General features: G+C 45.2%; 3 protein-coding genes across 9 annotated transcripts; all 3 read left to right on the forward strand.

The window, feature by feature from the left end:
• The first annotated feature begins 941 nt into the window (after positions 1-941).
• FXN (frataxin) lies at positions 942-16,219 on the forward strand. Its single transcript, XM_049795447.1, has 5 exons — positions 942-1,076; positions 2,949-3,031; positions 4,397-4,517; positions 8,031-8,128; positions 11,526-16,219. The coding sequence occupies exons 1-5, from the start codon at positions 942-944 to the stop codon at positions 11,677-11,679; spliced, it is 591 nt and encodes a 196-aa protein (XP_049651404.1). The 3' UTR covers positions 11,680-16,219.
• A 1,505-nt stretch (positions 16,220-17,724) lies between these two features.
• On the forward strand, positions 17,725-86,312 carry TJP2 (tight junction protein 2). Of its 5 annotated transcripts, none has more exons than XM_049794762.1 (24): positions 17,725-17,841; positions 30,245-30,361; positions 61,206-61,259; positions 63,295-63,419; positions 65,765-65,867; positions 66,578-67,157; positions 68,607-68,710; positions 68,866-69,019; positions 70,065-70,173; positions 70,289-70,428; positions 70,946-71,012; positions 73,078-73,228; positions 74,002-74,110; positions 74,817-75,027; positions 76,309-76,496; positions 78,748-78,843; positions 78,954-79,033; positions 80,139-80,349; positions 80,770-80,870; positions 81,239-81,451; positions 81,815-81,925; positions 82,895-83,230; positions 83,656-83,741; positions 85,391-86,312. In XM_049794762.1, exons 3-24 carry the CDS (start codon positions 61,215-61,217, stop codon positions 85,557-85,559), a joined length of 3,489 nt encoding a protein of 1,162 aa, XP_049650719.1. In that variant the 5' UTR covers positions 17,725-17,841; positions 30,245-30,361; positions 61,206-61,214; the 3' UTR covers positions 85,560-86,312. The 5 variants fall into 5 exon arrangements, with proteins under 5 accessions (XP_049650719.1, XP_049650714.1, XP_049650717.1 ...); XM_049794757.1 differs by lacking the exon at positions 17,725-17,841 and adding an exon at positions 26,046-26,289 and having other exon boundaries at positions 30,241-30,361; XM_049794760.1 differs by lacking the exons at positions 17,725-17,841; positions 30,245-30,361 and adding an exon at positions 36,629-36,647.
• A 10,286-nt stretch (positions 86,313-96,598) lies between these two features.
• LOC126035806 (sperm-associated antigen 4 protein-like) lies at positions 96,599-112,309 on the forward strand. Of its 3 annotated transcripts, XM_049794764.1 has the most exons (5): positions 96,599-98,138; positions 98,421-98,517; positions 99,103-99,187; positions 99,705-99,805; positions 101,201-102,502. In XM_049794764.1, the coding sequence occupies exons 1-5, from the start codon at positions 98,134-98,136 to the stop codon at positions 101,435-101,437; spliced, it is 525 nt and encodes a 174-aa protein (XP_049650721.1). In that variant the 5' UTR covers positions 96,599-98,133; the 3' UTR covers positions 101,438-102,502. The 3 variants fall into 3 exon arrangements, 2 of the variants coding, with proteins under 2 accessions (XP_049650721.1, XP_049650720.1); XR_007505038.1 differs by lacking the exons at positions 96,599-98,138; positions 101,201-102,502 and adding an exon at positions 111,079-112,309 and having other exon boundaries at positions 98,341-98,517; positions 99,103-100,447; XM_049794763.1 differs by lacking the exons at positions 96,599-98,138; positions 98,421-98,517 and having other exon boundaries at positions 98,757-99,805.
• The last annotated feature ends 893 nt before the right edge of the window (positions 112,310-113,202 follow it).

Below are 113,202 nucleotides of genomic sequence, written 5' to 3' on the forward strand. Positions count from 1 at the left end.
CGAGCAGTTATTCCCTGGTCTGAAAGGATAGTAGGTGAGGTGAAGGTGCACAGCAGGAGCAGTCATGTTACCAAGTGGCTGTCGCAGCTACTTGCCTTTATGATACCAGCCAGAGTCGAGATCCCCAAGTTCTCCTAAGTATGCCAGAAAGGCCGAGCGCTACACCAGGACCCAGCGCCTCTTTTTTCCAAGTCTCGCTGCTGCACGACGTTTACGTTGGACAGCACAAGTGCGAGGCGAAGGACATCCTCCCCCTCTACCGGACTGGTGGGGAAAGGACCACCTCCTGGAAAAGGCAACTCGCGGAGAAAGACCGTGCTCGACTCCAATACAGCTTGGCTGTCTCAGTAGCAAAACATTCGGATTTAATTTGGTCTGGCTGTACTGCGGCTTAAGTCAGACGGGACGGGACGCGGGGCGGGCAAGAGACGATTCTGCTTTTCTCCTTCAGGCGCGATCGCCCCGGCGCGCTTCTCCTGGCTCATGTGCTTGGGTGCCCCGGCGCCCCACAGACCGGCCGCGCCGGCGCTGCCTCTCAGAAGCACCTCGCCCGTCTCCGGACCCGCTGCGGCCCGGGAGGGACCCGACCTGCCGGTGCTGCCCACCTCCGGCCGGGAAGGGCAAAGAGCTCTGGCCGCTCGGGGCACACAGTGTCGTGTCCCCCCCCCCGCCCGCCGCCGGAGCGCAGCGGTGAGAGGGGCCGCTCCGCGCACCGCCTCCCGCCGGGACCGGCCCTCTGCCCCCGCCCTGACGAGCGCTCCGGGCGGCCGGGCCAGGCCTCGCCGGCGGCCGCGCCGCTCCCTCGCCCCGGCGGCTGGCCGCGACCAGCCCCGAGGCGGCCCGGCGCTGCTCCCCGCGACGCCGGCGGAGGGCAGCAGCGGCCGCGCCGCCTCTCCTCCGCCGCTCCTCCCCGGCCGCTTCCGTAAGCGAGCGGCGGCGACATGTGGAGGCCGGGGGCGGCCGGCGCCGTGTGCGCAGCGCGGCGGGCGGCGGCGGCGGCGGCGGCGCGGCGGCGGAGCGGCGGCCCCGGGGGCGCCCCGCTGGCGGGGACGGCCGCCGCCGGCCACTGCCCGACGGTGAGCGCGGGGCGGGCGGCGAGGCGCGGCCTGCGCCGCCGAGAGGGAGGGACGAGGCGAGCGGGCAGCGCTGCCCGGAGGCGGGCGGGGCGGCCCCGGGCCGGGCTCCCGCTGCGGGCGGACCCCGGCGGGGCGGGGAGGGCAGGGCAGGGCAGGGCGGCTGGCGGCGTTCCCTCAGCCGGGCCCGCGAGGCCAGCCAGGACCCCCGCCGGGCCTTCCCGCGGGCCACCTCCTCCCTCCCTGGCTGGGGGAAGGCCGCTCCGCTCCGCGCCGCCCCCGCGCGATCGGCTGCGGGGCGGGCGGGGCGAGGGCTGAGCGGCGGCCCGGCAGCGGCCCTCCCTCCTCCGGCCCTCCTGGCCCGAGCGCGCCTCGGCCGTCCGCCCGTTGGGGCAGGCGGGGGCGAAAGTGCCGGGCCGGCGGCCTGGGTGGTTGCCCGCCCCTGCAGGTTAGAGCCGCGCCGCGCTCTCGGAACGGCAGCGGCGAGGGCTGCCCTGCGGGGAGGCGCCGCAGCCTTTGCCGAGCTCCAGGGCGGCGGGCTCGTTCGGCCGCTAGCCTTTCCCAGGGGCAGGAGAGGCGTGCCGGCCGCCCCCAGCGAGCGCTGGGGTTGGGCCGTGTTGGGGCGGTGCCAGCCGTACGTAGGGCAGCACCGCGCTGGCGGCCTCGAGTCAGGAGCTGAGGGCGAGCGCGCCGGGGCAGCTCCGGCCTCTCGGTGTGGCCGGGACCCGAACGCGTTTGCGGTCTTGCAGCTTCTGATCCTGAGTGCGTGTGAAGGAAGTGCTGAAGGGCACGGTCAGAAGCATGCAGGCGCCAGTGCGTGCGTTGTGTCAGCCTGTGCCATCGCGGTGGTGCCAGGAGTGTGCTGTCCGCTGTCCCGTGTCACGGCTTCGGACTAACGGACAGGTTCATCTGTAATGCCTGAGGACAGGTGCCAAACCGTGTGGGGAGAGAGATGGTTTTGTGTTTTGCTTGTGCGTGCTTGGCTGTCGCAGTTCCTTTTTAAAGGTCACTTGCCTTTCGGCTCGCCCTGTTAGTTTTCAAAACCTCGTGCAAGTACAAAAAAAGCAATCAAGAATGCTGTCTTACCCTTCATCCAAAAATACACACCTTCACAGGCCAGGTTAAGAAGAAAGTGGCAAGCCTGCTGTCTTCCTGGCGGAGAGCTTAAGTGCTTCCGCTAGTGTGTTAGGCGAGGGGATCGACTTTATTTTTACACGTGTCGATGTATTGCTTCCCCTCAAAGGGGTTGTCCGTTTTGCTCCCTTGTCTTCTATTGCCCGTATGTTGATAGAGCTTTTCTGTAATTTTGACTTGTTTTTTAAAGCTTTTTTTAAACAGAAATTAGAAAAGAAACAGCTTGTTTTACAGAAGAGATCTGTAATGCTAAGTGTGATGTTAGCTATTTTGTAAGTAAGGAGGATTCGTGGCTTCTCTTTATTTCAGTTGAATATATTCATGACTCCTAAGAGAGGGACATGAGCTGTTGACAGTGAAGCATTTGAGTAGTGGATACTTGTGAAAATCTTGGCCTAAGCCAATTGTCTGAAGTTGCTCAGTAATTCTGTGGCAGAGCAATAGAAGAGAGAACAGTTCTTCTCTTTCCTAGTTCACCGTTGTATGAATAAAATTCTTTTTTTGTCATCGATTTGTACCAGAAGACGATATTCTATGTTGCCAATCATCCAAGGACTAAAGCTGCACAATTCTTTCTATATTAGCTCTGTGATATAGAATATGAATATTTCACTGGGGGGGGGGGGGGAGGGGTGCGGAAAGGTCTTCAAGGATCTATTTAATTTATGTGACAAACACGTGATTTATAATTTTTTGTGTTTTAACTTTTAATTCCACTTTACTTATGGTGACTTTGAACAGCAATTACCATGTGCTTCAGAGGTGAAGAGCAAGCCTGTTCAGTTCATGAATTTAAGAAATGCAGGAACTCTGAATGACACAAGGTAAATTTTATATTGAGATATTCATATCAAAATACCATCTCTGCATTTTAAAATAATTTCTAGAAATGGAAAGACTGTCAAACTAATGTAATATTGATATGATGATGTAAAAGAAAAGCACAGTTTTAGCAAAAAGCATTTTGAGTGAATTGGGAAATCACTTAGGAAGTAATTCATGTACCTAAACACAGGTGTCTAGCACCATTCCACATGTTAAGGTACATGAAATTTCTGCTTGCGCTGAGAGGATGTGACGTGGTACCTGTCAGAGACTTCTCCCCTTCTGATGCAGCACTTGGAAGCCCAGTGGAGGATTGTGCAGATGTCTAAAGTGGCTCTTACCGTTAAGTACCTGAACTGCACCCTGAACCAGTACATGAATCCTGCCTAATCCTAAGGTTTCCATTCTCCACACCCTTAGGTGTTTCTGTGGTGCCCCTCACATATGTGGCATAGACTCTATTTCAGTAACTGGCTAGCAAGAAACTTTTTTAAAAAAATTATGGTCTATATCATCAGCTGAAAGATACTGAGTCACCATAGTTCATAGTAACTGTTGTATTGCCATATCCATTAGCAAAAACTGAAACAATTTCACTGAATTGTCTGTGGTTGGAGATACCCACCAACATACTCAGTTAAAAATAGACACTGGTATGGATGGAAAAACTTGGGTGATTTAATTACATTGGGTTAATTAAACTGATCTAGACTTTGTTCCCAGTAACTTTTTCTACTTATTTGAAGAGGATAACAGAAGCAGTCTCACAAGCGCTGTAAGCCTCACACAAGGGTGCTTTGAGACTCTCTGAAGAAGGTGGTAATTGCATGTATTAGTTCGTAAGCACACTTTAAATAATGTCTAATTACTGGGCTGCATTGATAATTCCAGTTGAGGAGTCAAATGGTGTACATAGAAATGGCATGTGATAGTGATGTTTCTAAACTGCTTATAGTTACAGCATGTTTCTTAGAGTCAGATGACGTAAGCTTCTAAACAGGAGATGCTTGTCTCTATTCGTACAGTTCAAAACTTAGTAATTCTTGCACGAAGTCCTTTTATGAAAATGCCTCTTTTGGAAATCTCACTCTGTCCTCTTAGTACACAGGGCTCAGTACATCTAAGGAAAGAAGTACATATTCTTCAGTTAAGAGATCAGTACTACCAAAATTTCAAAATTCCAGCTCCATTTATAAGGTGGATTGTTACCTACGTTACCTTAAGAAAAATTACTACTTGTTCTGTATGATCATTTCACGTTTACTATTTCCTTCAAGGTCATGGTATTGGTATGTTTTTATTATAGGGAAAATACTGTCTTCCGTGTTTTTCCTCCTAATTATGGGCTTGTGTGTCATTTGTAGCTCTTTAGATGAGACCACTTACGAAAAACTGGCTGAAGAAACACTGGACTCCTTAGCAGATTTCTTTGAGGACCTGACAGATAAGCCCTTTACCCCAGAAGATTATGATGTCTCTTTAGGGGTATGTTTTAAACATTCTATTACCACTGTAATTATTGTAGATTTATTTTTTTTTCTTTGAAGGAGAATTTTAAATTAGTCACCTTAGTGCAAACACTTAAAATACAATGAGGTTTTGCAGCTTTATTGTTAAAATAAGCCTGTTTATACTGACTGGAGCAACTGTTCTGGTAAAAAGTTACACATGCTGTTGTATGATTTGAGGATTTAAAATGTTTAGTGTATAGAGAAAGACATAATATAGAATAATAAATCAGCACAAGAGGAGACAGAAACTGGTTTCTAATTTCACAGTGGTCTATAAGTTTTTCTAAACACGCATAGACCTCTGACATCAGCAGTCACTTCCTTCCCGATGACTAGTAGGACAGGCCTATGCGGCATAGTACATGTACATCATGTGTAATTGGTAGAGCAGTTTCTTTGATTGCTCTGAATACTGAGAAGCAGCATTTGTCTTGACCAGGTAGAGCACATTTGTCCTGGCTTTACTGATGAGAGCCTGTGGTGGATGGAGAGAAGCAACAAGGTGATGCAATGTTTGGATAGGTGGTTGCAAAAGTGAGACCAGAGCATACATGGGGAGAAGGCTATTGACACAGGAGACATTGGGTGGCTGCTAGCCCAATAATTGGATCCTTTAATAGGTCAGCCACTCAAATTCTTTTACAGGAGTGACAGACTCAGATTAAAAATGTCCATTCTATTGGTATAGGGAATTTATTAGGTTTTTATACAATTCCTGAAGTGGTTTGTATGTTACAGCTCTCTACGTGACTTGGAGGAGAGTGCAGTTTCTCCCTACACTGCTGTCTGCAACACAGGTCTTTCACTACTGCATTTTTTGAGGTCACATAATTGCTGCTCCCTCCCTTGTGTCTTAACACAAGGAGGCTGCTTTCTACTAGCCCTGTCAGTTAAAAGTTTTATGCTCAGGGACATTGAAGTAGATGGTTTGGGTTGCACTGTGCAAAAACCCAGCCAACCCTGTAGTTTTCAGACTTGCTCCTCTAACTTTGTCATCATAATGTTCATTCTTTATTTCTTATAGCTAGGATAGAAAATAATGTATTGTTAGTAGGATTCTGTTGTTGCCCTTAGCAAATACTAATTGTTGCTTTAAGTATGTAGTTAAATTTATAGCTAATTTTTTTTTCTGGTGAAAAGCAAAGAATTGTTTAACCGTTACTATTCAGTATGTCTTAACATATGAGCACCTATTAGCCTGATTTAAAGAGCTTAGGACAAGAATTAGTAAAAAGATTATAATTTACCTCTTTAATATTCTTAAACACTTAATTATATGAAGGTGATGAGTCATCTTAACAGAATTTTATCTCCAGCCACTGTAGCGTGGATTGTGTTTGAACATTGACTCACTGTGAGGCTCAGAAGTAGTTCTTTTTACATCCATCTTAATTTTTACCAGTACTCCTTTGTTGCAGTGACTGTATGATGACATAACAATATGTTGTCGTTTCTGTTAAGACTGAAAGGTTAAATAGTCCCAAGTTTACCAGTTAATTCCAAACAAACAAGGCTAGTGCTATAGCAAGCCACAAGGTGGCGAACATGATAAAGGTCCGTTATGCCTGTGAATTGTTAAAAGCTTGATTTCTTCATGCAATTTGTATCTTCGTATCCAGGGGGAAAAAAAAATCTTTCGAAGAATATTCTTGTTACCAGGAGCTAACAAAAATTCATCTAGTAGTACAAAACTTAAAATATGGTAGAAAAAAATCTTGCAATTTAAGATCTTAAAAACTCAAGTTGTATTTTCTAGTATTTCAAAAGCATTGCAGAATTTCTTGGAAAATGTTTTAAACACAGCATTAGAAGTTAACCTTTATTTAATTTGCAATGACAGAGCAACAACACTCGCCAACAGCTGACACACAATGTAAGCAATAGTATACATTTTTTGTTAACCCTTTGGAAACCTATTTACTTAGAGTGTTTCTATAGCATACAGCATAACATCATAACATCATGCTGAATACTTAATATTGCACTAAAAAGCAGATGGAACAATAGTGAAACCTTTATAGCCCTATTCAGGCCTAATTCGCCAACCTGCTCTTACTCTGCTGTATCTCTACAGATCTAAAACCACTGAGATATAGAAAAGTTTGAATTCTGACAACAAGAGAAGTAGCTTGTTCTTGTCCTTCTTTGCACTAATCCAATATCCAATTAAAACAACTGGTAGGACTATCTGATGGCAATATTAACCAGGGGAGCCTTTTGTTTTTGTTTTATTGATCACAGCTATAAATCCCTTATCAAGCATAGAAACAGCATGGAAAATAAGATAAAAAAATCAGACCTTGAGAGTGTTATTTCATGGCTGGTGATCCTTGAGACATGTCAGAAACCAGTAACACTGAGTTACTGTGTAGGGGAATAAAGCTCCAAGCTACTGCCTGTGCTACAGAGTAAGTTCCCAGGCTGTAGGTCCTCATAAATGAAAGTGGTTTTTCCCCACACTAAGAATTTATGCTTAAAAAATAGCCCTAGCAATGATAGTAGCTCTAGTAGTATCTTCTTACTAAAGCATGAAAAGTATGATTCCCCTAAAGAAGCTTTATCATACTATAGGGGATGAATTATTTGAGAAACTGTAGACTGAATATGAATAACCTATTAGCTGAATCTTCAGACTGTATTCTGTAGAGATACCCTTTTCAATTAGCATAATTCAGGTTATCTGTAGGTTAACTCTAGTCCAAGTAGTGTTGTTCTTTTATTCTTAAAGTTAGGACAGAAATATTTTTGTCAGAGCTACATATGCTTTTCAAATGCGCTTGTGAAAATGTCAGAGAAATGTGAATTGTGTTGTCAGTAAGAAACGTGAGTAAGAAAGAGAAAATAAATCCTTACTAGGATAATGGTCTAAAGCTGGCACGTAACTAAAACAAACCAGACCTCATGGAGTTTAGAAGTGGAATATTTTTGAGGAACGATTCAGGATCTAGGCACTTCATCAGAGTTATTGGAGAAAGAATTGTGTTTATTCACAGGAAAACTGTTACAGTTACTTAAGAAAAGTTAGATAAAATTGCATGGCTCAGGAATCTAACAATAACACATAAAGCTTCTTGACTTTGAACCACACCACTCCTGTATTGTTCATGAATAGAAAAAGTTGTTGTTGGATGATATTTTAAGCATTCCAAAATAGTGAACTAGCAATCCTTTCAAGATGACAGGTCAAAGCTCAAGAGGATTATTTAAGTAGTGCCATTGTGAATGGTGCAAACACTCTAAATCAGACTCTGACCTCTGAGAAGGTTTAAAGTCTAGATCAGACTCAAAGATACGCAGGTTGTCCGAGGTATTAACACAAGTTTTTGATACCTAATGATCATTCTTCCAATCTGTTACTGTTTGGGAAATAGCTGGAATGTGATACAGATATGTAAGTTTCTATTTATCTAGAGCAGATGATGTAATTCTTGTCAAGTAACAGGATGCATATTTTTAATTTCTCTCTTTATTTTCTTTGTGTTTTAAGAGTGGAGTTCTAACAGTTAAATTAGGTGGAGACATGGGAACATATGTAATCAATAAGCAAACACCAAACCGGCAGATTTGGCTGTCCTCACCCACTAGGTAAGTTATGTGTAAGTTAATTATGTAATGTCTGCAGATTGGGTGGAAAGGTACTTCCCCTTTTTTATAGCAAGGCATGGGCTACGTAATATCCTTTTCAAGTAACCGTTTAACTTAGTATATTCTGAGAACATGATATAATCTAAATGTTCTATAATAATTTGTTATAGAGGTTTGAGATACAGTGCAATATACTGACATACCTAATCCAGGAAATGTGTGATACAGAACTTTCATACCCCGTTCTGATCCAAAACCACTGTCTACAGGAATATAGCGTACTCATAGAAAAAATAAACAGCCATAATTAGAAAAAAACCCAACCAAAGCTTCTGTTGGAAAAGAAGTGACGATGATGTTATGATCTAAACATCTCTTTGTATTTAAACAGGGTGGCTCCTTCCCCTTTAAACTTGTGGGATTTCCTGCTTTATATGTTTATGTGCTCTCCCACTGGTTGTTTTTCTCAAACATCTGCACTTTATGGAAGCCTCTGCTAGCTGTTCCCTCTGCCTTCTCTAATGCTGTGTTTCAGTCCGCTCGAGGTTTTCTGATTGGTTTCAGCAGGGAGGGCAGCCAGATATGTGGGAAAATGTTGTAACTGTCTCCCCAAAAAAATCTGTATTCTGTGCCACTATCCCAGGGAAAGAAGTGAGAGAGTTGGTCAGTGTTACTGGTGGAGGAACCAGCTAGCTGGAAAGTATGACTACTACCAGTAACTATGCAGGCGTACCTCTTGAATGTTGTTCAGAAAGAATGTATTGATTGCAAAACCGGGAATGGCTTTGCAGTAGTAGAATTCTGTAGTAGGGTTTGTGTTGGGGGGGTGGAGGAGGGTGGAAAGCACAATGAAATTTAAGATTTTTAGAGAAACAATAGACATAAAATTTACCTGAAGAAAATTCTAATTTTGCTTTAATGTATTTACATTAATGTGGCTGGTGCACAGTGTACTAGGTCAGTAATTTTTTTCTACTAACTCCTATCCCGGAATCCTTTTGTTAATTAAATAATTTACTTAACAGGTACATGTCTTACTAAGGCACAGGACTAGCAAGCTAACAAACCTTTTTGTTTAGACAGATGAAGGCTGTGTGTCAGAATTTATTCATTCCGTATATTTTGCAACAAGCATAATTTCTGAACCTTGATTCTGTTTTAGATGACTGTAAGATTTTTGTTTCACTGACACAAAGGTTTCAACTACTTATGAAAACCAAAATTCAGAGAATTCCTATATGTGTGGGGCCAAGTCTACTTGAGCTAAGACATACATGCTACAGAATATGGAATTTGTGAAAAATTGTTAAACTTTTTTTTTTTTTTGATTGCTCCAGTAGTGAATAAAAATACACAATGAAAGAGATAAATTTGAAAATTCTCTGATGGTATTTTTCATCATCTGTGATGAAAAATGATTCACCTACAAAATCAAGTTTTGTGCTTCCTTAACTGGTATTATGGTAAACAGTGGTGTTTCCTGAAATACGATGCTACGTGTTGACTTATTCCTTAACTTCTGAAAAGCAACCCCAGCAAATACTGTATGATCTGGAGTGACATACTGCTTAAGTGCAATATGCTAGGAAGTGAAAGATGCAAATGTTACTGCCAGTGATCACTTGCATTGAATGTTATATTTGGGAAATTTGTACAGTAAATGTAGAATCTTGAGTCTTTAAGAACATATCCTGAGGGAGACAAATTCTTAAGATGTGAGAGAGAGATTTTCTTGTATTTTTTTGACCTTCTGTTTGCTATCTTGCATCTATATACCAAAGTGAACTTAAGCTTGTGTTTGTAAAGCTTTATTTAGTTGACAATTTAAAAAGGGGGGGTAAGAGGGTGGGTGCAACCTGCCAGCAGTGCAATTGCAGTAATTTCATGTACCTCCTTTGACTGAAAAGACTTTTCAACCTTACACAGCATCTCTTAATAATACCTTAATGTGATATTTTAATTCTTCTCTCTTACTGTTTAAAAATGTATGCAGACTTTCCATGAGAAGTATATTTAGTCTATATTTAACTTTGTAGACATTTTATGAAATTCACAAGATCCTTGCTTAAATTATTAATCTAAATGGAAAAAAAATCACATTTGTACAGCATTTTAGAGATTCAGAGAACTATGGAGGTGTTTCATATGCTAACTGTATCACTGATATTTACTATGTAACATATAAAAACAGTTCAAGTAACTTAGACGTTTCTTTTCTTTGTCGTTGTTGATTAAATGGCCTGTCTTAGCCTGATTTTCATGAGTGGCTGCATCCCATTCTGTCATTCTCTAGGTGCAAGACAGTATAAACATACGCTTGCGCTGCAAAGACAAAGAAGTGGGAAATGCATAGTAAAGTAACTGGAGCACATAATCTCCATTCCAAATAGTTACCAGTTCACATACAGCTAGTGAGATTTCAGTGGAAGTGGCTTTGATTTGTGTTTGTATTTGTGACTTTTTGTAGTTTGGTTAGTGGTTGTAAAGTTCTTCCTTTGAATATTGCGAGTAATTCAGGATATTCAAAGTTCAGATTAGTGTTTATTTTTGTAGAGAACCGGCAGATTGTTCATGTGTGTATGTAGGAAAGGCTGTTTTCTAGCAGACCTTGTGTGTGGATTATCTGAGTTCCAAGGCATTTTGTCCTATGAGTTCAAGGATAAGGCTGATGGTTTGTTTGTTTATCCCAGTCGACCATTTAATTTCTAGCTGACGTTAACAGTAGTGAGTACTTTTCAATCATTCTCCTGTCTCAGATGTGGAGAATTGAGTGGATAGTAAGGTCTGGAGTGGAGCCCAGGTGCTCAAGTTTCCTTCTTGATGCTTATTGTAGGACTGAAGAATAAAGCCAACAACTATACAATAGCACAGAAGAAAATAGCATTTTAAATACAAATCTCCCACATGCCAATATACTTGCTTTCAGCTGCTAAATTCTTTTGTTGCATCTACAAAGAAAGTGAGAATGGTAAGCTGTGTTGTGCTGTGCTTAGGCTATCTGCATGTGACTGCTGCGAGAACTAATCAATAGCATTAATTCAGTATTATACAGATATCTCTTGTAATATTTGTGTGCAAGAAAATTATACAGGTGAGGGAAGAAGGGGGCAATGGAAGAAATTGAGGAAATCACTGCCAAAAGCAAGAAGGGAAGAAGCTTGTGTCCACTGGGAGTGACTGATACGTCTTGTCACCTTTCAGATATATCTGTTGGATGGCTCAGTGGTTCCTGGCAGATCTGGCCTTTTCTGCTCCAATTCCTCAGACTGCCCACCAGTCCTTCTCCATGCTGTCTGTTCCTTTTCCTGGGCACTCTCCGGGGTACTTTATAAATACAGGCTTCCAGCAGCAACTCATGAATAATCTGTACTTACACAGAGTGTGTTTTGTTTTCTAGTGGGCCCAAGCGCTATGACTGGACTGGACGGAATTGGGTGTATTCTCATGACAGAGTATCCCTTCATGAACTACTATCAAAAGAATTTTCAACAGCCTTAAAAACTAAATTGGATTTGTCCTGCTTAATATATTCTGGGAAAGAAGATACTTGATGATATTCTACCTCATGGAAGTTTAAAGACTTTAACCGCAAGCGAAGCCCTTCTTAGGTTTCTGAAGTACCTGAGCTTAATTCTGTTGTTGTTTTTCCTGACATCACTATGTTGTGCAACAAACCTGAAAATAATGTGTTTTTCTCTAGTGCTCAGTCTTTGGATTTCTGTGTCACTGCTTGAATCTGTGTCCATGTAGTACAGGTGGTTGAGGCTGCCCTTCCTGTCACTGCATTTCTTACTGCAGAAGTAAGTCATGAATTCTTACTGACTGTAGCCTTGTTTAGACTGGCCCAGCTGGTGACTTCTGACTAGCGCACAAATGCTAAACTTTCGGTGAGACATTCACCCCCAAAAAGAAATGCCTGTGAATCGCATTGACATAAGTCATGATCCTGTTAATGCATTGCAGTAAAATTTGTGGCTATTGCGAGAGAATAATGTATCAGAGCCAAATTAAACATGTCATAAATGAATTACTGTGGCAGGTAGAAACTTTTCATTTTGTATCATGCATGTAATAATACTTCAGAACTTGCACTTTTCTCCAAATTCTAAATTCTAGTTTCTTTTACGTTAGGATTTTTTTTTTTTTTTTTTTTTTTTAGCTAAACTTTAAATTACTTAGAGGTCTGTGTGGTTGTAATCATCATATGGAACTGGAAAGGCAGGTATGTGATGTTTAAGTTGTGCAGCAATATCTCTGCAAACACTTCATTCTGTTACTGTGGATTTCTCTGTCTGATCCCTTTTGTTCTTCAAACAGTAAAAATGCATAATTTATTGACCTTTTTTCTTTTAGTTGAGCAAAATTTGCACTAATTTTGTTTTGCTGCATTTCTTAAGTAAGTGGGCTTAGATTATCTTTTTTCACTATGATACAACAAAGCTCCCCTTAGTACCGTGCTGACGCAAAAACTTTTGCCTTTTTGCTTCTTAGAATTGAGTATGGTACTTAAGCTGATGAAGCTGTCTTTTTCAGTCTGTTAAAAAATGAGAATGAAATAAATTATATAATCTGGATTTTAAACCAAAAAGCTTTAAAAGAAATCATGAATTGCAAGAAGAATGCTTCAACACTTGCACTGTTGTATTATTACCACTGGTGGGATTTAATTGCCTATAAAATGGAAGCACAAAGTTGTTGACTAATTCTTGAGGAAACAGTTTATACCATACTCTTATAAATTGTTTATCAATATATGAAAAGATGTTCAGTGCAAACTATTTTTCTTCTTGATTCCTCTGACATTTGTGTTTAGTTTGGCATGTTCTCTGGCTAGCTAGAATCATTCAGATGTGATTAATTTTGTCACTGAAAAACAATAGCTATACAGTATTGTTGCCCAGTATTTGCATTTAAAGTATAAGCATTGTTACCTGCCATTTTTCACTATTAAATAGAGAATAACATCGTACTACAAGCAGCTCTTGGTTAATTGTGCACGCTGTTTGCGTGTTTTTCAATCAAAATAAAAAATACAACCATTATCTGAAATTTCAACTCTACTGTATCAGGTAAATACAATGACTACCAACTCATATGAGTACAAGAGTAAAAGATGTTTGGGTTTTTTTAACGAAGGAAAGCTAAAAATAGAACATCTTTTTACTGTTTTGAATTTAGAATACTGAAAATCATTTACAGCATATGGGAAATGATAGCATTTAGCTCAATCTCCTAGTCATTCAAATAGCTATTTAAACACATTTGTACAGATGTTAACAACTTGATATTTCAATCCAGGATACTTCCTCCTGGTTCTTCCTTTGCCCGATCGTGTATAGCTTGTGTCATTATTTTTCTGATTGACTTTTCAAAAAAATATTTTCTTAAGTAATTTGCATGCAACATACTCTCTAACATGCATCTGATTCATATTTGGAGGTTCAGTCTTCACTCTCTTGCATCTTGTGCAAATGTGTATACCAAAATAAAAGTTGCATGTAGAATTCCTAATTCATTATGTAAAGGTGTGATTTCAGGCTATGATGATAAAGCTAAAGACCGCAGACAAGCGTATTGTTTGGAATTCTTTATGTTTCCTAAAACACTGACTGGAAAGATTCTGTTCAAAATTCGGCCAATCAGGGTGGATTTTATAAGACCATTTCAACTTTCACATTTGACATGCCTTGCCCTTCACCCATAATGCTACTGCTATTTATGCAAACAGTTTCCTGATTTTAGGTATCTGAGTAACAAATGGATTTAATCTAACCAGTGAACATAAATAGTGTCAGCAAGTTAGAATGAGTTTTATCTCAGTGTACAAAATGAATCATAGGATGTGACTCATTTTTTGCTCTAATACTTGCATCAAAGTGTAAGTAAGGGCAAGGACCCCATCAGCCATCATGCTTGTACAGTGGAGGCACAGGACGAGCTCTGATCCTAATGTCAGACTTTGCGTATTGCCCCAAGGCAAGTAACTCTTCCATATTGTTTTTTACTTCTGTAACTTACTTGAGTAAGTTCTGTGGTTACCTACCTTACATCATGTCAATTATTTCTTGCTTTACCTCCCAAAAGAAATAGCTGAAGGAAAATCCTTTGATATTCACTGCGAACAGTTAGTATGGGTAAGAGCCGTCGCATTACTGGCAGCATTTTTGCCACAAGACTTTGCCATCTTCAGTGAAGGAAAACATAGAGAGTACTTTTGAAAGAAAAGTATTGGGATTTGTAGCTGTACTGAATGCTCAGGCTCAGCAGAGGAAGCGGGTGCATTGAGGGTTTTTTACGTGTATCAGAGTTTTCACCAAAAGCTAATCGCTCTTTTTGTTGATCGTTTTTTTCTGCTTCTGGCCTACAGTCTGAATGTCCTAGCATGTCCAACCTTGCTAAAGTTCATTGTTTCCTGTGTGCCAGTGAGTTCTTTGGAAGTCTCCATTGATTCATGTATTGAAGCTTACAGCAACTGCTCGCCGTCTGTATTGGTCACAAAATACTACATTTGCTTGACAGGAGTTAACGTGCTTAAATGCTTGTCTGGTGTTTGTTGGTTCATTTTCCTTTCCACTTGTGATAATTTTTAGGAAACATTACCTCTTCCCTGCAAGACTGTTCCATGTGATGAAATTATCCCATCTTGTTTCCTTAAAATTCCTGAAGACTTTAAGCAGCTTCAGTAAATGGGATAAGACCTGTCCTGAAGAGGTGGTAGCCAAATGAAGGGGAATTCGCAGGGAGGTTTGTGTTTGGTTACTTCTAGTTTCTGGTTAATGGTTGAACTCCATGATTGTGCTAACCAGCTCTTGAATGTGTGGGAGTCCTGGGAAGGAAGGCGGAGGCTTGCCAAAATACCTGGAAGAGCATTCAAAATAGAAGAGGAAGCATGGGAGGGGCAGAAGTGAAGGCTATCAGGAAGAGATTAACTTTGCCCAACGGCTGATGTCATTGGCAGGGCAAGGAAAGACTAGGGGCAAGCTGCATCATGTTGTGGCCCCTTAGGGGATGGTATTTTAAATTGACTGCACACCACTGTTTATAATTGTAGCCAATCAAACACATTCCAGACCATTTTGCTATTGAGATTTTTTTTAAAAACTCCCATTTAAAGATCAGGACAAATTGTTGAGAGTTATGTCCCTCTCTGTCCCAGATTGTCTCTTATGTAAATTGTACTGTTGGCAGTCGTAGAACAAAAAGACAAGATTCATGGCCCCTACCAAAGAGATAGCCAGCAGAGGCTGTTTCGCTGGGGGTAGAATAAACAGACGGAGGAACAAATAAAGTTTTTTAAACAGTTATTAGCTACAAACTTTTTTTTTTTGGGGGGGGGGGGGGGGAGTTCAGGTTACGGAAAGACAGACAAGTTTAGATGGGAAACAATAGATGTTTCAAACAAGCCGTATAATGTTGCTACCCTCTCCAATTTGCTGAATTGTTTTAAAAATTGTGTCATGGTAATTATGCTAAGTGGTCAGTATTACAATGAGTAATTTTGTAAGCATTGTTAGTTTCCAGATGTAGGCTCTTCTGGTAGCCATCAGTGTTCTCTACTGTTCTACTAAAAAAAATGAGGTATACATTAAATGTGTCAATAGTATTACTCCTTTTCACAGCATTTGAGAACTACTGACCAAGCACTGTAAGACCACTATTACAAAAGTAACCTCAGAAAAAGGAAAACATTTAGAGAACTAACAGATGAAGGTTTTAAACATTCATTAAGGAAACAGACTCCTAGCACAGTGTAAACCAAATGATCTGACACATACCTGGAAGTAAGACTAAATTTCCACTCCTCATGCCTTGATTGTGCCTGCATGCAATATTGTATTACGTGCTGATCGCTGAGCCTGTCTATAGCTGACAGAAAATGTCAATTACTGAATTAGTCCTTTTTTTTCTTCCCCCTCGGTTTTGCTGTTTGGGGCTCTTAGACTGCGACGGTCCCTTGAAGACCACTGTATGCACATGCATGTTAATTATTAACTATAGCTACAAGCAGGCTTTTTCAATATGTTGTCCGAATGCAGTTTCGTATTTGCTGTCAATAAAATAGGCTCTTTCAGGGCCTCCTTCCAAAGTCCATGAAGAACAGTTTGCCTTCTTTATCTTAATTTCCGTATGAGGCGTACTGCACAAACATCATCTGCACTTAACAAGGAAGAAACCAATCTGAATTAGGAATGCTGTGGTAATCTAGAAAATGTAGCACCTGTTGAAAAATCATCTGCCCTTTCTCACCTGCACCTAACAACAAACCAGAAAACTCGTTAAGTAGATTTTGTTTCACAGGCCTGATACTGGGTTAAGTGTACTGTTTCATTTTAGAGGGGCTTGCACGGGGTTTAACCGCCCAGGAGAGCAGATAAGGAATTCTTGACAGTGACGTTTAGTGCTTTACAATGCAGAAGAAATACAAAGAATCCCGTCAGGGCTGTTTGGCCTTGCCTTTCTCATTTCAGCTGCAGGACATGAGTGATGACGCAGAGCCGATACCTGTGGAACGCCAGTCTTAAGCGCAGTTCCCTTTTGCTAAATTAAGGTTTCCGCATCAGTATTGGTATGACGCTGTGTGTTCTGGCCTGGAAATGAAGCTGCTCTGCCTTCTGCTAATCCTGGGTGTTTCAGCCACGACCGATGATGTGAACACCCAGCTCCTCAGAGCTGCCAGGGCACATCAGTAAAGCAGAAGGAAGTTGGCCACAGTTCTTCTGTGATAAAAGGCGGCCGGGGGGGGGGGGGGGGGGGGGGAAGCAGATGCAGAAGCAGACGTACAGCAGACTGCAGCGTGGTTTTAGACGCTGTTTCAGAGGTCTTCCAGAGAAAAGTTTAGCTGGGCAATGATCCCAAGTTCCTAAGAAGACGATGAAGTACACGGAAAAGACACAGGCGCCGGGCGGGGTGATAAGTGCACCCCGGGAGCAGCAGCGGGGAAAAGGCTGCGCCGGCCCCGGCCCGCCAGCAGCCCGCCCCGGCCGCGGGAGCTACCGCGCTTCGGGCGGTGCCGGGCGGCGAAGGGAGGCCGGGAGGGGGGCAGAGTCGGGCCCCCGCTCCCAGGAGAAGGGACGGGCTGAGAACAGCCGGGGGGCGAGGCGGCCGGGGCGGCCCCGCCGCGGTGACTCAGCGGCGCGGAGGACCGGGCTGCAGCCGGTATTTCCTGTTCCCCCGCCCGCCGCCGCGTGTGTGAGAGAGAGCGGGCGAGCGAGCGTGACTGTGTGTGAGCGCGGGCAGCCGGGCGAAGCCACCCCCCAACTGGGGGGGGGGGGGGAGTGGCGGCGGCGGCCGCAGGTGGAGCCGCGCCTGCGGAGGGGGCACGCCGCCCGCCCCCCGCCCCGTCCGGCCGCCGCCGCCGCCCCTCCTCTCCGCCCCCCTGCCCTCCCCTCCGCCACCTCCCCACCTGGGGGCGAGGCCGGCACCTGCGGCGGGAGCCCGCCCCAGCGCGGCCGCGCCGCCCCCGCCCGCGCCCCGCAGGAAATCGCCCGACTCAGCGGGAGCGGCCGCAGCTCGGGCTCGGTGCCGCTGCCGTCGTCGTCGTCGTCGTCGTCGTCGTCGTCGTCGTCGTCGTCGTCGTCGTCGTCGTCGCAGCCCGCTCCGGGGCGGTGGGGCAGGGCGGAGGACGGGGCAGGGCAGGGCGCGCAGTCCCAGCGCCGGGCCGCCTGCCGGGACCTCCGCTGCCGGACGCCGCCGCCACCTCCGCGAGCAGGCGAGTATCCCCGCGGGGTCCGGCTGCGCTGGGCTGCCCCCGGCTCCGCGCCGCCCCGCCGGTCCCCTCTCCTCTCCTCTCCTCGGGCAGGTGCGGTGCTCCGCCGCCCCTCGTCCCCCCCTGTCCGGCACCGCCACTGCCCGCTCCGGGGGCCGCGCTGCGGGGAAGAGCTGCGCGACTTATCCCTCTCCCTCCTTTGTGTGCTTTGGGTTTTTCTTCCCCCCCCCAATTCCTCAGGCGCACTTTGCCTTCTTTGTCCGCGGGAGCCGAGGCGGGGGCTGCGCTCCGCGCTCCCGCCGCGGGGGTCACCCCCCGCCCCCCCCCCCCCCCCCCCAACGCCCGGCCCGGCCCCGCTCCCGCCGCCTCGCACCTGGGGCGCGGGAGTAGCCGGGCTCGGGTCGGGGATCGGCTTTTCCCTAACGGGATTAAGCGGCTCTCGGTGACTTTTTCCGTGCTAAGTACTTTCCGGGAGAGTGCGATACTACGTGGGAAGTGGGAGAGATGTCACCGATGAATCAGGGTTTTTGTTTACCCGGGTTTTTTCCCCTTAGGAGGGGCGGCTGTCGTGTGTCCGTCTCCCCCCCCCCCCCCCCAGGCGCACACCCCCGACGGCGGAGGCTGGGGCTGCCTTTGTTACACACAGAATTCCTGAAATCTTTATGTTGGCACATCCCGAGTGGATTCCAGCCGTGCCTTGGGCTTTGGCTAACTGGGTCAGGGGAAGTTTCAAGTTAACAGGGAACTGTAAAACAAAAGAACAGGCAGTTCCAGGAACCAAATGCTTGATTGCCCTGTTAAAGTGCCTTGGCATCGGCCTTGTTTGGCCTGCTGGAGCCCAGGTACATTAGATTTGCATCGTGGAGTGTCAAGGTTGATGTAGCAGTGGCATGCACTTGCTTTATTAGACAACTCTGCCCTTGCTTTCGCCCTGCTTGAAACCTGTTTCCCCTGCGTATTTTCCCAGGATGAAAAAGTATGTGCTGTCTGAACATAACTTGTGTCAGAGTCGTATACTCATCGTTGAGATTGTTTCAGATTGGTTACCTGAAAACTTTCACACCTGTAATGTTACTTTCTGATAGTTACTCACTTAAAAGAGCCAGAATCTCCGAATAGTCTGTTCCCTAGTCTTGATTTATAAACTGGTGTTGAATCCGACAGCTAGGATGGTATCTGAAAGCTCTCAGCCCCACAGCTGTGCTCCAGCAGAGGCCACCAAAGGTCTGCTTTGTTTTAACCTTCGGATGTAATTAACAAGGTGGGATGGTTTGAAACAAATTAAAATGACTTACCTTTTCTTTTACTCAGCAAATTTTTATTTTAAAGGTTTAGGACTGTGATTCAGCTGTGGTTGAGAGAAAAAAGAAAAACATGTGCTATGACTGATGAAATCACTTCTTTTGTTTCTGAAGCATTCATAGTCTAAGTATCCATGTGTAAGGTCGTGCAAGCAATGACCCTGGTCAGCATCCTTGAGATCTGCATGGCAAGGATCAGGTACTGGAAAGCATGGGAAGTTTGCTTGTGTAAATTGATATTCATTGATAGATCATCAGGCTGCTTGAAGAGACTTTGAAAAGCTTTGCATGTGGTAAGCATGTGTGCCATTTAGACATGGTCAGTAAGATTTATACTTAGTGCCTATAAGGGCTTTCATCAGGCTTCTGGGGAAGCTTTCTGCATGTATTTGACTTTTAGGCAAGTTTACTCTTACAGCTGCTTCCAGACTGTTATATGCAAACATGTTCTTAAGCCCTAAACGTTGCATTCAAATAGCGGTAGTGACTCCTCTTCCCTTTGCAAAGGGAAGTCACAATGGATCGGAGAAACTGCATCTAACTTTAATTGCATTCTGCATTCCCCTGCTGCTGTGCTCAGTGCTACTACACTGGGGTTTTGTGAGACTGAAGATGAGTATTGGGAATTATGTAGCGGGGTTAGGATGATCCCAATACTTCGCATGAACTATAATCTCAACAGAGCTCTTCAGAATGAAGCATCAAAGTAATTAAGTGTCTGATACTTTTTTGATTGCTTAATCCCCCCCCCCCCCCCCCCCCCCTTTCCTGGTTCAGTGTCTTCTAAGGACAACCAGGAAATCTTTCTTAGTGATTAAAATAATGTTCAGGCACTGACATGGTTCACAAAATGGGATGTGTTGTACCTTTATAAAACCTAGATGTTTAAAAGCATCAGAAAGTTCCTGGATCATAGTAATCCTCAGCAGGGGAATGGCCTACTATTCCAGGACTACTTCAAAGCTGCATTTAGAGCAAATTTAGATAATAGCATTTGTGTGTGTGTTTTAACATTTACCTATGTTGTCTGTCTCCAGAACTTCCTTGTAGAGTAAAGGAGGTCTCCTGTTACAACTCTTCTCTTTTAATTGCTGAAGTAACAGTATTTACAGTCTCAAGGACAGTGTAACTTTTGTCATGCCTTGGCTGCATCAGTTTCATCCTATTGCAGTAATCCTGGAACCAGTCATTCTAGTAATAGGGGAAAGAAAGCACTGATGTGGTGTAACAGCTACAGTTTGTTGACATTAGAGATTTTTCAAGTCTGGTTTATTTTCAAACAGGTATGACAATACTCATTGCTGGGAAAAAATGATCTTATTAAATCTGACAGTTGTTCCTTGACATCAGCTGCATAAGGCCTGGGAATCTTAATCCCAAATTGCAGTGAATTTCTGTGGACTCTAGACCACTCAAAAATGAGACAATCTATTTGTAAAAAAATACTTACGGCAATAAGGATATAGGACGTAATTTTTAGGCCTGTCTTCTAATACATGGATCTTGCCATAGTAAAGAATGTTTGCAGATGGTCAATTACCTGCAAAGATTGCAGCACTGAAGTGGGTATGACTGGTTTTACGTGGCCATGCTGACATATGCACACCAGTGCGCATCGTCTTTCACAGTTAAAGGTTTGGGTTCAGTCCTGTGACCAAGTAGTCTAAGTTATTTGGGAATCCCCAGAGAAGGACTTGGGTTTAGTTTTTACACAGATTTCTCTCCCAGATGCTTTTGTCAAAATAGAGCTCTTCAACCACAGGGTGCTATTCTCAATTACCTGAACTTATCCTCCTCCTCAGAAAGAGCAGCACTGTTTAGATCCTTACAGTTGCTCCCTTGTAAAGAGTGCTTACTTCTTGTCCCCAGAGTCTTTGGAGCCTCCTGTTGCCCTTTAATGGCCTTTTACCAGTACTAGAATTATCCTAGACCTACTTCAGAAAGTAATTTTTTTCCCACGAATTTTTTTTTTTTTTTTTAAGCTAACAAAGCTTGCATTTAACAGTAGAGGGCTGAGGTTATTTTTTACTTAAATATTACATAATTAACATGGGTACTGACTGCACTGTGAGCATTAAACAGCTTCATGCAGCAGTGAAGACCTCTCTAGGTCATTTCACAACTTACACTATTAATGTTTGGGTTGGGTTTTAGTTTGTTACCGTTGGTTTTTGTTTTCTTTTAAATCAGACGATTGCTTTTTCAAAGTGCATGTTGCTAGGGAATATTGTAGATTTCTGTTTCAGATGAGAATACAGACTGTGGCAACTCCTTTCTGTCCAGCATTAGATGACACTTGTAGCTGTGAACATGTTTAGGATGTTTATGATCCAAGCCTAGTAATGACAGAGTGAGCTGTGGGAGCTCTGGTCTGGTATCTTGCATGGCATCAACCCTGGTGTGTATTCATCAGCTGCAGGCTTTTTTTTTTTTTTTTTTTTTTTGGAAACACAAGCTACCCAAGTCTTCCTGAATTTAGGTCAGCATTGTCATTGCGTATCTGAGTGTTGGAACCTCAGGTAGCCATGTTTCCTAATCTAGGAAGAAAGTGAAACTCATTAGTGCTGTATTTTAACATGTATAACGTGAAAATGACAGACAGAAATACTGTATGATGCAAAAGGAGTGCCAGTAAGAAGTGTGCAAGGAAAAATATAAATCCCCTTTTGTTCTGATTTTTCCCAATGCCTGCTCCCTTTCCATGCTGCTGTCTTTGCTTCTGTTTTGCACTAGCAATCCAGAACTGCTTTTAAGAAATTTCTTTTTATAGTATGCAGATTATCTCTGATGTGGTCTACATACATGTGAAATGTAACATTTAGTATGTCTAGTTAAGTGTGGGTATGTTTTCACTAAGCTACGCATGAGTTCAGATACTTTGGACCACTTTGGATTTTCCCTTAGATTGGCTTAATAATACTTCTCCCAAAAGTCTTTCGTTGTCATTACTCTGTTGTACCAAACTAATTCTTTAACATCAGCCTGCATTGTATTGATAAACTAAGCCTGAACTCAACAATGTTTGGCTTAATCTAAACCAAGGTTTCACATATTTGCTCAAGCTATTTTTTATTTGCTTTGCCTCATTGGTTTGTTTGGGGTTTCGGTTGTTTTTTTGGTTTGGTTGGTTGGTTTTTTTGTGGTTTTTTTTTGGCGGGGGGGGGGGGGGGGGGAGACATTAGAGAAAAACCATAAATCTCTCCTGCACGTCACTGTTAACAAGCAAGGCTGTCTGTAGTCTAGCTCTCTCTCTCTATTCTAACATCTGCTTCATCATCTAGCTCTGCTTAATAGCCAGCAGATTTGACTGCTGGTGTCTCTAGCCTCCTTAGCACAACTTTGTATAAGCTGATTTTGAGAATCTCCAGGAACATATGGACTGTTCAGGCAAGGGACTGTCTCTAAGGAGGGGTCAGAAGCAACTGCGATCCATGAAGCCATGTGAAAGAAGTTTCCAGGTCCTCCTCTTCTCTTTCCATGAAACCATTCCCACCCCCAATCTGATCCTTCGTGCCCCTTTGCCTCAAGATTGTTTCAACAGATCAAGCTTTACATATGCATTGATTGTTTTTCAAGCTATTTCTTAGCTATATGGCTGAAACAACACACATGTGTGTTCTGGAAGTTACATAGTTATTCTTTTCACCGGAGAAAAAGCATGTAGGAAAAGACCTTTGTTTCTTTGCTTTCTTCAGAAGTAAGAGAATTCTTTGGTCTGTAGTTCTTACAGAGATTTTTGTCAAGAGGCAAGAAGGAAAAGGATTTTGTCTCTTTCCAAAGATGAAAGTAATTTGTGGTTAAGTTGGGCAATGGTTGTCGTCTTTGTAGTTGGGTCTGAAGCGACAGAAGATGTGATCATGCTTGTGTCATCAGTTTACATGAAGTATGCTCTACATCTAATTAAGGGAGTATGCTCTAATCCTTGACAGATGAAAACAGTCAAAAGGAAGCCTTGGCTTTGGTCTCATAAATGTTTCTTTAATGCAGAAAAGAGCTTCTGTCATTCTTCCTCCATTCCCAGAAATACGTCTTACTTTCCAAACCATCCACTGCAATAGAGTCTACAGTTTTTACAGTGTGAATGAAAATAAGCAAACTTCAGAACTGCTTTTGCAAAAGTCATCTGGAGAATTTCAGCCAGATTGAAATCGCTACCTCAAGACTGAAATGTTGGTGGGGTTTTTTTCTTGTTTCAGCTAAGGAAGCACAGAAGAGAATAGGGAACTTTGGAACAGATAAAGAAAGCTAACAGTTTTCATGGAGTCCTCTTTCCCTATAGCCAGTGTAGCTTGGTAAGGCTATGACAAATGCTCCAAGCCTTTGGATATGTTGCCACAATGCACTGTATCAGTTTGATAGAAATCCATGTGACTGGATTTTCTTTTTGTAAACTGATTAATAATTAATGTGAGACACCCGTAGGAAGAAGGTTAGCAGAGAATGAAAATATAGTGAATAAGAAAAGAAATATTATTAGCTGAACTGTGAGGAGGTTTCTTACTGTTATCTTTTTGGATTTGACTGAGAGACATGAGTTCCTGAAGTTGACACAAGTATTTTTCTTAACAGCTTAATTCTTAGATTATGTTTGTTCACTTGTATGTTCCCAGTTAGGAAAATTGCGCTGTGTTCTTTCCAGTAAAACTTGGTGTTCGTTCTTCCTGAAAAAATACAAAGCCAGAAGGGGAGTGGATGATAACTCCCCAACAGGAAACAATGGATAAAGGTATGTTTTAGACCTTTTGTTTGCTCTGCAAAAGCCATCCTTCACTAACAATGGATGTACTAGCAGCTTTGAGTTTCTGTTTTCAAATAAAGTTGAAGGAAGCTGATAAACTGTGAGTCAGTCTTACTCCCTTTAGATACCTGGAGATTTCATGAACGATTTAGCCAGAAGCAGTACTTGGGAGTTACTTGTGCTTATTGTGTGAGCGTGCCTTCTCTGTATGCAAGGCTAGTTGTGGGACACCTATCCTAGTCAGAATTAACTGGCTTTGCCCAGACAGAAGATGGATCAGAGCTGTACTAAATGCTTTTTAGACTTTGCATAGGACTCTGGCTTTGAAAAGTACTTTGGGGAAGTTTTTGTAAGAACTGTTTCTTAGATCCGTAGTGGGAAAATTTAGGCTTAAAAAAGCGTTAAGGGGGACAGAAGGAAGTACCAAAACTTCACAGGAAAAACTGTGGTAATACTGATGTCACTAACAAAACTGACTTTGAGGGAAAACTGGATTTTATCAAAATGTTTCTGCATTTAAGTAAAATTGAATATTGTCATGGACTACTACAGTCAGAGAAGGTTCTTAAAAAAAAAATGGAATCCTCAAAAAAACCTGCCCACTTATTGTCTTTTCCTAGTCAGTACTGCCTTTGCAATAGAGCTGCCAATGCTATCAGAAGTCAGGATGCATGCAGGCTTAATGATGTTAGCTGTGCTTGCAGACATCTAGTAGTACTTCGCTTTCCTAAGCTTCTTAGTACTTTGTATACAGATGGTTGAAGTTGTAGTTAAGTGTTTTTTTGGACCTGGAATAGTAATTCTTTGCTTAATTTAATTTCTGTGGTTTTAATATATTAATTTTCTTAATACATCAGAAATTTTCAGACTGCATATTCCTTACATATCAGCATGCAACTAGGTAGGTGAAAACTAATTTTTTTCTCCTGACAGTTGTTTGCAGTGGTACTCCCTGAATCTAAAAGATGCTTGATTTCATTTTGCTCTTCTAAGATCAGTCCCATGGATTACTATTTAGTAATAACTTGAGATAGTTTAGTGTGTGCATGTGTTAACAAACAAATGTGACTGGATATTAAACGCCAAAATCGGGTAACACAGGATTGTAAGTAATATGGGACGTGGCAATGGTGATACAAACCTTGTTAAGAGCTGAATATTTTACAGCATCAGTAATGAAGACTAGTGGTTTTCATCTTAGCAGTTTCTAAATAAGTAGCATGCAATACAAAGTCACCCCAACAGAAATATAGGCATGCCTAATAATACTTGGGATTAACTAAAATATGCAGTTTACAGAGGGAGTTGTGGCTGAAGTCTTAAGTCTTCCTTTCTCATCTGTTCTTTTTACATTTTTATCTATATTACTGCATAAATACATAATATTTATATATGTAATTATATATAAAACATTCATATCTTACTATCTTAGTATCTAAGTAGCATTACAACAACATTTCCTTTGTTAGTCTTTTTGCTATTAAGTATATCTCTTTTAATACTGCAATTTGGCAGTACTGCAACGTTTCAAAAATGTCACTGTTACTTCAGCATGTGCATCTATCTCCACCTTTGTAGTTAGTACCTGCGGTCTTTGGCACGTACAGTTACTTACCTCATGGCTAGAGCAATTTGACACGGAAAGTGGCTTCTGGCATTGTGTGAGGCACATTTGAATGACTAGTGAGTATCATAATGGGAGTCTCTAGTTTTCTTAATTCTGTACAAGCCACGTAAGGAAATGTTTCTCCATGCCTTTTCTGAAGAGATCAGATAAATCCCTTGTAACACTTTCAGTGTACATAGCTTTCTGGTGCTGAGGAGAAAAGTTGAAGCAAAAGCTATTTTTGTCTATCACAGTTTCTAAAACAGTCTCAAGTTTTCTGTGCAGATCTCTATTATTCCCTGGATGGATTTGACAGAGGAGTTACCTAGTGTCCATTAGTACTTGAAAGATTACAGACAGCAGAGATTTAGCAAAGGATTATTCAATTGGAGAGTGTGCATTATCCGGCAAGGCTTAGAACCGTGATTGTCTCTTCAATCATTTTCATTAGTGTCTTATTCAAAGATCAAATTATGTAACAATGACGTTTCAGGGGAATCTGGTAGGTGTTTTTCTTTGGTTTCTCTCTCCTGCTAACTCCAAGCCTGGGAGAGGGGAAAAAACATTATTTTTATGCTTCGAACTTGCGGCATGTTTTAAAAAGCAGCAGTTCAGATAAGCGAAGAGGCATGACTTCAGTTGCAGCGTCTGCATTTGGATGATAACTTAGCGTGGTGGAACTCTTGAGAGAGGCAGGATGCGGTACAAGAAATATATAACTATCTTAGAAGCAGCAATAGGTATTACTCCCCTTAACAAGAGGGAGCTGCTTCCTGAGGGTAGACATGCAAATCTGTGGCAACATCCTGGGTAAGTGTTAAAAAGGAACCAGTGAGTAACTATGGGAAAACGTGTGCTCACCTTGAATCATGCAATTTTAAAACTTGTTACCAGGAAAGAGGAGAGTCATTCATAAAACAGGTAATCTTTTTTTGTACCTTCAATTGGTGTACCTTCTGCAGTTGTGGTTAAACTTTGTGGTTTCATTAGAGACTTAGGTGTACTTCTTGTCCTTGGCTGAAGGAGAAGGTGTTATTTCTAAATCAGCAGTTTGCTGATGAAGAGAACGGATAAACAGGTGTATACTCATCAGAGTGAAAATGAGACAGTGTTTTGTGTTTATTGCTTACTACTAACCTGATGCGTGTATGTGTGCATTCCCTCTCCCCCATTTAAAAATACACATATTTAAATTTTATCCATGAGAGAACTAGCAGCTTCTAAAAGTGGAACAGAAAAACACTTTTCTCTGTGTACGCACTTTTCCTTCTCTGCTAGAAAGCAGTAGTTGTCATATTTAGGAATACCATTTCCCTAAAGAAAGTTTCAGTTTTTAAAAGAGAAGTCAATTAAGGCTATTGATGTTCAAAATGTGAAATACTGGACATACTGGTTTTGTTAAAAACAATCCAGCATGCTTTCTTGTACCACACAACTTGAGTATTAGGCTTTGGAAAATTCTTTCTGTTCGTAACTGTTTCCCTCAGAAACTGACAGTGTATGTTAAAGGAGATTGCTCTTGTCTCCCTCCTGCACCTATATGAGTAGCATCGATGCATGGGTGTCTTCACAGCCCTTCTAGTCTTTTGTATTTTTGTTATACGTTAGAATGCTGTCACCTTGTTGCAGAAGTTGCAGAGGAGTGCAAAATGTGAGAGGCTTTTGTTCAAGAGCAATCAATATGTTTCTAGTGGTTTGGAATAGCTTTGTGTAAGCAAGACTTCAAAGAAAACCGTGGAGTAAAACTGTGACTGTTTGGCCATAACTGAACTCGGATTTATTCTGTAACTTTTCCACAAGAGCACTTCCTCTAATGGGGGTGGCAACAGTAAAAGCAATTAAAATATAGTGCACCATATGATTTTTTTTTCCCAGTTGTATCACCAGAACCGATGCCAACAGTTTTCAGCCTCTTATCAACACAAGTATTCTTCAAGTTGGTCCGAAGTTTCTGGTATTGTGTTAATGAGTGCTTGTAGGGCTTTTTGTTAAAAATCTGCCCTCTAGAAGGGGTTCTTAGTACGATGTATTTGGACACAGGACAGTGGAGTGAGTGTCCTAGACTGTGACTTCCTTTGATTGTTTCACGTAAGTTATCTACATGCCAATCTCTTTGAATTTTGCAGCCACTCTTTACACGTTGGTAAAACAGTAAGTGATTGCTCTTGATACTTTGAGGAGCTGCCTTCGAAAGGAACTGTACATTCTTGAAGAATTCCTCTTTTTTTCAAGTAGGTTTGTTTGGCCAGAGTCATGGCGTGAAAAAAGCTATCTAAAAATGAAACTTGTGAACTGTAGTATCCATTATTTTTTGGTTTGTAACTGGGACTGTTGGGCTTTCATCTACTCTGCTTAGTGTTGGTCAGTACCAAAGTGCAAAAGACACTACCCTGTTAATACTTGTTTTTATTTCCAGCATTCTTAATCAGGCATCTCCCTCCTTTCAGGGAGAGGTTTAGTTATTGTGATTGTTGTACACACTTGGAATTCCAAACTGGTTAAGATGTATTTGGATTATGTTTGGATTTGCCATTCCAACGGTTTCACAAAAGCAGAAAAGCTGTTGTCATTGGACTGTAATAGGGATCCCTCTTATGTTTTCATTAAAACTTTCAGGGAACTAAAGGTTGGTAACCAGCAATCGTGGCAAAGTAAACTGTGTTGAAGAAAAAAGCGCTGTTCTTTTTGTAGCTGCAGGCTGCTTATTCTGTACAACTGGAATAAGCAAATTAGTGACTCACTTCGTTAACTTCAGTTTATCACTCAACTTCTAGAGGTACCCTGTCACACCCATTTTAAAAAGGGGGGGGAAGGGGGAGAACAACAACCGAGAAAACATGAGACAGTTTCCAAAACCTGATACAGAATATAGAAGTCCTCACTTGTCACCTCCTCACTGCACAAATTCAGATGCATGCTTATCTCAAATACTTACTTTATTTCTCTTGACCATCTCCTAAAATAAAAAATAGCATTAGGGTGTGATGCCAGTTCCAGTGCCATCACTTGAAGGTTGTGAAAATCATGATTAAGAACCCAGACTAAGGTACAAAAGAAAGCGGGAAAGGCAAATACTTTATTTTGCTAAGGCTTTCATTTACATTTCCATATCAAAGGCGTTATAAAGTATGTTTTTTTCTACCTCCATTTTTGCTCAGAATAATAATGTGTTTTCAGTGATAGATTGATTTTTATAACTTTTGGCATATTCACACAGAGGCAAAATGATGACAGCAGTGGTAGTTTGGGTTTAGCTCACTTGTGTAACTTCCCTGCAGCTTCCAGAATAGTATTCTGTGCACAGCCTGGAACAATAAAGCTGATACTCGTTCATAAAGCACAGCATAGCTCTTGCTGCTCTTTGGTGATCACAGAAACTCATACTAAGCATTCTTTTGTTCTGTGACTTCCAAAATCATGCCTTGATTTAAAACAGAAATGTATTACTTTTAGAAAGATGCTATTTTGCTGGAAGAATGAGCAGAGAGGGAAAAGGACCTTCTAGTTTGATAATGTAATGTCTGGCAGGTGCTTGCATTTTTGAAGTTTTTAAGAAGATAATCTGAGACCAAATGCATTTTTTAAATATCTTAGAAGTTTTAAGTTTGCTTTTTTAAATCTGGGATATCATAATGATTGTGGTCAGGAAAAAGTGGGTGCCACATACAAGACACATTAATAAAATGTGGGGTAGGCTTGTAGAGAATTGGGGGAATTCTGCAGAATTCTTTCAGTATCTCTTTCTTCTGGCTCTCCTGCTATCTAGCAATGGCTAACGAAGTACTAATCAGAATAAAAAAAATGCCATATACGTTGGAGAGAAAAAAAAAAAAACACCCAAAAAAACAACAAACCAAACCCAAATCTGTTACAAGTATGGATAAGATACTCTTCTAGGGAAGTCTAGCTATATCCTTCTTTGAAGATGGAACACTTGGGAGGGATGTTCTTTAAGAGGAATTAAGATGATGATGATGTATGTTGGTTTTCTTTTAAAAACAACACCCAACCAACAAACCCTAACCACTGGCTTCTGTTTCTATTTCTGTCAAAAGTTCCTCTTTCATCTTAGTTAAACCATTCATTTTCTGTTTTCCTACACAGGATAATCAAGGGGTGGGGGAGAGGAGGAGCCTTCTAACAGGGATGCTGAGTGGAAGCTAACATACTGCTTGTGCAGAAGAGGGGTAGCTGAGGCCTGTTGAGCAGAGGAAGTAGTAGAAAATTACATTGGGAATTGTTTCTTTTCTATCATTTGGCAACTGGAGTTGTTAAGTTACCAACTGAAATCACTGGAGCACATGTATCTGATTGTTCTTACTGAGGTTATGCTCAAGGTACAATGCTCTACTTTGTACAACCTTGTGCAAGCTAATCTATCAGACTAAGACTAAATTAAAACAAAAAGCCCAAATACCTTGTGGGGAGGACCAGTGCAACAAAGGGAATATAAGCACACTTCCTGCCTATACCCTATTTGATTTGCAAAAATGCATTGTCACTTTGTGTGCAGGCTTGTGTGGATGCCTGATGAGGGACAGTGCTTGAACTGAAGTTTGCAGTGTTGCTGCAAGTGTAAATATTACCAAGTATCTCCTTTATTTAAGCACTGTTTCCACTTGATTGCTAGGGAAGCTAAAGCATGCCAATCTAACCAGGGAAATAAATTTTATGTCGTCTTTATCTCTAGGACTTCAGTGTCGCAAGCTTCACAGTCACTCTTCTGTGATATACATGACTTAATGAAACTTTGTTTTTCAGGGAGCAAACTACTGCACTGCCATCTCCTTGCGAGTGGGACTGGGAGCACAGCTGTACATCAAGCCCAAAGCATCTCACAGCAAGTAGACAGAGACACTCAAAAATCATCATTCCTCACAAGGTACCTGTCAAGTTGCATCAGTTAGAACTGATCATTAGTTTAAAACGGTGGATTCTTGTCATGTGCTAGCTATAATATTCATTCTTTTAGCTATGTTTTTTAAAAGTTTTAAGAAATGGTACATTAATAGAGTAATACGTTGAAATCGGAACCAGTTCCTTTGAATTCGCAGAGCAACTTGGAATGAACATGTGCACATTTGCTGAAAGCTTGGTGATGTACAGCAGGCCTCCAGAAGAGGAGAGGCTTCTGCAATGAACTGAATAGTCTGCTAAAGTTATGCAAATAATAATGCACAGGCCTGTACTAGTCCATCTCCTAGCTAAACACTGCTAAAGAATGGATATAATCTATGGTGATGTCTTCAGCAAATATAAATATTTAGCATAGATTTGGGGATACATAAATTTTTAAGCACAGAGGGTAGCATTAATGGGAATTGCTTAGTGACTCAGTAGAGTCCTGGGAAACAGAATAGCCTCACACAGGGAGAGTTGTTTTGCTGCATATTTTCTTATAGTACATCATTAAGGTAAATATAATTCTTTTGGCATCTTAACCTTGCTTTTGAAACCTTTTCTCAAGTGCTTCCAGAAAGAATATAAAATGCGTCCTTAGTTTTATGTGTTGCTCAAACATGCTTGGCTTGTTTTTGTAAGTCATTAACAGATTACAGTTTTAAGAAAGCAAAAGGTTTTTAAGCTGGTGTGTTGCAAAATTGTAATTGACTTATCTTTCATTCTTGAGAGAGGAATAGCTATTGCTGCTTTAGTAACTTACTTGGAAATGTGGCTATCAGTTGTCCTGTCTTTCTAATTTGTGACATACTTAACCAAAGCTATTCATCTGTTAGTTTAATGTTCTGGGAGTGAGGGGGGAGGGTGCTGGTTAATAAGACTTTAAAGACATGATAGAAAAGGGGAAAAAAAAAAGTAAAGGTTGACATTATATAAAATAACAAACAAGCAAGCCCTGTTTGTTTAGGGCACTGTGTGGGGGAAAATATGATATGAGGATATTGGTGAAGCATAGCTAGGCAGAAATGTCCCAGTTGAGGTCTCCAGCAGACTCTAGCATTTTCCTCAAAATAAAAAACTTTCAAGGATATGGTACGGTATGCAAACAAGCCCAACTTTCAGCAGAAGAAACTCCTGAACCACATATCCGCTAGAGAAAGTTGCCTCAGAAGCTGCATCCAGCCACCTTGCCTGTGGGCTCCTAGCATTGTGGAACTGGCAAGTGAATGAGTGGGGTGGCTGCGTCGATTTGCTTTCTCCCTGAAGATTGTTCTCACTGTTCTCCCTTGGACTCTCACCAGCTCAATTTTGGTCCTTCCTGAAAAACAGCACCCAAAAGTGAGTGTGGTACGCTAGCTGGGACCTTGCTGTTGCTGAATAGGGCTGCAGAACTGCTTTGTTTCTTAATGAGCTTGTCAGCAGGAGGTTTGCCAGTATAAATAGAATGGGGAGAGGCAGAGCTTTGAAACATACTTTTAGTGCTCTAAAGGACTAACTTGGCAGAAGAACTGCCGTCTGGAGCTTTGTTTTTTAAATTAACCTCTGTATCAGAAAAAAATTAACAAAGTTTTGTGTATGTTATGTCTTGTGCATTCTGCATATTCTTTTGCTTGTTCTTAATAAGTATAATGATCTCCATGAGAATGGCATCTTTGTTTTCTTTGCTGTGTTGTCTTAATTAATTTGAGCTATAATAGTTGATTACCATGGTAAAGCTTTTGATGTAGGGCTTGATTTCTACTGAGGGAAGGCAGATAAAATGCTAAAATCAGAGGATTGTTTCACAGCCTTGCAAGGAGTAGTCAAGAAGCATGAAGAAGAGAGGAAGGAAATGAGATGTAAGCAAAATGAATGTTCAAATAGAATGTGCTCTATGTGGTGCCTTCTGTTTAAAATGAACAAGTTGGGGGCGGGGAGGGGATTTCCTTTTAAGTGTTGATATGCACTGTTGTATGGTGTTTGAGGAGGAAAACAGTATGCACTTGTGTGGTTTGGATCTGTTTAAGCTACTTTGTTCTTTCATTCTTTAGAATAGCAGTACTAGCTTTTGTAGCCTCTTAAATTAATAGAGGTCAGAGTGCTTACTCCAAAGAAAGTTGCTTCAATTTGCATAGTCCATAGAGGAGGGGGGCGGGGGGAGGGGGGAGGGGGGGGGAGGGGCGGAGTTGTTCAGGTAGAGTCACTGTTAAGTCCCTGTTTCACTCTCTAGCAATAGGTCACACTATTTCATTTGCTTGCCTTACTTGCCAATGTAGTTTTCAAGACACTGCAGTACTGTTTAAAACATTGCACAGATGAAAATATGTTTAGAATAAATAAACTGTGTTTCTTCATTCTCCCCACTATCATTTTTATTGACTATTATCAAACACCTCTGCATATTCTCATGCTGGTTTTTATCTGTCCTTTGAAACACGCTATACATCTATGTTTTCTAATTCACATATTCTTTGCAAAGATGTAACAACAAACAAGCAGTCTTCTGCTGTTTTTAGCAGAATAAACCTGTGATGTGTGAGAGCCAGTAGAACTGATGACTAATATTTCAAAACTGTTGAGAAAAATATACTGTATTACCATATTTCATATTGTTAATATCTCTAGTGCTGTTCCTAGTTGTTCAGCATATAACAGTGTTTGTCACAGTAACTTTTTGCAAACATGAGATTGAGTTTATAATTGGCTTAGAACAGCACTGCTTCTTGCTCTAAATCATTACCTACATGTTTTAAATTTTGTTGAAGTGTCTAGCTAAATCTGTATGTCTAGGTCTTAAAAAAAATTTAAAAAATCCTTACGATGAGAACATCAAAATAGGTGGCCAGGTGAGCCACAGAGGATTTTGCACTGTTGATTATCCCAGAAAAAGTATGTATGAAGTGTGGGATCCTGTTTATGTTGGGCTTTGTGTTTCTTCTAGGGACATCTGTGCTTTCTAAGATAGAAGCTTTAGAATTGCTGCTTTGAAAACTGGAAAGTATGTACAGCTCTGCATCCTTACACTAGACAAGAGACAGCCGAAGTACTGGACTGTGCAAGCTGCATGCCAAAACCTTTATGCTCCATAATAACAAGCTGTACTTTGGAAATGGAGACAAGGGGCAGGATAATGAACTTGTTACTCTGCTTTAAGCTGGCACTTGAGTCATGCAGTAACCCAAGAATGATAGGCTAACTCAGGTGGAAGGGGACCTCAGGGGGTTTCTAGTCCAACTTTTTGCCTAAAACAGGGTCAGCTGTGAGATTAGAACAGGTTGCTTGGGGCTTTACCCAGTTGGTGTTTGAAAATCTCCAAGGATGAAGACGGTACAGCCTCTCTGTGCCTGAGATCCATGGCTTGGCTGCCCTCATGGGGAAAAATTTTTCTCTTTATACCCCTCTGAACCTCTCTTGTTTGAACTATTTCCCATTCTCTCCTATCCTCCTGCCACGCACCACTGTTGAGAACCTGGCTGTATCTCCTCAATATCCTCCTGTTAGCATGAGTGGGCTGCTGTTAGGTGTCCCAAAGCCATCCTTCCTTCAGGCTGAACAAACCCAGCTGCCACAGCCTCCTCTTGCAGGGCCAGTGCTTCAGCCTCCACCACCTGTGGGGCCCTCCATTAGGTTCACTCTACAAGTGCCAAGATAGTGTTCATGGCTTCTCTTCTCCAGTCCCCCCAAAACAGAGATTGAGATTACTGTGCCACACATGTGACTTAACCCCAGTGTAGAGCTGCATGTCTGAATCCTATGTAGCTCCTGAGCAGTTTGAGAGTCAGAGGTCAGCTACCTGCACATCCTCTAATCCTGAAGGTTGAATCTGTTAGGGCCTAGCTTACTATATAAAGAGGTGGACGTAATTGGATTTATGAATCGTTTAAGTAGGACTGGGCTGATTGATTTGTGTGATTTTGCGGGCTGATGACAAACAGCAGTCTGAAGAGATTGCCTGGAAGGGAAGGGGGAAAGGCTGTTTGGCAACATGGTATTTTTAGAAACTTCTACAGTGCCTTTCATCAGAGGATCATGAACACTTGCTTAAAAACAAAAGCAAAACTGACATATCTGTTCAGGCAGTTCAACAACCGGACTAGCAGCCTACATTCCCAATATCACTTGCTGAAATTAATTCCCAGTTCTTTAAGGAGGTTGCCTGTTTGCCATGCTGCCTAGCAGCCCTACTAAGTGTTGAACTTTAACATTTGAAAAAAGAAAAAGAACTGATTGTCAGAGGGGCCAGTTAAAAGGCTTGATGGTGGGGAGGATGGGGAGAGAACCTCACAGCACAGTAACTGATCTTGATTGCCTCAGGCAAGTTCCTGAATAGCCTTACTTGGTTGGCAGGAGTAACTGTGAGAGGCAGCTGCTTGTTTTAAATTTGCATCCTGTAGTGTAATGTTAAATGGATGTTCCCTCTGCTGATGCTGGAAGCAGCACAACTGCTTCATTCACAGTAGCATTAGATAATTTATGGAATACATCCTAGGTTTTGCATGACTCAAGCTACAGAAAGTGATCTCCCTAAATTAGGGCTACTCAGACTGTAGATTCAATCTGATTTTAGGCAAACAATGTCTGCCTTAATTACTTAAACTGAAAATCTCAATGGGAAATGTGGTCACTAGAAGTTATTTGCATGTTTCTCATAGAGTTAATACCAATTAATCTTTCCACAGAAGTTAATTTTAAAATCTCTCCACACCTACATAACTTTTCATTAAATCCCCTGCACATGCAACTGCTTTGTACGGTTATTGCACATGCAGAATAGGTGGTCCTAAACACTGCAGAGGACAGAGCTGCACATTTGTAGCCCAATTTATCTAATTTTGACATGGTGTTGGTACCCAGCCTTTACTCTTCATTATGCAGTATCCCTTCCAGGACTGACTACAACTGCACCTGCACCTCCCATTTCAAAGGGAGACAATGAGTGAATAGTGCATGCAGCCATGCCTCCAAACACTCAAGTGCATAGAGACCTGCATAGGCAGAACAGACCATTTTGCTGGGTCTCCTGCCCATCTTCTGCTTGCGCTGCTGTCCCAGGTCAGTTTTGGCTAGTTTGTAGCTATCCTGCGGATTCATGATCCGCAGTGCAGAGTCTTGTGGTGTTTAAGAGAAGCTGAGTCAGGAGGAGAAGTTGTATCTAATTATACACTTAAAGATGTGCTTCTTCGAGCTGTGGTTTGGGGTTTTGTTTTCCTTTGGCTTACAAGGGAAGAGACTGGTGATGCTCCCATGGAATAGCTGTTTGGTGAATTGGGTGCTCTATCTGCTCTCCCTTTTCCTGCCACAGGAGGCAGGAACTTGTGGTGCTGGAGGAGTTCCTGCAGCTCTTGTCACTGGTTACACTGCTGTTCTGTATCCATCCATTTTTGGTCTAGGTGGCATCATCCTCCCCTCATAAGGCCTACCTGCTTATCTGTCTTGGGAGTATAGCTCTGTCAAAGGGCAGAAAGTACCCAGGAAGGCCTGAAAGTCTGTTCTCTGTGGTTGAATTGCAGAATAAGTAACTTGTAAATTGTGTTTACGTTGATAGTTACATCAATCCATGCCATCGGTATGGGCATCTGGGCACTTCGCCAAGCTCTTGTGTGAGCATGAGTGCTAGAGGTCAATTACTGCTCACATTTGCAGGCTGGTATGGGATGATTTATCTGCCCATTGTGGCAGAGTAGCTGTTTGGTTTGAGAAAAGAAAGAAGAAAGCAGGAAAAGATATGTGTCCTCCTGTACTCTTACAAGTGGGAGATTTTGCGGACAAACATGAGAAACATTTTGATAAGCCCACATGGATTGTTTCCCATCTGTTACTGCAGGAAACTGAACAGAGACAAACTGATAGGCCCTTCCCAGGTGATGATTTGTGGTAAGGGGTTGAAAACCACCCTATTTTGCTTGCATAACTGGTCAGTTCCCGCGTCTGTGTTGCACTGACCTCAGGCTAGTGAAGTGTGTTAACCTTGGTTGCTGCCCTACAGCTCAGGGAAGTATAGCCTGATAACACCACTATTAGTGGTAACACTGCATGGCTTTCATAAAGTCTCAGAACATGCCAAAAGGAGGCTTTAGGCCAAGCCACAGCTTTTGTCTGGAACAAGAAGTAATCCTCCTTGGACAGGATAGGCAGACCCTTACTTTGCTCTGACTGGCACTACCTGTACTCCCCAACAGGCTGCATCTAGTGGGGGAACTGAATCCTAGCTCTTCATCTTCTGCCAGAGCCTGTGTGGAGGGAGGCAGCTGCAGGAGGCTGGTGCTCTGCTTCGTGCCGCCACGAACTTGGTACGTGTGTTAAGAGACTGCAGTCACAGGGATCTAGTGGCTTCTCCTTTCCCTGCCCCACCTTAACATCTGACAACTGCACTCTTTGAAAAAGTATACTGCTATCCAGCTAAAACCAAAACCTGATCTTTCATCTAAAACTATGTAGTCATCTGCAGCAAAATCCTACCATATCCTATCAAACTGAAAACCAGCTTTTTGTTTTCATTGTGGCTTTTCATTTCAAGGAGGTAAGTATTGGACAGTGGCTTTCTCTGCTGATGCCATGGCGTAACATCCTGTGCTGATATTGCCAGCTAGTGCTAGCTCTTTGGAAAGTTGTCTCTAGATTGCCAAGATGCGCAGAAGTGCTGAGTGGTGCAGAGAGTGGTCGCTGTTTTGCCTTGCCCTGCTGTGTCTCCTGGAGCAACTCTTGATGCCAGATGCTATCACAGAATGCCATGTGTGGGCGGAGCCTCCCCCCCCCCCCCCCCGCTTAATTTTCCAAGAGGTCTTGACTTTGACTGGACTGCTACTGTTGCAATAAAAGTTGAATGTTTTCACTCACTTGTAAAACTGAGAGGAGGGACCAGATGAATGCTCTGGCATTTTCTGCCTTTTTGGCTCCAAATCTGAGGGTAGGCCACGCTAAGTAACATGCTGTTTGCATTCTTTTTTTAAAGCGTTGGCTTAAGAAAGCTCTTACCTTACAGTGTGTCCTCATTCTTGATTTCTTCCTTCCAAGAGTTGATTCAAGTATTGACTCATCGACCCAAAATAATATAACTCCAGGAAGACAGTAGCACTGGGAAAGAAATCTTTATTTCTGAATGCAAGTGTGGTTGAACTTCTGCCAGTCTTTTACTTAGTGCTCTTAGTGACCAGTCATTTCTGCAAGCTCTTGAGAATACTTTCACCTCAGGAACATGCTCTTTTAAAATCTGTAATTACAGCCTCAAAACCAAGCAATTCAGCCTCTGAACTAACAGCAGTAGTGTTGACTTTGAGGCTGATGTGGAAGGGCTGCTAGGTGGTGGGAAGGAAACCCAACCGAGGCTGCGGACTTGGGGAAGCCATCGGGCGTGGGGGGGGCTTTGAAATCCGCGTCCTCCTGAAAACACACAAACAGAAAAGGTAGAAACGACTGGTGTGACAAAACAGGGCCGTGGATACTGTCCGAAAGCCTCACGTCGGAAACGCTGCCCGGGCTCGGCCCACAGGGCTCATCTCTCCCGTTTGCGCTGTGGCAGGCGTCAGCTACTGGCCGCTGCCAAGGGCAAGAATACAAGAAATATTTTTGTAAATGGAGAATAACAATTCTTTTCTTCCCAGGGAGAATGAAAATGTTTCTTCGCCTCCCCGGGGCGTTTGCAGGCTTGATTGGCTGGCGGCGGGGGGCGGCCGGGCCCCGGCAGTACAAAGTCGCTCTGTGGCGGGCTCCTCAGTGCCGGCTTTGTCCCCGGCGGGCCCCGGCCGCCCCCGCCGCCGCGCCGCTCGGGCCTCCGCCGCGGCCCCTCGCCCGCGCCGCTCCCGCCGGCCGGCGGCCTGACCGCTTTCCTCCGGCCCTTCCCGGGCAGCAGGGTCGAGGCGGGGGAGAATTCTGCATGCCCGAGGCTGGCGGATTTGACCGCTAGCGCCCGGGGCCGCGGGCGGCCGGCCGGGCCGGCGATGTTACTATGGGAGCGACGCAGGGCTCCGCCGGGAGCGAACCACGGGAACCCGCAGGGGGGGCGGAGCAGGTCAGTAGCCTCCCCGTCGCCCACCGCGCTCCTCCTCCCGCAGGGCTCGCCCGCCGGCACCCCCCTGCCCCGGCCGTGGGTGGTGTCCCCCGGCCGGGACCCCGCCGTGGCGGGCAGGGGGCAGAGGAGGGGCTCGCGGGGCTGGGGCTGTGAGGTGGGCGGCGGGCGCGTGTGTGTGGCGGCGCGCGAGAAGCGGGTGCGTGCGTGCAGCGCCGACTTACAGGTGTCGACGTGCGTTTCAGACCCGCCGCCTGTAGCTGCGGCGGCGCCTCCGAGCCAGGCCGGGACCACCCGCCCTTCAGGCGGAGGAGCCGCTGGCATGAGGGGGAGGACCCGGTTAGTGCGGGCTTCGGGCTTGCTCCGGTCTTCCCCACCGCCGCGGGCTGGCCAGTGGCACAGCTGGGGCCGAAGGAGGGTGGAAACCGCCGGTTCGGGGCGGGGAAGCTTCAGGAGCAGAGGGGCGTTCAGCCCTCGGTGCCTCTCTGTAGCGCCGGCCTGTTCCTTGCGTCTGGGACGGTGGAAGACAAAACATAATTTTGTATTTTAAGCACTGGTCGCGCTCAGGATGCAGGTCAGTGTTTTAACCGAAAATAGCCCTGTTTCTGCGGAGAAACAAACTCCCAAGTTTGAAAAATAAAATCCTCTTCTCCCGCTCCCTGGCCCCTGCTTTTGGGGGTTTCTTTTGAAAGACTGTTCAGTTTTTATGGGAAAACGTGTTTTCCTTCACCTGTTGCTGAACTGCAGTAATCAGTATAGCTACGAAGCACCCAGGAGTAGCAAGCAGCATCTGTCAGGACCGGAGAGGCAGTGTGGTGTGTGCACCAGCCTGCAGGAAACTGAATTTACCTGGGGTCACCTCCCCCACCCCCGCCAAAATGTGGATAGAAGCCGTAAACAGAACTTAGTTATGCCTCATAGTTTGGTTTGTGACCTGCAGAATAATTAGTACTGTAAGTATCCTTTTTGTGTACGGAGCCTCTGTGTGTTAGCCAATATCCCATATTGCATGTTACGGCTATTTACTGGCCATCAGTGAACTACCAGTTGATGCTTTCTTTCACGTGGTTATTTTCTGAGTGTGTGTTTTGGGGTTTGGTGGGGTTTTTTTGGTTGGTTGGTTTTTGTTTGCTTGCTTGTTTGGTTTGGGGTTTTTTGATTGTTGGTTTTTGGTTGGGTTTTTAGTTTTGTTTTTTGGGGTTTTGTTTGTTTGTTTCAAAAAATTGCAGAGGTTGTGCGGTTGATCTGGGTAATGGCCTATTCTTGCTCCAGCCTTCTTTTTCTGTTACCTTCATCTCCTGTACTTGTCTGCTTCATGTCTTCTGAATCCATCTTGCAAGCTCTTTGACTCATCCCATTGTATTTTACACTTCTGTTGTTGCAGTACATTTAGTAAGTAGGTGTAATCATTTACTGATGGTTCTGGTGAGAGAAACGTAAATATCCATGACAGTGTGTTCATGACTTGCCCTGCAGGGGTCTCTCGGGGATGAGGGTTAAATGTGTTGACCTGAGATGGATGGAAAGCGTGACTCTGCCGATGTGAGCTGTAGTAGTTACAGGGCTTGTCTTTACAGATGTACTCTTTAGATGTACACTTTACGAGGCTATTGCTTAAATACTTCATTTAAACAAAATCATAGTGAGTATGGAATGGTTCCTGATGTAAGAAACCTTGCAGTATATTTCAGCAACTGTTGTACTGGTAGACCATGCTGTCAGTCTCTTCCCTTTTGTCTCAAATAGCAACATTTTTTGGACCTGCTTTTATCAATATTGGTGGAATTCTTGCCCTTTTGAAGTTAATGACAAAATTTCTGTTGGCTTAATGAAAAGTGTGGGTTGTTGGGTCTCTACTGAGAGTATGAATTTTTTCACACACTTCTAGAGTCTGCCTTTCATGTAAAGAAATAGGAATTAAATGGGTTAGATGCAGCTTCTTTTTGTTTCACAGCTGTGAGTCCATGCAGTATGGGAGTAGGCTGTGTTGGCTATGAATTCGGTGGCAGTTTCTCTGTCAGCAAAAAGGGAGCTTTGGCTGATTTTCCTCCTGCGTGTTGTTTGAGTCTGAGAAAGCTTATGTTTCTTATGCATACTGAACTTCAGTAGTGAAAGATTGTCAGTGTGGCTCCTGCATTCGTTATATTCCTTATATTACATTTATTAATGAGGACACAGTTCTGTTTCTTTTGTCAAGACAACAGTTTGCTCCTTATTTTGTGGAAAAAGACAGAAAAATAATCTGGAGAGATACTACAGCTACAATTTCTAGTTTCCTCTTTATTTTTCTTAATGAAACTATGCAAACAATATAAAGTTTATGACTATACTAGGAATTGTGTTTTACATAGCTCATGATTATTAGAACTATAAGACAAATAAGGATTCAATTGACACTGGAAACATTTTTTTACTCCTTTGTGTAACACAAGGTGGTAAGTTGTAGTATTTTCTTAGGAAGCTGGTGTCATTGGTGCTGCAGGAATCTCTTCTTTGAATTACCTGAACTGTATGTGGTTTTTGAGCCAAATACTGTAGTGTAATTCATGTCTGTGTTAAAATTGCAAATGAACTTAAAATCACTTTGTATTTTAAAACCGTATTTGGAATATATTCCTTATCATCAAAATGAAGAACTCACCAACAATTTTGCGTGATCCGTGCTGGCAAGACAGACATGTGCTGTATATACCAGCCTTAAGGCAGAATTGTGTTTCTGAATGCATCTTAGCTGGAGTGTACAGTGTAACTAATATATACGTGCAATTATTCTTGATGCTATGTAAGAATAAAACATTATCTAACTTACTAAACAGCAGGAGAGATGCCGTCATGAACTCTCCAGGCATCTCTATCCAGTTACTTAAAAATGCAGTAAAGGTGAAAATGCTCCTTCAAGGCCTACAGTGGTAGCAGTTAACTAAGCAGGCAGATCATTGTCAGCAACTTTCTGAGTGTTTGTGCCTTGTGTTGTGCCCTATTAAGTAATCAGAGAGCAGTATATTTTTACATATTCTGCTGTTGGAGTGTCTAGATCTGATTAAGACTACTGCATTAGTGTTTCACAAGTGAATTTTGGATAAATGAAGCTTGTTAAAAAGCCACGATATCAAAAAAGAAAAAATCTTGCAAAAAACAGCTGTGATCTGACGACTTCCTTATACAGCTACAAGAAATGATACACCTATCCATTATTTGTTACTTATAATTTATGTACTCAGCCTGCCATATCTTTCTCTTGCACATGCATGCCTGTTCTGTGACGGGAAAGCATTTTGGATTCTCACCCCTTATGATTGTTAGTGTGAGCTTTTTGGAGTGATTGCAGGATGTCCAGCTAGACTGTCATTCCAGGCTCCACAAACAAAGCTGTGAGAGGCAAATTGTTGGCCTTTGATTGAACTGAGCAGCTTGCTGCCAGGATCAGTGCTTGGCACTGACTGCTCTTCTTTCTGTGTTCCAGCACTGCAAAAATTTGCTGGATAGTGTGTTTTTTTTCTAGAGGCCAGGGCTAAGGATTCTTCTGTCCAGTCAGTGTTTCAGAAACTCCTTGAAGAGTTGCAGAACAGGATGAAAAACAATTTACATTTTTTATTACTTTGCTTTCCTAAGTAATTTTTATTCCAGAAATAAAAAATAGTTTATGGTTTTGGCTATTCTGTTCACAGAGTTAATTTGATGCATTTTTAAAGCAATTGAAGTGACAGTAGCATAGCTGACAGGTAGCATGTGTGTATCCTCCTTAGATGAAGCCATCAGAACTCCTGTTTCTTTGTAGAATTGCACTTGCATTGTTTTGTCTGTGGACTACATAATGGTTACAGTTTGTCTGTAAATTCTTATTTTCTAGCACTTAAAGTTTCCTGAAAGTCTTGCAGTTTAGTGCCAAAGTAGGGGTGTTGTTCCCAACCCAGTAGTTTGGCAGGAACTCCCTTTCAGTTGCTGATAGTTGACAAATACTTGTAGTGCTTTAGCTCTGTATGTTGTGTTACAGTAGGTCAGGTTGCAAAAACCCTGAGGTCAGACTTTTAAAGACATAGTGTTGATTGCAACTGAAAGCCTACAGGCATTTCCAATAACTGCTATGCACTCGGTTCCCAATTATGCTTCTGTAGCTATTTGTGCCCAGTGCCCAGTGCACCTAAAAGGTTTAAGGATAGGTTAAGGTGGCGGGAAGGTGGGGAGATCTTCAGTCATGTGCCTCAACACACTTGTCAAGCTATTGGTAAAATGTGAAAGGCCCTGTACCAGAGTACTGTTGGTACATCAGTCTCTGCTGTCCCTTCGATGTATGTGAAATACTTATAATCTAGTCTGACATATGGGGATGCCTTGAGTATATTTAGCCATTTTTCTGTGTGGCTTTTTGTTTGACAGGTTATTATGATGCCTTCTTAATTTTAACATTGTTATGGTGTTAAACCATTAAATTTCAGCCCTTAACTTCTCTGCCCGTTGTAATAATTTGGCTTTGTTTTCCATTCTTTTCTAAGCTTTCTTTTCCTGCTTTACCTTGTAGAAGCCAGTAGATATGTTCCTAATGTCTTCTGCAGTAATAAAGATGGACTGAAACTCTTGGATCACTGTGATTTGAAAAGGGATTAAATTTTTCTTACCTTCTTGTAAGGCTTATTTGTCTATAGGCAGGTACATAACTTCTTCTTTCAAATGGGAAAAAAGCAGAACACTTTGTCATGGTTTGCTTCTGCGTTGTGCATCAGAAGGTCCTTGAAGTGTATAATGCTCTTTTATGTGGGTCAGACCACAAGAAGAAAGCTTTATATTCTAAATCTCAGTTGAGAATGAAGTTGCAGTTGCTACCAAAGTGAGCTTTGCTCTGGGTGGTAACTTAATGGAAGCATTTCTAAGCCTTAATGATTCTGAGATGTTTAATTTCCTTTTAGCCACATATGCAAAAGGATTCTCTTGTTTTTCTTTCCCAGTTCTTTTCAAAGCCTCATGTGTTTTATGCAAGTGGCTAATAGTTGCAAAAGGAGGAATAAAATTTGTTCTGTCACTCGCTGATCTTGTTCTGGTCAGCTTATTCTTTGTGTACTTCAGTTTGCAGTTCAGTGGAAATGGCACTATTTCATAGGGATGTGTCAGTTTGGTTTCATTTAATGGCTGGAGCAAAGCCTGAAGTTCCTTACATTGGTGTTACATGCATGTGAAGTGTTGACTTGGTAGAAAGATTGCATCAAGGGTTCTAGTTACAAATTGTTCTGCTGGCATCCTTTCAAGTGAAGCAAGAATGACTGCAGATAAACTTGGATTAGTGCTTTGGAAATGCATCAGCCGAGTGAAAGTTACTATCTTGATACTAAAGAGAAGGGGCAGCTGACTTTACCCCTCTACCCTTTGTGTTGATTTATTGGTTATTGGTTGACTGCTGTCATTAACACTATTGGTAGGAATAATTTCTACATAAATTGTATTGGGTTTGTGTGGCAAGGTTTTGTTGGGGGGGCGGAGCTGGTACAGGGATGGCTTCTGTGAGAAGCTGCTAGAAGCTTCCCCTATGTCCGACAGAGCCAATGCCAGCCAGCTCCAGGTCGGACCCGCTGCTGGCCAAGGCAATCAGCGATGGTCATAGCGCCTCTGCGATAACATATTTAAGAAGGGAAAAAAAAGTTGCTGTGACACAGAAACTGCAGATGGAGACAGAAGTGAGAATATGTGAGAGAAACAGCCCTGCAGACACCAAGGTCAGTGAAGAAGGAGGGGAAGGAGGTGCTGCAGGTGCTGGATCAGAGATTCCTCTGCAGCCCATGGTGAAGACCATGGTGAGGCAGGCTGTCCCCCTGCAGCCCATGGAGGTCCATGGTGGAGCAGATATCCACCTGCAGCCTGTGGAAGACCCCACGCCAGAGCAGGTGGATGCCTGAAGGAGGCTGTGACCCCATGGGAAGCCTGTGCTGGAGCAGGCTCCTGGCAGGACCTGTGGACCCGTGGAGAAAGGAGCCCACACTGGAGGAGGTTTTCTGGCAGGACTTGTGACCTCACAGAGGACCCACACTTGAGCAGTCTGTGCCTGAAGGACTGCACCCCATGGAAAGGACCCATGCTTGGAGCAGTTTGTGAAGAACTGCAGCCCGTGGAAAGGACTCACGCTGGAGAACTTTGTGGAAGGCTGTCTCCCATGGGAGGGACCCCATGCTGGAGCAGGGGAAGAGTGTGATGAGTCCTGTCCCTGAAGAGGATGAAGCAGAAGAGACAACGTGTGATGAACTGACTGCAACCCCCATTCCCCCTCCCCCTGTGCAGCTGGAGGGGAGGAGGTAGAGAAAATTGGGAGTGAAGCTGTGCCCGGGAAGAAGGGAGAGGTGGAGGCAAGGTGTTCTGAGATTTGGTTTTATTTCTTATTACTCTACTCGATTAGTAATGAATTGAGTTAATTTTCCCCAAGTTGAGTCTGGTTTGCCTGTGATGGTAATTAGTGAGTGATGTCTCCCTGTCCTTATCTCTACTTATGAGCCTTTTGTTATATTTTTTCTCCAACGTCCAGCTGCAGGGGGGAATGATAGAGTGGCTTTGGTGGGCACCTGGCATCCTACCAGGGTCAACCCACCACAGGAGTGTTTGAAATGGTCTTTATAACAACATGTTCGGATGTTAGCAAAGTCATGTGCCAGTACCTAACTGCATGGTATACTTCAGCTTCACATCCAACCTTGCAAAAGGATTGAGAAGGAATGGAAAATACTTGCATTTCACTGCTTTTATCTGCCCTTCTGTTGTTTTCTTACCTCAAAGTGTTTTATCAGTGTCATCAGGTACATGGTGAGTTTCGGTGTAGTACAACTTTTTAGTGGATGATAGGTTGCTGGTGATGCTGTCTGCGAAAAATTCAGAGCTGTGGGGAGCATTTATGCTTAGTTTTATTGTTTGAAAAAGCAATTATACTCATTTGGAGGCCCTGAGGAGGAAACTTTGTAAGCAAAGGGATTCTGAATGTGTCTTACTGAAGCAGGTGCAGCTGGCTTAATCCACTATCTCAGGGTAGTTGAGATGTTGGGAGGGGCTTGGTGATTTTTGTTTGTTTGTTTGTTTGCTCCTCTTCCCAATGTACTGTGGGGAGTCTCAATATAAGATGCAGGGAATTAAACCCTTCAAGTGCAATCCCTTCAAGTGCATTTGCATCCAGGCATACCACTGTATGGATAACAGAAAAATTACTGAACTCCCTTTTGCAACAGATTTTGCTTTCATTTTAGATACGTGCAAGACACATTAAAGTTCAGGGGTGAACTTCAGCAGTGCTTTCTGGCATGACTGAGTAGGCTGTTGAGACATCTTGAGGGGGAAAGGTGAGTTGCTTAAGGCAGGAAGGCAGCAGTATGGTGGTAGAAGGAAAGGAATGCGGAGAGGTATGACTAGTGTGAGTAGAAAACAGTTAAGAATTGGCTAATAAGCTGTTGTGGCATGTATCTGAATTATGTTGAGCATAGGACTTCAAGCTCAAAACAGCTTAATTTTATAGAGATTTGATATAATTTAAATTGTCAATTTTTAACTTGTTTTTTTTTAACTGAAATCTGAATTAGGTTCTTAGCATTATGGATGTTTAAATGCATCTTAAGCTTTTATTTATGTACCTTGAGTATCAATGACCTGTTTGATGTTTGTGATATGGCATTGATAGTTCTATGAAATGCATTGCATTGCATCAATTTTATGGGGTTTTAGTCTTAGATGTGGTCAAATGTACCATTAAAATTTACACATTATGCAGAACTGTATTCAGATTTATTTGCATCAGCCAAGAAAAGAAAGCTAATGTGACAGTATGTAATCTTGCTGCCACGGGAATGCTGAAACAAAAGTAAAATGCTTCCAGGAATACAGCATATCATTCTTCTATTAATAGAGTTAGAACAAAGGATACTAGAAACCTTAACAGGGAAAGAAAATCTAGTCTGGTTTTGGACTAAGCTCAGAAACTAACAATCGTACCATTGTTTGAATTGTCTTGCATTATGACTAGATGATTAAATATGAATGCTGACCTGATTGGATTGTATCCCAGCAATGAATTGGCCTTCTAAAAACCAGTTACAGGAAGCAGTAGACAGGTACCTAGCTTGTTTTTCTCAGATTCAGGAGCTGTAGTTGTTGAATAACAAAGTTTATGCAATCAGAGAGTCTCTAAGGACCATAGAATAGCAGAAAGGCAGTTTCTCACCAGTAGTAGCTTGATCCTAGAGTTGGTCACTTCTGCTATTTGGTTTGCTATTTGAGTATGGGTGCAGGAAGCCGAAGCATTCAAAAATAGTAGCAGTAGAAGGAGTATCACTGAAGTGGAGTAAGATTGTAATCAGTGCTGTGGACCATGTAATGCATATGGTGCTTTGATATTTTCTTTCAATTTTTTATTTTAAGATGCTACAAGAGTAAAAGCTATGTTTTGGCTGCAGAGAATAACTGATTCTGAAATGAGACACCTGAGGAATGGTGGCTGCACTTATTTTTCATAGTTAAGTTAAACTTTTTTTTTATTAGTTTATCTAGTATAATGAAACTGATTATGCACACCAAGTGAGTTTAATTTACCTCTCCATTAAATCCTGATTCTTCAAGTACCTCAGAACAAACTTGGTTTTTAATGATGCCAAGCAAAAAGTGGTCATCTTGAACTTAGTTTATGCACAAACTGCTCCAGCAGTTTGATTCTGAGAGTTCATTTGCATGGATATCTTAAGGAGCAGAAGGTACAGAAACAGTGTGACTGGAAAGAAAAGTGTTAGGTTTTACAGTTAAAGTGAATGGGGGTAGTTAAGTCAGAAATAGCCTTTAAAGCTCGTGTTCATCAGGTGAACTGGAAGTCTATTGTCCCTTCAGTAATGTTACCTTCCTGTAATGTATACAAAAAAACTTATTGGCACCTTAGTCTGTGTGACAATGTGAAAGTCTAGGAAAACTGGAAAATCAAACAGCAAATAAACTCTCTTCACATTCCAGTGTGTATATACGTATGCTACATACACAAGTATAATTGATGTGTCAGCCTTTTACCAAGTTTAATTTTGAACTTCACCTGTAATTGCTTGGCTTCCAGGTTTTTATTTTATTTCCTGAAGCCTTGCTGGTTTTTTTGAAAAAAGGGTGGTGGAGAAATCTACTTTATTGCAAGATTGGGCACATGCCATGCCCCAAGAGGTGAGGTTTGTTCTTTTCTGTAGAACGCCTTCAACACCTATGGGAGGAAATTAGTGTTTCCAAGGCTTCTCTGCTGGACTCATGCTGCATGTCCCAGAATACCTGGGAAAAACAGCTTCTGGCTTTCCTCTGTGAAACAAGATGTGAAAAGGAAGAAAACTTTGATGAAAAAAAGTTACTTCCCAGACTGTTATTTCTCAAGAGGCAGAAATTGTTTTCTAAAAAAATAAAATAACTTAAAATACTTTTGCTTGCTTTTTTTTTTTTTTTGGGGGGGGGGGGGGGGGGGGGGGAGGGTGTGAATGGGATCTATTTTCTTCTCCAAAGTGGCAGTTGCATATTTCAGTTGAAGCTGTTCCCTCACAAATTTTGAACAATTGGTTGCTTCCTGTTGGGGGAAGCACTGGAACAATTGCAGCATAATTTCACCAGGGTAATAACAGAATGTTGTTGGGCAAAAGATAGTGGAGGGAACTTGCTCCTGAAATAGATCTAAGCTATAGTTTTTTATGAGTTTTAGGTTTTCAGTAGGTAAGACCTATGTATCTTGCAGCTGTGTTTTGGATACAATCAGTTTCTTTTCTTTCTTTTTTTTTTTCCATCCCTGTCTTGAATAGGCTTTTGTTTAGTTTGTAATGGGATATTGTACTGGGTTTTGATGATGCATATGTATGCATCTAAGCTCAGTAGAATTCAGCTGTAATGAGTGTAAACTACTCTGCTGGTGTCTTCCACCTCATCCCAGAAAAGTTTAGAACTTTTGCATGTAAATTTTTAATTTGTATAGCGTGTGAAGCATTTCAAATTTATGTTGGGTTTCATGTTCTGAATTTGTTATACTCTGCTGGGTAAATACTAGTTTTTGCCCTTCTCACTGTCCCCCCCACTCCTTGCCCCCAATAATGGGGTAAATGAGGACCTGCTCCTGGTAGCATACCATCAAAGCAGTTCAGGTGGCTGCTCTTGTATTTACCCCCTTAAAATAGTTAGAGAGGGAACAGGTGGTTAAAAAGATAGTTATTCAATAAACATCATAGTTTTGAAGAGGCACCATGCAATCCTAAGTAATTTCTGGGTACTGAATTGAAATGATTAACTGTTGTTCTTACTGGCAGAGATCACAAGTATTATGAAATACAAGTGAATGAATTTTAGAAAATTCCAGTGTGTGTGGTGCTTGACTTTTCTGGTGTAATGAGAAATTATTCCTTCATGTCAGCAAAATCAGGACCTTAAAGGATCCCATGGTACTTCTTGAAAGTGTAAACTTGTAGCCTGGAAGAAAAAGCTTCACTCCAAAAATGTAACTAGAATTCTCCTTTTTATTGTTAGTGCTAAAATGTAGCATTTCTAACTTTAGGTGTAACTGTCATGTAGTATTAGTTCAAAATTTTGTTTAGAATTTTTCAGCTACCCATTTCCATGGTGTCTTGGTGTGGTTGATGAGTAATATGCATGGTTTATCTTTGGAGTACCAGATGTTTCTCTCTTTTCAGAACATAAACATATTCCCCAAGCAGTTTTATTTCCTTTGTATAAACAGTGCAATTAATTCTTGAAATAATTGTGGTGGAAAGGCACTTAAACTTAATAAAGCTGGAATTAAAAAACCAAAACACCCAAACAAAAAAACCCAGTCTGTTTGACTGATGGTAGGATATGTGCTTGAGATTAAAGAAACAAAACAAAAAACACATAACACCTTGTTTTAACATGACATTTCTTGTCATTTTTAGTCTGAAAGGGAAGTTTTGAAATAGGTGTTTGGCCTAACAAGGTGTTGGGCCTTTCTGAGAATTTTTTAACTTGCACAAATTGTATTTATGAAAACCACTCAAATGCCAACCTGTTTGAGAAATAAGTAAATGAAGATATTATGTAATGTTGAGTCTAGTTCTTCAGAGCAGTAATACCATACTGTGTGCCAAAGCAATAGCCTGAAGTTGTATTCCTAAAGCTCGGAAGAAATACTGTATTTAACCTCTTTTTATGGGGCAGGGAAGCAGTGTGTGCCTCATTTGCGGTATCACTGCACCACCTAGTGTCTCTCTGGGTTAGCTGTAAGTTGTACAGCTTGAACCTCGGTTCTGAGTTTTTGCTGGCTTGCATGGATTGTCTGCATTGTGCAAAAATAATTTGTCAAAAACTTGGTGGGTTTCCTCTGGAATATGAGGTGCCCTGCAAATTCAGTAGGAGGTGGAAATGCAGTTCCTGCTGCTTGTATGCCTTCTTAATAAGCAGCTTGAGGGGCAAAAAGAAGCAGTCTTGCTTTCTATATATCTGTGCTACAGGGACAGATATATTTAGTGCATGTATATATGTATATAAAAGTGTCTTTTTAATATACATTAATGTATTTGTATAACAGATTATATCCTAGTATTGCATTAATACCTGCAAAGCCTTCATAAAAGTTTCTTCTAGAATATGGGCAAACAGACAAGATACACAACCTGTTAATGGTTATCAGGATATGCTAGGGTAAACTATATGCATGAGGGTAGTAATCTGTTGTTTTATCAAAGATACATTAAAAAGCAAGAGAGAATATATTTTCTCATAGTCTTAAGTACCCTTAAAACCACTCAAGAACTTTCATTTTCCTGTATTTTCCACTAATAGTTTTTTTCTGTGTTGCTTTTATTTCCCAGCTGCTGGCTGGATGGCCAGGCCCAAACTGTTATGGTGAATGGAATTAAATCCAGCCAGTCACAAGTGGTGTTCCACAGGCCTCAATATTGGGACAGTTCTGTTTAATATCTTTATCAGTGATCTGGATGAGGGGATCAAGTGCACCCTCAGTAAGTTTGCAGATGACACCAAGTTGGGAGGGAGTGTTGATCTGCTGGAACGTAGGAAGGCTCTACAGAGGGATCTGGACAGGCTGGATCAGTGGGCCGAGGCCAGCTGTATGAGGTTCAACAAGGCCAAATGTTGGGTCCTGCACTTGGGTCACAACAACCCCATGCAGTACTACAGGCTTGGGGAAGAGTGTCTGGAAAGCTGACCGGAGGAAAAGGACCTGGGGGTATTGGTCAACAGCCAGCTGAATATGAGCCAGCAGTGTGCCCAGGTGACCAAGAAGGCCAACGGTATCCTGGCCTGTATCAGAAATAATGTGGCCAGCAGGACTAGGGAAGTGATTGCCCTGTGCTTCGCGCTGGCGAAGCACTCTGTTCAGTTTTGGGCCCCTCACTGCAAGAAAGACACTGAGGTACTGGAGCATGAGCAAAGCAGAGCAATGAAGCTGGTGAAGGGTCTAGAGAACAAGTCCTGTGAGGAGCAGCTGAAAGAACTGGGGTTGTTTAGTGTGGAGAAAAGGAGGCTGAGGGGAGACCTTATTGCTCTCTACAACTACCTGAAAGGAGGTTGTAGCGAGGTGGGTGTCGGTCTCGTCTCCCAAGGAGCAAGCGATAGGACAAGAGGAAACGGCTCAAAGGAGGTTTAGATTGGCTGTTAGGAAAAATGTCTTCACCGAAAGGGTTGTCAAGCATTTTAACAGGCTGCCCAGGGAAGTGGTGGAGTAACCATCCCTGGAGATACTGAAAAAAACCATGTAGATGCGGCACTTAGGGATGTGGTTTAGTGGTGGACTTGGCAGTGTTAGGTTAATGGTTGGACTTAATCTTTCCAACCTAAATGATTCTATGATTATATATTTAAGTTTTCCTTTAATAAAATCTAGCTTTCCTACCCTGGTGCATCCTTGAAGGTGAAGCTTCATCTGATGGCTGAGGTGATCTTAGGCGCAGCGTTCTAACATTCCTTCTGTTTCATCTCCTGCTGTTCAGGTGTTCCTTGCCAAGCCAGTTCAGCTCACCTAAAGCTCACAGCAGCTTTTTGAATGCTTTAGGAAGCTGTTTTGGCTTACTTTGAAGTGCCAAACAGCAGAATGCATCCAGTGAGTAAAGGGGCTACATGTAAATGAGCAGGAGGAATATGGAAATTGTTATGGTCAAAAGGAAGTTGTTGTTTAGTTCCTGTCTTGTGAAACCGTACCCAGCCTGTGAGGGAGATGTGTGTTTGGGAAGAGGAACATGCATTGCCAAAGATGAAAAGGAGTGTTGGTCTTCTGTGAACTTTCCAAAGGTGCTCGTTTCTAGAGGGAAGGAAACCTTAATGAGCCTGAGAAGAAGAAAGCAAGCAAATAAACAGAAAAAACCACCTTGGATTTTTATTCTTTATTTCGAAGGTGAACTGTGACTTGGAACTCAAAATGTTTTAAGAAAATCCTGATTCTCCCCTTTCTTCTTTTCAAAGTGCTCATCCTGCTTTCTGAAAGTCTTCAACAGAGTTGGCAAATATTTGACTTTAAAAATATAGGAAACACAGTTTTCCTAGGCAGTATCTTACTGGCATGGACAGATAAAAATTTCCATGAAAAAGTTGATTTCCCACCCCACGCCACCCCCTGAGAGGCTAGTGTATGTGTTTATACATGCAGCCTCCCTGGTTTTATTTAGGTGTTCCTTTAATACAGAGTTGAAACAAATAAAACTGTTCAGAGATTATGTGTTTCGCTCAGTAATTCAGCAAAAAGATGCCTAATGCCACATTCTTTACTGGCTTCTTTTCTGTGTCCAGGTTACTTGTTATTCCCTTTATTTTTTGGAATTGCAGGATAATTAAATATTTGTAAATCTCAGATCCCATGCATCTAATTTGATCTGTTTTTTCCTGTCCTGAGGCAAATTTCTGCAAAACCTCTTTCAACTGGGGATGCTATTTCATCACTGTGAACCATTTGAAGAACACTAGTGCAGGGACTGCTATTATGGGCAGATTGTGCGATATCCTTCATTACATTTAAGCATCATTTGTCATTGACATGCTGTGAGCTGGATTAAGTGATATATTTTGAATTAAAAAGCACACAAGTTGTCAAAGCTCCAGATCAGCAGAGATCTTCTGTGTGTATGCAACTTTTTTTCCATCTCCTTTGGCGTATTTTTTTGAACAGCTTTTGTGCACTAGAAAATGTGGGGCATTACGCTGTGAATGTTAGTAACAGGGCTATAATGCATATGAGATCTAGATGTGCTTGTCAATATTTTCAGTAGTCTGGTGAACAGTGCTGTTGCCATTTATCTCCTCAGTTGTTCATAGTACTAGATTCTAGTTTAGTTCGCAGTCTGTAAGGCATTTGGAGTGTCATAGTGCAACTAGAGGCAGAAATGAATGCAAGTTCTGCCACCCTGGAATTTTCCCCTATCTCGGTCAGCTGGCTGCAACTCCCACAATGGGAGAAGGTTGGCCCCTGTTTTCCTGTTACAGGGGCTTTTTTGGTGTGAGACTTCTGTTCAACAGAATGGAAGAAATCTCTGTGTTTGCTCCCTTGTACAACACTTTTCAGTGGATAAAACTGAACAACACTTCTTGACTTGAAGTCAAGAAGCCTGAATTATGCTCTTGGCTCTGCAGCTGACAGCTTTGGCACTGGGTATTTTTTAAGAAGGAGTAGTGTTGCTAACTGGAAGAAAAAATCATAGTGAAATAGTGCTAAGCACAGTGTCAAGTAATGACTGTGGCTGTTGTTGTTTTCATGCTGGATTCAAACAGTTCCTGAAAGAAGTAAAACAAAAAAACCTTAATTATTGTCTCGTAAACAGTTCTCATTTGATGGTTTTAAAAGTTTTCATGCAACTTAAAAAGTAAAGATTGTTTTTTGAATGCCTGGAATAGGCATGTTGTGCTTATGTAACATTTGCTAGTGCTGTTGTAGATAGAATTTACAAATCATAGCGAACAAATTGTGCAACTTTTAAGTGAAATATGAATAAGAAAAGTTTCTGACATTGTTACTTCTTTTCCATTAAGAACAGTTCTGTTTGTGTTTCTGTGTAATGACATTCAAGGGAAGGGGAAGAAAGGATTGTCTGCACAGCTCATTTCTACATAAAACTTTTTTCTCCTTTAAAAGTTGTCATTCCAGTGCAGACGTATACTTACTTGTACAGTATGTGACTTTTTTCAAACTTCCTGCATCCTGATAATATAACCATGTTGAAGTTAACAACCATCTTGATTTTACCTGAATATGAAAGTAGAGCTGATGATCTCTCAACATGGAGTTGTCCCTTATGTAAGTTTCTCCTTCACAACCCTAGGAGGAAAAAAAAAAAAAAGAAAAAAAAAAAAAAGAAAAAAAAAAAAAAAGAGTTCCTGCCTTGTTGGAGAGCAATTGTATGTTGCTCCTAGTGGATGGATATCTTTTGCAAACCATTTTTTATCACTTCTCAGCCATTCATCATTCTGGGAACCTGTTTCTTCAGGACGATCTGTTGCTTTTCTGGGGGTTGCTGTATTGGTGCAGGAGCCTACACAAAATGGAGGAAATGCTTCTGTGAATTGGAGCATTTATTGGTAGAAAACAAGATACCTCCTTTTTTTGTGAGTTGTTGGCTGTATTGTAAAAGGTCCATGGGTAAATAGTTTTTTCTCATCCTTCTCAATCCTAATCAAAGATCTGCCATACCGTATGCAGGTACTTCATGAAAACACTTCAGTCGGAGCCTTCTTACTTCAAAGTGACTTGAGCATCCTTCCTTACTGCAGGCCTGGTAAAGGTCCTGTTCCTCTTCAGTCATTTTTCACTACGTTAATTAAGAATACTTGCCAGGCTCTGGATATGAAGCTTGTGTTATGTGATTATCTTTTCATAGTCATCTTTAATAGCCTAGTAGACTATGGCCTACAGCTGAACTTCCCACCACACACTGTTGTACAGATTGCTTCTCATTTCACTTAGCCTCCACTGTCTATTGAGGGGATCTCTTGGGGATCCTCCAGAATCAATCATAGAATCATAGAATCATTTAGGTTGGAAAAGATCTTCAATATCATTGAGTCCAACCATCAACCATGCCCACTAAACCATGTCCTGAAGTACCCTGTCTGCTCGCTTTTTTAATACCTCCAGGGATGGTGACTCAAAAGTTGAAGTCGATCAGCATCTTTGAATGTCTATGAATCTAGGGCCATCCAATTTTGCCCATCATAGCTGTCTTTATGCAGGCAGGTGATGTGAGGGCAGTTTCTGAATCCCCTAATAGTGTTTCTGGTCTTTGAGACCAGATATGCTGCCAACATCTTGATGCAGCTCTGGAGTCCCTCCGCTTGGCTGCTCATATCAGTGGCTAGAAGAGCCTCTGTCCCCATCCTTTACAGGTGGGTGACTTTCAGTTGAACTTCTTGATCATCTTCAGTATAGGAGTCTGTCTTGAGGGAAAACCTGGACTTAGCTTTCAAGGTTTTTATGCTTCAGTCCATGGTACCAGATGAAGGGGGTAGGGAGGGGAAGGACCTCTTTTTTTGTGTCATTTCTATAATGGAGTCAACAAGACCGTTTCAGGTTTCCCTTCTGCTTACTTAGAGCTGTGTCTAGATTATGTGTGAGGAAATACCATTTTTCTTTGCTGGCTAGAGAGGAAGAGATCAAAACAGACAGTGCTAGGTGTAAGACTACTAGTTAGCTTTTCTGCTGGGGAGATCATACCAAGGTAAGGAAGATCTTTCTTCACCTGGGTGAGTAGAGAGGTGCTGCCTTCTGTAAGGCTTTGTTGTGACATTCTGAGGTTGCTCTGTTGAGTTTTCTGGGAGCTCTGCTTTTCTTTTCAGTGTCTTGAGTTTATAGAACAGATCATTGTGCTTAGTTTTCAATTTATTTTTCCCCAAATGATTCACAAACGTTTTCTTGTCTGGATAGAATCCCCAAAAAACCAAGGGGGATGTGTCTCGTTAGAGTTGACATTGCTTTCAAAAAGAGTTTCAGTTTTAAATGTCTGTGGATAATAGCTGTCAAATGGGTGTGAAATGTGAAAGGCTTGTAATTGCATCTGTAATCTTGTGCTAGGGGTGAAGTTAGGGTTTAGTTTCCTTTACCCTTTGTAAAGATGTGTGGCATACAGGTAAAGTCAAAAGACAGTGTCTGGGACAGTGCTTTGTTAGGGTTTTGGTTTGTTGGTTTTTTTTTAAAAAAAAAGGGGTGGTTTTTTTTCCATCTCACTTTAAAAAATTGAGTGGAGGAATTCGTATCCTAGAGAAATTGTTTTCCTCCAAAATTAAATACCCAAATGCAAAAGCTTTCATCTTTCTGTTAACTCATCAGTCTCTTCACAGCTCCTATTCTCACTATGCAAGAAAATTTGCAGTAACATTCCTAGACTTCCTGCTTATTCTTTTAAAATTTCTTTTCAGGTTCCTTTTAAATTTTGGTGGAGTCAATCCATCTGTCTTTCTCATTTTCCTTTACAGAAAAGGCAGTCTAAAACCAAGGAAAAAGAGTCCTTGCTGTTACAACCACTACAGCTCATGGACAATGTTTCACCATTTTTGTTCTCCATGTCATCACAGTCTTTTTTTGGTGATATTTCTGTATTTGGAGTGCTGTTGAAGCTTTGTCAGGGCAAGGAGGAGGAAAGCAGGAGAGCTAAGACAGGGCTAGAGAGGTCTCAAATACATCCTTATATTTGTTTCTGCTTCCTGCTGGTTTTGTAAAAAAAAGTAAGTAAACTTAAAACATGGTTTTGGAAGCTGTGAGTCTGCTCAGAGGATTGATTTTTTTCTTTAGAAATGTTGATGGAGATTCTAAACTATTTTGCCCAAAGTCTATGATGGCCTTAAACTACTTACATCCACACTTGTGCTGTGGAAGTGGGAAGACCCAGTCAAGGGCTGGTGTCAGTGCACTTCTCCCAGACCCTCTTGACACAGGCTGAACGGTGTTCACCCTTGGCAGCTCAGCACTGAAGGTGCAGCAAGCATGTGTTCATCCTGGTTCTGCTGGCTAGTGCAGAGATGGGGTCACAGTCAAAACACAGGATGTTGAATTCAGTCTTGATTTTAAATGGGAAAACCTAAAAAAAAAAAAAAACAAAACAAACAAAAAAAAAAAGTCCACATTTTCCACTGCTGTCTGAATTCTTACTCTTCAGCAGTTAAAATTGTTCCAGTAAAGAAAAATACAATCTATGGATGGAGGTTTTGGTTAGTATTGTGTACTGAAGTTGGCATGTGTTCATATCTGTTCAGTGCCTGTGAAACTTACATAAAGTCAAGGGGAAAAGTTCGCTTAAGGCTTAAATTTCACAGCATTCATGTGGCATAGATGGAACGGATAGCTTGACCTATTTTCCAATAAAGTAATCTGGCTGTATGATTAGCTTATCATTCTTACAAATTTCTTACTAAATGTTTGAGGGCAGCGGGAGTGTCTGCTATTTGTAGCTATTATAATTTTGTTCCTCTTTCCCTTTGTGCTTGCTGGAGCCAAGTCTACAGTTCTGCAAGTGCTTATATGTAATTGTACACATGCAGTTGAAGGGATTACTCACATGTATCCAATTTTTTCTGGATAAGGACTTCATGGATTCAGCAGTTAAATTGCTAAGACTTGATAGAGGCTGCTAAACCACAACATTACTCAAGATAATGGACTCAAGTGGTAATTTTTACTATAAAATATTATAGTCAGAATATGAATTTTCAAATAATCTGCACTGTGTTTCTTATGACTTTTTTCTGTAAAGTTTCAAGTAGGTTCCTGGTGAGGTGAACCCATATGTGCTTGGAAGAAGAATAAGTTGCCACATTTCAATCTGACACTTAATTTAAAACAAAAACAAAAACAAACAAAAAAAACCCCCAGAAGATTACACTACCTTTTTTTTCTGGGGTCTCTTAAAGTGAGAGTTAGTTAAACTCCTGGTAGATTTCCCTGCTGTGGTTTTGATGTGTTTCTGTGTGAAACTGACAGCAGGATTTGTTCGAGTATGTAGGCCACTATTGTATTAGAATTACATAACCGTGTTGAGTGGTGGAAACAGATGAAAAGACGGGGATGTACGGCGTCCCTTCACAGATTATATCCAGCAACAATGAAGACAGCTCAAGCTCTGCAGAGAATGTGGTCACATGCAGTCAAAAAGTTGGGGATTTTGAAAGGGCACGTGAGTTGCTTTTTGTTGCATCTTGCTCCAAGTCTTTTCTTCCCCCCTTCCCCTCGTATATCCCTCCCCTCTCCAACTCAGTTTTATAGCCAGATAGCTGTTATGGCAGGTCTTCTGGTTTTGTTCTTTCAATGTGAATGAAGTTGTCTTCGGTCATCTCTCAGTTGCAAGTAATTGCATAAATCTCTGATGACTGTCAGTGAGAGTTGCAACAGCTGGCTGTTCATAGCACACAGATGATTTTAGCACTTTGACTAGTTTCCTGCCAAAGATTCTGTTAAGCAGTCTATTTGGGGTATGTAGAAAACACCTGTCATTTTGGTGTATGAGCATTAGGCAGATTTAAGCAAATCCAGACTACAGTGTTCCAATTAGAAATGGACTGACTTAGTCACTAATGAATTTAGACTAGCTAATTACAGTAATTTGCATTTAGTGCAGGTAGCCTGCTATCTGTGTGAAACCTGGGTAGACTTGCAAAACAGTTACTATTAGTAACTGCAGGTGGGATTCATAACCATTTTGCCTGCCTTTGTCTCTCCAGTGTTTTGGTGTGCAATATTGCAGTGAAATTGCGATCCTACAAAGGATGCACAGGCTGCTCAGGATCCCTTTGTGTTTCCTTACAGATGAAGTATGAAGAAATTGGCAAGGTGATGGAGGCTTTTTGTAACCCATCACTTGATGCATTCAGAGGAGAGTCATATTATTAGATGTGGAATACAGGAATTTTGCAATTATGGTGGAGATTTCAATGTTAGTTTTGATCAAGTCCTCAAATAATAATTTATAAATTTTTTAGTCCCTCCCTCCCTCTTAGTCTTCTCTTTTCCATTAATCTGTCCATATGGGTTAACATCGTGACAATGGCAAGCAGCAATACATTTTATAATGTTAAAGAGATTATTGCTTAGAGATTTGAGGGAGTGCAGATGTGTTTTGTGCCTCATGGGCTTCCAAGGTGACCATTCAATTCTCTGAACTGTGTTACAGAGCCTGCATAGTGTCAGTATGGCAGAAGTAGTCCTGCTGTCTTGGTAATTATGTTCCACAAAATCATCTTTGCAAGTATATAGTGTACTTTCCTTTGCTAATATAGAATACATCAAATGGGAGACAGTTTCCCAAGGAGGAGTTTCTAAAAATGTGTTACTTTTCAATTCATAAATATTTGTTAAAGTGAATTATTTAATTAGCTTTTGTTTAGTGTTCAGTAACAGTTTCAAGCTAAAAATAACCCCCCAGAATTCACACAGAAACTACCTGATACAGTCACTGATACTATGAGGAAGTTTCTCTAGACACAGATGAGATGATGCTATAGGCTCAACATCTTGCAAGACCTTAATTGTAGTGTCCATAGGCACTAGTTTCTCTTCCATTAGTATTACTTATTTTTGTGACCAGATACCATGAGGCTTATTTGTCAGAGCAAAATAAACTTAACCCTGGTAGTTTACAATGCTTTGATTTACTACACAATGTGTCTCTCCAATTGTGCACCAGATTTACTTGTGCCACTGCTCATGGGAGGCCTAGTTTTCTGGAAGGAAATTCCTGTGAGCATGCCTGCTTCATACCCACAAATCTATTCCCAATATCTTTATGGTGCTTTCTTCAGTCCTTTTTCTGTGGTGTTACACTGAATAAGCAGTCATTTCTCAGGCCTTCCCTTGGTAGATAGTGTATTGAAAGACCTGGTGTTAAGAGTTTCTACAAAAGTAAGGCAACTATGCTACTCTTTGCCCTATGGGTAGTACGCTCTTGTCAATTGCATCCTGCATGCCTTACTAGGTGGAAAAGATTTTCCGTCTCCCCTGCTTCTACAAAATTAAACCCACCCACTTGTCCTTCAAATTTTACCCATTATTTGATACTGTCTTCAGTGAAGTCAACTGGAATTTAAGTGACACTGAGGGCCGCCTTTAGCACGGACTGGTTTTCTGCAGAGCTCAAAAATATCATCTAGAAAAGCAGGGCAGCAATGGTATAGCCAAGAGTCAGTAGTAGGTAAACTGTTTACACATTTTCATACATGCCAGACAAGCAAGACTAGTCACTTCTATTTTATCACAGCATCACAGCAGCTCAGAAGCAGCACTTAGTTAAAGAGGAATTTTTTTTACCTATGGAAGGTTCTCTGTGTAAGAGAATATATGTAGTGAGACAGTTCAGTGTCAGCTAGTTGGAAGGGTTAGACATGTCAGCTGGTTAAATAGGAATATCAGATAAAATAATTTCACCATGTGCATCAGATGAGTAATTCACTGATCCAAGACATGTATGTTTTAATACTAACAGTTATAAATGCCACTCATTCTTGTTTGATCTAGACAAGTCAAAATTTAGAAATACTTGTATTATTTTTAATATAAACCATCCTCTCCTCCAGCTATTATAAATGAATTTTTTAATTAGACCCAAAATGTTCTGGAAAGTGGAGACCACTGTTCGTTTTCTGGGAGAATGGTGGAAATTTAAGACTCTTTAGTGAATAAGTTTGTTTTTCAATACAGTGAATGTGCAATGGAAAATGTAAACCTTGTTCCTCTTTGGGATGCTCAGAATCCACTGCAAGAATACATCAGGGGGTTCTTTGCATTTGAGAAATGGCATCCATAGCTTGCTAAACAGCTATGTACTGCCAGAACACTTTTACTCTGGAAATATGGAGGATGCTGTAAAATACAGGCATACCCTTTTTGTGTCACTTCTCTGTCTATTGTTTTGGAGTTTAGTTGCCAGTAACCCTTTTAAGGCCTTTAAAAAGACCATTAAGTCAAAACTGAGCTTCTGTCTGAATTTCAGTTTTCTGAGCAAACTCTTAGCTTCCCAAGAAAGAATACCACTTGTAGCAGTAAAAACAAATAAACCTGTAGCTTGAGTACGTACGTACACATACTCATGCAATGCTTGGATTTTTCTTCTGCAATGGATGCTTGCATTTTGAAATGTTTGCTATGCATCAAATATTGTGACTCATTTTTCTGCTCATTTTACAGAGCAGGCAGGCACTGAAGGGGCTGGCTGTGTACTATATGATGCATCACAGCTGGGTGATTATTCTGTATTATATTTTAAGCTGCAATGTTGGAAAGATTTCAGGTTATATCATGTAAGATAAACTGATCTGTTCAGGATCAGTTTTAACTGGAAATGTGGGAAAAAAAATGTTTCTGAGAAGTGTCACAGAAATGGATACACTAGTGCTATATAGCGGTACACTGTGTTTTCCTGTAAAATTTAATTTCTTGAGGGGAACTTAAATACTCAGTTACATAATTCATAGTGGACAAAACATTTTGTTAACTCCACGTGAGCAAGAACCAAAAGATCTGAAGACTATTTTGTTCTGAAAACCACAGTTTCAATTGCTAATCTTACAGTATACTGGAATGGAGAGGTCTTCCTTAAGTATTTTGTGTGTTATTTGAATCAGGGCTATATAATGCTAGTGTGATCTTGAATTAAATGCTTTTGCTGAATGAGACTTTTCCAGAAAATTAGAATGAGCTGTTAAATTGGTGAAATGTGAAGGGATTTTACCACACTGGACCAATTAATATTTTTTGCCTTTTTAAAGAAAAATCATCATTAATTGAAATACATACATTTCATACTAACTCTACCAAATTATTAGAATATGTGTATTATTTTTAATGTTTTAATGGGGTATTTCACAGTTTAATTTAGACAGTTGTATGCTGTGTGTTTTACTAATTGGTTTCTGTGTGTAACAGGCCCCAGGCATGGAAGAGCTGATATGGGAACAGTACACTGTGACCTTACAAAAGGTGAGTGAGTGCCCGTTATATTTTTAGTTTTCAAATATTCAAGCACTGGTTTAGTCTAAATATGCTTTATGATAGATGTTATTAGCGTATCTGAGTCTAGAATAGGATTAATTCATTGTCCAAATCAGATATGTTTTTTGTTTTAAAGCTTAACTGCTAGTTACTCATACAATAGTGTGATTCATTAAGAGTGAATTAAATTAACAATTTAAGTGCTCTATTTGCTACTGTTTGGTCTCTGTATATGTATAGTATATAGTATAATATACTATATGCCAGCCACATAGCTAAATTCATCATTGAATAACCTTAAAAACAAAGCTGATGGTTCTGTCAAGCAGTTGTGATTTATGTCCAAGCTTTATAATAGTCACTGAACATGATTCCACTGACATTTTGGGGTTTTTTATACTTCAATATCAGCGTAGAATCTAGTGGAAAACTACTGTAATCAAAATTTCTAAAACACATAGACCCTAGACGTCACTTTTAACAGTTCTTCTAAGGAAAGAGGAATACCTCATTATGTAGGGTCCTTTTGAGTTACGGAAAGTAGACCACTTGTTTCTGAGTTCGCTAAGCAGCTAGGGTGACACACCATGGTGCAGGATGTGCACTTTGGCGGCGGTGGTGGTCTTCCCAGCTGTGCTGATGATCTGGGTTCAGTGAGCAGCCTGCACTGTGCTGCTTATGTTTTTTCACATGTTCTGCAATGAACTCAACTTGATCACCCAAGGTAAAATAATCATCTTTCCTACACAGCCTGTTTTATGTGCTAAATTGTTGAGAAAGATTGGTTTTGGGTTATGGAAGCAGACAGAAGAAATGTTGCAGCAGACCTTAGTTCCTGTAATTTGCAACTTTTCAGATCTTCAGTATTGTGTAAATGAGCATTACTTCTTTGCCTCAGAGACAGGCTTATACTACTGAAGTGGCAAAGGACTATTGGACTTGTATCAGCCACTACCAATGAATTTTACCATTATTTTGAATTCTGTATTTTTTTGGCTTGGAGCATCAGGCTGCCTCCTGTAAAACTAAGGTACAGTAAGTGAAGTGCTGTTTAAAAAAAAAATTTTTTATAAAAACATTGCTTTTTTCCTCCTCAAAGTAGTAACCACTTAATATTGACATTAGTGAAACACAATCTGGCATGTGATGAACTCCATACACTAAGTGTTGAGTTGAAAGAAAAGTACCACTTTAATTTGGTGTATTACTTTGCCACTGTGTTAAAACATTTTATTTAAATGTAGCATAATTTGTATTTTATAGTGATAGGAGGTGTATGTTAAGTAGTTGATAAAATTAAACCTGTGTGTTTAACAAAATGTATGGGTTTGTGCATACCTTCTTGCCCGCAGTTCAGTTATGCTAACAGTTGTCAGGTCTAGTGTTACAGACATGCTTCCTTCGCACCCTATTAAGTATTTCCCTGATTTTATGAATGCCATCTTAGGGCTTTCATGGTTCTGATATTTTTATGATGATAGGTATGACAGAAATTACGTATTTAAAATAGTTGATTGTGAGAGAGGATAATTATAGAGAATTCACAAGTTCACTGCTTGCTTTTTGTAATCAGCCATGATCTTATTTAATTTGACTGAGGAGTAAGTAGTTATTACAAACTAGATAGCAATCATAATGAAGATGATATCCTGGAAAAGCTGTTCCAGTTTCCTAGGCACCACTAACAAAACAGATTTGTCTAACAATAAATTTGGTATGAATAACTAGTGGGATGGTGGAGCAAAATGCAGGCTAAGTTAGTGAGTCCTTTGCTTAATTACTAACCATCACAAGGCTGTAGACTGAGGTTTTGGAACATGGGAACATGTCCTGTTACACGGATTTGTAAACCCAGTCCTTTTTAAATCTGTGTATTTCTGCAACTATCTGCACGCAACCCTCATATTTTAAATAATACGTAGGTAGAGTGCCATCACAGGAACATTCATTTTACTCTTCTTTCTCCCTATGAAAATTCCTGTGGATGGAATTGAGTTTTATTGTATTTGTTTTTGTTGTAAAGGACTCAAAACGAGGATTTGGGATTGCAGTTTCTGGCGGCAGAGATAACCCTCACTTTGAAAATGGTGAAACTTCAATAGTCATTTCAGATGTTCTCCCAGGTGGTCCAGCAGATGGATTACTTCAGTAAGCAACTTCTTATTTTTCTCTCTCATGTATTTTGAGGGGCGTGGATGTAGAATATGTAAAACCATAGACAGGCTTGGTTGAAATCCTGGTGATTTAATCCACTCAAGATTTGGTGGTTCTTGAAAACCTAGATGTCTGTTTTAAACAAACAAACAAAAAAAACAACAACCAAAAGACTCCACTCGGAGGTGGTTTTATTTGCTATTTTGTAAGAAATTAAATTTCAGTAGTGTTGAAAAGCTTTTATAGTTAAGTATGTTTCTCTTAAGATTACATTTGTTTTTAAAGAAACAGTAGAAATACTTACTGTCTTAAAACACTCTTCTTGTTCTTCCTCCAGGAAACACATTTAGTGATCAGTCTTCAAGAGAATGGCTTAAGTGAGCCCAAAGAAGGGTCTTCACTCCTAAGTTGTCAGGAGCAATAATGGGGGAAGGAAGAGAAACAGAAGTGTTTGCTAAATATTTATTTTATATTTGAAAGAAAAAAAAAAAAGGCAATAAAGTATTTCTGTAGACCTCCTGGTAACATCACCCTTTGTGAGGCAGCATCTACAATGGACAAGTAATTTTAAACCCATAAGCTAAGATAAACAGTTTCTAGACTACTGCTGATCAATTTTTCATCCTTTGACCTGGAATCCCTGATGAGGACTAGACAATCTGGAAGAATGATGAAGTTGTGCAGTAATACTAATTCAAAAGAGTAGATTCTGGCCATTTTGCCAAACATTAATTTTTGGTGAGGTAATGAAAAGGCTGACATGGGAGTAGTTACTGAAGGACTGGATAAAAGGATTATTGTGAAGCAGGTAACAAACCGTTCTCAACATAAACTTACAAAACCTTCATTTTATAGCGGTGATCCCTGCACAACACCACTATGATCCATCCTGTTCCATAATTGCCTGTGACTTTGGGATAAAATCATGTCCACAAACTACCTAAGATCCTAGGTGAATTGATGATGAGAAGGCAATACCAAGCAATTTGGGCACATTCAGACAAAGCACGTTCTAAAGAAAATTAAATGCAAGCCATTCCTTCAACAAACCGAGGCATATAGGCCTAATGTTCAGAGTGTGAGGTAATTAACAATCCTGCAGTCCTTTTTAGGGTAGAGAGAGCATAAATAAATGGGAGCTCTTGATGTAGCATTACAACATTAAGTTTGACACCATCTTTGGATGTATGGACTATGAAGATAGCTATTTTAACTCTCACATAAAGCCTGGATGAAGCTGTTACTGGAATATATCATGCTGTTCTGGCATACTCATTCAGTAAAAGGAATTGGAAGGGTATGAAAAGAGGCACAAAGATCATTCAGGAGTTAGAGAAAGTGGCTTACAAAGAAAGGCTTAAAGTATGTAATCTTCTTATTTAAAAAGAAGATTGTGTTGTGACTTGATTACAGTGAAGAGAAAATAATGGGTACTAAAGATTTCTTTCACCTAGCAGAAAATGCCACAGTAACCAGTAATTGGTTGACCTAATGCTCTCACTGTAAGGTTAGTACTATGGAGTAGTCACCAGAATAAACTAATATGAGGAGTGGTAGATTCTGTTTTTTTAACCTCCTGCACTTCTTGTGCTGAAATGCCTTTCTGGAAGATATGGTTTTTAATTAATCTTTTGTTATGGCGCTATCTCCTGAGGGTGACTTGAGTTGTCTGAATGGTCTATTTGACATGCAGGAGATCTGAATAGACAAGTTAGTAATCTCTTTTGGCCTGCATTTCAGTGCAGGGAGGACATTTTGTGTATTATAGTTTGTTTGGTTTTTTTCCTTCCCAATCATTTTTCTTCAGAGTAGATGGGACCTGAATACCAGTCTTTCAGAAGAGCGTACTAGAGTGGTACTTGTCAAGATCTGTCTGAATACTGCTACGGCTGCAACAATTTGAAGCTCTCTTGAAATTCTTATGTTCATGTAAAAAAAAATAATCTAGCACTAGGTGTGAAAGACTAGGAGTTCTGAAAGAACAAAAGAAAAAAAGAATAGAAGTTTTAATGGTCATCACAAATACTCTTTAAAAAACCAAAATCTTCTTTGACATTATGGCAAGGCACTTAAGCTGGACATAGTACATGTATAAAGATACGCACCAGAACCCAAAGTCTAATTTTTAAGCATACTGAAACCTTCTTCTAGTATTCAGGTGCTGTAGTGTTTGTATAACAAACACAGTTTTTCAGCAAACCTCCCTGTTAAAGTGAATGAAATCCATAGGTTGCCCCTGAAAAAAAAAAAAGAAATTTTGTTCTAGTGTTTTCATGAAGACTCCTCTTAAATCCCCCCCCTTTTTTTTTCCTTCTTTTTTTCCCTCCCCCCTTTTCCAGAGAAAACGACCGGGTGGTCATAGTTAACGGGACCCCAATGGAAAATGTTCCACATTCTTTTGCAGTCCAACAGCTTAGGAAAAGTGGAAAAGTGGCCACCATTGTAAGTAAATTACAAATTTCTTCACTCTACAGTGGTATGTACCTGTGTAACCAGTCAAGATTTTGGTTTTCTTCTATGAAGTGTACTATAAATGCATAAAGCAAAGCAAGCCTTTGCTCAATAGAATGTACAAAGTAAACAAAACAAAGCAAAGAGTTTCTACAGGTGAAACATGGAAATTAAACAACAGTGTCATGAAGTTGTTATGTTGAAAAACTGAGAATAAAATGTATGTCCTCAGTCTTTAATTTTACTGAGTAATGAGTGGTAGTTGGTAAAAACTAGTGTTATGTGAAGCAAATGATGTCCTGCATACACAGACTTTGTCCAAGAGTTGCTGTCCAGATTGACTTTCATTAGTTGAGAGAGAAGCATCTGCAACTTGTCTCTTTTGGGGTGCTTGTCACATTTTTTAGAAGTCATCTAGAATTACTCATACTCTTGCAGAGGTAAAAGAATGTGGTTGCTGATCTGATTTATTTTCTTTAATTCTCCTACTGTTCTTTATCCTCCCAATTAGTAAGTATTTCTTCTGCACATCTAAATAATCTAATTTACTGGCTGTTTTAGAAGTAAAACATTGTTCTCCCCTCCTCCCCCCCCCCCCCCCCCCCCCCCAACCTCTTAAGTGTAAAGAATTTTCATCTGTTGAATTTCACATTCTCACCATTGGAGGGGTTTTTTTGTTTGTTTCGTATTGCACTGAACAGGTAGTGAAAAGACCAAGGAAAGTGCAAGCTGCTGCATTGAAGAGAAGCCCCTCCCTTGACTATGAGGACAGAGCTTTAGATGTAATGGATGACCATGCAGAATTTGATGGCAAAAGTGCTCGAAGTGGCTATAGTGACAGAAGCTGGCATACTGGTAATGGAGGGCGCAGCCAAAGTTGGGGAAACAGCCTGGATCAGAGCTATAGAGATGAACAAGACAGAGGGTGTAACCGAAGCAGAGACCGTGATAAGGAATGCAGCTACAGCCGTGATCGAAGTCGTGGTAGGAGCATTGACAGGAGCTTGGATCGAGACTATAGAAGAGATCAGAGCAGGGGAAGGAGCATTGACAGGGATGGTGGCTATGAACGGGACTACAGAGGAGACTACAGCCCACCCAGTTATAGTCATGGATCTCAACCTGATCCTAGATACACAAGGGAGGTGAGGAGTCGAAGTCGGGACAGGCTTCGCTCCCGAAGTCCTTCGCCCGAGATACACCATCAGCATGAGTACCTAGGACCACAGGATCAGAATGGCCCAATCAGTGTTCTGTTAACAAAAGGCAGACATAATGAAGGTAGGTATAGTAGGGGAAGAGAGGAATTGACTTTTAATACAGCGTGTTGTTTTGCTGGGGAAGGGAGAGAAGCTGAATATTCTCTGCTTTTACAGTTTAAATGTTGAGTTTTCTAACTGATCACTTAAGTTGTTCTTTCATTCTGGTTTGGGGTGCTTTTTTCAAGCAATGGTGTCCTTTGGTTTTCCATTTTCTCTGCCCCGTTCTTCTGTTTCTGGTGGGAAACATGGATCTGATAGTGATTCAGATTACACTTGGCACAGCTACAAAGCATGAAGAAAAGACTCTGCCTTTAATAGTGCTCTTACTTCTTCCCTTCAGTATAATTAAATTAGTTCCAAGGATTGTTTGGTTCTGAATACTTCAGAATGTAGTTAAAGAATACTGAAATAGCAACAGCTGAAACAGCCTCTCCTTGCTGAGTATTGGAGCGTGTAAATGAAAGCCAAAAGCCTGATCTTTCGTGTGCTATGAAATAAAGACTCTTGTGCTATAAAGCATATTGTGCATTCTTTTCTGTTAGGTTTTTTTTTTGAGGGGGGTGGTGGTTTGTTTGTGGGGGTTTTGTGGGTTGGTTTTTTTTCTCATCTGCCATGTGGTAATTTGAAGGAATTTTCTGCTCATGTATGCTTTGTATGTAGGAGCTAACCTCTTTTTTTCATTGATTCTGGCAAGGTTCCCTTTCCCTCTTTCCTTTTTTTCCCCTGCACATAATGTTTCCAGTTGCAAAGATACTACCGATAGGTATACAAGTAAGGAGAAATTTAAGTTGTCTTTGTTAAGTTTTATATGTAGCTAGTAATTCTGTAATAATTTCTGCCATTCATATGGATGCTTTGCAGACTTGCTCAAATGTGATTTTTCAAAGTAGACAGCTGTTTCTTTCCTTTTCTGTTGTTCTAAAATGTGTGTGTTTTGTTAAGAGTGTTGCCTTTCTTTTTAAGTAGCAAATACACTGATCCAAGTAACTAGGAAAATAAGGATGGGGAGAAGGGAAAAAAATCCTTTGCCTGAAACAACTGAGACAGTGGGGCACAGATAGGACAGGGTCAGCATGCAGCAACTGGTAAAAAAACCCAGCTCTTCTATTCGCACTTTTTGACCCTTTTCCCTCTCCATGCCATGCAAATTATGATACAGAGAGAGAATCTAGTCCAGCATGTTAATAAGCACCTGCAGAATGAAGGCATTGTTTTGCCTTCTGAAGGTGTCTGAAGGTGCAGACTAATCATCTATTGGTGATGGATTTTGAACTGCTGTTTGTTATTGTGGTGGCAGCACAGAAATAGGAGAATTAGCCTAGGGTTAAGTGGGTTTACTAGGTCTGCTTTTTTTTTTTTTTCTTTTCTCATGGTGTAATGGGGTGTGCTGCATGTACACTGTGTAGTTTTTAAAAAATGCATCCTCGCTCACCTTCTAAGCTACAGTGGATTATTTCCCTGATTCCAGAATATGGTCTCCGGCTTGGAAGTCAGATCTTCATAAAAGAAATGACCCGTACTGGCCTAGCAACCAAAGATGGCAACCTTCATGAAGGGGATATCATTCTCAAGGTCTGTTCTGGTTATACTGCTAGCAGTTCAGTGGGCAGTTGTTATAGTGGTTACTCTGGAGTAAGTCCTGTTATAGTCAATTTTACTATTAAACTTGAGCACAATATGGACTTGTTTGTTTACTTGTAGTGTTATTGTTGCCTTTCTCTGTCCAGATCAATGGTACAGTGACAGAGAACATGTCTTTAGCTGATGCTCGAAAGTTGATTGAGAAGTCACGGGGAAAGCTCCAGCTGGTTGTCCTCAGGGACAGAAAGCAGACACTGCTCAACATTCCTTCCTTGAATGACAGTGACTCAGAAATGGATGGTGAGTTTTGATGTGGATAAAAAGTTCTGGACTCTGTGCAGGGACAGAATTAAGCTTATAGTGTTTTGCTCTGTTAGAGTGGTACTAGTCTCTGTTAAACAACCAACCAACCAACCCCCACCAATCCCAAACACAAACAAACCTAAGCAATAGCCAATTAAGCATCATGCCCACTTCCTTTAGGTGAAAGAAGAAATTTGTAGTAATCATAATTATATTTTGTGCAGAGACAGAGATAGAAGCAGCAATGTTGGTGTGGCAAAATCAATCTTACTTCTCAGAACAAGCAAGTCAGTTGCTTTAATAAAAGACTTCAGTTTTAAAAACAAGTAGATTGGTCTGGTCTCTCCTTCTGAGGGCATTAACATTCATGACAGTGTTCCCCAGAAGGGAAAAAACATCAGGACAAGAGGAAATTAAGTCCCCCTGGACAACTGGTTTCTATTTCCAATATCTATTCTGTACAAATGATCTCTCAGTGTATGAGCTATATATTTAAAAAAAAACCTTGCTTGGGGAAGGGCTCAGGATGTTTGGGGGAGCAGGATGTTACGTTATTTAGTGCAAGGTATTTGCTTTTCTGATGTCAGAATAGTTGGTGCAACTTTTTGTAGGTTTTACAGTGAAGACTGAGATACAGTTCAAGTCTGAGGGCTACTCTGTTTCTTTTGTCATAGAAAAGCAGTGTGAGGACTGTTAATGTGAAGGTGGTCTTCTGTCTGGGAACCTTTATGAGACCTCAAATAAAAGGCTGCTAACACTATTTAATGAGTCTATGATATGCTCAAAATAGTTGTGTGATGTGAGTGTGTTTCCTAAAGGTTGTGTGAAACCTTCCTGAAATATTTTCAGGGGTGTGGGCAGGTTGAAGCACTAAAAGGCATGCAGCACTTTTTGAACGCTAGTCAAATCCAACTTGGAAAAGGAGTAGGCTTAAAGGTTCAGCATATCTTATATGTGAAAGCTTTGTAAATAAATGTGGTGATCAGATGTGCAGATAATTTAAACAAATCCTGCATTTCTTGATTTGCTGCTGTCTTTACAGACATTTCTGAAATAGAGTCAAACAGATCATTTTCCCCTCAAGATGACAGATTACATCATTCTGATCTAGATTCACATTCATCCAATGAAAAGCTGAAGGAGAAACCAAGGTAAGAAATGCTCTTTTCTAGTCCATTTTTCTAATGCTTGTCAAAGAAGTTCTTAAAATACATGGCATTCTTATCTGATTTCACTACACTTTTTTTTTCTTTTTATTTCTTTTAGTGCAAAAGATGATCCATCCAGTAGGATGTCCAGGATGGGAGCAATGCCTACACCATTCAAATCAACTGGTGACATTGTTAGTCCTGCTGTTACAGTTGTAGACACAAACAAAGAACTGAAGTACCAAGATGACCCAGCAGGTCAGTTTGAAAGTTTTGGTTGCTTTTTTTTTTTCCCTCTGGCCACAGAATTTCTACTCCCCCAATCATGTTGACATATCTAGTATACTCCTCATGTCAATCCCATCCTGACACACAGAGAAGAGGTCTGTCTTTGCTTTGTGGTGCAGGGAGAGAAGAAACACTAGCAATTATTTGAAGGCAGTTGCTTATTAGAATTACCATCTCAAAAACCAAGTACTCTCTTAGAGCATCTACTGTAGCCTATTGCCCTAAGCAGCCGAATGAAGCTATTCCTGAAGTCTGATCTGGCTCACCTGAAAGAGTTGTGTATCCCTCCCTTGACCGTTTCGTTCTTTTTCGAGTATTAAAAAAAGAGGGAAGTATATCAATTCTAGTCAAAAGAGATGCTTGACGCTTAAATCTGTATTAATCTTTGGCATGGAGGGGTTTGATTGCTATCTGATAGCTTAAAATTGGTGCCATTTATAACTTTTTTAATAGCTCATTAACTTCTGTTGGCTTTTTTTACATATAGTGTCTCAACCAAAACCAGTTACAAGAACAATTCTTAAACCCAGCCCTGAAGATGAAGCAATATACGGGTAAGGCAGTACTTGCTGTGTTCTTTTGCACACCATGTTCTTCCAGTGACCTGTACCTGGTTCTTGGTTGCATGGGTTTGGGGTTTTTTGCCCATTTGGAGTGATACTCACTTTATAGCTTAATGACAAGAAGAGATGCCATGACCTTTAACTGACCATATTTGAGTTAAACTTAGTTTTAGAAGTATCTGCCTGGAAGGTACAGACTTGCCTTCTACCTGGAAGGTATAGAACACCCTCTGCTTCTGAGCTTCCATGGGAATGTATGGTATATTTTTATTCTGCTATATTTTTATTCTGCTATATTTAGCACTTCGAGATAGTATTTGGAGTACTATGTCTATTTGGGGGCTTCCCAGGACAAGAACAACATTGACACACTGGAGCAAGTGTAGGGAGTCAGTGGCTGCAGCATATGACATACAAGAAATGACCAAGAAAACTGGGGGATTTTAAGCCTGGAGAAGAGAGGACTGACAGGACATACTACTGCTGTCATGCAATGACCGAATGGGTAGTGGGTGTAGAGAAAACAGAGCCATACTTTTCTCAGAGGGGTACAGTAGTAGGATGAACAGCAAGGGACCCAGGCTGGAACGCAGGAAATTCTGACTTGATATAAAGAAAAAAACCTTCTTATTATGACAGTGGTTAACCACTGGAACAGCTTTCCCTCGAAGGTTGTGGTATCTCCACCACAGAGATACTCAAAAACAGCTGGTCAAGGCCCTGAACAACCTGCTTTGAGCAGAGGGCCGTTCTAAGCTGTGCAATTCTGTGGAAATGTATTTTATACCTCCTCCGTTATTTTATATGCACACAAAAGGCAACCCTCCCCTACCCTGCAATATTAAGATACAAAGAGAATGTCCTCTATTTAATTTGTAAAGAAGCTTGTTGCAAGATAAGGCCAAACATGTGTGTTTCTGTACAAGCTGAAAACTTCAGTTCAGAAATTTGTATCTTTTCTTCAAATCCAAGCCTGTGCAGTCCATATTGCAGTTCTAGTCTCTGCTTAGAAATGAACAAAATATTGCTTCCAAAGTGTTAGTTTTGTGGGTTTTTTGATGATTTTTATAAGTGGTCAAATGGAACCTAGTACTATTGATTCTTTAACAGTTAAGATACTAAAAGTTGCAAACTGTATTAATAGGAAATCAACTTAATGTGTTTTCTTGTGAGAGTTTCCAAATACAGAAGTTGAAGGGAGAGGAGCACTGAGATTGGAAGGAGAAGCCTAAAAATAAGGTTTTGAAGATATTCTGTAGCTTGGAGTATTTTCTCAAATGGATTATTCTCTTCTCAGATCTTTTCTGGGTTGGACCCTGCATATGTTGTCATTGATGTGCAAATTAATCAAGTGATTATTTTGGTGAAGGGGAGTTTATAATACAGGCTTAGGGTATTACTGAGAAAGGCTGACAGATAAGTACTGTCCTCTCTGTTGCAAGGTCACTCAGGCATACAGCTTTTCTGACAGCAAAAAAGTTGAACCTAGTCCAGTAGGCTCTCCCACTGCAATATGAAAGGACTGATTGTTAACATACCAGTAGAATATACTTGGAAATATTTCTCATTAAAAGAAAACTTGAAGACTTCTGTCTAACAAACATGTTAAATAGCAAAGAAAACAGGTATAAATTTAATTCACATGACAGCTCTGAAGCATATAGAGGAAAAAACAATTAGTATGATTACTTACAGCTCAGGCTGGTTTTACAAAAAAACTGCTCAGCTGCTCAGCTGAGAGAGGGTCTAATAGGTAGGGAAATATTTTGGAATTTCAGGAACAGGGAACTGTTTTCCTGCTCTGTCAAGTCTGTGTATGCCACTTAGTAACTCTGCCTAGTTCGGTTTCTACTCTGAAAAATGCAAATTCTCTGTTTCCTTCCCTCACTGAAGGGTTACCTGGGTAAATATAGCCTATAGAGTGAAAGAAAGGGACTAAGAATATTATTGATACAATTTCGTTGAAAGGGTTGCAATTTTTTCCTCTGACATCCTGTTATTGTCATATGCCTAACATTTTGCCCTTAATTCCTTTTTCTGCCTTTAAATCTTGTAGTCCTAATACAAAAATGGTGAGATTCAAGAAAGGGGACAGCGTGGGTCTACGACTGGCTGGTGGAAATGATGTAGGGATATTTATTGCTGGAATTCAAGAAGGCACTTCAGCTGATCAGGAGGGACTGCAGGAAGGAGATCAGATTCTTAAGGTATGAGTATAAGTATGTGTCCCTGAAATGCAAATCACTTTTGTATTTTTTGGTTTGCTTCTTAATGGAAATATGGAAGAAATTATGATCTCATCAAGTCATGTTACTGCTTTGGAAGTGTGTATGTGTAGTGGAGATATCTTACTGAAATGAGTTTTTGAAGGAGAATTGTATATCAAAATTTAGTTTGTTTAAGATTCTGTGGAACAGGTAGGCAGGAGAAATACTAATCAAGAAAAATGCCCCAAGATGGGAGCATAAATGTTCTGTACAATACTTCTTCCTAGTCTTGGAGGGGAAAAAAATTGAGGCAAGCATATTTTTCTTCTTTCATCTTTCTCCGGTTTCCTTGGGTAACAGTGATTTATTTTTCCAGTTTCTGAATTATATCATCTATGCCATTTTGTCTCTTACATTCTCCTTTTTTTCTGAAAATTCGAATAGGAGGCTAATGTAATTTTCTCTTCTGCCTCTTTTCTCTTGTGATAGCCTTGATTTTCAAGGCCTTTTGGAGCCTGTTGAAGTAGAAGAAACAACCTAGCAGTGCACGTTCAAGACTTTGTTATTTCAGAAAGATTACTGTTAATGGCTGGAATAAAATATTCCTTATGGCAACAGACATCCATATTGACTTTAAAAAAAAAGTATAATAAGGGAAGAGAATATTTGAGATTTTTTTAGATTCAAGAAAAATCTTTGGTTATTCCTTTTATTGTTGATTTTTCAGGTGTTGATTTTCTTTCTTTTTAAAGTTGGGTTTTTTTGGTACATAGGTGAACACTCAAGACTTCAGAGGCATTGTTCGGGAAGATGCTGTTTTGTATCTCTTAGAAATTCCCAAAGGTGAAACAGTGACAATTTTGGCTCAAAGCAAATATGAAGGTAGGTGCTTTGAACAAAATGTGTGTATATTCATGAAGCTTTTAAGCTCTGTTTTGTCAGTGAAACCACAAATAATCTTTCTTGTGCTTATTCTTGGTAGCATTTTAGTTACCCTCCTTTTCAGTAGTTTAGAACATAGCTGTATTCCATACTACAAGGGTCATACAGATGTGCACGTGTGATGTGTTTTTCAGAGCACTTGTCCATCTCTTTCATTATTAGATAATAGCATTTCTTCTTAATCCTGAAGAGTGACAATGTACTGCTTGTTCTTTCTGCTTTTCTGTCTGTAGCAGCTAGCCCAAGATCTGCTGTTAGCATTCCTTTTCTGCTGTACCTTGGCAGTCATAAGGGATTCAGTCAGCAGCAAATGGACAGTTTTACTGATGAACTGAGGAGCGAGTAAAGCCTTTTGCTTTCCTGTTGGGAGAGACAGCCTACTGTAATATTGAAGTACCATAGCTGCCTTTTGCTTTGGGAAGGTGCAAGTACCTCCTTCCCTCAGAGCTGCAAGGGCTGTGCATGTACAAGTATAGAACAGTCTTGATAATGTGTGTGTAGGGCAATGGATGGGAAGGCTGTGGTTGTGCATTTTTTTGATTGGAGGGGAAGGCTTTCAAAACTGTTCTCTAGGATGACAGCTTAATCTTTCTTTCAAGTGTTAAAAAAAAAAAAAAAGTAAACTAAAGGGAAGTTCCTGTTTCAGTCTACAGAGACATCATGGCCTGTGGCAGAGGAGATTCATTCTTCATCAGGAGCCACTTCGAGTGTGAAAAAGAGTCACCACAGAGCTTAGCATTCACCAGAGGGGAGATCTTTAGAGTAGTTGATACGCTGTATGATGGCAAACTGGGAAACTGGCTGGCTGTGAGAATTGGAAATGAACTGGAAAAGGGCCTCATTCCAAATAAGAGCAGGTAAGGTGGCATCCTGTCTTCCTATCCATTGTTAGAAGTAAGATTTTTTTTTTTCCCCAAATGATTTTTGCTTCCTTTGTCATAACTTTCCCCGCACATACCTCCACCCAAGAATGAATAAATTATTTTGTCTTTACTTTCACAACAATTGTGCCTGTAAAAATGTAGATTTTAGAACTATGGCATTACGTAAGGAGAAGATGACAAAGGATGGTGTTACATGCATACTAGATCAGGTATTTGCAAAGAGACCTAGAACGTCAGTCAAACTTCGAACACTAGCTGTTTCAGTTCCTTTTCTAGAAAATGGGTGGAGGGTCCTATTTTGGTTGGTTTTTTTTCCTTTCCCCCCGCTTCTACGCTCCCCCCCCCCACCCCCCACCCCCCACCCCCACCCCCATCAAATCAAACCAAACAAAGCAACAAAAAAAGTACACCTTAGGAAGCTCATGACTGTCTGTTCAAGAAGACTGATGATTAATCTTTTTAAAAAACTTCAGTACTTGAATTTCTTTTCTATATCTTTAGGAAAAATATTTCAAGAATTTATTCCAAGGCTAATATTTCTTGGTAGCTGTAGTCCTTATTTTTGTGTGAAATACTGAGTGAACCACAGCAATGTTTTTTGCTTAAATATGCTTTCCTAGTCAAAATTCATGTGAGGTAATACTAAGTGTTCAAATATGCACAATGAGTAAAAGTATTCACATTAATCAGAAAAAAATCAGTGTATTTTTTAGACTGTAGCTGTTAAGTTCTTGACCATGGAAAGCTCACAATTGCATTGTACAGAAGTTCCTGAAATATGCTTCTTATGTGACTCCTCTGCCTCTTTCCTGGTTAGTACATTCTGTCTCCTCTGTTAACTGACCTGACCAAACTGGCCTTTGTTTCTATGCTGTAGTGACTTAACTTATAAAGTCTAATGGAGAAGAAAACAGGGACAGTAATTTCTTAGGCCTTCAGTTCTGAGTTGCACTCTCTCACCACCTCTTGGCAGTTGCATTCTTTTATTTATGCTTGTGCGAGTTACCAGTTTTAAAACCTGAGAGCTCATTGCTGCCCAGCAATCTCGTAGCTATGGCAAGTCAGAGCATTGTTCTGACACTGTGTTTGCTCCAGGGGAAAAGAACCTGGACTTCTCTATTCTTTCCTCCACTCATGGCTGTCTACCTGGCAAACTTACCTGTTGCAAATTCAAAATTGGTTGTTCTTTGATAAAAGCACCTTTGCTGTCTTTGACTAGTTCTGCACAAATGAACTCTGTGCTTTCTCTGTCAGAGCTGAGCAGATGGCCAGTGTTCAAAATGCCCAAAAAGATGGCTCAAGTGATAGAGCAGACTTCTGGAGAACACGTGGCCAGCGATCTGGAGTGAAGAAGAATTTGAGGAAGAGTCGTGAGGATCTGACAACTATTGTATCTGTGAGCACAAAATTCCCAGCTTATGAGCGAGTTCAGTTGCGTGAGGGTAAGTGAGACTGCTGTGAGCCAGTTGCCCATTTGTTGCTGGCTGGTTTAGTGTCCAAATGTTTGGTCAGCTAAGTAAGTGATCTTGAACAAACCCAATTTGGGGGTTCAATTTTCAATTTGAGCAACAGGAAGGGATGACATTTTTCTCAGAATGCAGATTTCTGGATGCCATGAACTACTTTAAGAAAGAAGCTTTTTATGTTTTTAAACTGCTGCTGTTCTCCTTTGCCTCCAAATTACACGTGCCAATTTCAAGGTTTAGAATGCAAAAAAGAAGCAGCAAGCAGGGTTTTCTTGTTTCCTCAGCTTCCCATTGGCTAGCTCTGAAAGTACAATCCATATGCCTGAGATCAATCGCAATCTTTAGCTTGCTCATAAATACTACTTTAACATTACCTTGAGAGCAAATAGAACCCAAGTATTTTCAACAGATTGTCCAAAGGTAGTCAAGGTTGTTGTGGTCCATCTCTGTGACTCTAAACTAGCTATATTACTAGTGATGTTGAGCAAATCAAGATAATTTTCTGGGTATTGACACATGACAGTATTGTGGAACAAAACAAATAGTAAAAAGTATTTTAAAGGAGCTCCCAGATGTCAAGAAGAAGACTGAGCAACAGAATGGCATTCCCCCATTAGCTTATGAGGACTGTGTTTGCACTTGTTTTGACATAAGCATAACAGAATTTTGCATTTCTTTGCTTCTTAAAGCTGCACTGCAGCTGGTTTAGCATTTGTATCTTTATTCACACAAAACCCACTGGGTCAAGGTTCATGCAGTTTTGCTGAATGGAAAGATTACTGAAGATCTGCTGTATGTTTCCAGAACATAGAATCCTCTAAATACATCTTCATTAGAAGCAAGAAGGAAGCTGTTAAAACCACTTCTTTTGCTTTCTCAGCTGATAAAAACAGCTTTCTGTGCGAGTTACGCTTTTGCACAAACTTTTGAGAAATAAAATTTTTAAAATATATTTTTTAATATCTTCAACTTACTCATAACCTTGCATAGTAATTGAGGATCTTGTCTGTGCAACTTTTATATAAAACTAGTTTTATCAGACTGTGGTGGGTTGACCCTGGCTGGATGCCAGGTGCCCACCAAAGCCATTCTATCACTCCCCCTCCTCAGCTGGAGAGGGGAGAGAAAATATAACAAAGAGCTTGTGGGTCGAGATAAGGACAGGAGAGATCACTCACAAATTACCGTCACGGGCAAAACAGCCTCAGCTTGGGGAAAATTAACTCAATTTATTACAAATCAACCAGAGTAGGGTGATGACAAATAAAACCAAATCTCAGAACATCTTCCCTCCACCCCTCCCTTTTTCCCAGGCACAACTTCACTCCCGGATTCTTTACCAACCCCCAGCCAGCGGCACAGGGGGATGGGGAATGGGGTTTACAGTCAGTTCATCACACACTATTTTCTGCCGCTTCATCCTCTTCAGGGGCAGGACTCATCACACTCTTCCCCTGCTCCAGCATGGGGTCCCTCCCACGGGAGACAGTCCTCCATGAACTTCTCCAATGTGAGTCCTTCCCATGGGTTGCAGTTCTTCACGAACTGCTCCAGCATGGGTCCCTTCCATGGGGTGCAGTCCTTCAGTAGCACACTGCTCCAGCGTGGGTCCCTCATGGGGTCATAAGTCCTGCCAGAAAACCTGCTCCAGCATGGGCTTCTCTCTCCATGGGCCCAAAGGTCCTGCCAGGAGCCTGCTCCAGCACGGGTTTCCCACGGGGTCACAGCCTCCTTCAGGATCCCACCTGCTCCAGCGTGGGGTCCTCCCTGGCCTGCAGGTGGATATCTGCTCCACCATGGACCTCCATGGACTGCAGGGGGACAGCCTGCCTCACCATGGTCTTCCCCACGGGCTGCAGGGGAATCTCTGCTCTGGCACCTGGAGCATCTCCTGCCTCCCCTTCTTCACTGACCTTGGTGTCCACAGGGTTGTTTCTCTCGCAGGTTCTCACTCGTCTTTCCAGCTGCCATTTCCGTCTGTCCCAACTTTTTTTTCCTTCTTAAAAATGTTATCCCAGAGGTGCTACCACTATCGCTGATTGGCTCAGCCTTGGCCAGTGGCGGGTCCATCTTAGAGCCTGCTGGTATGGGCTCTCTTGAACACAGGGGAAACTTCCAGCAGCTTCTTACAGAAGCCACCCCTATAACCGCCCCCCGCTGCTACCAAAACCTTGCCACACAAAGCCAATACACAGACTTATCTTTTCTCCAAATACTTTTCTTTCAGCTGGTTTTAAGAGACCTGTGGTGATATTTGGCCCTCTTGCAGACATCGCTATGGAGAAGTTGTCAAATGATTTGCCTCACCTGTACCAGACAGCAAGTAAGTAGTTGTACTCCTAACTTCCTTATCATCCTTAACTGAGAGAATGGATAACTTAATAATCATAGCTGCCTGACCATTCTAGATAAGCTAAAATGTTGTCTTTGCAGAGACAGAACCCAGAGATGCAGGTTCAGAGAAGTCGACTGGGGTAGTGCGCTTGAATACTGTGAGGCAGATCATTGAGCAGGTAGAGTATTTCTCTGTGAAAATTGCTTACACTCAAAGGTGTGTTGTTTGATATGTTTGCTCCTAGAACTTGCAGAGTCCTCAAATCTTCATGGCATCTATTTCTGTAATAAGCAGACTTGGCTTAATGACAGGACTGTTTTGAAATTGTTCAACAATGATTTTTATGATTTTGATAGCTGTCCTCCAAGTGGGAGGGTGACCCTGATATTAGAAATTAATTTCTCCTTCCTTAGTCCATTCTAAATTTGAACAGAGGAGCATCTGTGTTTTACTAAACGCTTTCTGAATTTGCCATGGAGGCCATACTGTCATTCAGTGCTCTACTTGCTGTTACTGTCATCAGAAACTTGAATGTTTTAGATTGCTTCAGAGTTACTACTGTTGAACTGAACAGGAAGTGACTGATAGCTAAGTAGCATCTACTGAGACTGCATTGACTCTTTTTGTAATACTGTTTAGAGATAAAGTAAATAGGTGGTAATAAAGAAGCCTAAAAAACGTAGGCAAAAAGAACGTACTCCATCTTATTGCCCTGCTTATTGCGCAATAAAATTGATGCCAGAGGGTTAGAATGTCACACAGAAGTCTGTTCAGAGCTCAGGCCCCACTGAAGCACATGTTTGAAAATCCCATTCATTTTTGCACTAGAAGTAGCTAAGAAGGAATATATTAAATGAAAAAACTGAGATTTGCCTCAGCTAGTAAGTGTAGATAAAAGCTCACAGATAGCACACAATAGTTGTGGTAGTAGAAGCTGTGGAAGGGGCAGGTAGAGAGAAAATCTAGTTAACTTTCACTACCTATTTAAAGAAAAACAACAAAACAAACAAAAAAAAAGTGGAATAATTGCATTTTATTTAAAATGAGAGTTAGTTAACATAAGAATGCGGACACTCGGGCAAAAGCTGTTCAGAAAAATGGACCTGAAAGAAAAAGGCTGCCTGCTGTGGCTTCTGGATCTGATATAACTGCAGGGGAAAAAATCCAACAAATTGTGGGGGTTTGTTGGACAAAAATATCCTGGTTTTCTTAGGATACCATGTTCTAACCACCTGCTGTTGTTCCGCCTAAGCAGCACACTGACTGGGCTTTCTTCTTAACAGGATAAACATGCTCTGTTGGATGTGACTCCTAAAGCAGTGGACCTGCTAAATTATACCCAGTGGTTTCCAATTGTGGTCTTCTTTAACCCAGACAGTAAGCAGGGTGTGAAAACCATGAGACAAAGGCTATGTTCCACATCTAACAAGAGCTCGAGAAAACTTTATGAGCAAGCAAACAAACTGAAGAAAACCTGTTCCCACCTCTTTACAGGTAAGGAAGAATGCATGTCTAACCTGCTTACCAAGAGAGTAGTAGATGTGACTGTGTGAGTCTTGAGACATCCACTTACTACTCTGCATATTAAGTCATGCAGGCTGGAACTAAAAGGGTGTGAAGGTATGGTCATGAGCAATCCCTTCCTTGACTTTTTTCAAAGTTCCTTGTTCTGCCAAATTCTAATACAAAAGAAATTTTGATTCGGTGTACTGTCATTAAAAGATAAGTGATTTAATAAGTTTGGGGAATGGACAAACAATAAAATAACAATACCATGCTTCTGTTAGTGATCTAAATGAAATGGCTGTTTAACATTCTCACATAACTAAAATAAATAGGTTAAACAGCAAAGACTGGATAAAGGTTCACATTGCATTTGCTGTGTATGTATGCTTTTTCCTTCAATTTTTACAGCCACCATCAATTTGAATTCGGCCAATGATAGCTGGTATGGTAGTCTGAAAGACACAATTCAGCAACAGCAAGGAGAAGCAGTATGGGTATCAGAAGGAAAGGTAAGCGGTCAGTCCATACTCTACTAAGTTACACAGATGTCTCAAGATAATCTCTTGCTAGTAAACATTTTTCAGAATTTTGTTTGCCAGTGCTGGGTAGGTTAGACAAGTAGTCAGCTGATGTCTTTCTTGGAAACAAAAAATTACTTATTATAGTTCTTTCTGTTGTACTAATGCTGTGGCTACGGGAGAATGGTGAGGAGGCATAAACTTTTACAGGACTTTCCTTTATGATTCTGCATTAGAGTTTCTTTCAGTTCTGCAAAGTCATTCTGAAGGAGTTGTTTGGCATCATGTTGAGACCTAACTAGACTCTGATTTTTATATATTTAATCTTTGTTCCTTAATTCTTACTGACTTTTCTCTAGATGGATGGCATGGAAGATGATGCAGATGATCGTATGTCTTACCTTACTGCAATGGGTGCTGACTATTTGAGTTGTGACAGCCGTCTGATCAGTGACCTAGAGGATACAGATGGAGAAGGGGGGGCATATACTGACAATGAACTTGATGAGCCCTTGGACGAACCAAGGATTTCATCTGTTAGCCGGTCATCTGAACCTGTGCATCATGAGGAGGTGAGATCACTGGATTTTCAACAAGACTGTACTTTGGACTTTCTGAAAGCCCTGTATGTATGGCTTAAAAATTAGAGGCTTTTAAACTGCAGCTTTATCTTACCTCTGATAGTGTTTTAGAGCTACATTGTGTAGAGCAAAAATTATAATAGCTCTGCTTTTCTGCCTAACTCTATAATATAGTTTCCTGATGATGTCTCATCACCTTGAATTTTGCAATTTTATCTGCAGTGATTGTGGCCAGGTTGCTGACAGTCATTTGACTTCTGGTTACTGTTCCCAAAATAGTAAACTTGAGAGAGAGATAAAAATTATAGAATTACTGGATAATGCAGTGATTTTATCTCTTATTTTCTTTCACAGAGTTTAAAAAAATTTAGTCCAGAACCAAGGGCTCAGTTGAGAAAAGCTGGTAGCAAGGAGATCCTTAGAGAACCAAGTCCACCTCCAGCATTCAAGCCTGAACCACCTAAGGTAAACTTACAGAAACAAATCTGAATACAAAGTTCCTCTTTCTGGAGGACTCTCCAGGGTGCCATATTAAGAAGAGCAATAGGCATGATCAGAGACTAGAAAACATTTTAAGTGTGAAGAGAAGGAATGACTGAAAGTATTGCAGGACCAAGCAGGTTAAAAACTTAAAGGGTAACAGTTCTCTTCAAATATGTGTAATCTCTGTATGGAATATGAAAGTAGACTCCTTTTTGTGTGTGCTAACAAATTGAAAGACACTTTTTTAGCTCAGCAAGAACAAATGTGGGCTAATGTATCCGATGGCCATTATTGTGAAGCACAAAACCAGAATCTACCACCTCTGAAATTGGTCTCCATCACTAGAAATTGATGTTAACTGTTTATTTAAACCTTGCTCAGGAGTGATGCAGGGAAAAAAATCATGATGTTTGAACACCAAACTCTGTTTTAGCAATTCCTGATCTCGCCTGACCCCAAAGTCCTTTCTTTATGAAGATGGGTACCCTCACATACTGCATATATTCAAATTATATTAAAGTATGCCTTGACAATGGAGACTGGGCAGGTTAGGATATGTGTAAGGAAAATAAAGATGGAATAGAAAACAGACTTGGGTCTTGTGCACTTCTAAACTCCTGGTAGTGATATTCTATGTCAGGTAGTACTGACAAATCATTTAGGAGGTCAGTTTTCTCCGTGCTGTCCCCTAACACACATAGTTCTGGTAATCCATAACAAATGGGACAAACAAGTGTAAACATCCTAGTCTTCTGTAGGTTGATGTGTAGCGTATGAGTGTATGGCTAAAATGTTGCAGCAGTTCAAATACCTTTCAAGTGTTATGTCAGATGAAGGTTGACACTGTTAAATACATGGGAAAAATGATTCATTTCAGATTAAAACATTCATTTGAAATGAAAATTATGAAGTTGCTGATGTAGACTTTGTTTGCGTGTTTTATACTTACAGGGTAAGTTACAAAAAGAGGATCCATATGACTTCCCCAAGAACTATGACTCCAAATCAATTAACGTCGCTGTCAGCAGTGAGACTTCAATTGTATCAGCTAAAGCAGCACCACCACCTGTTTCTGTGAAACCTGCCTTTGGGCGTCCCATCCTGAGAAACTCTCAGCCAGCAGTCCCAGCTGCAGAAGAAGAGGAGGAGGCAAAGTTGGAAGAGGAAGGAAGTGAACAAGAAAATACTGCAAAATCTGTATTGAGGAAAGTAAAAATATTTGAGGAGATGGATCATAAGGCAAGGATGCAAAGAATGCAAGAGCTACAAGAGGCCCAGAATGCCAGGGTACGAACAGATGCATTCTCCCCCTGCTGTCCTTTCCAGCATATAGAACAGCCTGCATCCTGAAAATGAAAATCATGCCCTTGGACTGTCTTGCCTCTGGGAAGAGAAGTTTGGGAAACCATACGTACAGACATACTATTGTGCGAATTTGAATGTAAAAAGAGGGCGTATTTTAAGGTTTCCTATTGTAACTATAGAAAGCTGACTTCTAATAATCCTGTTGCTTTTAGCAATCCATTTTTTTCACATGCACTTTAGATTACTATTCTAGCAAAAGAATAGTTATATAATTACATAATTGCAGGAGTATGAATAAGATCAGTTATCAATTTGTGCTTTGTTTCAGATCTGGTAGATCTACAGTCTAGGATTCCTAATGGATAGACTTAAAAAGAACAGTTATTTTCTCCTATTTTCTTTTAAAGCTTGAAATAGCCCAGAAGCACCCGGATATTTATGCTGTCCCTGTCAAAACACCAAAGTCAGAACAGAACTGGCCCCAGCCTGTGAGGTAAGGTGTGTCCAGTTTAACGTATTCTGTCTTGATTGTTTGCTTCACCAGCAGGAGGAACACTGATCTTGCCAGTTTTTTATTCATACAAATAATCCTGCCTTGGTATATTGCTTCATTTTTGTGCCCTAAAGATTACTGTAAAGGTGGGACAAAATTTCACTGCAATCTTCTTGGTTTTCAGCATATTTTTTTTCTTTTAGTTCATTCATAGTATTTGAGTTACCTAGGAAGAAACACTGTATTCTTTTGCTGTAATATTTGCAGAGCCAGTTTTTTGCCCCAGTCAGTATTACTCAGCTTTTCTGCATTCATGTCCTCTGATGTCCATTTTGCCTGTGCTAGACACTTGATGACTGTTATTCTATCCTAACAAATAATTGCTGTTTTGGTTACTTAATAATACCTAATTCCTTAAATGCTTATTCAGTTACAGATGTATTGTGTGGGTAGGGAAACTGAGGATGAAACTTCCCTGAAGTCACCCATCAAGTCTCGTGAAAGTAGTAGTCTTTCGTTAAAATTCAGTGAGTTCTGGACTGGTTGACCATTGTGTGATCTTACCCTACACACTGCATATTTCTGTGACTTAAGCAGTCACCTTTGCAAGAGCTAACACACTGTATGATGGATTTTGTTTTATGCTCTGCAGGACTTTTAAGTTTTTCTTGCCTCCTAGTAATAGCCGATAGAAATGGGACTATTTTTTCTAGTGAATCAAATCCTTTGATGTCATAGTATAAAACTAAAATGCAAAAATGGAAAACATGAAGTGATTCTTTTCAGGCTTTCTTGGGGGTTCAGAAAAGCATACTTTTTTATATAGCCTTGGAAGCTTTTTAGAAGTAGTGAAAAGTAACCTTTAACCACATACACAGAGTGTTTGCTTACATACAGAAATCAGTGCTGTTGCCTTTTTACAGGAATGTTAACGATTGGCCTAGGGGGAGTGTTTAAGCACTAGGGCAGTGCGGAAGGAGGATAACATCTTGGCTTTGTACAATGTGGACTACAAAAATCATGGCTTTTAAAACTGAGGCAATGCCCTTCCTTGGCAGATTTTATTTCTATATATCTGCTTAGTGTCACATTAAATGCATAGCACCAGAGTGTATAAAACGCAAACGTGTGGGTTATTTCTGCCCACTTTTAAGGATAAGAGGTCTAGTGAGAGTCTTGATTGAGGAGAGAAGGCTATCAATTTAAGAAATGTCACGTAAGTAGTCTTCAGACTTTGAGACAGGAAAGTGGGGATGCAAAAGAAGCAGCAAGCATAGAAGAATCTGGTGCAAAAATAATTGAGGAAAATGTCAGTTGGGGTAGAAGCCATGGCTGAATGAAGGGAATGAAGTGTTGTAAAGCTCTTGATGTGTATGTATGTATGCTGGGCTGTTTTAGTTAAATTCGGCATTCTTCCGCGTAGGTTGAGTAGATCAAATCTGAACATCACGCTACAGCTTGATGGAAATAAGATGCCTCTCCAGATAGACTTACCATGGCCATGCAATTGTTTATGGGCTAGAAGGGGTTTTATTTACTCCATATGCCTTTCTAGGTTGTACACAGCCATAAAGCCAATACTAATTATTTTTGAGCTTTCAGAATGGAAGTAAACATTATCTCTCTCTTTCCCTGTCTTGCTGTGTTAGCTCCAGAGCTCCAGAGCCCCAGAAACCTCCTATTAGACCTTACCTAGAGAACCGTGGCAGCTACGGCAGCGATGCGGAGGAGGAGGAGGAGTACCGCCGGCAGCTATCAGACCACTCTAAGAAAGGGTATTATGGACAACTGTCCAGATACAGAGACACAGAATTGTAGGCTTGCTAGTATGTGTATGTATAATGCTCTTTTGAGGTTTCTTCCTTCACAGCCAACGTGGAGCAGTAGTTAGTCTTGAAGAGCTATATTTTTATTGGGGGTGGTGTTAGAGGATACACTACTCAACTTAGACATATCTATACGCTGGAACTGGAAGAGTTCATTTTTGGGGATATTACTTTTGTTAGCATCTAAGAAAAGAAATCACTATTGCCTGAATGCTGTTGCCTGTTTTATGAGGACCAAATCCTGCCAGTTTGTGTTAATTCTTGGTATTTTCATATTTTAATATAAACCCCCTTTTTTTCCCTTGTATTAATGCTGCCTTTTTGGACTGTTCTACTGTGTTATGAAAGTAAGATCCCAGAGATACACTTCTTATTGCAATACAACTGAATATGAAAGTGTATTTGAAGAACAGTAAGTGCCTTTAACAAGAAGCATCTTAAACTGTTTGTTTTGACATCTGATACTTGGTGCAAAGCCATAACACACTAAAAGGGGATAGACTGTTTTACCTGTCTTTTTTTTTTATCAGTTTCATGGTAACAATTTCCCTTGCATGTTATTTTTCTAAGTTCATAGGTGCATATGCAATATTTCATAAATACTGACTGTACATAATAAAGGTGCAACTGACTGGGTTGTTGGAAAAGACCAGGATGTGCTTAAACAGAGAAAATGATGTAGAAATTCAATCATATATTAAAATTTACACAGACTGCGAATAATAAAGCATATATTCTAGACAAACCTTGTGTATCTTATTTTTCTTCTGCTAGTCTTCTAGAATCTCTGACTTTCATGAGTATACTTACAGCAGTACACTGTTCAGTTCAGGGTCTCATCTCCTGCGGTTCTAGTAACTGGGAAACATCACTGTTGATGCTGCTTCCCACTGTTCTGAACATCGTTTCAAAATTTGTTGTGATTTAAAAGAAAACTGACAAGGAGCTATGGACTTCCTGCAAGAGACTTATCTTTTAGAGTATCAACTTCTGCCCCCGCATGCCTGCTATTTATCCTTAATTCTGCTATATAGAATAAAAATTCTTGAAAGGGGCATAGAGAAATTTATTTTTGCTCATGCGATAGAAAATGTGGTTTTCTAATGCTTTCTTAAAACAAAAAAACATAGAATTTTCTTGAAGCAATAGATGCATCTCAGATGAGGAAACCTGTGTTGCTCACCATATATTAGAATCATAGAATAGAATCATTTAGGTTGGAGGAGACCCTTAAGATCATCGAGTCCAACCATAAAGCTAACACTGCCAAGTCTGCCAACAGCCCGTGTCCCTAAGTGCCACGTCTACACGTCTTTTGAACATCTCCAGGGATGGTCGCTCCACCCCTTCCCTGGGCAGCCTGTTCCGATGCCTGACAACCCTTTCGGTGAAGACATTTTTCCTAACAGCCAATCTAAACCTCCCTTGAGCCGTTTCCTCTCGTCCTATCGCTTGCTCCTTGGGAGAAGAGACCGACACCCACCTCGCTACACCCTCCTTTCAGGTAGTTGTAGAGAGCGATAAGGTCTCCCCTCAGCCTCCTCCTCCGCAGGCTACACAATCCCAGTCCTTTCGGCTGCTCCTCACAGGACTGGCTCTCTAGACCCTTCTCCAGCTTCGCTGCTCTGCTTTGGATGCGCTCCGGCACCCCAGTGTCTTTCTTGTAGCGAGGGGCCCAAAACCGAACACGGCACTCAAGGTGCGGCCTCACCGGTGCCGAGTACTAAGGGATGAGCGCTTCCCTAGTCCTGCTGGCCACACTATTGCTGATAGAAGCCGGGATGCTGTTGGAGCCAAGTCCAGGAAGCGGCACTGAGCCTTGTTGAGCCTCGTACGCTTGGCCTCAGCCCATCGATCCAGCCTGCCCAGATCCCTCTGTGGAGCCTTCCTACCCTCGAGCAGACCAACCCTCCCGCCCAACTTGGGGTCTTCTGCAAGCTTGCTGAGGGTGCATTCGGTCCCCTCATCCCGATCATTGATAAAGACTTTAAAGATATCAATAAAAAATTTATGTAAATATATAGAAATATAAATACATAGAATACAAATATAACAAAAATATATAGAGACTCTCTAAAAATAAATTAATGTAAAAATATTGATATCAATATAAAAATATTGCTAAAGATATTACTTTCATTAAGCCTTTTTTACAGGGTGGATAGAATTTGTTAGCATTAAAACTTCTTCTGTTCCATATGTTTTTATGTTTTCTATATGTTTTTAGATGTAGCTTTTGCTGTACTTCAGTACCACAACTCTTATCTTTCAAATGATTAAGTACTGCCTGTATTAGAATGTAGTTTATCATTTGGTTGTGTAATAATAAATAATAATAATAATCATCAGTTCTTAAGTGTAATTTTCCCCCTGACAACCCAAGATCCTTGATGTATTCATTTCATGGACAGTTCTTATTTAGTGGTGTTGTGGTTTAACCCCAGCCAGCCACTAAGCACCACACAGCCGCTCGCTCACACCAGCCCATCCAGTGGGATGGGGCAGAACCAGAAGGAAAAAGGTCAAACTCGTGGATTGAGATAAGAACAGTTTAATAGAACAGAAAGGAAGAAACTAATAATAATAATAGTAAAATGACAATAATAAAATAATTGGAATATACAAAACAAGTGATGCACAATGCAATTGCTCACCACTCACCAAACGATGACCAGTTAGTTCCCAAGCAGCGATCTCCCCAGGCCAGCTCCCCCCCAGTTCATATACCGGACATGACGTCCCATGGTATGGGATACCCGTTTGGCCAGTTTGGGTCAGCTGCCCTGGCTGTGTCCCCTCCCAACTTATTATGCCCCTCCAGCCTTCTTGCAGGCTGGGCATCAGAAGCTGAAAAATACATGACTTAGCATAAATACTACTTAGCAACAACTGAAAACATCAGTGTGTTTCCGACATTCTTCTCATACTGAATCTGAGACATAATGCTACCAGCTACTAGAAAGAAAATTAACTCTATACCAGCCAAAACCAGGACAATGGGGTAATTATTCTGTGAGGCTTATTCTCCTTGGTATTCAGTATGTGGATACCCTACGCTTTATCCCAGTCAACAAATAGTATTAAAAGGTATATATTTGTTTACTTTCATCATTTCAGACAAAATCATCAGTGCATTCAAATGTCTCTGTTATCTCTGGAAATCTAGAGGGAAGCATCTGTTAAAATACAGTGCTTCCTGATCAAGCTGCTATGCCTTAATATCTGCTTGTTCCTGAGTAGCTCTACAAAGATCAGGAAATACACTTTCAGAGCAACTCTGCAGTGTAGGTGACACACAAAAGTAAGTGTTGATGTGAAGCTCATCTCTTTGTTTTCTGTGGTGTAGGAGCGAGAGAAAATAATTTGGGATTGCATCTTGTTTCTTTTTATTCTTTCCCTACAGAGAAAGGGTGGTCCAGAGGGTTGGTGGTAGACGCGTGGGTTGATTCAAAGTTGATGAGGGAACAAATCAGATGCAAAGACTCCCAACCAGTTCCTGAGTCTGTAATCCAGTCTGTAAACAATTCTGGTACTGTGGCTTTATTTTGCTCAACCAAATTTTTAGGGATACATGTTGATTCCCTCACCTCAGAAGACTGTTAAAGGTGCCGTGTATGCAGAAAAAGTACTACTCCTTCACTGTCTAACAAAGGAGTTCAAAGGGAGAAATGTTCAGCTTTCACTCTCATTGCAGTATCAGGGTGTCTGAACTCTGGAAGATTGTTCCAGTATTCCGTAGGGTGCTGAAAGTCTGTGCAACGTTGCTAATAAATTCTCCTTTCACTCAGTGCCAAGGGAAACTTAAATCTGAACATCCACAGAATAGACTTTGGTCTTGGAATGACTAGCTTGCTTTCTTCCCCCATATAATGCTGAAGATGAAATAGGTCTTATTGTCCTATTTTATTGGCTTTTGTACTAGGGATGTGGTTTAAGCCCAGCACGTAACAAAGCACCATGAAGCTGCTCACTCCTCCCTGCCAGCCCCAGTGGGATGAGGAGAAAATATAAAGAAAAGTTTGTGAGTCGAGACAAGGACTGGGCAGGATCACTCACCTCTTATGGTCACGGGCAAAAGGCAGGCTCGACTTGGGGAAGAAAGAAAATCGATTTAATTTACTACCAATCAAATCAAAACAAGGATACTGAGAAGTAAACCCAAACCTTAGAACACCTTCCCCGCACCCCTCCCTCCTTCCCGGCTCAGCTCTACTCCCAATTTTCTCTCCCCTCCCCCAGCAGCGCAGGGGGACGGGGAATGGGGGTTGGGGTCAGTTCATCACACCTCGTCTCTGCCGCTCCTTCCTCCTCAGGGGCAGGACTCATCACTCGTCCCCTGCTCCAGCGTGGGGTGCCTCCCACGGGAGACAGTTCTCCACAGACTTCTCCATTGTGAGTCCTTCCCACGGGCTCCAGTCCTTCAGGCACAGACTGCTCCAGCTCAGGCTTTCCCACGGAGTCACGGCCATCTTGGGGGCCTCCCCCTGCTCTGGTGTGGGCTGCTCCCCTGCTCCCCTCCGCGGGCTGGGGGGACACAGCCTGCCGCCTCACCAGGGGCTGCAGGGGCATCCCCTCCTCCCCCGCTCCTCCTCCCCTCCTTCCGCACTGACCTCGGTGTCTGCAGAGGGGTTCCTCTCACATCCCGATCCCCCTGCTCACTGCAGGTTCCCCCTCTTAAATAAATTATCCCAGAGGCGCTGCCACCACTGTCACTGACGGGCTCGGCCTGGGCCAGCCGTGGGCCCGACTTGGAGCCGGGGAAGCTTCCAGCAGCTTCTCACAGGAGCCACCCCTGCAGCCACTCCCTCGCTACCAAAACCCCACCACACAAACCCAAAACAACTAGTTAGCAGTTAAAATTTGTGACTTATGTTCAATAGAGTAAAACTTTTTTTAACAAGCCTGCCCTATTCTTGTGCTGTTTGACACGTATAAGTTCCCTGCTGCTATAAGAAAAAACCCAAACAATGGTATCACACTTCTTTAACCAGCACCAAATCTGCTTTGCTAGTTCCCCTTGAACATATTTGTAGACAGTAATTTTACCATGGGATTTCAACCTTGTTTAATTCCAGGATATGGAATTTAAGGCAGAGGCATTGTAATAAGTTGTTGCAAAGTCTGCTAGCCCAACTGTGCCCAGCTCAGGAAAAGCAGTAGCATTTTCACAAGTATTGTGGTGAATATTATTATGGGCCTTAGACTACAAGAGTGTTGTAGTCAAGTCTTTAAATTCTGTCTATCCTTACTATCTTTTCCTGTGTCAAAATCTAACCTAGAAAATCTAAGCACTTTCAGAGTATACATACTTATTTTCATGGACATACTTATCTCAGCAGTTGCTCTAAAATATCAGAAATTCATCAAAATAAAAGAGATAAGAATGGTCAGGTGATGAACTAGAACATGGTAAATCCTTCAAGATACAAAGCCAGCAACTTTAGAGAAACTGGACTTTGTTTTGCTGTAATGCTTGACTCTATCCACCTTCCTAATAGTTAGGTTATCTATTGCTGACAGATATTTCTTCTTTCTATGTGATTTAACACTCGTGTATTTGTGCACTCTGTCATTGCTTACCCACAATTACTGCCTGTAGAAGATTGCATTGACTTCTAAGCTATCTTGAAGAGTGGTCAGAAGCAGAAATGTAAACTGTGTGCATGCAGGGATTTTTCATCAAACAAGTTGATGGATTTGGTTTGGTTTTGGTTTGGAGGCAGAGTTTGCCATGAGTCTAACCACATGTACTTGTTCTATGCATGTGTCAGCAGCATTTTATCTGTGGATTGATAATTTTTGTGGCTGCAAAAAATGATCACTATTTTAAAATATATATATAAACAGTCTAATGCTGAGCTAAAAGACTGTATTCTAGCTGTGTGATCTCCACCAGATTCCAGTAAAGATTCCAAATCTTTCTGGGGCTCATCAGCATACAACTCATTTACTTGGGCTAGCCAAACAGGCAAAGAAATCATAAATAATCTGAACTCACTATAGTAGTGGACTTCCAAAGGCCTCTGCTGTCTCAAAGATACTACAATGTGTAGGGAAAAACAGAGGTCCACCTACTTTTCAAGACAGTGGAATGTTTATTTAAATCTGATTTTATTTTAATAACTGTTCATAATATTTTGCAGAAAAAATTAAGACACTTAAAACTTCCTGGGGCTTCTTGTGTCACCTAAAAAGAGGGATGTGGGGTTTTAGCGTTGAAAAGAAAATAATGTTTATCTGTTGTGGTACTATTACAGGAAAAAAAACACAATTAAGTTTGCCCTATTTCAATTGACATGTTTGGTATAACTCATCATTAAAAAGCTAAAATAGCTGGTGCAACCACATAGCCACCTGCAAACACTTAACTTCTGATTACCAGCCAGAGATCAGAGGCTAGTCAGGCAAACAGTATGCCAAGTGAAGAGATATCACAGCAGGTAGTATTGATTTATTTTTTTATGTACAGGGTCTCAGTATATAACATATTTCCAAGCTCCACAAAACTGTTCAAAAGGAAGGAGAAACCTTAGTAGGGAATAAATTCTGCCCCGTATGATTCTTACTTTTGATAAGAACTTGCTGTTTCCTGATAGACAAACACATGCCACTTCATCCCTTCCAAAAGCTTTATAGTAGCTTCAGATGTGTATTCTGATGAATTACATCTGATATGAATGAAACAAATTTGGACTGATTTCTCTAAAATTCTGTAAAGTTTCTCACCTTCTATAATCAGACTTCAATTGGTTTGAAGTCAGGCAAAGATTTAAGTGTAAAAGATGGTTTCCTATGGTCTTTGGTACAAGGATACCATGGTGATGTTTCCCCCAAATATAGGCTCTAGGCCAACCACTACTTTTATGGAGATGCACCTACACTGATACTATCTTGTCTGACACAGTTTTTTCTATCACATGAATTCTGGGCTACTGCTGCGTCAGGGCCTCAGGTGGTGACAGATCACCTGCGCAACGAAAACTGTACGATCTCTCCGCATATCCTGCCTACTCATGGCCCCAGCTGTGATATCATAACCATAATATAACACCGTGGAGGGCCAATTCTCCAGCTGAGGAGGCTGGAATTGGCAGTGTCCCCAGGCATTTCATGAGCACTGGTGCGGCAGCCAAAAGTTGGTCTGGCTCAGCTCCTGGTTCCATCCACCATGCCTATAATGCCTCCCCAGGCACAGCCCTCTGTCCTGCCAGGGACGTGGCACCCCTGATGCTCCGGCCTAGCCACGGAGGCCTTGCGGAAGGGCACAGGCATGCGAAGGGCTGCGCAACGTGCGATGGCCTGGGAGCAGCCACCAGGGGAGTGCACATGCCTGGGCACGGGGCACCGGTGCCTCCTGGCAGCTGGAAGCAACCAGGGAAGCCACGACAGGAGGGCTCTGGAGGTGCCCAGGGTCCCCCGGGGCCCTCAGGGGCGGTGGGGGTCCCAGATAGGGGCAGCTGGGCAACCTCTGGGAGCCTCTGGGAACCTGTGGGATCCAGAGAAGGGGCCAGGACAGCCACGGGGAGCTGGTGGCAACACGGGGGCACCTGGCAGGCACGAGGGCTGTTGGGTGGTGCTGGTGGAATCACCCAAGGGACAAAGTGCCTTGGCACAGGTGGCACAGCTCCCCCTGATGGCCTGTGGACCCAGACACGTAGGGATGGGGGGCAGCCAGCGCCAGACCTGTCCATCGCTTGAGAAGTAGAGCCCAGCTGAAGTGGGGCTTGTCAGGGGCACTGTGCGGAGGGGGCGGGTGGAGGGGTCTTCCCCCAGCCCGTGGAGCCCGGTGTTGGTGCTCACCGCAGAAGGGAGGGGAAATGGGGAGTAGCTGTGGGGGCCTGAGCACCATGGCAGGATCTCTTGGTGACGGGAATTACAGCTGGTGCCTACCAGCTGGCTACTCGGACTTCTCCTGCCTGGACAGCTCCGCCAGCAGCTCTCTATGGGGCCGCTTCAGTGCTACCAGCTGCTCGTCTCTAGCGAGGGGCCTCCTTTTTGCGCTGAGCACCGGCTAACGTCCCTCTTGGCAGCCCACCGCTCCACCAAGAAACATCACTTGGACTTCCCTGGCCGTCCTGGTCTCCAGGGGCTCTGCTCGGAGCCCATGGCAAGAAGAGAAGAGGAGAAAACTTGTGCGTCGGGCATACGAACACTTTAATAAGCGAAGGAAAGAGGGGAAAAAAAACAAGGCATGCCACAGCTGTCACTCAACACCTTGCGCAGGCAGGCTGATGCCCAGCCAGTCTCCAAGCAACGGCTACTTTGCAAAGACCAGAGCCCCCGTCTTTATCGCTGAGCACGACGTTACATGGCATGGAATAGCCCTTTGGTCAGTTGGGGTCGGCTGTCCGGGCTCCGTCCCCTCCCAGGCTCTTGCCCACCCCCAGCCTCTTTGCTCGAGGGGACAGAGCGAGAGACAGAGACAGCTCGATGCTCTGTAAGCATCATTCAGCAGTAGCTGAAACAATGGTGCGTCATCAACGCTCTTTCAGCCACCGATGCGAACCACGGCACTGTACGGGCTGCTAGGAGGAAAGTCAACTCCCGCGCAGGCAGACCCAGTATGGGGGGACGGCCATTAAGGCAGGGTCAGCATGGCTGGGAAAAAACCCTCTGCCTTACACAGAGGCACCGTTCCACCTCCACCAGCACAACGGAATGCTTCGTTTCCCTTCTTCTCTGCAGAAGAGAAGACTCAAAGAGCAGAAACACCGCCTGAAGCGGCTGTTGGATCAGGCAGGAGCAAAAACCCTCATCCACCCTCCGTTTCTGTTTCCCCGGGGCTCTCTAGGAGTGCTGAGCCCTGCCCAGGGGATGCAACGTGCGGCACCCAGCACAGGGCCCAACAAGGCTCGGGGGCTCGGATGCACTGGCTCCCGGGGGAGCTCCTGGGGGAGCCCGCTACCCACACCCCAGCACTCCCCGGGGCAGGGCCCGGGCTGGCTGCGGATGGGCTGCGCCAGGAAAACTGCAGGGTCTCTCCCCGTCTCCTGCCCCCTCGTGGCCCCATCTGTGATGTCACAGCCATGACCTCACGCCATGCGGGCCCAGGCCTCTGTGAGATCAGGGCCTTGCTCAGCCACGTGGCACCCCGGGCCACGACTGCCTGGCTGGAAGCAGCTCACCCTGTCCTGGTGGCTGTGTGCCTGTGGCAGGAGCGCTTCTGCCAGGGATCGGTTTGGAGCTTTTGCCTGAGCGGCCGTGCCCTGGGCAGGCAAAACTCCTGGGGCTGAAGGAGAGGCTGTAAGATTGCTGGAGAGCTTGCTTTCTCCCCAACATGAGGCGGAGAAAGGCTCCCCAGAAATCACAAGGGGCACCGAGAGCCCTGTCAGGCAGGAGAGCTGGCAGCGACTCGGAGAATGAGTACGTGTATGGGGGGTTTGTTCCTCCTGGGGGCCTCATCTAGGGGGTAGCACAGGCAGAGCCTAATGCGGGGCTGGCGGGGGATGCGGCGGGGAAGCTGACAAGGACTATGTGCAGAGCAGCAGCCGTGGGTCTTGGGAAACTCGCTGAAAGCCCCTCCGGCCCCCTGGGGTGAACCCCTGCAGTGCTGCTGCTGGCGCCGGCTGGGGGTCCTGGCCAGGGGGCTCGGGGTATCCCTGCTGCTCTCCTGCACCAGCCATCTCTGGGGGCTGCCGCTGCAGGCACTCTGCAGGTGCATCTGGGCAGCCTCTGGCAGAGCCGTGGGAGAGCTCAGCCCTCTCCTCGCCGGGTCTCTGCCGGGGAGAGCAGCCACGGGGTGTTTCGGGAAGGGCTCTGGCCCTTGAGCTGCAGGGGCCTCAGGAAGAGGTGGGGGGCTTTGGAGGAGGGCGGCCTGCACCCTCTCCCCGAATGACACGGGGCTGCTGGGATGCCCGCCCAAGGGCAGGTTGGTGCAGCAGGGCCCGGTGGGCAGAGGAGGAGAGGGTGGAAGCGGCTCTGACGCCTTGCTGCAGCTTCCCTTTCCCACCACGGCCGGGCTGTCTCCTGGGAGCCTTCCCAAGGGCTGTCTTCCAGCCAGGAGCTCTGCGCGGGCAGCTCCCGCCAGCGTCGCATCGCGTTGCGTCGCATTGCATTGCATTGCATCACACGGCACGGAGGCAGCGCCCAACAGGGCTCTGTCTTTTTCCTTCCCCAGGTTCACTTATTCTCAGGAGGCCCAGGTCATGACCCAGCAAGGGCCTGCATGCTGCAGGGACAGCTCTCAAGAGAATGAGAGTAAGTTCAATGCTGCTTCGCTCCGCAAAGTCCTCTGGGATGCGCCCACAATGCTCCTCTGCACCAGAGCTGAAGGAGATGGCGCCGGCACAACTGCACGGGAGGGGGGACGGCAGGCTGCCCTGCTCTGGGCAGGACTCTGCCCGGCAAGTTTTTGCTGGGAGCTTGAATCAAAAGGGGAGGGCAAGCGCTCGCAGGCTGCTGGCACCTGACCACAGGGCAGACAGCTTCCTCGCGAAAGGCGCCTGAGAGCCTCCTGTTCCCTCCTGCCCGCCCCAGGGACACCAGGGGCTGGGGTCAAACGAGCCAGCGAGGGGTGAGGAGAAGAGGCTGCCTGCCGCCCCATGTTTGGGGCCGGGCCTGACAGCCCTGCAGAGCCAGCGTCATCCTGCTCTGAGGAAAGCCTGGGGCCGTCTCAGCTATGTCACCACGACAGAGCTGGCTACCATGTCCACGTCTTTGGGGGATCCTCTAGCAACCATGGGGTACACCCGTATGGTGGGAGCCCAGAGGCCAGAGCCTCGTGCCGCCCTACTTCCCCGGACGAGCCGTCAGTGCCGTGCCTGCAAGGGGATCCTGCACAGCCCTCAGTCCTTTCCTCCCAGGGTGCACGCAGCTGCCCCCTCGCCAGGGCAAATCCCTGGCCCTGCCCTTGCTGCTGCCCTGGGGAGGGAGTGCGTGGGACCAGCGCCCGCCTCCCCGCAGGGTCTGACATGTGTCCCAACGGGTGTCCTCAGGAAGGGTCCTCAGGGTTTTCTCCGGCTTCTTTCCCAGGCTTGGTCTCGGCCGTTTCCGGCCGTCTGGCGCTGGCGCTGGTGTCCCTTCAGGCATACCTCAGCACCTGCGCCTCCACTGTGTGAGTACAGCACGTGTCCGACGTGGACACGGAGCGGGGTGCCGGTGGGTCAAGGGGAGGCTGGTGGTGCTCCAGACCGGGAGAGCGCGGCTCCTGCTGGCAGCAGGTCAGGTGCTGCCCGCACTGGGGCAGCTGCTTGGAGAGCAACGAGAGCAGAATCCCGTGGCAGCCCCACTCGGCGCGCGCGTCAGCGGCCGAAACCTCGGCCGCCAGGGAGGTAACTTGCGCACAGCGGAGTGTTCAGGGTCAGGGCCGAGCCTCTGCAGCAGAAGGCTTTGCCGTGGCCTTGACCAGCCTCTGGTGGCTGGGGGAAAGGGGGTGGACCCATGGGGGCGGTGGAAGAAGAGCAGTAAGTGCCTGCTGCTCCGCCTAGTGCGGTGGAAACACCCCAAAACAAGAGGTGTTTCATCTCAAGTGCAACCAGGTCTGCCGCCTTAGCGAAAGGGAAGGCGAGCGCACAGCAGAGACCGCCCGAGAGCGGCTTTCCCTGGGCAGGTCTGCTTACTGCCCCAGGTCGTTTTAACTGTGTGTCTGAGGGCGATCTCGGAGCGCGCTTTTTGACAAGCTCTGCCTGCCGTGTTGAAGGGTGCCGACAGAAACCGTGCTCCTCTGGAAGGGGGCTGGCCTGTCAGCTTTCTGTCAGCAGCTGACCTCCAGAATTGGAGCTTCTCAGCTTGCAAGTGAAAACGCCTCCCTACAGGGAGGGGTCTGCCCCAGCCCCTGAGCACTGGTAACGCCAGGACGCCCTCTTTTTCAGGAAGAAGATCACCCAGAAGAGGAGCGGGCTCTTTATGATCCTGTGCCTCATCTTCGTAGCCGCTCTCGGTGAGTGTTCACCGGCTGCTCATGGTAGCACGGAGGTGCGGGATGCAAGCTTCGGTGTGAGGGAGAGGTGCTGGAATGCCCGTGGGCACCTTCCAGCCACCCACTTCTGCAGCTCAGGAGCTCCGTCCACGCTGGAGGAAGCAGAAACGGTGACAGGCAGGGCCAGAGCTGGGCATTGCTTGGGAAGCTCCTTGGTGGTGCCATGCAGGGCAGGGATGGAGAGGTGTCTCTCTCGCAGCCTGTGGAGCCAGGTGTTGGTGCTCACGGCAGCAGGGAGCGAACCTCTCGGCAAACCTCTTGCCTCCCTGGTGTGGGAGGAGACTGCGGGACTACGGGGGTCGTTAGAAGCGCTGGTAACGTAACTCTCTCTCTCTCGGTGATGTGAATTACAGCTGGGGCCTACTGCGGGACCTCGCTGCCCGTGAGGGTGCTGTGGGCAAAGGAGGTGCCACAGGTCAGTGACTGTTGTTGCGGGACAGGAAAGTCCCACAGAGGAGCCCTGCTGACGGTGGTTTGGTAAATGGCCGAATCCTCCGTCTCCAGGCTGCGACCCAAAGAAGCGGCAGCAGCTTCTGCTGGGCCTTGGTAGAGCCACCGGCTCTGGGGAGCCCCGGCAGCTCTGGGACTCAAGCGGAGAGCCTTTCCCTTTCAGGTGCTGCTGGAGCAGCCTGTGGGCCAGCTGAAGGCCATGTGGTAAGAGCCCTCTCCCGGCCCACAGCTTATTTGGTGGGGTAGCAGGAGCCGGCCTTGTGCTGTTTGCGCTCCCGTGCGTAGTGGCCAGGCCTCGTGCCTTTCTCTCTCTTCACCTTTTGCTGAAGCTGGAGCTGAAGGGAAGCACTCGCGAAGCAGGGAAAGGGAAAGGAAAGAAAGGAAAGGGGGCTCGAGCACCCGTGCCTCTGCTCGTCTCCGAGCTTGCAGGCTCTGGGAGGGGCTGAGCAGCTCCCTGACAAGATCTGCTTTCCCGGCATTCTGCAGGAACGCGGTTGCTCTGCTGAAGGAACAACACCAGGAGGTGCAAGAGCTGAGGAAGGAGGTGGCGTGCCTGGTTGCACAGATGAGCCGTGTGAAGAAGGTGATCCTGCGCTTTGGGCAAGAGGGCTGGGACAAGCAGGGCCACGCACAGGGTGCTTTCCTGGGGCTGCTAGCGGGGTTCTCCTGCTCACTCCACACCCCCCCCACCCCCCTTACCGGGGGTTGGTGGTTGAGCTTCTCCGCTACAAAGCCCCTTCCTCTGGCCAAGTTTAACTGGGCCACGTCCGGCAGGGGAGGCCTGCCGAAATCCTTCTCCCAGTGCGCTGGGGCCTCTGGTAGTTCTGGCTTGGCCTCGGAGAGCAGTGAGACACAAATGCCCTCCCAGGAGCATCTGGCCCTGGCAGGGCTGAGCCTGTCTCCAGGCTGAGATGGGCAGCGTGGAGGTGGAGACGAGGCTGCGGGGCCCAGACCCACGCCCGCACTGTGGCCGTGGACGCGAACGCTCTTGCCGAGCCCTCACTCTTCTCATCAGAAGGCTTTGAGCCTGGCAGCTGTTTGGACAAGGCTTGTCCTGTGCTTTCTGACACGGGCTCCTTCCTTTGCTCTGGGCCGTGCAGGACTCCGTGGTCACGCTGAACGGCCTGCTGATGTGGTCATCCTCCGTGTCCATTTCTGTCGTTCCCAGGAACTTGAGGACATGAGAACGGCAATGTCTGCGATGCCTTTGGAAGAGAACGTCCAGATGTCTGCCTGGGCTCTGAAAAGCACAGGTATGGATGCGGACAGGCAGGTCTTGTTGCGCTGGGCTCCTGCTTGGCACGCCCCAGAGGAGGCCGAGCTGCAGACTCTGCTCTCTGAGGTCGGGGGAGGTGAGATGGAGTCACAGGGCCCGACCGCGTGCCTGTGGCGGAGCGGGTCCCTTGGGCTCACCCTCGGGCCCCACGCAGGTGCCCCTGCCAGCACTTTGCCCTCTCCGCTGAGCTTTCCTGCAGACTGAAAGCGAGTGGTCGGGTCGTCCTTTGCTCTCCATGCAGCAGGGCCCCAGCTTGGGCCCCCTGCCCTTCCGTGGGGGCTTGCAGTCTCCCAGCCCCCGCAGGCCTTCTCTTTGTGCAGCTGTGAGAGAGACTGGGCTGTCACTGGGCACGGGGGTCCCCTCCTTGCCTGCGTCACCCCCCAAGGGCACGGGGCTGGGCACGGGACTGGCAGGCAGCCTTAGAAATACCCTACAGCCACTGAGCCCTCCGAGCCTGGGGCCTCTGAGAGTCAGCTGCTCTCTTCTCCCTTCAGGGGTCACCATCGACCTGCAGACATCACCCAGGAGCTATGCATGGCCCTGCAGCGTGTTCTGGTTCCTTTGTGATCTGAACCGTCCGAATACTTTTGTGCAGGTATGGTAGCAGAAATCATCAGTGCTGGTTTTATTCCCCCTGGTAAGGATGAGGGCAAGCCCCGGGGCATCTCCCCTCAGGCCAGTGGTATTGCTGAAGCCCGTGGCCCTGGTCAGGTGCCAGACACCTGGGGCCTCACACGGGGCTCGGCTCGCTAGAAACCAGCAGCTTCCCCCAGGAGCTGGGCTGAGCTGAGCTGAGCTGCGTCCTGCCCACCGTCCCTGGCCACCGCTGGGTGAAGGAGCTTCTCTGATCGGGGCGATCGGGATGAGGGGACCGAGTGCACCCTCAGCAAGCTTGCAGACGACCCCAAGTTGGGCGGGAGGGTTGGTCTGCTCGAGGGTAGGAAGGCTCCACAGAGGGATCTGGGCAGGCTGGATCGATGGGCTGAGGCCAAGCGTACGAGGCTCAACAAGGCTCAGTGCCGCTTCCTGGACTTGGCTCCAACAGCATCCCGGCTTCTATCAGCAATAGTGTGGCCAGCAGGACTAGGGAAGCGCTCATCCCTTAGTACTCGGCACCGGTGAGGCCGCACCTTGAGTGCCGTGTTCGGTTTTGGGCCCCTCGCTACAAGAAAGACACTGGGGTGCCGGAGCGCATCCAAAGCAGAGCAGCGAAGCTGGCGAAGGGTCTAGAGAGCCAGTCCTGTGAGGAGCAGCCGAAAGGACTGGGATTGTGTAGCCTGCGGAGGAGGAGGCTGAGGGGAGACCTTATCGCTCTCTACAACTACCTGAAAGGAGGGTGTAGCGAGGTGGGTGTCGGTCTCTTCTCCCAAGGAGCAAGCGATAGGACGAGAGGAAACGGCTCAAGGGAGGTTTAGATTGGCTGTTAGGAAAAATGTCTTCACCGAAAGGGTTGTCAGGCATCGGAACAGGCTGCCCAGGGAAGGGGTGGAGCGACCATCCCTGGAGATGTTCAAAAGACGTGTAGACGTGGCACTTAGGGACACGGGCTGTTGGCAGACTTGGCAGTGTTAGCTTTACGGTTGGACTCGATGATCTTAAGGGTCTCCTCCAACCTAAATGATTCTACGATTCTATCATTCTCCTTCGCGACCCCAGTTGGCTCCCCCGGCTCCGTTAGATGGGGCGAGGAGGGGGTAGGGGAAGATGCAGAGCTGCTGGGCAAAGAGCGAGCCTTCTTCACAGGCCTGACTCAGGTGCGGGGTATCAGATGTTTCATGATGGATATTCTCCTCTCCCGGGGAATTCAGTGAGCCCTCTCTCCCTGGCCGGGAAGACGTCCGGGCACGCCTGTCCATTTCCCAACACGCCACTCATTTCGAGCACAAATACAGCCCGCAGGCGCCGTGCCTCCGGTGCTTCTGGCCGCGCTGGTAGCAGCGCGGGCCATGTCGCGCCCTCACCAACCGTTGCCGTTGCCCTCTGCTTTCAGCTGGACGTTTCCCCGGGATACTGCTGGCTTTTCCAAGCGTCTCAGAGCCAGCTGGTCATGAAGTTGCCCGCGCGAGTCCAACCAACCGCGATCACTGTGCAGCACCCCTTGAAGGAGTCCTCTGTGCTCGGGGACATCAGCAGCGCCCCCCGAGATTTCACCGTCTCTGTAAGTCTCTGCCAGGCACTTGGGGCTGGGACCGAGTGCTGGGGAAAAGCTGTACGGGGGACTTGCTAGTCTGTGCGCATCTGCTGAGCATCAGGTGCTGGTCTCTCCCGAGCACTGCTGTGCCCTGAGGGGACATTTCAGGGGAGGTGCAGGGTGGTGTCATCCCATCTTAAGACCTGCCCAGTGCGTTTTGGCCCAACAGCTCAGCTCCACTGCATGCTGTGCCAGACTGCGCTGGTGCCGCAGGAGAGGGGGCGGGTCGTGGGCCCAGGTCCGGCACGCGTGTTCTCTCACGGCTGGCTTGGGCCTTACCTGCTCCCCTGTGCTTTCTCTCCGAGGGAGTGGATGAGGAAGGAGAAGAGGAAACTCTGCTCGGGACGTTCAGCTACGACATAGAGAAAGAGCCGACCCAGACCTTCCCTCTGCAGGTACGGGAAGTGTGTGCGGGCAAGAGGCCAGGGCAGAAACGTGGGTTTGCCAGCAAGTCAGTGGCAGAAGGAGCGTGGACGGTCCTTGCCGGGGCAGGGGCCCAACCCTGGCCGAGAGAGACGTGGCAGGCTTTGGAGGGCTGAGCAGCACCCGGCAAGGGCAGCAAAAGTAGAGCGAGACGCGGGTTGGCCCCGCGGCTGTGCGGGTGCCCGGAACTCCCTGCCTGTGCCTGCTGCTCCTGGCAGAGCCAGCCATGGCCTTGCCAACCCACGTGTGCTGTGCGCTGCCCTGGAACGCGAGTGTCGGGTGGCGACAGCCAACAGGCAGCACCGTGGGGATGCCCCGCACCCAGCTGCAGGGTGGCCGGCATCCCTGGGCCTGGGCTTTGCTGGGGAGGCAGGTGGAGGAGCTGCTGGGTGCTGCCACATGCCATGCGCCGGAGCTGCCCCCTCGCCAGGGCAAATCCCTGGCCCTGCCCTTGCTGCTGCCCTGGGGAGGGAGTGCGTGGGACCAGCGCCCGCCTCCCCGCAGGGTCTGACATGTGTCCCAACGGGTGTCCTCAGGAAGGGTCCTCAGGGTTTTCCCCGGCCACTCTGCTGGCACAGAGGCCGCAGCGAAGGGAGGGGGTGGCGGGTCAGGGCCCGAGCCCGAGCTCGAGCTGGGCAGGCGGTGGCAGGGAGGACACCCAACGCCTTGCCCCAGCAGCAGGACTTCCCCCAGGTTCCATTTCCCCCCGGGCCAGAAAGCCTCTGGTTTGTAGAGCGGCCCAGCCCGCTCTCTGAGGTCGGGCGTTTGCTCTGCAGAGGACAGGGGTCCTGGGTGGGAGAAGGGAAGGAGAGAGAAACTGTCCCCTCGGCCAGGGCGGGAGCTGCGCCTCCCGGAGCAAGGGCCAGGCTGGCAGAGGGAGACGTGCGGGGCCTCCCGCCGCTCCTTACGCTCCAGGAATGATGTGTCTTTTTGCCCTGTTTTCTTTGCAGAATGAGCTTCCCAGAGCCTTTCAGTCTATCAGGCTTGTCGTACACAGCACCTGGGGAAAGTCACGCTACACCTGCATTTCTCAAGTGCAGGTTCATGGGAATATAATGGGAAGGAACGCCATCGGCCAGGCATGAGACGACCTTCTACTGTAAAATAAAAAATGAAAAAAACGAGAAAAAATCCCCGGAGCAGAGGAGTGCGGCTGTTAGTCTGGAGGAGAGCGATGTCCTTCCGCGGGCCCTCTCAAAGGCCACACGGGGTCTAGACATAGCGGGGAACCTGGGTGGGCCTGAGAGGTGTGCGGAGATCTGGGCGAGGGGGGTGTCCATGAGGAATTCCATGCACAACCAGGGAGAAGCTTCTCTGATTGTTTGAGAGGCACACCAAGCTGCTCGGCTTGGTTGTGTCTGGCACGGTGGGCTGGTTTTGCCCATTGCCGAGGCGGCTGGATCTGGCTGTCACCGGCTCAGGGCAGTGTCCGCCAGGCATCTGATCCGTGCGCACTGGTGTGGCAGCCCCACGTAGGACCCTCCGCCGAGGAGCAGCCAGCCCTCCGGGGGGATCCTAGCTCAGCCCTCCCCGCTCCCTCCGCCATGCCTGTGGTGCCTCCCCAGGCACAGCCCTCTGTCCTGCCAGGGACAGAGGCACCCCTGATGCTCCGGCCTAGCCACGGAGGCCTTGCGGAAGGGCACAGGCATGCGAAGGGCTGCGCAACGTGCGATGGCCTGGGAGCAGCCACCAGGGGAGTGCACATGCCTGGGCACGGGGCACCGGTGCCTCCTGGCAGCTGGAAGCAACCAGGGAAGCCACGACAGGAGGGCTCTGGAGGTGCCCAGGGTCCCCCGGGGCCCTCAGGGGCGGTGGGGGTCCCAGATAGGGGCAGCTGGGCAACCTCTGGGAGCCTCTGGGAACCTGTGGGATCCAGAGAAGGGGCCAGGACAGCCACGGGGAGCTGGTGGCAACACGGGGGCACCTGGCAGGCACGAGGGCTGTTGGGTGGTGCTGGTGGAATCACCCAAGGGACAAAGTGCCTTGGCACAGGTGGCACAGCTCCCCCTGATGGCCTGTGGACCCAGACACGTAGGGATGGGGGGCAGCCAGCGCCAGACCTGTCCATCGCTTGAGAAGTAGAGCCCAGCTGAAGTGGGGCTTGTCCGGGGCACTGTGCGGAGGGGGCGGGTGGAGGGGTCTTCCCCCAGCCCGTGGAGCCCGGTGTTGGTGCTCACCGCAGAAGGGAGGGGAAATGGGGAGTAGCTGTGGGGGCCTGAGCACCATGGCAGGATCTCTTGGTGACGGGAATTACAGCTGGTGCCTACCAGCTGGCTACTCGGACTTCTCCTGCCTGGACAGCTCCGCCAGCAGCTCTCTATGGGGCCGCTTCAGTGCTACCAGCTGCTCGTCTCTAGCGAGGGGCCTCCTTTTTGCGCTGAGCACCGGCTAACGTCCCTCTTGGCAGCCCACCGCTCCACCAAGAAACATCACTTGGACTTCCCTGGCCGTCCTGGTCTCCAGGGGCTCTGCTCGGAGCCCATGGCAAGAAGAGAAGAGGAGAAAACTTGTGCGTCGGGCATACGAACACTTTAATAAGCGAAGGAAAGAGGGGAAAAAAAACAAGGCATGCCACAGCTGTCACTCAACACCTTGCGCAGGCAGGCTGATGCCCAGCCAGTCTCCAAGCAACGGCTACTTTGCAAAGACCAGAGCCCCCGTCTTTATCGCTGAGCACGACGTTACATGGCATGGAATAGCCCTTTGGTCAGTTGGGGTCGGCTGTCCGGGCTCCGTCCCCTCCCAGGCTCTTGCCCACCCCCAGCCTCTTTGCTCGAGGGGACAGAGCGAGAGACAGAGACAGCTCGATGCTCTGTAAGCATCATTCAGCAGTAGCTGAAACAATGGTGCGTCATCAACGCTCTTTCAGCCACCGATGCGAACCACGGCACTGTACGGGCTGCTAGGAGGAAAGTCAACTCCCGCGCAGGCAGACCCAGTATGGGGGGACGGCCATTAAGGCAGGGTCAGCATGGCTGGGAAAAAACCCTCTGCCTTACACAGAGGCACCGTTCCACCTCCACCAGCACAACGGAATGCTTCGTTTCCCTTCTTCTCTGCAGAAGAGAAGACTCAAAGAGCAGAAACACCGCCTGAAGCGGCTGTTGGATCAGGCAGGAGCAAAAACCCTCATCCACCCTCCGTTTCTGTTTCCCCGGGGCTCTCTAGGAGTGCTGAGCCCTGCCCAGGGGATGCAACGTGCGGCACCCAGCACAGGGCCCAACAAGGCTCGGGGGCTCGGATGCACTGGCTCCCGGGGGAGCTCCTGGGGGAGCCCGCTACCCACACCCCAGCACTCCCCGGGGCAGGGCCCGGGCTGGCTGCGGATGGGCTGCGCCAGGAAAACTGCAGGGTCTCTCCCCGTCTCCTGCCCCCTCGTGGCCCCATCTGTGATGTCACAGCCATGACCTCACGCCATGCGGGCCCAGGCCTCTGTGAGATCAGGGCCTTGCTCAGCCACGTGGCACCCCGGGCCACGACTGCCTGGCTGGAAGCAGCTCACCCTGTCCTGGTGGCTGTGTGCCTGTGGCAGGAGCGCTTCTGCCAGGGATCGGTTTGGAGCTTTTGCCTGAGCGGCCGTGCCCTGGGCAGGCAAAACTCCTGGGGCTGAAGGAGAGGCTGTAAGATTGCTGGAGAGCTTGCTTTCTCCCCAACATGAGGCGGAGAAAGGCTCCCCAGAAATCACAAGGGGCACCGAGAGCCCTGTCAGGCAGGAGAGCTGGCAGCGACTCGGAGAATGAGTACGTGTATGGGGGGTTTGTTCCTCCTGGGGGCCTCATCTAGGGGGTAGCACAGGCAGAGCCTAATGCGGGGCTGGCGGGGGATGCGGCGGGGAAGCTGACAAGGACTATGTGCAGAGCAGCAGCCGTGGGTCTTGGGAAACTCGCTGAAAGCCCCTCCGGCCCCCTGGGGTGAACCCCTGCAGTGCTGCTGCTGGCGCCGGCTGGGGGTCCTGGCCAGGGGGCTCGGGGTATCCCTGCTGCTCTCCTGCACCAGCCATCTCTGGGGGCTGCCGCTGCAGGCACTCTGCAGGTGCATCTGGGCAGCCTCTGGCAGAGCCGTGGGAGAGCTCAGCCCTCTCCTCGCCGGGTCTCTGCCGGGGAGAGCAGCCACGGGGTGTTTCGGGAAGGGCTCTGGCCCTTGAGCTGCAGGGGCCTCAGGAAGAGGTGGGGGGCTTTGGAGGAGGGCGGCCTGCACCCTCTCCCCGAATGACACGGGGCTGCTGGGATGCCCGCCCAAGGGCAGGTTGGTGCAGCAGGGCCCGGTGGGCAGAGGAGGAGAGGGTGGAAGCGGCTCTGACGCCTTGCTGCAGCTTCCCTTTCCCACCACGGCCGGGCTGTCTCCTGGGAGCCTTCCCAAGGGCTGTCTTCCAGCCAGGAGCTCTGCGCGGGCAGCTCCCGCCAGCGTCGCATCGCGTTGCGTCGCATTGCATTGCATTGCATCACACGGCACGGAGGCAGCGCCCAACAGGGCTCTGTCTTTTTCCTTCCCCAGGTTCACTTATTCTCAGGAGGCCCAGGTCATGACCCAGCAAGGGCCTGCATGCTGCAGGGACAGCTCTCAAGAGAATGAGAGTAAGTTCAATGCTGCTTCGCTCCGCAAAGTCCTCTGGGATGCGCCCACAATGCTCCTCTGCACCAGAGCTGGAGGAGATGGCGCCGGCACAACTGCACGGGAGGGGGGACGGCAGGCTGCCCTGCTCTGGGCAGGACTCTGCCCGGCAAGTTTTTGCTGGGAGCTTGAATCAAAAGGGGAGGGCAAGCGCTCGCAGGCTGCTGGCACCTGACCACAGGGCAGACAGCTTCCTCGCGAAAGGCGCCTGAGAGCCTCCTGTTCCCTCCTGCCCGCCCCAGGGACACCAGGGGCTGGGGTCAAACGAGCCAGCGAGGGGTGAGGAGAAGAGGCTGCCTGCCGCCCCATGTTTGGGGCCGGGCCTGACAGCCCTGCAGAGCCAGCGTCATCCTGCTCTGAGGAAAGCCTGGGGCCGTCTCAGCTATGTCACCACGACAGAGCTGGCTACCATGTCCACGTCTTTGGGGGATCCTCTAGCAACCATGGGGTACACCCGTATGGTGGGAGCCCAGAGGCCAGAGCCTCGTGCCGCCCTACTTCCCCGGACGAGCCGTCAGTGCCGTGCCTGCAAGGGGATCCTGCACAGCCCTCAGTCCTTTCCTCCCAGGGTGCACGCAGCTGCCCCCTCGCCAGGGCAAATCCCTGGCCCTGCCCTTGCTGCTGCCCTGGGGAGGGAGTGCGTGGGACCAGCGCCCGCCTCCCCGCAGGGTCTGACATGTGTCCCAACGGGTGTCCTCAGGAAGGGTCCTCAGGGTTTTCTCCGGCTTCTTTCCCAGGCTTGGTCTCGGCCGTTTCCGGCCGTCTGGCGCTGGCGCTGGTGTCCCTTCAGGCATACCTCAGCACCTGCGCCTCCACTGTGTGAGTACAGCACGTGTCCGACGTGGACACGGAGCGGGGTGCCGGTGGGTCAAGGGGAGGCTGGTGGTGCTCCAGACCGGGAGAGCGCGGCTCCTGCTGGCAGCAGGTCAGGTGCTGCCCGCACTGGGGCAGCTGCTTGGAGAGCAACGAGAGCAGAATCCCGTGGCAGCCCCACTCGGCGCGCGCGTCAGCGGCCGAAACCTCGGCCGCCAGGGAGGTAACTTGCGCACAGCGGAGTGTTCAGGGTCAGGGCCGAGCCTCTGCAGCAGAAGGCTTTGCCGTGGCCTTGACCAGCCTCTGGTGGCTGGGGGAAAGGGGGTGGACCCATGGGGGCGGTGGAAGAAGAGCAGTAAGTGCCTGCTGCTCCGCCTAGTGCGGTGGAAACACCCCAAAACAAGAGGTGTTTCATCTCAAGTGCAACCAGGTCTGCCGCCTTAGCGAAAGGGAAGGCGAGCGCACAGCAGAGACCGCCCGAGAGCGGCTTTCCCTGGGCAGGTCTGCTTACTGCCCCAGGTCGTTTTAACTGTGTGTCTGAGGGCGATCTCGGAGCGCGCTTTTTGACAAGCTCTGCCTGCCGTGTTGAAGGGTGCCGACAGAAACCGTGCTCCTCTGGAAGGGGGCTGGCCTGTCAGCTTTCTGTCAGCAGCTGACCTCCAGAATTGGAGCTTCTCAGCTTGCAAGTGAAAACGCCTCCCTACAGGGAGGGGTCTGCCCCAGCCCCTGAGCACTGGTAACGCCAGGACGCCCTCTTCTTCAGGAAGAAGATCACCCAGAAGAGGAGCGGGCTCTTTATGATCCTGTGCCTCATCTTCGTAGCCGCTCTCGGTGAGTGTTCACCGGCTGCTCATGGTAGCACGGAGGTGCGGGATGCAAGCTTCGGTGTGAGGGAGAGGTGCTGGAATGCCCGTGGGCACCTTCCAGCCACCCACTTCTGCAGCTCAGGAGCTCCGTCCACGCTGGAGGAAGCAGAAACGGTGACAGGCAGGGCCAGAGCTGGGCATTGCTTGGGAAGCTCCTTGGTGGTGCCATGCAGGGCAGGGATGGAGAGGTGTCTCTCTCGCAGCCTGTGGAGCCAGGTGTTGGTGCTCACGGCAGCAGGGAGCGAACCTCTCGGCAAACCTCTTGCCTCCCTGGTGTGGGAGGAGACTGCGGGACTACGGGGGTCGTTAGAAGCGCTGGTAACGTAACTCTCTCTCTCTCGGTGATGTGAATTACAGCTGGGGCCTACTGCGGGACCTCGCTGCCCGTGAGGGTGCTGTGGGCAAAGGAGGTGCCACAGGTCAGTGACTGTTGTTGCGGGACAGGAAAGTCCCACAGAGGAGCCCTGCTGACGGTGGTTTGGTAAATGGCCGAATCCTCCGTCTCCAGGCTGCGACCCAAAGAAGCGGCAGCAGCTTCTGCTGGGCCTTGGTAGAGCCACCGGCTCTGGGGAGCCCCGGCAGCTCTGGGACTCAAGCGGAGAGCCTTTCCCTTTCAGGTGCTGCTGGAGCAGCCTGTGGGCCAGCTGAAGGCCATGTGGTAAGAGCCCTCTCCCGGCCCACAGCTTATTTGGTGGGGTAGCAGGAGCCGGCCTTGTGCTGTTTGCGCTCCCGTGCGTAGTGGCCAGGCCTCGTGCCTTTCTCTCTCTTCACCTTTTGCTGAAGCTGGAGCTGAAGGGAAGCACTCGCGAAGCAGGGAAAGGGAAAGGAAAGAAAGGAAAGGGGGCTCGAGCACCCGTGCCTCTGCTCGTCTCCGAGCTTGCAGGCTCTGGGAGGGGCTGAGCAGCTCCCTGACAAGATCTGCTTTCCCGGCATTCTGCAGGAACGCGGTTGCTCTGCTGAAGGAACAACACCAGGAGGTGCAAGAGCTGAGGAAGGAGGTGGCGTGCCTGGTTGCACAGATGAGCCGTGTGAAGAAGGTGATCCTGCGCTTTGGGCAAGAGGGCTGGGACAAGCAGGGCCACGCACAGGGTGCTTTCCTGGGGCTGCTAGCGGGGTTCTCCTGCTCACTCCACACCCCCCCCACCCCCCTTACCGGGGGTTGGTGGTTGAGCTTCTCCGCTACAAAGCCCCTTCCTCTGGCCAAGTTTAACTGGGCCACGTCCGGCAGGGGAGGCCTGCCGAAATCCTTCTCCCAGTGCGCTGGGGCCTCTGGTAGTTCTGGCTTGGCCTCGGAGAGCAGTGAGACACAAATGCCCTCCCAGGAGCATCTGGCCCTGGCAGGGCTGAGCCTGTCTCCAGGCTGAGATGGGCAGCGTGGAGGTGGAGACGAGGCTGCGGGGCCCAGACCCACGCCCGCACTGTGGCCGTGGACGCGAACGCTCTTGCCGAGCCCTCACTCTTCTCATCAGAAGGCTTTGAGCCTGGCAGCTGTTTGGACAAGGCTTGTCCTGTGCTTTCTGACACGGGCTCCTTCCTTTGCTCTGGGCCGTGCAGGACTCCGTGGTCACGCTGAACGGCCTGCTGATGTGGTCATCCTCCGTGTCCATTTCTGTCGTTCCCAGGAACTTGAGGACATGAGAACGGCAATGTCTGCGATGCCTTTGGAAGAGAACGTCCAGATGTCTGCCTGGGCTCTGAAAAGCACAGGTATGGATGCGGACAGGCAGGTCTTGTTGCGCTGGGCTCCTGCTTGGCACGCCCCAGAGGAGGCCGAGCTGCAGACTCTGCTCTCTGAGGTCGGGGGAGGTGAGATGGAGTCACAGGGCCCGACCGCGTGCCTGTGGCGGAGCGGGTCCCTTGGGCTCACCCTCGGGCCCCACGCAGGTGCCCCTGCCAGCACTTTGCCCTCTCCGCTGAGCTTTCCTGCAGACTGAAAGCGAGTGGTCGGGTCGTCCTTTGCTCTCCATGCAGCAGGGCCCCAGCTTGGGCCCCCTGCCCTTCCGTGGGGGCTTGCAGTCTCCCAGCCCCCGCAGGCCTTCTCTTTGTGCAGCTGTGAGAGAGACTGGGCTGTCACTGGGCACGGGGGTCCCCTCCTTGCCTGCGTCACCCCCCAAGGGCACGGGGCTGGGCACGGGACTGGCAGGCAGCCTTAGAAATACCCTACAGCCACTGAGCCCTCCGAGCCTGGGGCCTCTGAGAGTCAGCTGCTCTCTTCTCCCTTCAGGGGTCACCATCGACCTGCAGACATCACCCAGGAGCTATGCATGGCCCTGCAGCGTGTTCTGGTTCCTTTGTGATCTGAACCGTCCGAATACTTTTGTGCAGGTATGGTAGCAGAAATCATCAGTGCTGGTTTTATTCCCCCTGGTAAGGATGAGGGCAAGCCCCGGGGCATCTCCCCTCAGGCCAGTGGTATTGCTGAAGCCCGTGGCCCTGGTCAGGTGCCAGACACCTGGGGCCTCACACGGGGCTCGGCTCGCTAGAAACCAGCAGCTTCCCCCAGGAGCTGGGCTGAGCTGAGCTGAGCTGCGTCCTGCCCACCGTCCCTGGCCACCGCTGGGTGAAGGAGCTTCTCTGATCGGGGCGATCGGGATGAGGGGACCGAGTGCACCCTCAGCAAGCTTGCAGACGACCCCAAGTTGGGCGGGAGGGTTGGTCTGCTCGAGGGTAGGAAGGCTCCACAGAGGGATCTGGGCAGGCTGGATCGATGGGCTGAGGCCAAGCGTACGAGGCTCAACAAGGCTCAGTGCCGCTTCCTGGACTTGGCTCCAACAGCATCCCGGCTTCTATCAGCAATAGTGTGGCCAGCAGGACTAGGGAAGCGCTCATCCCTTAGTACTCGGCACCGGTGAGGCCGCACCTTGAGTGCCGTGTTCGGTTTTGGGCCCCTCGCTACAAGAAAGACACTGGGGTGCCGGAGCGCATCCAAAGCAGAGCAGCGAAGCTGGCGAAGGGTCTAGAGAGCCAGTCCTGTGAGGAGCAGCCGAAAGGACTGGGATTGTGTAGCCTGCGGAGGAGGAGGCTGAGGGGAGACCTTATCGCTCTCTACAACTACCTGAAAGGAGGGTGTAGCGAGGTGGGTGTCGGTCTCTTCTCCCAAGGAGCAAGCGATAGGACGAGAGGAAACGGCTCAAGGGAGGTTTAGATTGGCTGTTAGGAAAAATGTCTTCACCGAAAGGGTTGTCAGGCATCGGAACAGGCTGCCCAGGGAAGGGGTGGAGCGACCATCCCTGGAGATGTTCAAAAGACGTGTAGACGTGGCACTTAGGGACACGGGCTGTTGGCAGACTTGGCAGTGTTAGCTTTACGGTTGGACTCGATGATCTTAAGGGTCTCCTCCAACCTAAATGATTCTACGATTCTATCATTCTCCTTCGCGACCCCAGTTGGCTCCCCCGGCTCCGTTAGATGGGGCGAGGAGGGGGTAGGGGAAGATGCAGAGCTGCTGGGCAAAGAGCGAGCCTTCTTCACAGGCCTGACTCAGGTGCGGGGTATCAGATGTTTCATGATGGATATTCTCCTCTCCCGGGGAATTCAGTGAGCCCTCTCTCCCTGGCCGGGAAGACGTCCGGGCACGCCTGTCCATTTCCCAACACGCCACTCATTTCGAGCACAAATACAGCCCGCAGGCGCCGTGCCTCCGGTGCTTCTGGCCGCGCTGGTAGCAGCGCGGGCCATGTCGCGCCCTCACCAACCGTTGCCGTTGCCCTCTGCTTTCAGCTGGACGTTTCCCCGGGATACTGCTGGCTTTTCCAAGCGTCTCAGAGCCAGCTGGTCATGAAGTTGCCCGCGCGAGTCCAACCAACCGCGATCACTGTGCAGCACCCCTTGAAGGAGTCCTCTGTGCTCGGGGACATCAGCAGCGCCCCCCGAGATTTCACCGTCTCTGTAAGTCTCTGCCAGGCACTTGGGGCTGGGACCGAGTGCTGGGGAAAAGCTGTACGGGGGACTTGCTAGTCTGTGCGCATCTGCTGAGCATCAGGTGCTGGTCTCTCCCGAGCACTGCTGTGCCCTGAGGGGACATTTCAGGGGAGGTGCAGGGTGGTGTCATCCCATCTTAAGACCTGCCCAGTGCGTTTTGGCCCAACAGCTCAGCTCCACTGCATGCTGTGCCAGACTGCGCTGGTGCCGCAGGAGAGGGGGCGGGTCGTGGGCCCAGGTCCGGCACGCGTGTTCTCTCACGGCTGGCTTGGGCCTTACCTGCTCCCCTGTGCTTTCTCTCCGAGGGAGTGGATGAGGAAGGAGAAGAGGAAACTCTGCTCGGGACATTCAGCTACGACATAGAGAAAGAGCCGACCCAGACCTTCCCTCTGCAGGTACGGGAAGTGTGTGCGGGCAAGAGGCCAGGGCAGAAACGTGGGTTTGCCAGCAAGTCAGTGGCAGAAGGAGCGTGGACGGTCCTTGCCGGGGCAGGGGCCCAACCCTGGCCGAGAGAGACGTGGCAGGCTTTGGAGGGCTGAGCAGCACCCGGCAAGGGCAGCAAAAGTAGAGCGAGACGCGGGTTGGCCCCGCGGCTGTGCGGGTGCCCGGAACTCCCTGCCTGTGCCTGCTGCTCCTGGCAGAGCCAGCCATGGCCTTGCCAACCCACGTGTGCTGTGCGCTGCCCTGGAACGCGAGTGTCGGGTGGCGACAGCCAACAGGCAGCACCGTGGGGATGCCCCGCACCCAGCTGCAGGGTGGCCGGCATCCCTGGGCCTGGGCTTTGCTGGGGAGGCAGGTGGAGGAGCTGCTGGGTGCTGCCACATGCCATGCGCCGGAGCTGCCCCCTCGCCAGGGCAAATCCCTGGCCCTGCCCTTGCTGCTGCCCTGGGGAGGGAGTGCGTGGGACCAGCGCCCGCCTCCCCGCAGGGTCTGACATGTGTCCCAACGGGTGTCCTCAGGAAGGGTCCTCAGGGTTTTCCCCGGCCACTCTGCTGGCACAGAGGCCGCAGCGAAGGGAGGGGGTGGCGGGTCAGGGCCCGAGCCCGAGCTCGAGCTGGGCAGGCGGTGGCAGGGAGGACACCCAACGCCTTGCCCCAGCAGCAGGACTTCCCCCAGGTTCCATTTCCCCCCGGGCCAGAAAGCCTCTGGTTTGTAGAGCGGCCCAGC

Source organism: Accipiter gentilis, chromosome Z (assembly GCF_929443795.1).
Source record: "Accipiter gentilis chromosome Z, bAccGen1.1, whole genome shotgun sequence".
NCBI lineage: Eukaryota > Metazoa > Chordata > Aves > Accipitriformes > Accipitridae > Astur > Astur gentilis.

Bases quoted from the DNA above. Each gene is read 5' to 3' on its own strand.
- LOC126035806 (XM_049794763.1), top strand. From the start codon at position 99,446: ATGCAGCAGGGCCCCAGCTTGGGCCCCCTGCCCTTCCGTGGGGGCTTG. The intron at 99,806-101,200 runs GTATGGTAGCAG...CTCTGCTTTCAG, and splicing joins GTCCGAATACTTTTGTGCAG to CTGGACGTTTCCCCGGGATA.
- TJP2 (XM_049794757.1), top strand. From the start codon at position 26,177: ATGCGGTACAAGAAATATATAACTATCTTAGAAGCAGCAATAGGTATT. The intron at 70,174-70,288 runs GTAAGAAATGCT...TATTTCTTTTAG, and splicing joins AAGCTGAAGGAGAAACCAAG to TGCAAAAGATGATCCATCCA. The intron at 80,871-81,238 runs GTAAGCGGTCAG...ACTTTTCTCTAG, and splicing joins TATGGGTATCAGAAGGAAAG to ATGGATGGCATGGAAGATGA.
- FXN (XM_049795447.1), top strand. From the start codon at position 942: ATGTGGAGGCCGGGGGCGGCCGGCGCCGTGTGCGCAGCGCGGCGGGCG. The intron at 3,032-4,396 runs GTAAATTTTATA...TGTCATTTGTAG, and splicing joins GGAACTCTGAATGACACAAG to CTCTTTAGATGAGACCACTT. The intron at 8,129-11,525 runs GTAAGTTATGTG...TTTGTTTTCTAG, and splicing joins TGGCTGTCCTCACCCACTAG to TGGGCCCAAGCGCTATGACT.